The sequence below is a fragment of the Corvus kubaryi genome, unplaced genomic scaffold (genome assembly GCF_017639235.1).
Source record: "Corvus kubaryi isolate FWS band 111438036 unplaced genomic scaffold, C.kubaryi_AGA036_p1.0 137, whole genome shotgun sequence".
Taxonomy (NCBI): domain Eukaryota; kingdom Metazoa; phylum Chordata; class Aves; order Passeriformes; family Corvidae; genus Corvus; species Corvus kubaryi.
In genome coordinates, this window is record NW_024580671.1 from 28452489 (window position 1) to 28596667 (window position 144179).

General features: G+C 39.7%; 1 protein-coding gene across 3 annotated transcripts; it reads right to left on the reverse strand.

Annotated features, from left to right (window-relative positions):
- Window positions 1–40099: 40099 nt before the first annotated feature.
- On the reverse strand, window positions 40100–118915 carry CPNE8 (copine 8). Of its 3 annotated transcripts, XM_042018295.1 has the most exons (21): window positions 118719–118750; window positions 104830–104870; window positions 100078–100147; window positions 98215–98261; window positions 92831–92934; window positions 89878–89917; window positions 89038–89114; window positions 81738–81801; window positions 78977–79080; window positions 77071–77175; window positions 73748–73789; window positions 67975–68050; window positions 65250–65303; window positions 62186–62247; window positions 57342–57388; window positions 56517–56698; window positions 54470–54597; window positions 50954–51056; window positions 48303–48360; window positions 45556–45629; window positions 40100–42061 (listed from the first exon to the last, which is right to left on the reverse strand). In XM_042018295.1, exons 5-21 carry the CDS (start codon window positions 92872–92874, stop codon window positions 41873–41875), a joined length of 1449 nt encoding a protein of 482 aa, XP_041874229.1. In that variant the 5' UTR covers window positions 92875–92934; window positions 98215–98261; window positions 100078–100147; window positions 104830–104870; window positions 118719–118750; the 3' UTR covers window positions 40100–41872. The 3 variants fall into 3 exon arrangements, with proteins under 3 accessions (XP_041874229.1, XP_041874227.1, XP_041874228.1); XM_042018293.1 differs by lacking the exon at window positions 100078–100147 and having other exon boundaries at window positions 118719–118915; XM_042018294.1 differs by lacking the exons at window positions 100078–100147; window positions 118719–118750 and adding an exon at window positions 107536–107562.
- Window positions 118916–144179: the final 25264 nt, after the last annotated feature.

Genomic DNA, 144179 nt, shown 5'->3' on the forward strand with positions numbered 1-144179 from the left:
TTTTCTTGTCCTAATGAAAATACAGGTGCCTGAGTCCCTGGGTGTGAGTCCCTGAGGTGCCACAATTGCTGTCCCAGCCTTTGGAAAGCAGACAGGAGGGGAGCTCTGGATAAAGCTGGTGAAGGATTGGGAAAGTAGAGGCAGAAGGAAAGACCCTCAGCCACAGATGGAGGATGAGTAGCCAAGAGACAGACCTCGCCGAGGGGTCTGCACGGGCCACCTAAATGCAGACCAGGGCCTAGAAATCACAACAGACATTTTCTCCTGCATGTTGTGGTTTAACCCCAGCCAGCAACCAAGCACCAGGCAGCCACTCATTTATGCCCCCCAAATAAAGGTTTTACCAATGTGCACCGTAGAGAGCAAAGATGCAAGTTGCTTGTCATGGAAGGGTGAATGATGGAAATGACCATTTGGGAATCTAAAACCTCCTGAAAATCAAGGTGTCTCCTCATGGATTATTAACCACAAGGAGTCTGCCCACAATTTAAAGGAATCCTCCAGGCCTCCAATGTATGACTACGCTCAGGGAAACAAATGAGAGCATCACACCAGGCCCCAGCCAAATGCCACAGGTGAAGAGGTGTCTAGAGCCTTGTGAGAAAGGGCATTGAGAAGTGAGTTCAGCGAGGTTCCCTTTCTGCTCACACTTTTGGGGACCTTTTAAGAATTATGGAGGAAAATAACTGAGAGAACTGGCTTCAAAGAGTTTTGCAGCATTATCACTTTAGGTCAAGAATAAACAGGAAGCTAACATTGTCTCTTAAATCTTTAAGATGTCAGTAAATAAATGATGTGATTTTCAGAACTGTAAAGCATCTCATTTCTTCTGCTGACTTCAGCTGGTGCCATTGGGCGCTCAGCACTTCTGGAAATAAAATCATTTGTTTGCCAAGCCTCAGAAGGAAAAGCTGAGCAGGCTGACTTGAAGTTCTTGTTCTTGCAAATATGAATATGAAGCAGGAAATAAAAATATGAACTGAATATGAATTGAACCAGAGTATGAAACTTATATCAGTAGTGTTCCCTCAGGAAAATCATTCTTTGGAAGAAGAGAAAAAGTGCATGTAAAGACAAATTGGTAAACAGCATAGGAAAGGAGGAAGGATGGAACTTGTTTGGCATTATTGTTTACTGTTTTGGAGCTGGTCTGCCTCTGCCTTTACTTTGCAGTACTTGTTGTAGGTCTGCACTGAACTAATTGCTTCCAGCCCTGAGGGCTGTCATGAAAATGTAGGCAGTGCTAATGCCTTGACTGTTAATTAACATGATGGCAAAGCGATTGAGGAAGGGACTAAAATGTCAAGCAGTGGAAAAAATGAATATGAGAAATGCCAGATTCCTGTGCAGCGAGAGGGGCAGGGGCAGGCTGGCACTGCTGCCAGTGGGGAGGGGCTCCTTCACGGAACTCTGCCTGTCCTGGCCCACTGCAGCCATGTGGGAGCCCCCACCAGCCTGCTCTGCACAGGAGGGGTTACAAAAGTGTTACACAGAAAATCGACGTTTTCCACATGGTTTTTGCTTCTGTAATATTCCACTGGAAAACAAAATCCCTTTGCCGGTAAACCTGAAATATTCTTGATTAATTTCCCTTCCGCTGCAGTGTCCCAGCAATCAGGAAAAGCTTGAAATGGGACATGAGAGAGGTAGTCTCATGGTATGCTGGTGCCAAAAGGAGGCAAAAAGAGTATGAGATCCCAAAATATGATCTATCTAATAGGATGCCCACTGGGAAAGGCAAGGATTGGTGTCTGATGAAGTGAAAACTTTTTGTCCTGGCCAACATAAAATTAAGTTCAGAATGTTCAGTGTGTTGATTCCTCAGTTCTAATTTGAGTAGAATGAAAAAAGAGTCAAAATTACAGGAAAATACAAAAATATTAGGACAATTGTTTTGTCATTTTTTCAAATGATTAGTGTTTAATTTCTTTTTCTGAGCAGTAAATCACACATTTTAATTCAAACATCTTCACAGCAAAATATTTATACAGATACTAATTTTAATAAGGGATTTCAAATTACTAATCTTCTACTATAGAGCACCACTTAGAATCCCTTTATTATATAGTTTGCCTAGCAAAGCATTTCATCACACAGAAGGGAGAAATGCCTTAATACACTGTTCTGATGAAAAGAGAGAAAAATAAGATTCAGAGGCTGAACAAGATGTCAAGATTATAGAAAAAAAAAGGCACCAAAAAGCTGCTGAAGAAGAATCACAGACAATGCAGTGGAGGTGATCTTTGATGAACTTATATGTAGTTTCCTCATTAATGCATTGAAAAAACTTCACAAAGGGAGGCTGATACCAGTGTTACAGGCAAGGAAGGTAAAGCTGAGGATGATGAGTGGCTGTCTCCGGCTCACCCTGCGAGCCAAGAGCAGAGCCCAGGTTTGTCAGGCAGAGCTGAATGTACCTTTTACAAGACTGGTTCCTTTTCTTCTGTGACACGACATGAAGCCCAGAGTGGCTTTTCTCTCTGGATCCTGACACAAGACATGAGTCAGAATAATGAAATACAATGAACCATCATGTGGACTTCTCTAAATCAAGCTATGCATTGTGTTAATATTTCTGCAAACCTGTTTGGCAATGTGCTGTGAAGCCTTGACATGCACCTAAGAGATAAGCCACACAAGTCATGGGCTTCGTGCTCCTTGTCCTGAAGTCTGCACTGTCTGCAGTGGTGTATTGTGTGCTGCTGAGTAACCCGTGGGATCACTGGGCTTTAAATTCCAAAACACCAGTACATCCCACCTCTTCCAGCCATTGTCAAGGGAAGAGGGATTTAACGAATTTGAGAACTGGATGCAATAAAACTGAATTTAGGGACAGGAGGGACCACTGGGATGTTAGCTGATGTAATTGCTAATTGACACAATTTCACTCAGTATCAGAAATGCATAAAAATACTCCTCTTGCTCTAACTGATCACCATCAGATCACTGACCAGCCAAACCGAAGGGAATCTTTGGGAGTAAGGCTGCTCAAAAATGCCATGCTAATCTGTTTCCAGCATTTAATGAACTTTCAATTTTTTGAAACCTTAATTCTCTGTCTTATTTAAACTCTGATTTCTTCTTACCAACCTCCAGATGAAGGTGAGCCTGTGAAATACACTTCCATATTTATGTGTATCTGCCTATTTTCTGTTCTGGTTATATATGTAAAATTATGCTTCTAGGCTGAAAGTGCTTTCCCTGAAAGGTGCCAGTGTTTTTCCAGTATGTATATCAGCAGATCAGCTCCTGACTCACACTTTCCCTCTAGGACTTCATAGATGGCAGCTGAGGCAGCCGGGCTGAGTGCTGGGGCAGTTCCAGACATCTGCCTTGTAAGCAGGGAACTGAAGATGCTCCACTTTGCATAACCTTTGCCTTAGGGTCAGAATTACTTAACTTTTTTTTTTTTTTTTAAGCCAGCCATAGTTGTCCTTCTGGAGCACTGCTCACATTTAAACCTTCCACTTAGGTAGGTATTTATTTTATTTTGGTGAGCATATAATGTAGCAAAAGTTGCTCGTTAACAACTAACTTTCCCATACACCTATGTTTTCTTTTTTTCTATTTCTCAATGCTCTGGGATTTCCCATGATGTGTGTTTTCATGGGATTAATTTCGAGATGATGTTCTATATCCCTAATGTATCTCAGCTCATTGAGTACTTTGGACTTCAATTTGTATTCATGTCTTTTGTCTTCTGTTCAGAAGATGTACCCATTTGTGTATCACCATTTGTAGGCTGTTCTTGACTCCAGAGCATGGGAGAATTCCCCTGCTATTTAAAAACCCGGGCAAAAAAACCACCTCATACCTTCATGCTAATATCTTTCTAGTAGACCAGCTTGTGATGTGCCCAATGTAAAGAACAAGCAGAATTCTCTGCCTTAGAATCAGACTGTCACTAATGGTTTTTATATGTGTTTGCTATGATGACATTTCTTTTTTTGTCTTCATTTGCACTATCTGCTTTGAAACACAGTATTAGGTCATTTATTTCCTGTGTCACAAACCAATCTCACAGTGAACATTGCTTTGCAAGTGTATTGACATAATGCTTCTCTTGAGAGCTTTGTCCTGCTGTTTTCTTTGTGTTATTTTTTTAATGTTAGAAGTGTGAACCTTTCATAAAGTAAAGTGCTTTGATTGCAAACAAAAAAATTTGACCCTTGTGCTGAATACATTTGGATCTTATTGTGACTGTTGTTATCTTGTTTATGGCTTCTGGACCAAGATGTGTGTTCACCCTCGACTCTGTCCTTGTTTCTCCTTAGATGCACATCAGCACTGCTGCTGTCTGCTGTCCTTTGTGTTTGGGAATCACATCATAGCTTTCCTTCTGCAATGACTCAAGACAAGTATCTTTCTGATAGCACCTTGCTGATTTGTAACACCCACAGTTCTCTCCATTCTAATTAGTCCATATGGTAACGTGGCTCAAACTTTGTGCATCCCTTAGTATCAAGCTCAGCCACAGTACCTTGCTTGCTTTGGCTCCTCAGGAGCAGGTGTGCTGGGGAAACTATGGGAGTGCAGAGACATAAATGGGATTGTTAAAAATTAGCATGAGGAACCTCACTGCCTCTTCAGATGTTTAAATAACTTTTGAAATCTGTCCTCTGACATTAGTTCTTCTCATTGAAATGATTTTGAGAATGTAGTTATTGCACACACAAGGTTTTTAATCATCTAAGTTTCTGTCCTGTCTCCCTCAGAAGCTTTGAAAGCTCACAGTCATCTCATTTGCTCTGCCTGTGGCTTTGGACTGAGCAGTTCAGAGCACCTCATTGCTCCCTTTTTATCTGAAGGCCAACCTGACTCCAGAGTATGGAGGAGAAGTGACACACAATGAGCTCGTTGGACATTGAGCTTTATTCCTTCCCTCAAGCACTATACATGTTGCTCTGCTCAATTTTTAACACTTGGTCGCAGGAAAATCTCATCCTTCAAGGCCACAAGGGACCATCTTTACCATGTGTAATGCTCTTTACACACAGCCGTGGGGTTTCAATAAAGAGTTCCTGCACCTGCTCTGTGTCCTTCATTGCACTAGAAGTTATCTAGACAGATATTCACCTTTGATTTAATGCTCTCTGCTGACAGGGATGTTCCTGTGTTTCTAGGTCCATGCTTCCAATGGCTAATTATTTTCACCGAAAGATTTACACAAGGTGTCTTGCCTGAGGACATGGCAATGCTTTAAGAGGAAATTTTTGGTGCTGAGAACAAGGCACTGAAAGAGGTGACTGATCACATTGCTCTAGGGGAGTCACTGGTCCTTGGCCCTTTTGCTCTGAAAATTATTGCTGAGCTGGGGAAAATTCCTCCAGTGTCCCAACACCCTCTGTTTGAACATCTTCCCTGGGAGCAGGTGACTGTGCCATTCCCTCAGAGGGTACCTTGTCTCCTCCAGAGATTTTGACCAAAGCCAATCTTCCCCCTCTCCGCAGATCACAACTCTAGGCAGAAACTCTGTATTTTTCCTCCCATCAATTTCAGCAGATGCTCCAACAGATTTTGCTCAAGGGAAGTGTAAAGCAGCCAAGGAAAAAAAGACTCCAAGTCTACATAGAAAAAGACCATGTTCTTCCTTATCCTTACAGCACAAGACTTTTACAACTGAACTTCTTTAAGTTCTCATTAATATAGTTTGGGGGTTTGAGGGGTTTTTTAGGGGTATTTTTCAGTTATCCTTGGAAACATATTTGTGGTTTTCCAGTAGCTTTCAGAAGTGCTGAACCTGAGATTCAACTAAACATATGTGATAGTAATCAAGCGAATTTGGGCTGTCAGATGTAATGAGCTCTGTACGATTCTCCTGTGGCTCACCAGACTGGGGCTAACTACACACTTTCCCGGAACACATATTGTACATATTTTTCCATTTTCCAAGTTATTGATATAGATATTGAATCGCCCTAGCCTAGGCAGTATTCACCTGGAAGGCCATGAACTGTGCTTCAAGCTGCAGAGAGGAGCTGGTAGCTTTTGAGGGTTTTGTATGGTCAGGGTTATGTTTCAATTACCAAGTGAGAATTAGTGACAGAGCAGGTGCTGTATCTGCATGTGCACATCTCTCTCTCTGCTGGGGAAGTCGCTGTGCCTGTCTCAGAACACACCTCTGCCAGGGTGGAGAGCAGAAACTGATGCAGGACATGCATGCTCCAAAGCTGCAAAGTCCAGCAAGACCTGGGGTAGCTGCCAGCTCTGACACTGCCTGCGTCTCTGCTTCTGCCTGGGGCTTTCTGACACCAGTGGTCACCGGGCCTGTCCCTCCAGACCTCAGCAAGAGGTGATGAAATCACCACACAACATGTCTCCCCAGGTGGGGATTTGGGACGGAGGCAGACTGAGCATCACACAAATGAGTCAGCCTCCCATGTCAGAGAGTGTTTCTTAATTTAGGTGTACCAGGCTACAGTTCCTCCAGACATTCATCCCTGAGCCTCTGTGCTCACTAGAAAGCCATTTGCTTTATTGTTGGTTCTCCGATGCCCTCCTGTGACTTACTGAGGGTGACTGACAGCACTGCAGGGGCACTGGCAGGGAAGGAGGAGCTGTGCCATGAAGGGAAACATTTCCACAACATGAGCAGGCAAGCAACATCAATCGTTTTAGAAACATCGTTGCTGGTACAAAGCTCCAGAGCTTGGCCCATGCGTCATGCTTGTATCATAGAGGTATTGCCCAAATGATTTTGGAATCAAGGTCTTTGAATGTATCCCACCTCAGTTAATGCACTAAGAATTCACTCATACTCATGCTGTTATTAAATTTTGTTAATCTAAATAATGCATCTTTGTCCTGAGGTCCCTCTTTCTAGCCATGGAAGCAAGAGGTGATGATTTTCTTTTCGAAGTGAAATCCTAATAGTGCTCCACCAAGGATGTGGTGGGACTCCTAAAATAAACCTCAATCACTTGCAGTGGGAGCATGACAGTGGTCATGTGTCCACCCTGTTTGGTTCACCTTGTCTCTGGCTGCTGTTATCTGTTATCTGGCTGTTGCTCAGTTTCAGACAGGTTAATAGCAAACCTACAGAGCAAGTAATGGAGAGGAAGAAATGACATTTTATTATTGTTATTAATTATTTTCGCTATGGTAGCTTCTAGCAGTGGAGGCACAGAACAGGTCCCTGCTGGGGAAAGCACTCTGCCGATGCAATGGAAAGGCAATCCCTGCCCCAAGCAGCACAAATATTAAACAAAAAGATTATGAGAGAAGAGACTAGGTCTCAGTGTCATAAAGCTCTTATTTCCTTCTGCAACAGTGAAAACATGAAAATCAAAATACTGCCTGACAGATGTTTCGATAAAGCAATAACAAGCAGGGAGAAGAGCAGTCTTGTATGAAGACAGTAATTTCCCTTTGGATGCTTGACTGCTGCTTCACTGGGAAGTTTTCCATGTCCTGCTCCATCCCCCTGACTAGCAGCCATTCTTCTCTGTGAGCAATTTCTTGAAGCCAATGAGGGAAAGCCTTGGGACAAGAAAACCTTTGGAGTGGGAAACCTCCACTACACACCTCTTCAATCCTGTGCATTCTCTGCAGCCTCCTGCAGGGAAACTCCTACCAGGGGCTGTTCAATACTCAACAAAAATAACTTTTCTGTGTTCTCTGCAAAGTCATGTGTTAGAATTACTCCAAATATTTTATTGAGGGGACAATACCCACATGCAGTGTAATGAAGCCAGCTCTTAGCCTCCCCATACCCTCAGCAACACTTATGTAAGGGTGAGTAAGTAATACCCTAAGCAGCTAAAGCTCTCAGGTGCTATTTTCTCCTCAATACCGGTACATGTGAGTCAGGTTCTGGTTTTGGAGTTGAAATGGCTTATTGCATCCTCAGCTTCTCTGTGGCCAGTAGGGAAAAGGCAGTAATGCAGATTTCTGGTTTGCATTTTTTTGTTTTGTATAATCTGAAGAAAGCTTCATTTAGTAATACCCACACATTATTTAAACATTTATTACTTCGCCCTTTCTCAGAACTAGAGCTCATCAATTTATCATGTGCCTTACATTTCACTACCTACATTTTCCTACTCTTGGTGAATCTTTTAAAGGCAACCTGAAAAGTTACAGCATCAACCATGAACCACTTTGCATGTTGGTGGCTGTGTGTCTGAATTATTCTGCTGCTCAGGGTTGGGAAAATTTTGTCTGAAAACACCAATCCCTCTCTTCTGATGGTAACGTCCCACTGCCGGCCCCCTCACTCTCCACCAAGACACCCAACCACAGACAAGGCACTGAAATAAGACCACAGGAATGTGGAGGAAAACAGCCTTTGGTATCTCTCTCTGCCTCCTCCACCCACCTTGGCAGCCAGGCCCTGGGCAGCCCTGGCCTGTAAGGATTGGAGCCAGCCAGCATCTGGCTGCAGGGCTGTGGTGAGCAACTGCAGCAGTGGCACCTCCTGCCTGGACAGGGGGTTGGGATCTTTGGCAAGTGCCATGAGCTGCTCCTCTGGCTCTGGGCTCAGAGTCTGGGTCGTCTGCAAAAACCTGACTGAACCCTGGCCAGAAGAAGCTCCTCAGCCACCCTGCTTCACCCACTATGGTTAACCAGCTTCCAGATACCATGGGAGCAGCAGTGAACACCCAGAAAGTCAGTGAGGAAGGATGGAATCTCTCCCTGTCCCTTGATGGAACAGTGGTATGGGGCAGCTGAGCCCTGTCCCCCCACTGGCATGGGGAGAGCTGGGACATGGCATGCTTCTCGTGCCGTCATCCCAAAGTGTTTCATCAAATTCCAGCTTTGAACATTTAAGAGCAGGCTGGCTGCTCCCCCACCCATCATGAGGGAGTTGTTTCTTTACAACGCATGTTTTATTTATAGATTAACATTAGCATTTGCAAGAGGAATGACTTGGGCTCTGAGTTATCACTTCCTATTAACCTGAAAATATTGAGTGTCTGAAATTCATGAGGAAACCCAGTGAGCAGAAAGTATGAGAAAAATGTTCCTCTCCTTTTTCCTTGAAGCACAGAGAATAAACAGCCTCCTCCCTTTGGAGGGCTGTGCATGGAAATGTCAAACCAAAGTGACAGCAATTGCCTTTTAAAGAATCACAAACATTATCCATTTTCCATCTCATATGTGTACAGCTCTTAATATATATTGCATAACATGTACATTATCAGATTCCTATTTGCCATTAATAATTGATTTTAGATTGCACAGAAAGGCAGGTCCTGCAGCCTTCTGTTGTGCTTTACAGCCCTTGCTCCTATGAAAATATTGCCCTCTAGCAAGAGTACAGCAGCCTTGGGGCTTCGTTTGAACAGGATCTGAGGGGTCTGAGGAAAAATAAAGTACCCTTTCAGCTGCACAGGGCTGGGAATGGGGATGGTGAAGGGCTGAATGGCTCCTTTGCCCCACTGCTGTGGGGTCAGCTGCATTCCCATCCTCAGCAGTGGATTTCTGTGTTGGCTTGTGGGTAGCTTGGACTATAGGGCAAGGTTCATCTTGGAAAGTTTAGATACCTACAGTTTAGGCATCTTCTTAATCTGATTACCTAGGTCCCTCTTTCATCCTTCCTGGGGGCCTGCTGCCCCACACAGAGGTGGCCAAAGAGGCAATGAACAGATGGCTGCTCTCCCACCTTTCCCAGTGATAGCAGGGAGATCCCACTGATCAGCTCATGAGAGATGTTTAACTTCTTTTCAGGTTTATAAGTGATCCAGCACAAAGTTTAGGCTGTGAGGAGGAGGGCATTCCTCATACCCCTAGGGCAGACCCTTCAATTTTACAGAAGGTCCCTTAGTGTCCCTGAGCCCAGATATTGGGGCAAGGCTGGGGAATGAAGCTTACTGTCATCTGTTAACCTCCACATCTGAAAGGCAATATTTTTAGTGCCTCATTTTCAAGCATTCTTCCTCTTCATTCAGCCAAATCAGGAATAATCACTTGCATTTATGCAGCAACTTTTAGGCAGAACTCTAAAATGCTTTAGAGATCCAAGATGGCTCTTTACATTGCTTTTTTTTAGTCCTCCTTGTGCTCTGGATAGGGACAAGCTGGTACCAATCAATTCTTTCTGCGCTTATGAACTTCTATGATCTGTGACTGACAACTTTAATAATCATCTTTATGATGCCTAGGCAGCATCCAGAGTAGCACCTAAATGGTCCTCAGGAGCTGTAATTAAAATTAAGCCGCCCATGGGTTGCTTTGATTACAACAGGGCAGGCCAGCTTAACCTTCAATTTATGCTGACTTAAAAGATGGCTCATACAGAGAACCTGTTTGCCAGACATAGATTTGAATTAATTATGCTGATTCTCTGGTTTTATTTTGCTATCTGATTAGGCTTACAAATGAAATCACGGTCCCATCTTTTGCAGAGGCTTTGGTGTGAATGCCAAGTCCCAGCAGCCTGCTGTAGGGTACCTGTGGGCTTTCTATCCATTCTCCAGCACAAGGGATGTGTTTGGGCATCTGTAGGAGGTGGTGGCCTGTCATGCACCCACTGCTGAACTATTCCTGGCTGCAGACACCAAGCTCCTAACTCGATCTCAGAACTGACGGGCTGCAAATGTGTACCAAGCATAAGCAACCTTGGCAAACCCCAGCTCAGCCAGATCCACTTTTTCCTCCTGCTTCTCACAAATGGAAGAGGTTTTCAGGCATTCCTTATCTTCCAGCTGCAAGGAATAGACTCTTAATTAGCACCCACAGAATCTAATCAGAAAATATGATTTCTTAGGTAAGGTTATTTTCTAACTTCTGTGTACCAAAATACAGCTTCACATAGGGCATTTTGTGTAAATTAAGCCAGTTGTCTCTTGTGTTGTGTAGTTTCAAAAGCCAGAATTGAAAGGTGGTGGATGTATTACAACAAGGCTGTAATTTTTTTACAGTCACTTCTAGAAAATGTCAAAATACAGATATGAAACCTTCCCCTCAGCAAATTTACCAAACCCATTGCTAACAGTTGAGCAGCATGTAGCATTGCTTCTTATCAAACTTTTTGTGTTAACTTAATAATTATATTTCTATTTCCTTTTCTTTCCTCACCAACTAAGCTACAGTCTCCCTCAGACCATATTGCTTTCCCGTAACTTGACAAAGTCCATGGAGTTAGGGAATTTCGTTAAATGCCTGTTTTCCTCTCTGTCATGGTTTAACCCCAGCCAACAACTTAGCCCCACAAAGCCATTCACTCACTCCTCCATTGTGGGATGGAGGAGAAAATCAGAAGGGTAAAAGCAAGAAAACCTGTGGGTTGAGATAAAGACAGTTTAATAGGTAAAGGAAAAGCTGTGCACGCAAGCAGAGCAAAACAAGCAATTCATTCATCCCTCCTCATGGGCAGGCAGGTGTTCAGCCATCCCCAGGAAAGCAGGGCTCCATCATGAATTACAATGACTTGGGAAGACGAACACCATCATTCTGACTGCCTTGGCCTCTTCTTTCTTCTTCCACCTCTTCCTTCTTCTTCCCCTAGCTCTATATGCTGAGCATGATGCCACATAGTCTGGAAAATCCAGTTGGGGTCACCTGTCCTGGCTGTGTCCCCTCCCAGCTCCTTGTGCACCCCCATCCTCCTCACTGGTGGGGTGGGGTGAGGGACAGAAAAGGCCTTGACTCTGTGTAAGCTCAGCAGTGACTAAAACATCCCTGGATTGTCAGCACTGTTTCCAGCACAAATGCACAACACCAGCTACTATGAAGAGAATTAGCTCTACCACAGCCAAAGCTAGCACACTGACAAAATAATATCCCTTTCCAGCAGCAAAGATGTTCCATGTACTTTTCCTGCACCTGTGGCAGATACTGACTGCATTTTTCACTGGTGTCTTTTAATGCACTACAGATAAAATAAAGCTAGTAAGTGCCTTTATTGGTAAGTATGGCACAGAACAGCCTTGAACTCTCTCGTTGCCTCTCTTTAGTCCATGAACAGATGGGTAGGTTGAGATCAGAAAATACTAGAAAGGACTAACTGCCAGTGCCTAAGACCATGCGTATGCTGTTCCTGTCACTGGTGATCTGTAGGGTGCCACTGTCCACAACTGCCTAACCCGAGAGACCAGCTTTTCAGTCAAAGCTGGCACCCACACCTCTTGCAAGGCAGCAGGCAGATGTCCTGAGCTGGCTAAATGGAGGAGAAATCTCCCTCCCTCCTTGTATCTGCTAAGTGGCAGCGGGTGGAGATGGATCCCACTTGAGGATAAGGGCACTCTGTGAGCAGACCACAGCACCAGCCTGGGCTCTGTGGCACACAGCACTCTTGTGCAGGATAGGAAATATTGGCCAGGCACAGCTTATTTCTTTCATGCAATTTTTAAAGTTTCTCCTTAAACTAAAGGCTTTTCAAGACACTGCTTTTGCAAGTTCAGGTTGTTGATGTGATAATTTCTGCTGCTTTTCTGTTGAGGATGTCCTTATAGAGAATTACTTCCCATCTTCTGTAAAGTTTTTGGCTCAGCACCCAAGCAGCTTCTGCAAACACCATCGTAAAATGTCTGCTGCAAGGGTGGCAGAATACTGAGTGCTTTGGTAGGAAGGCTTTGGAGAATTTAAGCCTAAAATTCCTCTCCTCTATCAGCTTCAGGCACTCAACTCTTGCAGTGAGAGCCACAGTGCTGCAGTTGGAGTAGGTCTTGCTCTGAAAAGAGAATCAGGAATTTGCCAGATATTTGGCTTATCCTGCACTGTGTTCCGGATGTTTTAGGAAGGCTTTAAATATGAGGGCTGAGCTTTACTTCTTAATTTCCACAAATTATTAAACTGCCAATCTTCATATTGCTGGTGAAACCCTATTAAAGTGCTTCAAATTATCATTACAAATTGAATCTTCCCCTGTGTGTCTCATGTACTATGAATCCTATTTTCTTAGCACGGCAATATTTCAAGTCTAGAATTAAAGCCAGAAGGACTGGTATCGTAATTAGCCTTTGAAATAACTTTATCTGCAGTGCTTTGATGCCTTTTAATATTCAGTGAGTTACTGGCAGAGCTCTTCCTAGCAGCATTTCTGTCTCTGCATTTTTGTGATGCCATTTGCAGTGGGAATTGGTTTAATTGGGGAAGGGCTGGGTCCAATCATCTGCAGTAGCTGAGAAATATCTTTGGATGGTGACTATAAAGACAAGGAAAGGAGAAGGGCCAAACTTTGCCTTTCTTTCAGAGACTCTGGGGGGGACAGCCTAGCAGGGATGCATCTCCTGTACCCTGCAGCAGCAAGCGAGGGGCCTAGAGCCTGCCTTTGCCTTACCTGTATGTGACGTCCCAAAGATGTGTCTCAGTGACTGGGTACAATCCTGCACCTTCCAGGACCACCTTACCTGCATATGTCACCTTTCTGCTAAGTCCTGATCTATGGCAGCCTGGACCATGTCCCATTTCCAAGGCAGCTTCTCAAAAACATACTGCTGACTTGACCTGTGTAAACTTCAGCCACAAAATCACACCTCATCAGTGACAATAAATTTTCAAGAAAGGTTTAAACAAGCAGAACTGTGCAGGGAGGAGAAAGAAGAACCACAGCCACACACAGATTTTGCCCAGTGGCAAAACCATGGGCAAACCCATGACTCATCGATAGCTGCTGGTGTTTCTGGAGGTAGGCAGACTCTAGTCCCTCTCTCTGCTGTAATCCCAGTCTGCCTCAGGGAGGGTGGGAAACTGGTTTAGAAGCTTCACAGGCATGATGGCTGGAAAGCCCTTGTGGGGGCATCCAGCCCATCCTTGAGAAAATGTGGGAAAAAACACAGTCAGGCCCAGCAACTCTTATGTCTACCTGAATCTTGAGGATCTCCACAGATGAGGCTTCCACAACTTTTTTGGGCAGCCTCTGTCTCATGTTCTGATGGAGAACCATGTTCTCACCATGGCTGATGTGCCACGCAGTGAGGCCTGGCATGTCCTCTCCCAGCAGCCACGAGTTTGTGACACTGCCAGGATGGAGGCAGGGATTTACTCCATGGAGGGATTTTTCTCCTCTATGTTGAATACAAGCAGCTGAGTTTGACTGCTAAAGCTGCTCTGCATCACTACTGGGAGGCAGCACTCTTGGAGGCACAACTCTTGGAGGTTTTGTAGAGATAATTGCTTTTTTTTCCACTGGATGTTAGTGGAAAGTAAAGCTGCAGTTGTGACCAATAAGGACATTAATATCTCTAGTGCAGGTAGGTTAAGTTTTCATTTATCTCCTGCTGTGTCAGTGAAATGTCAAGAAGTGAATGTGTACCATAAATTACCACAAAGAGCCAAGGCAGATATGGGAGGTCAGTTAATAGTTCAGGTCCTTTTGAAATCTTTTAGGTTTCCTTTACACAAATCAAATGAATATGGCCATTTCCATGGCTGCTTTGATTACGCTGTTGCTTCCTTCCTAGAGCGCTTTAAGCATCATCAGTGTGCAGCTGATAGGCCGATGTTAACTGCTAAGGGACAGATTATTAAGTGTAACAGCTCTTAGACAAAGAATGTGGGAGAACCAAACCAAACAGAATTGAGTCAATTGGCTTCAAGAAACCAATTTCAGTAACCAAAGAAAGATAATAAACAATAGTTTGTAGAAAAACAATCTAAAAGTAAATAGTTCAGGAGAATTGTCAGTTCCTTGTACAAAATGATGTTAAGATACAATTCTACCAGCATGTAGTCACACTGGAAATTGCAGCAGGAGACCAGTTTGGACCATTTCAGCTCTTCAGTAAACTCATACAAGAAAGAAGTACAGAACAAATGGGGATGAGGTCAGGGGAACAAGGATGACTATCAAAGGACAGCATGTGCTAGAATGGAGAAAATCAAATTAAAGAGAAAAAGAAATAAAGAATAGCAGACTCCACAATCTGTGGAGGCATTAGAAAGAGAAATATCAGAGGACACATTGGTTCACTACTCACTGCAGAAGGAAAGCTAATGGCAGGCAATACCAAGAAGACAGAATGCCTCTTTTGAGTCAGTTGTTACAAGATGCTTTGGTAGTGATTGAACAGCTACTCAAACAGAGGGGAAATGGTTCAAATTCAGATTAAAAGAACAGAAAAGTGAAAGATGTTAGAAAGTACAGCAATACATAAAATATTTTCAAATTGTTGGAGCCTGATGGAATTTGAAATTTGGATGCTCTCCAAGGATACTTTGAGAAGTACACGTAAAATTTCAGAGTAGAAGTGAAGAACCAAGAAATTCCATAAAAGAAAATTGTATCTCTTGCTAAGAAGAAGCAGAAGGAGGCTCTGGTAAATGCACTTCATTTGGCTTATTTCTGAATCTCAGAAGAGGTGTTGAAACAAAAACCAGCCTACTTTTAAGTGCTTCTAATCTATCAAATATACAAGAAATAGCCACTGTAGAATTGTCATGCACTAATAGTGTGTTCTGATGCCTTTGGGCTGTGATCTTATTGGCATCTTGCAGATGTCGTGGGATGGCTCCTGGGACCAGAGTGTCAGAATGGAAGGAAACAGGGTCTTTAGGAGTAACAGGCGGGAGAAATGAGAAGGGGCTGTTACCCTCTAGGTCAATAGGCTGGGGGGAAGTGGGGCCATCGCCTGGGACAGGAAAATGGGAGTGGGTCAGACCAACATCCCACCCTGATGCGTGGCCCAGCCTGTCCCTAGGGAGTGTGGCAAAGGTGCTCCTCTGGTAATAAGCCTGTGACAAGCTGCTCCAGGCACCTCTCCTGCCCTGCAGAGTGGATGTTACCAAGATACCCACAAGGGGTAGTGGCGGCTCTTTGACTTCTTCAACAGCTGATGTGGGAGTGACTTTGGAGGGGCCATGGCTGTTTCCCTGCTCCAGCATGTGTATCCATGGGTACTCCAGGGGGGAATCCCCCTGCCCCGATCTCAGCCGTGGCAGGTACCCACCAGGTCCCCAGGTACCACCAGGTGGCAGGCACGGGAGGAGCTGCTTCTCCTCTCTGGTGTGGGAACGAGCAGGATCATGGTTGCAGATGGCCTGACCAGTGTTGTTCCTGGTGACACTAAAGAATTAAACAAAATATAACCAGTTCAGTGTGGACGTAAGTGACACTGAGACAAAAGCTGTTGCAGGACATATAGGAATTAATTCAGGTAATTGCCAAGCACCATCGATAACACGATGGAGGAAAAAATTGTTTATATGCATCCTGCTCCAACAGGTCTTAACATTTTGGCCTTTCCTTTCTAGCTGATTTTTAAGAGACACACAAGGAATTTTAATCCTATCTAGAGAGTACTGAACAGTGTCCTTCAACTGATTTTAATTATCATAGACACTGTCTGTGTTTTTCAAGTTTCAGTACTCAGATGCAGGAGCAAAACCTGCTCCACAAAAAAAATTAGACTGCACAATGTGAAGATTAATTCATGGCTGCTGTCAAGGAACTTGGATATAATAAAGGAAGAATAAAGTGTTTCTTGTAAACCTAATATTAAAACATTGTTCCTTTCTGTTCTTCTGCGAAGAACATTTTAATGGGACTCTGTAGGTGAAAACTGCATTAAAAACAATTATCTCTGTAATTGCTATCTTGCTGCTCTTGACCTCAGAACATGCAATCCTGCACTCATTGTAAGGGAGTTATTCCTGGGATAGATGCCTATGTAAATGGGGTCAAATATGTGAGACATTTAAGATCGATGGATAACAGGAAAGTAGAGTGATCAGAGGCTACAGATGTGTTTTTACTTGTAGAGGAATCATGCAGAGGCTGGGCTCCCAGCATCTCTCGCCCCTGCTGCTCCAAGCACTCACACAATCCCTGTGTCTCTGGCACTGAACCGCCAATATTGACGGTGTCTGATTGCAGCTGTACTCCGAACTGCTTCCAAACACTGCACTATTTACAGCTGCAAATGAGTGCCCAGGAGCAACTGAGGCTCACATTCGCTCCTACAATGGTACCTGGAACTTAGTAAAAAAAAATCCTGGCAATTGCCTTTGTGTCAGATGATGAACCTCACCCCAGATTTGCTGTGAAAGCTACAGATTTCCAGTGGGAGATGTATTAGAACAACAACAACAAAAGTTTCATCCCACCTTTTTCCATATGACTGGATTAGTATCTATGGCAATCAGCTTCTGAATTAGGATTCTGGATTCAGGATTCTTTAAACTGTCCTGTGCTGTTGGAGAAGGGCTACCCTGTACCCTTGATGGAAATCATCCAGTTGAGTTAAAATGAAAGCAGGTAGCAGGACTTCTTAGCAACCTACCCTCTCTCTGTTTTTGCGCTGGAAAGTGGGGAAGTACCATCACATTTATTTTATTTCAATCCCTCTGGCAGGATGGCTCTCAATGATGCTCAGACACTGCATCCTCTGTGCTCATGGCTGCATCCCTGCTGCCTGCCAGCTGCAGCAAGCTGAGGGAGCCAGTGCTCGTGCAACTGCTCCATGCACCCCGAGTGTGTAAGGGCAGGCATGGCTCTGGTTTGCCCACTCAGCTGGAGCTGTTGCTGACACACCAGACAACAGTGTCAAGGGGCTGGAGGCAGCTCAGGACAGTCCAGCACCACATGGCTGTTCGAAAGATGCAGCAACTCAGATCTCTATCTAGAGGTTGTTATGAGCTATCACCATCACAGATGCTACTTTAAATCAATTTAACCATTGTAACTAGTTGAACAAGAGGGCCTAAAATACCTGTTAGCTGTGCCTGGCCCATGATGCTCAGCTGGGGAATCTGAGGATGAAAAGCCTTTTTCCCCATTATAAATATTGGTGTCAGGCACCCTGCTGCCTTAAGTGGCATAGGGAGTTTCTTCCCACACCTTTTGAATAAGACAAATAGTGTTCCTTTTTTCTGCAAGGCAAGCATGGAGTACTCTGAAAAATGTGCCATTTTCCCGCTGAATCTTCAGAGACCCAGAAGAACCAGCCTGGGATAGTGACTACCACATTTACCTGAACGGAACACTAAGTGTCAGGTCTGGCCATGCTGCAAAGAGCTGAGCTGAGCTGAAAGGACTGGTGAGCGTGTGCTGTTTTTTACTCAGAGATAAGAGTGTTAAACTGTCCCTAATGCGCTGGGGCAGACAAGACTGAAGGCCCTGGGGAGAATTACAGCCTATCACACTCAAGGAATCAGGGAGCAGACAAGGAAAGAGGGACTCTTGGCCTCTAGTTTTGACTTAAACTAAGTGCAAATAACTGAAAACAGCTTGTGAGTCAGGGTTTATCTATAGGTATGAAAGCTACCTGCAAGTAGCTCTATACTAGTAAGTGTGCCAGCTTGACACACACAGTTATAGCAATCTCCTCTGCATGTACCAAGAGAAACTGTGAAGGAAATCTACCTCTAAGGATAACCTTGTTATAAACATCTCTTTACAGGAATTGAGTCCAGACTCGTTAGACGAAAATGCCTGCTGGCTCTTCAGAAGGAGAGATGACCTCCCTGCAATGCCTGTGCTGCCTCCAGCTGAATGTCCAGCTCCCAGGCAGAAGGCAATTAGGTGGCCAAAGTTACAATTTCTGGGTCACACTGGCAGCGAAGTTGCTCCTGGATGGTGTCAAGTGAGTTTGTTCAGTGATACAAAAATGCAGATTTGAGATCAGTGGGCATTATCAATTTTATTGGGTTGGTCTCACTCCTAAAAAGCTCAAAAGGAACTTTCATTTTATTTCTGGTTACACTTTCAATGCCTCTTATATTTAGAAATGGCTGTTCCTTCTCCCTGCCTGGCAGTGTATTAGTCAGAATCCTTTTCACAGGCTTCTTTATATATTGAAATTGGTTTTAGAAGCAGGCACCTCGCCAGTTATTTTTCTCCCATTTTCTTGGAAAAGGATCAGACATATTTATTGTCCTTGTATTTGTAACCATGGCAAACTATCTTATCTTCTCTGATGCTTATGTGGTAACGCTGCTGTTTTCTCCTGGAAGTATGTCAAATTGCCTCCTAGTGCTTTTAAGTCTATTAACATTTTCATAGGTACCTTTCTTACAGATGTATTGGAGTTGAGCTATACAATCTTCCCAGTGGATTTTGGGCTTTGTGTTTTGTAATGACATGAGTTCTGTGCTTACATGATCAAGGCTGGAGATCAGTGGTTTTGTTTGGTGGATATAGAAGAGAAAGGAGGAGTAAAATTCTCCTGCCCAAGAAATGTGAATGTCCCTGAGCAATGCTAAATCCCTGGGGCCCGTCTGCTGCAGAGAAAGAAAATGCATTTTCTCCAGAGATGTACCAATCAAAAAGCAGAGCTTTTGGGTGCTGAAAAATGACACCGAAGCATAGCAAAACAGGGAACTACAGGTGTGGAGAAATTGTGTGAAAGAATAAAGTCGTATGAGGGAAACAAAGATAGTAAGATAAAGTGTAAATATTCTAGATGCATTGAGACAGGGAGGACTAAAAGGAAATATGTTGCAGGAATATTGCAAATTGCTGCCTCCTGTATTAAACAATTATCTTCTATTGAAATCTTCAACACAGCAAATTTTCTTGCTTAGATTTGTGACCTCTCTCAATTTCAATTGATTAAGCACAACTAAATCAGTTAAGAACATCTTTAAAAATGACCTGAAAGGGAAAGGAGCACTTCTGCTCCATTACTAAGTAAGCATCTTTTTCTTAATGTCACACACCAAGGGTGTAGTACTTCCTGGCATCTTTAATATTTTTAGTTTTTCATTGTGCTTTGGGAATTTCTAATTGATTTTCACGAGGCATTTGTGTACTTCTTGCTGTGTGCATATATAATCAGGTCATACAAGTAATTTTTCTGCAAGACTGGAGACCGAACATGTTGATAATACAAAGAGAATGACATTTTAACAACTGGGAGACGTGGAAGTTTTTAGTCAAACTATTTTAAAAGGTTTGACTTTGTTGTCAGGGTTTGCAACCTCCAGCTTCCTGCAGTGCTGTTAGTATCAACAAAACTGTGGCCACCAGGACATCATTCCCCTGCACGTGGCACTGGTGAGGCTGTACCTTGACTCTTGAGATCAGTTTTGAGCACATCACTACAAGACAGACATTGAGGTGCTGGAGCAGGTCCAGAGAAGGGCAATGGAGCTGGCGAAGGGTTTGGAGTACAAGTCCTGTGCAGAGCAGCTGAGGGAGCTGGGGGTGTTTAGCCGGGAGAAAAGGAGCATCAGGGAAGACCTTGTTGTTCTCTACAACTGCCTGAAAGGAGGCTGTAGCCAGGTGTCTTCTCCCAGGGAACAAATGACAGGATCAGAGAAAATGGGAGGTTAAATTCAATACTAGGAGAAATTTCTTCACTGAAAAGATTACCAAGCACTGGAACAGGGAAGTAGTGGGGTCACCATACATGGAGGCATTTAAGAGATGTGTAGATGTGGCACTTAGGGACATGGTTTAGTGGTGGATTTGGCAGGGCTGGGTTAACAGTTGGATTTGACAACCTTAAAGATCTTTTCCCATCAACAATTCTTTGATTTTGTAATATTGCTGCCTGCAGGCAGAGGTAGAGCCCAGTGAGCTGCACTGTGGAAAGATCCAGCATTGTAAGGAAACACAGCATCTCACTTTGCCCTGGGCTCTTCATCCTGCAGCTTAGCCCACATCTTCATGCACCTGCAGGAAAGGTTCAATCCTCTTACATTATTGGGACGGTCGATTTAAGAGTCACTATTTTTAAAGTAGAATTGGAGATGAAGGAGAATGACAGAGTCTGTCTCAACAGGGATGAAAGACCCAGAGGTGTCAGAGGGCAACCATGGTCTCCGTGTGAAAATGCCCACATCTGAGCTGGCCTTCCTTTATAGTCACCAGAGAGAAACTGGCACAACCCCTGTGAAAACTCACTTCATTCTAATGAAGCTGCCAGAAATAGTCCAGCTGAGTCACACCCCGTAAGAGCCCATTTCTCACCCTTCACAAGAATGGGAGCTCAGGGTGATGGGCTCATCCATAGATATTTGCACCACAGACTTCTAACATTAAGGCAGACAAATCCTTTGATTCCTTCATAGCTGGCTTCAGTTCCAACACCTCCTGGCTCTATGTGTATTTTTTCCTGTCTTTAGAAGTATTATATGACTTATAAGACAAGCTTCTTTGAGAAAGAACAAACAAAATCGATCAAAAATGAACTATGTCCTCTTGATACAGCAAATAGAATTGGATGAAATGAGACAAGATAAAAACCTGTCAATATTTGAAGGCCTTGTAAATGATAATTTTGGCACAGTTGTGCTAATTTGCAGCCTGTCTGCTGCTGTAGAACCCAGAAGTGGCCCCTTGATGCTGTTATTAGCAGTCATTGATTTCTACCATGCTACAAACATGCAAATTTCTTTGCCAAAGAAATTGATCTTTAGAGGGGTGCAGGGTCCAGAAAACCTGTTGACTGCCCTGAAAACTGAGGCCACTCATGTAAGAGACAAGGCAGGCCCCAGTCTGTCCCCAGTCTGTCCCAGCCACGGTGTTTGGAGCTCTCCCAGGAGCTCCCTTTCGCTGGTGGTTTGAGCTGAATGAACACTCAGGCTGATATTAATGATCTTGTAAAAGTGGTCATGCTCCAAATATCCCAGCCAACAATTTCTCTTCAAAGAGGTAGGCAGTAACCCAATACAGCAGAATATCCTATCATACAAGCACTCTCCTGTATTTAATTTTCTTCCACTGTTTGTTGGCTTTCTTCTTTGCCCAGAAGGACATTTGTTTTGGTGGTTCTCCATCAGCCCTGAGCTCTTTTATCCCTTCATATTGGACTGCTGGTGAGACCGGTTTGACACTATGGGACTGAATACTGACACAGAGCACAAAATCTGTGGTGTGTGATCCAAGGTCTTTAGCTAGCACCTTCACAGTTATTTTACTTAGAAGTGGTCTGTGCTCCTTGGTCCATTACATTGGTAAGGACAGCTTACAGGGCTTTGGGATCCCAGAAGAAAGATGAAAACAGATTCAATCAGGAATTTAAAGGCAGGCTTGAGAGAGGAAGGAAAAGCCAGGCAGTCCATGGCTAACCACAAACATGAAAATTGTGTTCACAGTTGACTGGTGGCACAAAGGTAGGACAGGAATAGATCATTTAGCACAACATTTGGCAAGATCCAGAACCAAAAATTACGGCCTGAAAGAAAAGGTTTAAGGTTAATGGAGTCCTCACAAAAAAAACCCCCATGCTTGTCAGTCAGTGGGACCCTGTTACAACAGTCTTAGGTTGCTCAAAGAATCACCAGCAAAGGTATTGGCAAAAACAGGTGCTGTTCATCAAGGCCAAGGCCTAACGAGCATTTCTGAGATCACAGTGCAGCTCAAGGGAGTGGGGGTGGTTGTACCACCACACACCTGAGTCTGAGGACCACTCCCTCTTCCTGCATGGATGATCATGTGCTTTGGTGAGAGGGCCAAGCAGGCATCACCCTGCTGGGGACAGCGGGGCTCAGGCTGCAGGCAAAGTCTTGATAGCACTTTGGGAGCCGTGAGCTACAAAGATTTATTATCTAGCCTGTAAGGCTTATTTTATGTTATCAGTTTTAGTTTGGACAGGGCTTGCACTATGCTCTTTCACTCTATCACCCCGTTCTCGGGGGAGAAGGCTCACAGAAGTACCTGATTTATCTTCCCTCTACTTTTTGCTTTGTGCTTACTGCTGCATCCTCTCCTGTGTCTTAGCTAAAGCCTAATACATCCAATCTTTTTGGTCCCTTCACACAGCAGTCCCAAGATGTTGCTAATGAGAACAAATGATATTTTGGCATTAAAGTTTTTGAGACCCAGGGGCAGGCCTAAGGTACAAGCATCTAGAAGATAGGTACTATCAATTTGTGCAATGACATTAAAATGGGATGCTAATGACTGGAAGCTGATCCTGGATAAATTTAAGCTAGAAGGAAAACAAAGACTTTCAGCAGAGTAATTAATCAGTGAAATAGCTGGGCTGGGATGATGGAATACTCTATGTAATTGAAGATGAGGTGTCCTCTTCTGGAGGGGTGAATTGCTTGAATTTCTTTTCTGGTCTTTAAATCTATGTGGGAATTCTCCTTTACTGGCATGCTTTTTTCTTTTTTTCCCAGGCTTGCATACTTTGGAAATTATTTCAACTAGTTGAAAAATCAATTATCACAGGGAAGTACTATGGTTTTGGCCATGCTGAAGGGAAGACCAGATAATTGGTATCTCCCTCACAGACTTGTAGGGCTGGTTTTGAGTTTATGCTCTTGTCTGCAACCACCCTACTGCTCTGTTTGCATTTTAAGCTCTGAGTGTTGCAAATAAGTTCACTACTTCACGGCCTGGGTAAGCTAGAGCTGGTCTGTTGGGTTTCAGCAGCAGCAAGGGCTGTTGTAGACAAAAATGGAACAGACAGCTGCTGTTGAAGGTCCATATTCATGCCCAGATGCTAAAAGACATGAGAGCCTGCTTCCCCGTGTGCTGCCAAGCTTCAGCTGGTGCTCACGCTGGAGCGACCCAACTGCTTGGGCAGAGAGGCAGATAAAAGCCCTGAACTGCAGAGGGTGTGTGTTGTGCCTCATCTGCTCAGAGGATATGTGTTTGTCAGCATCACCTGGAGAGCTTGACATGCTCGTGTTGGAGAAGCAGGGAGGTGGAGCAGTGGGATCTGGTAACACATTCTGCCACATCCCCCACATGTGCTAGGGCAGCAGCATTGCCCTTTTCCAGACTGGGGAAAGGATCTGCTCCCAAACATTCTTCTGTTCTCTGTTTCTTGGCAGTGTCTCTGGTAGGGGAGGTGATTTGGAAAAGAAGTCACATGAACTTATCGCAGGTCCAGCTGATGGACGTTCCTCATGTGCTCCAGTAAAGGACTCTTCCTCAAAAATAATTCTGCCCTGCGTGAGGCATCAGAAAGCAGAACAGCAAATGCCTGCACTCACTGTCAGAAGGAGATTGAGCAGCATTTGGAAAGCTCCAGCCCTGAGCTGAAACCAATATCGGGTGTCAGGATTTCAGGAGGCCATGGCTGTACTTGGGAAGAGTGATAGAGCACTTTTTCTTTGTGTAAAGATTTTTAATCTGTCTTCTGAAAAATACAGGACACTTCAGCCTTCACCTTCTGAGGTTGTCTTAGGCATTGTTATGAGAATTTCCCTGACCTATGTTAAATGCAGATCAGTAAGTCTTTTTGCTGCAACAGTAATGTCTCTTACAGGAACTCCTGACAGACAGTTCTGTGAGTGGAAAGAAGATGAGAAAAGGCCCCCTGCTCCAGCTGGAGCTTTGGTAAACATCCTCCAGGAGCCACTGTTGGTAGAGTCATCATCATCTCTGCAGCCAGGAGCTGGGAAGATTTCCTGCTGCCACAGACACTGCTCTTCAAGGCAGCCAAGCACAGCAATGTATCCTTTCAGTGTCTAATATCACTGGTGAAGAAAAGATAATTCCTAAGTCCTTCTTAGTTGACAGTGAGATTAAACCTGGCCCAGTCCACGAGGCTCAGCAAATGAGCCGAGAACCAGCTGTCAACCTGAAATATATGGCGATGGCCAAACCCAGCACAACAAAGTGCAGTGGCTCGCCTGAATCCTTTCCACTCCTGGCTGACTCCTGACTTTGCAGAGAGAGCTGTGGGTCTTGCACCACCAGCAAGACATGGGAAAATCGACATAGTTTATTACCATCTGCCTGTTGTCTATTATGGCATTTACAACAAAAGGAAGGCAAATTTTCCTCTGACAGTAAATCTACACCACGGAACAGAAGAAAAAGCTATGTTTTGACTTGTAATCTGAGCAAACTTGACAAGGAGGGAACAAAAAACCAAAGAACAAAAGGCCATTTTTAATAGCGTTTTTTTTTTTAAAAAGGAATAACAAAACTGAAGTAAGGCAGCTGAAATGTTTAAAATATTGCTGCTAGAGCAGTTTCGTCTCAGTATTTTTCCAAAGTCACCTTCTAAATAACTAATGCAAGCATTACCTTTGTAACCGTGTCAAAAACATTTAGCTGCTTGTTTGCAAGTATTAGGGATTTAGAAGGAAAGAGGAGTTGTGTACCTGAAATTCATTCTCAAAACAGTTAAAAATAATCTAGCCCATTCTAGGGATTGAGGATTCCCTGAGAAACCAAATGAGCAAGGCAGTAAAGTACAACTGGCTCTGACAGATCTTCTGTATCTCATCTCCTTCTCAGTATACAAGGACTTATACTTTTCAACATGTGTGCACCCCAGGCTTGCTGTCTTGACATGCTTCTGATTCCCATTAAAACTCCAAATCACACAGGATAATATATGTGAGTTTTCCCATATATGATGCAAAAGGTTATACTGAATTTCCTCCTGTGGCATTCAGTGGATGAAATGCACAATTTTAGTATAGTAGAGAAGATGGGCTTGATATTTGAATGTGGTCTTTGAAGATGGCAAGCTGGTCCCACTCCAGTGGTCAAGTTACCCACTTGTGCTTGTGCTTAGTGTATGGCCTATGACAAGGACTGCAAGATCCCAGGAGTCACCAGAGGTCCATGATCTCGAGGTGTGACAGGTACACCCTGGAACCACGTGGCTTTCCCAGCTGCAGCCATCACTAAAGATCACATTCATCTCTAAAGATTGCTCCAGAGAGCCGTGACATTGTTATCTCAAAGCATCCCCGGCCCAGGCCTCGTGCATGTCCATGGTGGTGTCAGAGCCACATTTGGCAGGCTCAGCTACCCTTCGAAGAGCTTCCAGGAGAGGGAATTCGGAGAATGTACCCCATTAGGTACATTCTTAGATTTGGCTGATATGCATAGAGCAATCTCTGTGTATTACCCTGTTCAGTGCTTCTCCCTGCCTCTTAGATGCTGTCAAGCAGATTTTCTCAAGTACACAGAAGAGAGTTTGGGAGCAGATCCCTTCCCCAGCCTGGAAAATGGGAATGCTGCTGCTATCGTACGTGCAGGGTATGTGGTCCTGTTGTACCAGACACCACTGCTCCGCCCTAAATCTGCCTCCTGCAGCAGGAGAACAAGGCATCAGAAGTGTTGTGGCACAGATGGAACCTCAGCAGCTCTGGCTGCCACGCAACCCACACAGGTGAGAAGCTGTGTGAGCAGCTGTGGTGCCCACAGAGATATCCATCTCCACATGCATTGGTGACTGCCAGGGTGACACTGAAACTATGAAATATCCCAGTTTTTTCTTGGAAGTAAATCCAGAGGCCACTCTTGGTGGGACTCCATCATTGTGCTGAAGCAAATACTCTCCTATCATACTTTCTCTGCTTTTTCTAAAGCAGCATATTCTTGTGTAGTCAGCAGGGAACACAGAGTTGAAAGCAACAGGAGATTACTCCTGAGAATATATATCAAGCCACTCCCTTCCTGGCACTCACCTCCACAGGCTCCATTTCCTCAAGATCATGTTTTCACAAAGGGCTTTGTGGTGGAAGGGGCCCCTGGATGACAGCCACTCAAAAGTCCAGTTCAAGTTACATCAGATTTCTCCAGATAATACCCAACTGAGAATGTTGCCGAGAGAGGCTGACTGTTCAGAGGAGATCTACTCTCCTCTATGCAAAACCTGTAGTGTTTGAGTTGGCCTGGAGGTTCCTGGCTTGGATGGCTGTGGTCAGGGTAGTGCTGATCTAGAACTGAGCTCTGAGTCATGCCAGCAACACTTGAACCGCCCTGCATTGCCAGCTCACTTCCCCATGCAGCCTGTGAGCCTCTGAAACCATTCAGATTTTTTCGTCTGGTTGAAATATTTTTAACCCACCTGAACAGACCTAAAAGGTGAGATCCTGCCTCAGAAGAAGATTTTTATTTTTACTGTGGATGAACTGAGAGAGGAATAAAGAGATGGAAGAGCTGTGAGCTAAAAATAGGACATGACTATAAGATGATGCACAAGAGGGACACGTAGTGAAGGCAACATGAAGAGTGAAGGAAGAGAACATTCAAAGGACAGCTTCTTTTAAGAACTATCTTACTAGGAATGGAAGTCATATGGAAAAGACAAACTTCTCTCATACAGAAAGCTCTTGCAGCATCACCTGAGCTTTGTCCTTGTACCTCCAAATGGAAAGGGCTCTGCCTCCCACACCAGGGAGGACATGCCATGAAGGCACAGACCCAAATGGAAATGGCAGCAGTGCTTCCTCCAGTTCTTCACTGAGGGCAAAGTGGAAACTTCAAGGCACAGAGTAGCCAAGACATGTAAGGAATGTGGTTATTTTAAGTTACATATTTAGAGCCATGTCCCATGTCTGAGCCCTGTTCTGCCTTAGCATCCACCTGCTCTCAGTGCGGATTGCCCCATCATCCTTTTCTCCTGACAAGGAGATAAGCAGGAGGCAGGCAGTGAGTTACAGTGCTCCCCTTGCTGTTCCCAGTTCCTACAAAGAGGAGTCTGTGTGGCACAGGGGCCTCATGCTACCCAGAGGAGGTAACTGCAAGTCCAGGTTTAAGAGCAGAAGCTTCGCAGCCTCTGTGGGTGAAAAATCAAATAAAGCAAACTAAATAGATTACATTAATTAGGAGATGCAATATCCAGAGAAGAACAAGACAGTATTTTCTTTGGGGGACATTAGCTGTTGCCTGGGTGAAAAATAAAGTTTTCCCAGCTGCTATGTCCTGGATAATGTCCTTGCAGATAGGCTGTGGAATAAATTATGCAAAGTCATTGGTTAGGGCTTGTAGCTGATCAGTTATCCCACATCCTCTAAGACTTTTGCTATTGAAGTTCATTCATTAAAAGAATAAGTAAAAAAATACATTTAGTAATTGAAACAAAATCTAATGTTGTTTTCCCAGTGCTTGGAAACATGGGACGCTGTCTTGCATTCAGCTAGGTGAGAGCTAAGTCTTGTCTTGTAACTGTAGTTGTAGGAGGTTTGTTCTGCACCCCTCTGGCCAGGAGGCCAAGACTGCCTTCAAATTCATCTCTGTCCAATGTGATTTGTGGCATTACTGGTGCAGACCAGGATTCAGCCCCTCACTCACAAGTCTCTTGGTGCTGCAATTGCTGACAGCTGTATCAGGACAGCAACTGCTGGTGCCAGTGACATCTGCCACCACTCGTGCTTAAAAATGGAGCAGCAGGACCTGAAAGCAGGGCAGGGTTGAGTACTGGAGCTTGGGAATGAAACAGCACTATCAGGAATAGGGCAAAGAGCTTGCTGGTGCATCCAAGCCTATTTAACACTTCTGGGCAAGCGGCAATGCAGTGTGCTGCAAGCAGATAAGCACTGCTGAGATCTTTGGCTTGTGAGGTTTAGTCACGTCGCACTTGCCACAGAGAAATGCTTCCACTAAGGGACAAATTAGTGAAGGAGGTCTCTTTTCTGACTGAAATCCAAATGACTTTTATGTTGCCATCTGAGCTCCTCCAAATATTACAAAAGCAGTCTTGACCCTAGCAAGTCATCCCTGTGGGCAAAGAGTAAAAGGATGCTGCTGGCAGTCCCACTGCTGGGCGGTGAAAATGCTAAGCTCTCCTTTCCCCTCTCCTGCTGCCCAAACCACTGGCCTGCAAACCTGGTAGCCCCCAGCCCCCTGCCCACACCAGCTGCCCTGGCTGTGCCAGGCTCCTCCAGGCTTTCCGCTGGTGCCTGGGAGTGCCTCCCCACCACGGCACTGAAGACACCTTCTCAGCCCGAGCCATCTGCCCCCAGCCGCATGGCCCTGATGCAAATTGCGATTTACAGAAATGATGTACCTTCCCCTTCGGTCTCTGTTTTTCCTTGTGCAGAATTTTCCCAATTAGGGATTGTTTTTTGGCTCTTTAGTAGATCAGACCCACGTTTATGTATTAAAATTTTCTTCAGCCTGTTTATTCCACATCCAAGGTGTCCTGGTGTGACTGTCTCAAACTGAGACACAAGGGTTTAATCAGCAATTGTGCTTAAGGGTAGCCTGTGTTTTTATTATCTACTTAATCAGATGAAAGAAGGTTCTTTTGTCTTCTTTTTTATTTATTCTTAATTAAGAAAATACTGAGACTTGTTCCATAAGAGCAGTGTTGCCTTGTACTTCCTAGGCAGGAGCAAGCAATGATGCCAGGGAAATATTTTGTACACAATCTTCCTTTCAGATCTGGTTATAAAAAAGTAGTGGCACTGACGTGATCAATTTGATAAAAACCAACTGCTGGCTTACTGAACCCTCCGCCAACCTTGGACAACTGAAAATGCACTTACTAGAATAGCTTATCCTTATTTATTTTTATAGATAAATACATAAAGTTTAAATATATAGATTAACATAAGTAATCAATACATGAACACTTCTTTTCTTTAAGGTTAATATTGACTCCAGCAAAGCACGATTATGATGAAAGATAGAAGAAAAAAATATATTAAATTTTAAATCCCCTAGAACAGTTCTCTGCTCTTCCCAAGTCATCTGCTTCCCAGCCAGGTGTCTCCTGCCCTTGCAGGAGTGTCTTAGGGTACAATGTAAGATGTAACTAAAAGTTTGTATTCTATCACCATCTGTTAAAACCAGGTGGGGCAGTGCTCTTTAGCTCTTCCATGACACATCCCTGATAACTCCCTCCAGAGAGAGATTTTTCTGTTAATGAGCCATCCAGCCTCACTCATGACTCATAAAATTACATCATCCCATTGTGAGATGCTCTGCCCAGGGGGAGGAACCAAGCATTCCTACCTGGATATAATCTGAGGTTTGGAACACCGCAGGCAGCCCTTACCTACTGGGTTCCCAGAGGACAGGAGCTACGTAACCACCACTGGACCTTCAGAGGAAGAGCAGACCCTTCTACAGGATCACAGCTTCAACAGAACCACATACACCACTTCAGGAGGACTGCAGGCACCATTTAATCAGACTGCTACCACCACCCTGACTAACAGGGTGTCAGGTTGTATCCTGACTCTGTCAGTTTAAGCCAGTGTTTCTGTATTATTGCCTTTATCTTAATGTCCCTATTAAATTGTAATTCTGACTTGGAGTCTCTCACTTGTTTGCTTTCAAACTAGTAAAAGGAGGAACACATAGCTGGCTGGAAACCAGGCTGCAGGAGAAGAACCCAGTGTTACAGCAGCTTCCCTACTACTGGTTTTAGGTCAGTGACAACTCACCAGTTTTGTCTCATTAATATTCTCTTCACAGCTTTGCTGTTCCTTTTGGGAACCAGTGCTGTGCTCAGTTCCTTCCCTTGCCACTGCAAAGAATTTGACACTAATATTTCCATGGGATCTCCTTCAGGGAGTTCCTTGTGGCCACTTGCTCTTCCACAGGCTGGGGTTCCTGGGCAATGGCATCTCCAGTGTTGTCCAGTGGTGTCACTAGTGTTGTTGTGCCCAATGGTGACAGTGGTGGCAGGGCTGCACACTCCTCCTGTGCTGTGCTTGTTCCTCTACCCATTTCCCGCATCCCTGCCATGGTGCCCACTGCCACCACTCTCTGACCACACACCCCCAGCCACCGGCCCAGCACTGCTCCAGCAGCCGATCCACTGGCTGTGGGGCTGCCTTCTGTTCTGGAAAAGACATGACAGGAGTAATTGGGTCCCTTTGGCAGCATGACTGTGTTTGCAAATTCCCTTGTCCTCTCCAAGCTCAAAATGAATGCTCATGCACACACAGGTGCCAGCACCTCTGCTCTGTCCTTCTTCCACTAGAGCCCATGACAATAGATGAAACCCTCCAAGACAACCTTTTCTTGCATCACAGCCAACACTTAACTTGAAAGAGATTTTCATCAGCTTCACAGAACACTATCATGGCATTACTTCAAGTGCCAAGCGCTTGAATTTAAACCTGGAGACTTCCCTGGAGAGGCTCCTTGCAGACCAGGGCACACTGTGCAATCACTCCTGGATCCTCCAGAGATAATTGGTCATCAGTCGAGGCTGCCAGCTCTACAGAGAGCTGCATCCTAGGACAGCCTGTACAAGGACAGACTTCCAGCAGAGAAGCCAAGGAAGGAGGCTCACCACAAGACAGTTTCTCATGGTTATCATTACTATATGATCTCTTAATTGAAAGCACCTATTTGGCAAATGCCTTCATTTTGTGTTGGTTTTCTTGGTTTTTTGCTCAGTTCCCTGTGAGGGCAAATGCCAGCCTGGTGATTTCTGACAGCAGGTAAGATCTACCTTGTTGAATTTTACCCATTTCACATCTTTGATCTTTGTGAAATTTGTCTCTCACTCTTTGATGCAACAGGACAGGGGGTTATTCTTGTTTTTCCTGTCAACTCCTATCAGTATCTGGGAAAATGGTGATTTCCTTGCAAGTAAAGTGCTTCCAAAGACCATCAAAGCTGTGATTCTGCCTACATTTTGCTCAGGTGTTGCTTAGGTTTAACTGAAGGTTTGCCAGCAGCTACACTGGTATAAATGAGTGTCCTGGTTTGCAGTGTATTCTATTACCATCCTCATGAGGTGTTGAAATCAGGTGGGGCAGTGTTTCCTTGCCTCCTCCCCCAGACTATCTTTCTGTTAATTGCCCATCATTGTCCTGCTGCATGACTCAGAGATAACTCCTTCCGGACTATCTTCTGTTAATGAGCCTCATCAACACTTGGCCTCATGACTCATTACCCCATTGTGAGATGCTCCACCCAGAGGGAGGAACCAAGCATCCCATCGTGGATATAATCTGAGACTCTGAACACCAGAGACAATCCATCCCACTGGATTTCCAGAGGACAGGAGCTACACAGCCACCACTGGACCCTCTGAGGAAGAGCAGACCCTTTCTACAGGATCACCACTTCAACAGAACCACATCCACCACTTCAGGAGGACTGCAGCCACCATCTTATTGGACTGTTACCACCACCCTGACTAACAGGGTATCAGGTTGTATCTCGACTCTGTCAGTTTGAACCAGTATTTTCTTTTTTTATTCCTTTTCTTTAATTTCCCCATTAAATTGTTATTCTGACTTGGTGCCTCCCACTGGTTTGTTTTCAAACTAGTACAATGAGAAATAGCTTCATGACTGACTCATCCACTACTCCACCATATATCCCACCTGGCAAGAGCTCCTGTTCAGCTGCTGCAGCATGGACTTATCACTCTCAGGAGGGGACTGGGAGATCAGCGACTCCTCTCAGGAGTGGGCTCAAAACAAAAATCTGTGAGGTCACAGCTTATGCCCTCTTATCTCCCAGGCTACCTGTGCCCACTGCCGGAGCAAGACCTGCCTTGTCTCCCTGGCTGAGGGGGCTCTCCTGCCACCTGGACCATGGGTCTTCAGACATCAACTCTTCTGCCTCTGCCAGATGGAAATATTGGAGGAAACAAATGTGTTCCCAAAAATAGTGCCTCCCTTTGTGGCTTTGAGCAGCCATGTGTCACTCACACTCCTGCTGAGTCTGACTTTAGGTACAGCTGGCTGCGCTGGGTAAAGAGGGCTATTACTTCTTCCCAGAACAGATTGTCCAGATGATGGACATACACAATGATTTAATCTTTTTAAAAGGCCTAAACCCCAGGAGAAGGGCTATTGAACCAACCCTCGGGGCCAGGGCAGAGGCAGCAAAAGGCACCAGATGGCAGTCCTGGAGGAGGTCACTGCCAGCCCTGCTCCCCTCATCCAGGGCTCACCAAAACCCCACTGGGGCTTGCTCCCTCAGGCACCTGCCTGTGGGGTTCAGGTGGGTGGCCATGATGAAACAGGGGCAGCTGTCACTGCAATGTTCTCACACTCCAGCCCTGCATGCAGCAGAAGGTGCTGGACAAGCCATGAGGGCAGAGGGATAGAAAGCACAGCAGTAGGAAGAAAGAGAGCAGAGGGAGGTGCTCCTGTTCTGAGTCTCTGTTAAAGCTCGGATTTGAGGTTAAACATAGCACACAAACTTAAAACAATCAGGTGGGAGAGTTTTCAAATTATGCAGGGACTTTTTACTCCTTCTCAACTCTTGTGACATCTGCCTGGGCACAGCTACAAGCCAGCAGGGAAGGCAAAGCAGTGCATGGCCAAACCCCTGCACTCCAACTCCTAATGAAATTCATGCAAATTTTAGAAAGCAACTGAGATGTCTGGAGCTTCCTCCACCTGTCACTGGCTTATTTCTAACAGATGCCATAATGAGGCACCTGGAGGACAAGATCATTTAGTTTTCTTTACAGTAATCACAATTTAGATGGTCCGTAATGTAATAAGAGTGAGAAGGGAACAGCAACCAGAAGAGCTTGCTGGCTTCTCAGGCTTGATGAGCTGCAGCACAGTGGGCCCTATCCTGCCCTGTAAGCAATACAGCTTGGCTCCCCTATCTGGCAATAAAATCTGCCTGCTGCCGTCCTTGGGGGTTGAGCATGGTGGTCCAAGGCCCAACTGTCCTGCAGCCAGGTGTCCTGGCTGCCCTACTGCACCTCTTACAGCAAGCAGTAGTCCAGCACACAGCAAAACCCAGTAGCTTCTGGAGACAAAAGCACATATTTCAGCTCCTACCATCTCAGCTGGGCCTTTGGAGGTTTTGGAAGTCTGGTACTGCCTTGCAATGACAGATCTAGTGATAATGACACAGTACACACATGAATGAGCATTTAGAATCCTTCTGTACCATGAAATACCTAACAGTACCAGAAAAAAACCCCTCACTAATACGTGGGGGTGTGCTCAAACACATTTATTTTCTTGTTAATTTTTCTAGGGCAGTGGGAAATGTTGCAGTGCAGCTGACAGCATCTCTAAGAATGAAATGTTGCGACTCAGTGGTTTTTCACACTCACAGTGGCATCACTTTCTTCCTTTCTGTGTTCTTCCAAGAGGCTTAGCAAGATGAGAAAAGCTATTTCAGAAGCAACTGTGGTGTGTGTGCAGGTGAGGTGTGGGTTTGGGGTTTTATATACTGTAAAACCTCTTCCTATGCTGGAGGGCACAGGTAAATAGCCAATTTCATTAGCAGATGTGATTTCTCCGTAGTGTCAGTTCTACTGACTGAATCACTGAGTAAAATGCTAAAAAGCAGTTTTATTTTAGGCTTTTTGTAGGGCTACCACAGTGGCATTTGCTGAGATTTGTACAGGTCTGAGTTATAGAAAGGAGACAAGTTCTGAGGAGGTCTAGATAGGAGAAAATGAGGATGACTCGTTTAAAACCAGCAGGGCTTTTGTTATCAAATACTTGTCATGGTTACAACAAAAGAGTGAGTGTCTGCAGCTCCAACTGGAGTGAAACATAGAGTTAGAAGAAACATAAAGATTTTAGTTATAGGCTGGCTGTGTTGAGATTAGTGGGAATAGAAAAGAATCTGGGCCCAGTGAGAGTTAATTAAAATAGTTAGGAGAGCTGGACCTGAAATGGGTTTTAAGATGTTAGTAACTGATTGCCAAATAACTGATGATCTGTCATTTGTATGTTTGCTTAGCTGTGCTTAGAAGGAGGAACAGGAACATTGATAAGTTGGTGTAGGGAACAAGGACAATTACCAATTTCCTCCCTTTGTGGGAACTCGTCCAAAAGTCATGCAAGAGGAAACTTAGAGGTCACTAAAGTAATTAGGATTGTTAAAAGTTCAGAGATGCGAAAAGGTCAAAATGAGGAAGATGAGTTATTTCATCTTTTTAAGACCACTGACCCAATTCAAGACCACTGACTCAATTCAGGACACATACTACGCATGCTTAATGACAATTAATCTCATTTCCATATGAAGCAGAGAATGGGAGGTGTTAATGTTATGAATATGCATTTGTATTTTGGATATTCATAATTTCAGAAATAAAAAGCTTTGTGTTTGCTTGTATCAGGGCCCTGCGTCTTAGGGAGCTATCCACACAGTGCCTGGCGCCAAATAAAACATACACCTTCTAACTCTAAACTGTTAGAGAGTTTTTGTCCATCTCAGTTGGATAACGATACTAGATCGATATTCATATTTTGGTAAATCAGGAGGAGCAAACCATGAGCTCAACAGAAGGTCAGTGGTGGAGAGCATTTACAGCTTACATCGTAAAGTCATTTCCTCTCCACACCAAGGAGGCATTTATTTCTGAATTTTAACATGATGAACATGCAAAGCACAGATTTAAGAGCATCTGACAATGTTAATCTATTGACAGCTTTATTCCAACATCCCTTAAAGACTCTTCAATTCTTTAATCCAGAGATGTAATTGTCTGAGTGAATCGGAGATATGAGGCAAATACCAGTTCTTGTTACTGAAGAAACTGCATGTTTCAGTATAGCCTAGTGCTATGAATCTCAAGGACCCAACAGAATATTCTGTGTTCTTCTTTTTAAAGGAATTATAGGGAGTATTTCTGGGTTTTGCTGGGTTTTGGTTAGTAACAACAGCTGAGTGAGTACATCAAACTGAGGTGTCATGACTGTAGAACTGACTAGTTAATTATCAGTGGGACAGTTTTACTGCTGCTTCAACATTTTGTTGCAAAACCTCAGGTGTACAGATGGGGACTGCCATCTTGCTGTCCACTTACACCAATTTGCTTGGCATATCCTGCTCCTCACCTGACCTTCACCATCTTGATGTGACCGCCATGAGACTCTTCCCTCCTCATAGCCTTTGGTCACACACAGGGGCTGGTCATCCCACCTGCCCACTGGATGCAAGTGTCCTAAGAGTCTCTCTCTTCACCAGCCCCTTGAGTCCATTACTTTGGAAACAGGTGACTGGAAGCACACATGTATTTCAGACAAGATCTCACCAGGGCCTTCTTCAGCCCTCCTGGTGCCTTCCTAATCACCCACCCACTCCAGTCCTCCTCTCCCTCTGTATTATCCTTGCTTCTATCTTAATTAGGCCACCTACCTTTGCAGGACTGACAAAGGGGGTTTCAGAGGATATTTAACTCTTTAATGTATTATTTCCGTGCTCAGAGGGAGGCTGCACAATTAGGGCATCCCTAGCAACTGTCCAGAGTGTTCTAAACAAATTTCTAAGACAAAGATGATGTAATTTCCCTGAGATGCACTAGAAGGGAACTCCAGACACTTTGGGAGGTTTGCCTGTAAGCCACTCTTGCTGCCAAAGACAGCAACCTCACCCATCACTGCCAGCCTTTGAGAACAGCTCATTGCAGCAGCCCTTGCACAGACTCCTTCCTTACCACACTCCTTCTGGTAATCCGCATGCAAAACATACCCAAATGCTTGAATTTTTTCCTCGCAGGTTAAAAACCATCTGGTTTTTTCTCTCCTGGACTCTTTCAAAATTGTCTGTGTTGCCCCTAAAGTGTGGCCCCATCGACCAGACACAGTGCCAAGCTCAGGCTTCAGTACAGTTTAGCCTGGAGCAATGATTATCTACCTTGCCATATGAACACAACTGCTGTCAGCATCTTCCAGGGTGACCTTTGCATTTTATGCAGCAGTATCACAATTTGATTCATATTCTGTTTGCAGCCCAGCTATAATCTGCAGATTATTAAGTTCCAAACTTATAAAGGTATTTTTTATCTTCATTCCACCTGTGTTTATTTAATTCCCTCCTGAATGTAGTAGTTTCCACTTTTTTCCCCCACAAATTCATCAAAACCATTTTAAAATTTATTCAAGCCTTCCAGCCTACAATCCTGGTGAGCAGATACTTACATTCACTTTATAAATGTAGCCTCTAACTCCCTTGTTTACTGCATTAATAACAATATTTGCCAGAAACAGCCATGAGAGACTTGTGCTGGACTCTCCTCCTTTCCTCCAGGTTTGATTACCTGTTGATATTTTCCATCCCCTCTTGCTCACAGAAAGACATCCACCAAGGCTGTCTGGTCACTCCTGTACTTTCAGGGCCTTTCTGCCTGCACCAGTGGAAGTATTTAATCTTCACCACAGTCTGCAGTAGCCCTTTGCTCATGGAACAGAGACAATTTGCTTCTCCTTGAATTCCCTCTGGCTGGTGATTGTGTCCTGATGGCCCACTCAATTTAAAACACAGCGTTCAGTGCTAATCACTTTGCACATCCAGTCAATTGCTTTGATTTCATGATCAGCCTGAAGCAAAGCAAACCACATAGCAGCCTGTGGCACAGAGACACACAGGCCACTCAGTCATTACGGCAATCTTGTTCCTCTCAAGGATGGGCAGAATTTTTGCTATCTTGTTCCTCTCAAAGGATGGGCAGAATTTTTGCTCCCTGGGAAACAGAGCAATGCAGAAGAGTGGAATTGCTCAGTGCACAGCCATGGCCCACTGTGGCTTGGGAAGGTTCTCTCACCACCTGTGGCACACACTGCCCTAGGATCTACACTGCATTATTGCTGAACTTGTACAGCATTTGTCTCACGCACTTGTCTCACAACACTTGTACACCTTCTGCAGGATGGGGTATCTGTAAGAACACTCAGTCACTTCAAGGCCTTCAATGGTTTGCAAAGTAAAATCATCGAATAAAAATTCCAATGATGAAATTTATTACTGTCAAGTGTTTGGCTGTAGGCATATGCTCCAAACTGAAGTACTCTATACCCTTCCTTTAGATGGCCAACTCAAAAATATCAGTCATCTACAGTCACTGGCACTCTCATGGCAATGCAGAATGCTGGCTGGAAAGAAAACCGGAAACCATTCCCTACCAACTCAGTGGCAAAGAAGAAAAAACCCACCATGGAGAGCTGCAGAAAATGTGTACAAGTGCTCTAAGCCAGTTTAAAAGTGGAGGACATTTCGCATGAAAGAGATGAGCAGAACGAAACAGCAACCCAACAAAGGGACTGGACACAGTCTCTCCTGAAAATATTTCTGCTGCAATGACATCCACCTTCTTCCACACACACATTCATTCAGTAGGGCATGTCCTGGTCTCATGCATGACCCTTGGTAGTCCACTCAGAGACAACCTCTGCTAGGGAGGCCAACCCCGCAGAAATCTTCCCTATCATTTGGCCAAATTGTTCTGACAGGCCTCATTGCCCCCACAGTCAGTCCTCTGAGTCTTTCCAGTTGAGCCGCATGATATCTGAAGTCTCAAAACTGGACTTGGTACATGAGCCAAGGCCTTAATTATTTTGTGGACAAGTGGATGGATTACCTCAGGTGGCCATTATTCAACGCTTTAACTTATGACTTCTTCCTCTCAGTATCGGTTTTGTGATCCACTTTAATCTCAGACAGTTTTAAAGAACTGCTGCACAGCCAAAAAGTGCTCTAACTGTGCAGTAGGTTTTTGCTACTCCAGTACTCTTACCTACTTGCCCTGATTGAATTTGCTCCTCTTTCAGGTAATTTTTCTAATTCATAAAAATAATTTCATGTTTTAATACCATTTTTTGAAGTGATTAAACTATCTCCAGTTGATATAATCCAGTAATTTAATAACAAAATTTGATATATTGCTTCGTCAATGGAAATGACTGAATACTACCAAAAGCAAGACAGGTCCCTATGGAACAGCAATTGTTCTGTTTCTCAAGTTTGACGATGGAAGACTGATAGCATTTTTCTGAACAATCTAATCAGCCCTATAGTACTTCACAGCACTTCAAACGAGGCTGATATCTTCTGCTTTGCTTTTAAAATGTTGTGTTAAAGCAGCTGTTTCTCTTTTTTATTCTGAAGCTCATTATATTTCTTTTTAAGAAAATTGTTTCAAAACTATGTATTAGTAGCAAATTTTTATTGGTAGAGGTAAACCTTAGTCTAGATTTATTTATTTTTAATTTACTATTTAATTCAATGTTTATCCCTCTTCTGTGAAGCTTGAAGGAAAAAAGCATTGGGCATTTATGTTGTCCCTAAAGGGCTAAAAGCTCATACTTTTGTTAAATAATTGATTTAAATTTCCTTCCCTTTCTAGTAGAGGTTTCATTAGGCTTTAGAAGTCATAAATTTTTTTGTGTTTTTCTGTACTTTTTCACACATATCTTGCTTTTACATTTACACATAGCTACAAATTCTCTCTTGTTGATTTTTCTTAAAAAAAAAATTCTCACACAGTTATAATGGCCTCTTACTACACTCCCAGGTTTCCCATTGTGTTGGTGTAATTTGTCATCATGTGGCCTTTTATTAGTTCTCAAAGATGATAAATAATTTATCATTCTGTTTATTTCAGCCATTTTATAAAGTATCCTGGAGTGACTTTCATCTGTTCCTACTTAGGTGAGAATCTCCAGCTTTTCAAATGCAACTTTTCTGAGAATACCACCTTCCTGAATCCTCTTCCTCTCCTTCAGACACCTCTCTGCAGCACAACACAACAAACTTTTTTTTTGTACACAACTGAGCTGCTTTGAAGTCGATGTAAATTCTACTGTGTACCTTTTCATCTTTGCCTAAAGTTACAAAATTCTATTTTGTAACCAAAATCAAACCGGTTTCTTCTTCCAGATTAGCAAACAATTCCTCACCAGTCTGAATCAAACCCAAGAGTCATGCTTGAATCAGACTCCATGAGCCAGTGTCCCCTCTCATTTGCAGGAACACTTGTGCAGTTTGCCCCACCAGAAAAATTTCTGCATGTATTACAAAGAAAATATCTGTTCCAAGATGGATACCAGTAGGAGAGCTTTTGTCAAGGCCAACAGTTTCTCTCAGGACAACTCATTTGTCACATAGCATGTCACATTTTACCTTTCATAAACATAAATACTCTGTTACTCTTCAGGCATGGCAAATTAGTAAGGTTTGACAGCAGCTAGCATTGCTTCGGAAGGAATAAGAATTTCGTGTTCCATTATTCTCAAGAATAAAGCCAGGAGTAGAAATGGCTGTAGGTGATCTTTTGGAGAAATTCAAGCTCTGAGCACTAACTCTCATCCCAAAACTGGAATGAGAGCTAATATGTGAGTCTACATAATGATTCTCACACATTACAGAATCAAGATGTCAAGCATATAGACAGGGAATCTCACAGGTCTGGAAAAAGCTTTTTTCCACTAGAATTCTCAGTCCACTTATCACAACTATTTCTTTCCATTAAATATGTTATATTTAGAACCCAATACCAAAGAGATGAAAAAACCCCAACAGTGTGGAATAGAATATGCTGGTACTTAGGCTAGACAGACAAAATAACTTTGATGAAGTAATACCTATCTTCAAAAGTTCTTTCACTTGTTAAATGAACTGCTAAATTAGTTTTGAGACTAATTTTTGAACTAATAGAAGGTGCTGGCTAAATGAGAGCTAATAAATTACTCTCAACTGAGTAAGTTTGTTTTCTGGCCTTCTAGTGATATGTTAAATACATGGCCCACTGGGAATCAATACAAGTATCAGCAAAAAGATTTGTCTAATCAAATGAAACAACAAAAAAAATAGTTTTACTTCAGTATTTTTCAAAAGTGCCAACAGTGTCGGTGCAAAAAAATAAAAGCAGAAGATGAAAGGAGAACACCACCAGCATTCAGCAGATTTAAACTTACTCTTTATGATGCACTTTCATCAAAATTTGTAGTTGCCAAGTATCAAATTTCACTCATGCAACATCAACCCACTGAGAAATACATAGTTTGGTGAGAAAATTAAACTCCATATTTATGTAAAAACTGTTTTGAAATAAAAATAAAACAAGATTTTTCTTTTACAAAAAAATTATTTTTCTTTTTTGCTAACAGAATCATTATTTGGAAAACATAATTTCCCACATGAAAGAGTTAAAGGAAGTTATATATATTTAAAAATGGAAGATTCTGCATTTCATAGTTATATGCCATTAATATTGAAGATATGCTTTCTGGCAAAAAACTTCTCATGCTTAAAAAATGCACCTTAGTTTTATAATGTACATTACAACATACAGTAGTAAGAAACAGAATTAGTAAACAGGTTATATGCAAAGAAAAAAGTTACGTATACAAGACAGTTACAACTGTGACACAAAAAATTAAAATGTTCAGTTTAAACAGTATTTGAAGGCAATTCACAATCATTTCAGGAGTTTTGTGAAATTTAAGGCCATTTGTTCTAAATAAAATGTATCTGACACAAACTCACAAAACTGTGCGTTTTGTACAAAATATACATGCAAAACCATTTTATAATTATATACGAACAGGCATATAATAAAATTTTTTGGGTAGTTCCGTACACAAAATTGTGCACAAAGCAATGTAGTTGTGCAATTTTTAAACCAGTTAATTAACTTTATTATTCATGCACCCTGAATGGAAATGCGATTAAATGACAATATTAAACCCAAATATTAAGAGTCAGCATCCCTTTGAATGGGCAATCTAGAAAAAAAAAAAAGTAAAGATTTTAAATTTTTAAAGTTTAAAATGGTCCATTATAAAACATCTGCTGTAATCACTTCAAAAGACATTTCTGATGCAAAATTTCCAGTGCTTTAAGGAATGCATGATATGATTTAATGAGCTCAGTGAGTCAACTATAATACTCTGATAGTTCTGGATTGAGGTAATTTTCTTTAATTAAATATAGCAAATAACTATTCTAATTTGTTTCAGTAGTTAGTTTTAAAAACTGTAAACTTAGATAAACTCAGAAATTGGAGAATCTCTGAAAAAATACACATACCTCCCCCTCTGAGTCTGGAGTTAGTTATAAGTCATATGCAATTATGTTATTCACATTTAGGAGTCGAAATTCTCAATACATGAGATGAATGGATTACTGAGCACTGATTGAAGCACTTCAGTTGCTTGAAAACACATAGATATATTTGTCCTTTTCTTAGCTTTCATTTGTATTTGTCCGGAAAAACATTCAAAGAGATATTGCTTCTCTTGTTATCTTGTGACAAACTATTGCAAACTAGAAGACATGTGAGTCAATATTCCAAACTTTTATTCTTAAGAATAGTTATAAAAGTACTGAAATTTAAAAATAGTAACATGTAAACATTGATACAGAGTAATAGCATTCCTATACACTTATATACACACAGTATTCAGAGAGGACCCAATCTTCTGAGTTGAAAACCTGACTTGTGCTTTCCCCCTTCAATAAATACATCAAAAAGTAGGGTGTTTGGATTAAAAAAAAGAAGTCCCAGAACATCAACATTTTGCTCCTAGCATTTAAAAGCCTTCCAGTTGCTTATGCAACTATAGGAGAATTTTGGTATGTGAAGAGAACTTTCCTAGCTTCAAAAAGTTATCAGAAGCTACTGCTGCATCCAGAGATTAGTGATAAATGCTAAGCACTTCGGAGCAGTCATATCTGAGTCTGCAGCACGTGAATCGGGGGTGTGTAGGGTGGTGGTGCAGGTGATGGCTTTATTCCTCTGACTCTCATGTAGGACAGAAACTGCTCTGGGATTTCAGCTAAAACATCTTTAGCAAGTCTTGCCATGCTTAGCACGTGGTTTCCGCTTCTGTCAATGTAATCTCGGAATGGCACAAACTACAAAACAAAAGAGATGTTCACTCAGGTCATTAAGCAGACACAGAATACATCTTACCACATAAAAATAAGAAAGCTTAACCTAGGGAGTTAGAGGAGATTAATATGTTACCTTACACATTTTTAACATACATATACATACATTGTGTTTTATATTATGTATTTTATAAATACACATTCTATCTCAATTTTTATAGATCGGTCTTTTAATAGAAAGAATGTCATGCTTTCACTTGGGTGACCCCCTTCACATAAGCCATGGCTAACTCAGATTGCTGATGATATTCTTCATTGATATATTCAGGTTATCCCTCAACCCTTTCCATACAAGAAGGTAATTTTGTCTCAGAAAGCTGTTCTTAGCTTACATTCCCTGCTCCTGGGGCCACCCAACAGACTGCCTCCACTCCAGCACTTGGTGAATAGATTTTTTCGATCCCTGAACTGAACAAAACAGAAAGGATGACTTCAGATTTTTGACCATTTTGTATTATATGTAGTAGAACTATGAACCACCTGAACACTTTTAATATGATACTAACAGATGCATAAAGAAGCTAAGCAAAAAGGATTGGATCAAAGAAGAACTTGTTATGTGATACCCAGATGTTCAACACCTAAACCAGCTACCTGCTCAGCCCTGGCTTCAATTTTGTAATACTTAATGAGATGCTTGTGCTACTGGCATAGAAAAAAGACACAATCCAGTCTCCTTGATTTTCTTCCTTATGAAAAAATACATGCAGTCTGAGTTAAAGAACAAAATGTGTCCCATCCTAAGAGATCACCTTACCCATTAGTCTGCAGACATGAAATCTCAGACCACTGCTCTGTAGCAAAGTGGGGCTATTTCAACTGTGTAGTTGTTGAAATGCAATTATACAACAGTGATGGCCTGATTTAGCTCTTCCTTGCCTCTCACACTGCAGATGTCAGAGGAGCTGGAGGAACTATGGATAGGTAAGCAAACCTAGAGATGTACAAGGACAGCTAACATGGAGAAGTAGAGATGGCAGAGGAGTCAAATGAAAGAGAATTAAGAGAAACCAAAGGGAGACTGGTGGAATGTCAAGTGCTTTTTCTATAATTTAAGAGTTTAATTAAAAAGGCTAATAGGCAAAATTCTCAAGAGAAACAACAGGTGCAAACACTACAAGTAAGTATTCTCCTCAAACATCTTCAACAGCAAAAGGATAAAAAAGGAGTAGAAATTAAACAAAACTGAGGAAGAAATGGTACATATGTAACACAGAGTCCCTACAATATGTATAGGGACTAGTGAGGAGGAAACAGTGAAGAACACGCCTTTACATTAACTGCAGTCAGTAGTAAATACAAAACATACAGTGACTCACTTAACAGACAAACTTTTCCTGGACTAGTTTAAGCAAAATATTTGACAATACTGTTAGAATTAATAGGTAATTTTGCTAGTTAATTTCAATTAAGCTAATACACCCCAAAAATACATTTTTTGTATTTGAGTAGTTAGTTTTATAAAGGCAAATCAGTTTTAGCCTGCCAGATACAAAATAAAGGTAAAACCCAACTTAGAGGGTTTGACAGAATCCCTTTTTATTTACTTAGTTAGTCAGGCTATAAAGTAAATATTTGTTAGCATTTAGACTGAAAAAGAGCACAAAATAATACTGCCTTCAGTTAATTCAATATGTCATGGGACAATATTCTGATTAAAATATATTAATAATAAATAAATGTTTTATTACAATTCTGATATGCAATGAATTCCAAAGAAATACAAAAGGGTATTCATTGCATATTGCTTTTTTATTTTTCAGCATAGGTTAGTATTTCTCTGATGCAAAGCATTTTCACAAGTAGTTTATAACATGTTAGAACTCCATCCATTTATGCTCTTTGAAGCTTTTAGGGCTGCTGTTTTTTAGAGAAATTATGTTGTTTATATTTAGATGCATTTAAACATAAGTGTAATACATGCCAGAGATACTTGAATTAGCTTTAAAAAATCTGACATGGCACACAGGGCTTTGCAGAAATCCTAGCTTGGAGTCCACCCCACATACTGCTCTGTTGAAAGCACTGACATCTACAGCATAACAGATTACAGATAGCTCCTCTCCAGCCCAGTATGGACACCAAGGAACACTGCAAAGGCTTTGACAAAATGAGAAACAATTTATCATTGAAACAATTTATCCCTGTTCAGCTGTCCTACATCATCCCGACTTTTACAGTTATCTTTCTGACAACAGTGACTAAAGAAGCCAGTATGTTTTACTCTTCTAAGAGTTTTGGTATCTCACTTTCCCATGAGTTGTTGTCTTTGTATGTTGCAAAAATGAAAAAAGTATCTTTTTCAATTATTAGAATTCAAGACTCCATGCCTGTCTTTAATGTATATCCATAAAGAGTACGAGGGTAATTTAACTTCTGTCATCTTATGCTCATTTCTGATCCCCATTTAGAAAAAAATGGAGATGAAATTTTAATGTAGTATGCAAGAAGACTGAAAAAAAAATCTGATCATTTTCATTTCCATATATTTATGTAGCTTTCTTTATTTTTGTATTCTAATAATACCAAACTATAAAAGCAGGTGTCAAATACATGTTTTGAATACTTCCTTGGATTGAAATACTACATCCACTAGCAGTTATCAATCAATCCTTAAACATTCATGTATAAGTACTTGTAAACATTTTGCAAAGTTTCAGTTCCTCCAGATATAAATGGAAACAAATATATATATATATCCCAAAGTTCGTTATCTGCAATCTGACCTTAATTATCATGCAGTATGAGCTATTCATACAGCTCAGTTATTCTCTCTCTATATACATATTCTACTAAACAACAATATAAAAATCTAACCTATCTTGAAGGAAGTAAGTGAAAATAAGTAAGAGGAAAAATAAGTGAACACTATGAAGTTTGACAAATAGGAGGAACAAAGGGAGAAGAAGAAATGGCAGATCTAAGGTGAGGTTTAAATCTGAGGATGCCTGTTAGTGTTTAAGAGGCATTTGGACAATGCCCTTATTAACATGCTTTAACTTTTTGTCAGCCCCGCAGTGCCCAGGCAGTTGCACTAGAACTCTGTGGCAGGTCCCTTCCAACTTAAATACTCTATTTTATAAATGTATTCAGCCACTACCAGGAAAACATGTCTTCCATAAAAGATTTGCTTTTAGACAGATACCATTTTTTCGAGAAACTGTATGTTTCTCCAAATTTTCAGCAGCTAACTCTTCTCCCATGGCTGTATAACACTAAGACTTTATAATAGTGTCCTGCCAGTTTGGGGTCATTTCCTAACAAATGCAGATCCACTACTGTGTGTTACAAAACGGCTCAGAGGTATCACAGAGAGTTTCTGAGCTTGTTATGAACACTTCAACATAAAGTATCTCAGTTCTAAGGTAAAATGAAGGGTAGGAATATAGATAGAAACAAGAATTCAAAAAAAAGAGGAACAGTAAAATCTATCTATGAGAATATATTTTCTCTCCCACCTGCACAATGTCTCTTTCTGCAAACCTTCCTCTTGAAGAAATCCTCACTACATCCCCATCCAGTTCTTCCATAGCTTAAAAGAAAACAAACAAAAAAAACCCTGTAAGTTCAGGTACACAACAAAATCATCTTACTGAGAAAAAGTTCAGACAACTTACACTTTAGAGCAACAAAACCAACAATTCTTTTTTAGGTAACTCTTTTAAGATCATTTGCATCAGAAAATACATCATGTTTTGTAGTTGTTTTGCACTTTTTCATGGTGACAATAAATACTTTTATCTTTACTGTCACCTTCAGAAAAGAACAGGCTATGACAAAGTTTTTATCCTTTCATCTCTCAAAACAGAAGTATATCTGGTTTTGTAAGGCAATATATATACTTTCAGAGGTGGAGAAGAATTCATCTTCAGCAGCTATTGTTACAGAAGATACAGGATACAGCATAAAGGGGTAATAACTCACATTCATAGTGAAAAAGCAGTATCTTTTAATGTATAGGAATGAGGAGTGCTTAAAAAAAATTACTAAATTTATTGTGTAATTCTTCTTGTATCTTTTGAGCAGGAAGCTCATACAGGAAAGCTCTGTTGTCCAGATACCTGGAAGCTATTCCAGGTAGAAAGATGTACCTGCTGTCTTGCCAGTGCTGGAATTGATAGATTTGGGATCTCAGATTATTGCTCAGATGTTGGATCTGCAATTCTACAAACTTTCTTTCAGTGTATGCTACGAAAATCAAAGCCCTGCACCACTGAGCTTCTCAGGGGTTTACAAACTGGGCTGAATTCACTGAAACCAGCACTTCAAAACCTAGTTCTTCTGAAGCAGGAACTACAAAGTATAAATGACACTATCAGAAGCCAAGCTGAACAGAGCATATTTGTTCAAAGAAAAAAATCAGGTTTGCAGAGCATGTTGCCCGATGATGCTGTTGCAAAAATGTGCATGAGTTCAAACCAGGAGACTGAACAAGTATTTGAAGGAGTTTCACTAAAAAATTTCCAAAATAGCCATAAAGCACATCCTGCTCAGGAAACTCCAACCTAAAAACAGTATTCAGGGAAGTATCATATTTGCTTAGTCTGTTCTTAACATTCTCTAGGAAACTACCCATGGCCATGTCAGACATAGAATACTGGGCAAAACTGCCCCTTTTGTGATCTGTTACAGTCATCCTCACATCCTTTAAGTAAAGCTCTGCCAAATATATGTGTCTTCTACCCAAGCTTCAGACTTTTAAGAACCCCTCTGGTAGTCCCCCAGGGGCTGGGACATCTAGGGAACAGTGGTATCTGAAGGGGAGCAGCTTGGTCTCTCTGTGGCAGAACTGAAGCTTCAGAGACACTTGAAATGTCAGGAGAGTGCCTAAGCCACACGCCCCTGCACCCACACTTCCTCAGCATCCACGGCAGACAGGGAGTCTGTTCAGAAGCAATTTCTGTAGATGGAGGTAATTTCTCTCTGCCCTCTTGGGCACTGAGGGACTACAGACTTGGCATACACCTAATAGGTGAATCTCACTGAGGCAAAGCACTCCAAAATTGTGGCTCTAAAGATGGAAACTGTATTCTGCAGTACAAACAGAACCCTAACTTCAGAAAAGGGAAGGGATGACACCCCAAGAACATGTCCTGACAGAGAGAGGGAGCCTGGGCAAATCCAAGGACTAGACAAACAGGGAGAAAGGGAAAATGCAACGGAGGGGTCAGAGATGGTGAGTAACACAGGACCATGCTGGAATTCTCAGGAGTAAAAATGAAGTTTACAAATTTCCATCATATGCATTTATGAATATAAACTTCTCTCGTTGATTCGGGCATACAATCATCTGAAGTGTAAGTGTTCACCTGGACAATTTCTTCACAGAATAAGATACTTAAAATTATCACTAATATACCACTTGCCAAACAGCACAAGAATAATGCTTGTAATAAAATAAAAAAATCTAAAATAAAATAATTTTGTCTTTTTTTTTTTCCTCTTTTTTCATACACTTAGAGTATTTGTACAAAAATTAAGACATGCAATCATTAGTCAACATTAAACATCTGTGGTAGTAGTACTAAGTATATTTCAGTGCAACAGAGGGCATACTGTCTAACCAGATGTACTAGAATGAAAAAGAAAGGATTTAGGGCTTTGAGGAACAGACACACACAGAATGTCTGCACTTCACAGTGCAGTGATATATACTTAATAAATTAATACAAATAATGGAAGCAACTTAGTTATTGCAATAGAGAATGGTGTTCCAGAATATCATCGAAAGAATATGTAAATAACCTGGTAATTTCTCTCCTGCTGTAATATTCTCTGAATGCTGCTGCACAGTTACCAAGTGAAACCCTGTTTAACCCAGACCACCTCAAATATATTTATTTTTCTCAAGATTTTATTACTGCAGTAAGATCAGTATTTCCAATCAACTGACACTTCACAAGGCATCTAAATATTTGTGTTGGAGAAATTTAACATTTCTTAAGTATATTTACTTTACTATAAATGCTGAGCCCCCATATGGTTCTGACTTGAACAGAGAGCCTGAGGGGCTACACAGCTCCACATGGTAGCTTGTAATCACACTGAGTTATCAATCAATCAATCCAGCTGGAAATGTCAACAGCACTCACTCCTCACTTCATGTAATGTTCATTTGAAGAACAGTATTTGTTTGAAAAGCCACATATTACTAAAATGTAAGCAAATAGAAAAGAAAATTTAGAAAAAACACTAGAACACTTACCATCGAACTCTGCTGGTCCTACCCCCACTATAATTATGGACATGGGAAGCTTCGAAGCCTTCAAAAGAAGAGGAGAAAGAGATTTAATGCATTACATAACCTCTGCCAATACTATGAGATCTGAGAACAAGGTGAACAAAAAACACACAGAAATTATGTTTTAAAGAACAATTTTTTTCCCTTAAATAGTTGAGTGGTGTAAACTATCTGCTTAAATGGTACAAAACATCTTGGATGAAGACAGAAAGGCACATGATCATTTTATTTTTTCATTACCAAGTCTTTGAATCATATAGGATGCTAATTAAACACAACAAACTATGTTAGGATTTAACACTAACAGGACAACTAAGAGGACAAATTTCTCTTAGAAACTTTTGTAAACTGACAGTAATTGCAAATATGAACCTAATAACAGGCTGACATTTATTTAAATGTGCTTTGCTGTTTTTTTGATATTACACAGCTGCTTGGAACTATGGGACACTATTTTGTACATTGATCTTATGCCAATTTTTAAAAGAAAATAAATAATCTATTTGAGCAATACATATATTACATTTATTCAATTAATGAAATTTTACTCTGGTCAATCATCCCTGTCACAGACAACCAAGATACAGAATTGGCCTGTGGTAAGATTTTTAATTTTACTTTATCTTTTTCATTCAAAGATGATATCTGGCCTTCCCTGAATAAACTCTCTAAAATCTTTAAAATTACAAAGACACTATCCTAAATATTGGACTCTCCTGCCCTGATAGTAGCACCAGTTCGTAGAAATAATGTGAATCTGCCTCTGATGAAGAAGGTAACAACTAAAACCAAAGAACATTCAGCAAATGTCAGGGTTGACAACTTATTGAGATCATTCTGGTAATTCTGTTGCTTACTGAGATATTCTGATAAACCGTAAAATGTCTACAGCCATTTTAAACATTAAACTGGACAAAAAAATCATAGATGTACACCTTCTGATCTCTTAGAACAGAACGAGATCCCTACTCACACAGACACAGAATTATGTGATGCAATGAAATATGAAACAGCAAGTGGCAAGGACGGCATAAAGACAAAGAGTTATTAAGCTTTTGCTCATAAACTTAAGTGTTGGCATTTCCTGAATGACAGCATGACCTTTAAACAGTTTGGTAGAACAGAATGCATCTGACATATATGCTGTAACGAGAAAGATGCCTAAAAGCACAATTAATGTTAAAAATTGAAATATACTCTTGAGTTTTATACACATCAAGTTGCATTGGACATCATTACCCTTTCTAGTATTATGGGTATTATTAAGACTGAAAAAACTGCTATCAAACAGCATTTAATTAGTTCTGTCAGAATATACTGTGCTCACACTTCAAGAAATATGCAGAAAAATGAAGGCATCTTCATAGAAAAACAAGACAGCAAATATTCCCAAGCTTCCACTTATTCCAGGCTAACAACACATCTGCTGTGCTTCCAGACAGTTGTAGACTAACAGCCATTACTCCTTGAAATGAACTATTACTGAAAACAAGGTTCTTCTGTACGTTTTAGTGGCAAATGAATTAACCTTGCAAGGTATCAGACAACTGCACTTGCTGCTCTCTTATGCACAGACTTCACATGGAAGGGTGAATTAGAATCAAAAGCTGCTCTTTTTTTCTCCACTGAGTCTTTTTGTCACCCAGAAGAAGCTCATCTGAAAGAAATTATGTTTCAAACTTTGTATGGGCTAGAGAATGAACTTCCAAGCTTATCATTACACAGACTCTGTGTGCTGCAGGCTGGAACTCAAGGGCATCTTGCTAACCCCTCAGTGAAAGGCAGAGCACTTGGGCAGTATTTTCATGCGCACCCCACAAACTGCAACAGTATCAAATCTCTACAGCAGGTAGTGAAAGTGGCTCTTCCAAACTCTGCCACCTAATTCTACACTATTCACTTGGACGTGATGCTAAATGTAGGCTTTTAATGTAGGCTTTTCAACTCACCACTTGGCTGTTAACTAGATCCACTGTGCTATGCTAAAAACTATTGCTAGAGATCTTTTCCAACCATGCCTAGGAGTGTTTCTGTGTGTACTTTAATCTGAAATTTCCCAGGGGCAAACGCACAATAGAACCTGCTTATAATACAGAATATTACTTAAACACATGGCAGTTTTGAAGAGAAAAATACTCAAAATAATGCAGAAACTAACAAATAACAAGGAATTTTCAGAATTCTAGGGGACTGTTTTGAGGGAAATCAGATGACTGGTATGCTTGCCACTCAGGATCAGAAAGTTGGGGGCAGTTTTTAAAAAGTGTGTGGATCAAAGCTGTCTACAATTATGAGAAAGACAGAGAACAGTTTACTAAGCAAAACTGCATGGTGGGATGTGCATGAGGAAGGAGGAAGCAAGAAGCAGATGAGGAAAATCATGAAAACAAGTGTTAGAGAGAAGAGTATCATTTACCACAGAACACTATCTAAGGTTGAGTTCAGCTTCTGTTTTCTTTTCATCTTCATGCATAATAAACTTTTCCTGCTTGGTAAAAATGGGTACTTATGGAACAAATCTAGTGCCTGAACTATTAACTCATTCACTTTATTGCCTAAAAGATCAATTCCTAGAAACAATTCTTTTAAATTTCAACACTTTCAGCAAAACTTACATTCACTATGGATTCTTTTGTCTGAGCCATATCAGATATAACTCCATCTGTAATAATGAGAAGAACAAAATACTGGGAGCCGTCTTTTACTGAAGCAGCATATCTAAGGGAAGAAAATGAACATTATAATAGTAAAAAAAAAAAACAACTTTATAAAAGGAATTAATATGAAAACAAGCTGTATTTGTAAAATCTGACTACCAAGGACTCACAAACATAACACAGGGAATTTCAAAATTAAAGACATTCATATCTAAGCTGGACATTCTACTTTTAAATGAGAACATTGAAAAAACAGAACTAATACAATATTGATATTGATGATCTGCATGTGCTGTATCAGTGAAAAATGGGAACTGCACCACTACCAAAAGGAGCATGGATAGAATGCCCTTTACAGAATCATGAGTTCTTAGAAAGTCCAAGTTGTTTAACAGGTATTACCTATTGGGTACATCGCTTCCTATGAAGGGTATACATTAATACTGAATGGTTGGGTTTATATCACAAATAAAATTTATCAGGAATTAACATGTTGCGTATTTTTTTCTTCTGGTTTTTTTTTTGTCTTACAAAACCAGGTTACTTACTGTTGACCATGATTCAGATTTATAGTTCACATTTATGTGTACATTTGTAAAATGGCTGAACACGCACCCTGCAGCCCTGGTTTTGATATTCATTTCTTTGCACCACCCACAGATGTCCTTTCCTTCAAGACTCAAGCTTCTCCCTGTGCTGTACAGGAATGCAAGATAAAATACACCCAGTGCCATTCCCACCTCAGTCAAAGGACCCAAGAAGCAACTACTCTTTGAAAACGAGCAGCTTTTGAAGGTTTGCAAAGTCCTGAAAGAGAGTGAGTCCACAGAAGCCCCACTAAATCCTGTGGCCTGAACAGAAGAACTTTTTTTGTGGGAAGCTGTTTGCTGCTTCACAGCCACTACAGTTCCTACTTCCATGAAGGCTCTTGGTGCTGTTTAGGAGTCAAAAAGTAGAACTTTCTGCAGTGAGTTGTATAGAGAGCAGTAAAAGAGAAAAATGAGTTGCCACAGGAATACTTTTGAATACATGCCCAAATACATAATATGACTGTCAAAGAACTCACTATTTTTTTGGTCACTGAATATGAAAGACCTGGTTCACTGAACAGAGTATGTTCAATGATGGTTGCATATGCTTAGAAAATTCTAACTCTGATGATAACACAATGCACTGGCAAGCAAGTACTGCTGATAAATACAATGCTGCAGCCACAAGAGTTTGGAGAAAGCCATAATTAACTTACAGAAAGCCACCATCTTCCACCCTCTCGCCAGGATACAGATGGGTAAAGAAGCCATATGAGCAGTGAACCTGTTGGATATCACCTACTTGCCTGCTGGCAGTAGAGACTGATAGTTAAATATCGAGATTAACAAAAGCTACCATGGAACACATTTTCACTACCATGCAGAGGCTTCTTTTATCTCATTTTTCCACAATGCTTATAATCTTTTCAATGATGATTGCATTGACAAGGTATGATGAGTAAAATAAACATTATTAACCTTTCTGAGCACTTAATACTGTCTACATACCTACACTGAAGAAATGGAACAGAAATTTGATTATTTCAAATTTTTTACAGATGAAAATGTTCCAAAACCTTTTGCAAGAAAGATCTTTTATGAGGAGGGGAGATGAGAGGAGACACTAAGTTGAATTTGGTGTAGTTTAGATAACTCCCTAACTCGGGAAAGGATAATAAAATCCTTATTTGCTTAAAGTGTTTCCAAAGAGCTCCAAGATCACAACAGCATAGTAATATCTGACACTGTTTACAGAGATTTCATCAGAGGCATACTTTTAAGTAGGAGGGATGTGGAAAGAATAAATTTCTTTAAGAATGAAGGTAGGTTCAAAGAGTAAATGCAGGTCAGTACCATGTCCCTGAGACTCAAGAGAATAATCAAGAAATTGAACATTGAAGGAAAATGGTGTTACTGAGAACTGGACTGATACACAGATTGCTTTAGGGATGATCATGCAGTAGAAATCCTTGTGAAGACACTTAGCTCTCCCACTATCTATAATGTAGCAAGATTTGCCACCAGGAGGAGCTCCCAAGGTTTGCAACAACTTGATAAAAAAGACAAAAGTTCAGCAGAAGGACTAATACTGGTGGACAGTCTTCTGTTATTCTGCAAAAGTTGACAGATATTCCTGAGAAACAACTGGTGAGAAAAAGAACTGATTTTATGCCAATGGTTTGATAACATTGGATCAAAATTTTCAATTTTTGCAATGAGGTTAACTGCCAAGTTCTGAGCCAGGCATCTCAGCTGCATGACCAGTTCTGAAGAAAAAGAAAGAGCCAGGAAAGTTGATGAGTTAGATTTCCAAATAATGTGGATAATGCAGACACTGGGTGCCACACAAATGGAAAACTGCTACTGAAGAGATCATGTCAAAGGAAAGCTTAAAGGCAACAGCTACTCTCAGATAACAAGCAATGTAATATACATGTACATAATTTTAATTGTATGATCTGAAGAAGAAACAACTAACCCTAAGGATAAATAGATGAAATCAGCTATCTAGCCATGCTCAGGGGCACAGAAAATTCTTTGCACCACAGAAATTCGCAAATTATTTTTGCTGGTCTGTAGAACTAACAACAGCCAAACCAGATAATAAGTATTTCTTGCTATTAAAATTAGGTTTTTTGCAAGTTCATAAATAAAACATTACCAGTACAATTATTTACACATCCCTACTTCTTTATTTTGTAACCAGTAGTTCTTTCTCTGTGTCTATAAATAAAATAAAATCTGTTCAACAAATCACCTAAGCCATATCACTTTCCTATATAAATTCATGGAGATACTATACTGCCAAAATCTTGAGCTCAAGATTATAAGTCAAGATCTTGTCTGTCAAAATAAGGCAACATTATCCCTCTTAAGGAACTTCTATAGACACAGGAAGGCTTTTATTTTGAGAAGTCAGATGAGGTGTTGCATAACTGCACCACAGTTCCCCAACGATGACAGCTGTACTACTGTCTGAAAAGTACCACTACCAGCTGGGAATTGTTGGCACAGAGAGAGCTGGCAAGTTTTGTAGACATTTTGGACATTTAGAGGTTAGAGAAACTACATATACCAAAAAAAATGCAGATTTTATACAAATTTTTGATAGATGTATGTATTTTCTGTGAAGCAATAATTCTGTGTTCTAAAGGATGAAAAAGGAACATGACATGACAAAAATTTTCTTTCATTATGATTTCTGCTAAGATTTTAACACAGGCTGGTCAACTGGATCACTTGTATTACCTTTTAATCAGCAATGAAATTCTGCATAATACCAGCAAATGGTCTCCAAACCTACTCAAAATCACAAGGTAATCATTAGACTGAATAAACAAAACCACTGTAAATAAATACCTTTCTCTGTAACTGGCATCCTTTTCTATGCAACACTTGTTCTGACACTAAGAAGTTTCTGCCCAGTACCTGTTGTGATGCTTACCTGGCTACATGATTAATTACAGGAGCAAAGTTTGTTGGTCCATAAAGCTGTACAGATTTTAGGCTCCTGTAATATGCCTCCATTACACCATCAATTCCATGGCAGTATGGATTTTGAGGGTTTCCATTCTAATGAAAACAAGAGATGATTAATCACTGAAAGTAATTATGAAGTAAAAATTATGTAGGTTAATGAACACTACCCAGTGTACATTTTTAGAAGTCAAAGACCTAAGGATTCTAGGATCTATTAAGAGAGTTTACTACAAATGCCCAGTGTAAGTGTCATGTCTGCTTGTGAGTGTTAACTGCTGAGGTAAGGAGGTTCTACCAGCCTCATGTTCCACACAGTCTGAATCACTGGGACTGGCTCCTAGACATGAATAGCATTTTTAGTGTAATTATACTCTCCTTCATACAGACAACAGTAACAGGCATCTCCCTGCATGGATTTAAGGTAGGAATCACAGGTCAGATATAAAATTGGAACCGTGTTTACAAGCACAGTTCAGGCTCAATGATTTATTCTTTTAAAAATGTGAAACAAAGAAATGGTAACCAGATCCCAATGTTTTTACACTTATGAGAGTGTAAGGTAAATTACAAATTTCTCATTGTTTTGGTCCAACATTTCCGCATTCAAAAAATTAATTTTGACCTGGTAAAAACAGATGAAGAAAGGAATTTACTCTTTGGGAGGCAACAAAATGGCTGGTACTGTAAATTCTTAGGGCAGGCATTTTACTACCTATCTCCGTAACGACTCTCTAATGAGGATACGTCTTTACAGATGGCAATACAAAATATAAGCTGAATTCCAGAACCATGTCAGGCCAGGCAAACGATCTATGTAAGGCTACGAAACCTTTCAAATCATCCTACTCTCCTTCATATGCCAAAACCTCATTGACTTACTGTGCCAGTATTTCATTCTGAGGTGAAGTATACCTGCCTGAGAATCTAGAAAACCAAAAGGGATTTTTCACAGAATTTTTCTAGAACATTAAAAAAAAAAAGAGCTGAAAACGTTGCTTAGCATTACATGGGAGACACCAATCCATGTTTATATATGGATTATATACACACATATATACACAATGTATGTGGTGCTTCTCTTCCATAAAAGCATCGCAATGGTTCATAAATTAAGTGAATTAATTTTAGAAACATCCTTAAAACTGAAAGATGTATCAATACATTTAAACTTGCTACACAAAGTCCAAAGAAAGTCTGCAATTTAAATGAGTACTTGTAATTGCACCTGTTTTGAATTACTATCTATGTGGAAAACCTTTCCCTGAAGTAAGACATGTGGCATTGTTTTCTAGCACAGGCTGACAGAAGAAATACACATCTACAGTCACCTGTCTTCTGCCATGTCTTTGATGCTATCTGATTAGAACTCTCCTGATATACCTACATTGCTGTAATTCTGACAACTTTATCCTACTCTGAGAACAAAAATATAAACATCAACACTAATCACAAGCATCAGTTATACCAGATCAACCTTTCTGGCAAATCTTGGTAGATTTTAGGCTTGCAATTTAACTGACCCATGGACCAATCTCAAATTTGTTCTTATCAACTCATCTTTTAGTCCACTTAGATATCCCTATGTCTCTGAACTAGCAGCCTGTAAAAGATAAAGTGATCCCAGAAAATGAGACAGAACAATAAGAATAATAATGAAATACTATCTTGGATCATGATTCATTTGCTTCTTTAGAGAGATTAGCTTCAGTCTGAAGTCTTTGAAGCATCTGTTTCTCAAGATGCTACAGCTGAAGTTAAAGATTATTACTTTTCTTTATTACAATTTTTGGCCTACAGGGACTTCTTGACTCTGGATTTCTCTCTGTAACTTCAAGTGAAATAACTTCACTATGATGAAAAGTTTTGAAACAACTGTTTGCAGTTAGCACAGAAGACTCAGCACATTCTCCGCTCTTTACTTGTCCAGTAACTGCTTAAGACTACAACCTTAACTCCCAAAATGTTGTTGTAGTAAAGGAATTCAAATAATATATAAACATTTATTTACTTACCAGTGCAAATTCATGTGATACTCTTCCATCTGGAGGCAGTCTAGCTCCAAAACCTAGAGCTGGGAACATTTTATCACTATCATAGTCCTGAATTATTTCACCAACAGCTCTCAGTGCCATGCCATAAGCATTTAGCTGATAGGGATTCATGTAGTGCAATGAAGTTGGCTGTGAAGGGTTACCTGTTGAAGCAAGGATGAGATTTACTTTAAAACTGAACACCTCAGAATTTTCTCTCTTAAAAATGGTAAGTTGTATCAGGTAAAAATGCAGTGTTCTGAACATATTTTATTACTAGTAGTTTTTTAGTAGTTCCTAATATATTATAACAATAGTAGCTGTATTTCAGCATTGAAAGGGCAGCAAGAAACTTCTAGATTTGTGCAATTTATACACTTTTAATACAAAATTTACAAAAGTATTATGACATTTTGAAAGCAGCTTTAGAGGAGGATCACAGCTTATCTCTGCTTCACCCCACTTCAGCCTCACTCTACCTGGAACTATTTGGCCCCTCTCAATGGGTTCTTCTAAGTTTTCTCCCAGCAGTTATAAAAAACCAAAAAATAATAATAATAATCAAAAACTACACAGATATCTGCAAACTGTTTCTGATTATTCAATTTTACATGTAGCTTTTTCAACTTTTATTTGTTCTGTTTGTCCTGCTTTCCTAGACAGGAATTGGCCTCTCATCTGTTGCTAAGCAAAATGGAATCCTGAGTCCAGGTGGTGCCAGCTGAATACTGATACAAACACACACATATATGTGCTTAAAACTCAACACAGCACAAACCCACACAAGATGTTTATTTTTATTCTTACCATTGGAAGCTGTGAAATCAATAGCAACTGTGAAATTGATTTGAGTTCTGCAGAAAAAGCAAACACAAATCTTATTAGTAGTTGTACTGCTATGTAGAAAAATAAACAGAGATGTATTATCATTTGTGGACAAACTGTAGGACACTTACTTTCTAATAGAGTAAATAAACACTGAAAATACTCTTATATAAGGTTCAAGCCAAGGGCTACACAACACCAACTTACTAACACGCTGAAAACAGTTACTTGACTCCATCATTCCTTTTTTTCATTGTTTATTAAAAATCCTAAATAAATCATTAATAAGAATGTAACTTCCATAAATATTATTAATTCACTTTCAACAGTAATACTGATTTTTTTGTTGGACGTATTACCTTATCATACTGATCGAGGCTAACAGCAATTAAGCTGGACAGACTATGCACAGACTCTCTCTCCAAAATCAAGTAAAATCCTACAAAATCCACAGTATCAAGAAGACTCTTTGGAACACCAACAGCATCACAAATTATGTCTCAAAACTATAATTATTAATATAACTATCAATATTATCACCATAACTATAATGATAACAACTGTTCCTAAACTTATGCTTGGAGTAACTATTGGCATTTCTAAACAAAACTGTAATTAAATTTTAAGGGTTTCTGTATGGTGCAATGTTTGAAGAGTAACAAGACTCCTCCACGCACTACATGTCAGATACACCAAATACAGAAATCCTTCTGCATGCTGAAGAATGTGTCACTGTGAAAAAAAGACCCCTAAACAGGTTTTCTTCTGCATAAGAACAGCAAAACTTATTTGTAAACTCATTTCCTGAATGAGCTACTCTGATCCAATTGGTAAGAAGATATAACAGCTTAATGGAATCTGAATTCAAGACAGAATCAAGAGAAAGCACTATAAAAGATTTATAAGGAAAATGGCTAACAAAAGTAAGACAAAGAATATTAAAACTACAGCTAACAGCAAAATGAACAAAGTCAATTTCCATGTGACTTCAGATAATGACTGACAGCATCAGTTTCTGGAATATTCCTCAAAGTGGTGGTGCTGGTGGTTCCTCAAACTGAGGTGACTGATGAAACAATGCAAATTTTAAAACACAGAAAGACAACAAAACCTACTGTATTCTGAAACGAAATTCATTGGCTACAGTTCTGTACCTGCTTTTCCAACTATATAGTTTTCCAGGGAGCTACAAAGGTTCACAACATCCCCTAGATCAGTGATGCAGCGAGGTCGCAAGGCTTTCCATGAAAGCCATTAAAATAATGACACCTGGCTAGGCAGGCTGAGCTGCTGAATGTCCTCTCACAACTCAGGTGGAACGTCCAAGCACAGCAATGTGCCTTATGGATTCAGTGCTGCTTAGATCACTGCTACTATGGCCAGAGTTCAGTTGGTATAGAAATACCTTATTTATTTGACAGTGGACAGGTGATTTTATCCTATATACCATGAGAAATGAAGAAAGTGTCTTGAAAGGAACAATAATCCTCACCTCACAGCCACAGAGAGAGCTAAGTGAAACCTGTCATCTTTTAATAAGAGCTCCATCAGTATTGATATACACGTGGGAACAAATTAAGCCTGAATGTAGTTTTTTACTAGATTTGATAACATTTGTAATGATTACGGTTTTTTAAACAGTACACTGGAAGGGACCATGGATTTCCCCCCCATGGCTTCAGAATAACAACCAGCTGGTCTGTCAGCAGGGGGGAGCAGTTGAAGGTTGGAGAACCACTTACTGCAAAGAACTCTGCAACAGAGCTGACAGAGTAACTAATTCTACCAAGAGGCTGCATTCTCTCCATGGCATCTACACACCCAGTGTCACTTAGAATTTCCCCTTTGCAGATGCTTGTTGAGCCAAATGCTGTAACAACATACAGAAGATTTTTCAGATAAAGTCTCTACAAGCTCTTCCTCTTACATACTTTTATTACTCCTTGCTACTCTCCAAGGATACAAGAAACACATGGCAAAGCTTCCAAAATACGTAGCAACAGCAGCCCTTATTTTGTAACTTCCTCATGCCAAGTCTCCTCTGAACAGCAAATATGCCTCCCATTACAGTGGATGGTGTGCTGCCTGGATTAAAATAGCTGTCATGAAAGGAGTTCTGAACTTCCCTTCTGACCACCAATGATTCAATACAGTTCCATTAAAAATGTGTGTCCAACTCCTTTTGAATGCACAGGTGTTCATTTCTAAAAACTTGGATAAAGGTAAGGCTTTTAACATGATGGGAGGAAAACATTTCCTCTTACCCTGCACTAATCTGGGACAGGAGATCACAAGGATACTTCAGTTGCAAAAGGATTCAGCTACTGAATTTTACTGATTTACAAATAACTAGCTCACTACCTTTTCTAGTATGTGAAACAAGATAGAAACTTCTGCACAGAAATATCTTTTCTGTCCACTAAGTCTTGGAGCTTTGTGGCCTCTGGTCTTCCAGACAAAAAAAGAGTAGATGCTAAAGTAGGTTTAGTAGTCATTCCTGTAAATTCAATCGCATTCCTCTTCAAGAGTGTATCCCTTACACTCCTGAACCTGTTCATATATTTGGAGGTGTTTTGATAGGAACATGCTATTAACTGAGGCTGTATTAAGTGGCAGGAGAAATGTGATTTTGAAATATACATGAATTTTAGCACAACTTTAAATGTGGGAAGGTCAGTGTGGCAAAATATGTGATTAAGTATCAAGATGTAAGGAAAAGCCAGCTATTAAGATGGCACCATTTGATTTAATATTCAGATGCAAAAGAGACATCCTCCTCTTTTCTGCCATACTGCTATAAAATCCTGTTTTATATAGTAAAATGAAATTTGAATTTATGGACAAACCTCTATTTCGTTCTCCAAAGTTCTTTAAGAAAACAACAGTCATATTGATGATACTGGTAATGAAATATCCCAATTAAACAGATGCAGACTCAAAACATAAATGAAATCAATACTGCAATCCTAATTTGTTAAAGCTGTCAAGATTTCCATGACATTTGCATTAATTCCAGACACCTCAAATGAATTACAGTGGAAGTTCTGAATATGAAGTATTTTATAAACATCCATTTATGGAAGAGCAAATATTGTGCCTATTGCTGAATCAGTGTTTTCTACCTTTTGCCTATGTAAATGGAAGAAAAACAGGGAACTAAAGAAAAACAATTTTGGAGGACATGATGGGAAAACAGGCTGATTAATGACAAAATCTTCTCTTTCCCCTTCCTTCAAAAATTTGCCAACTGAAATGTAACTGATGCATAGTAATATCAAATGAGACAAACAAAGGAAGGGAGAAGCCAGGAAAATAACTCTGAGTCTGAGCCTTCTTGTCAAGTTTACATAACTGCCTATGTTGCAGAAAGAAAGGTAAGATTTTATACAAGTACTTCTAGTTTTCACTAGCATGTATCTAGAAATAATTCTATGAATCACGAAAAAAGATTCTGTATAAAATAATTAAATTATTACTGGTCATACTTTTAAATATGGAACATTCTACTGAATGATATTACTTTTTTATAAAACTAGCAGAAAAAAGCTTAAGTGGAATTTATTAATATCACAAGTCTTCTTTGACTTGCAATTAATGAGATATGTACAAAATATCAATAAGAACAACACAATATTATTGTATTCAAAATTTACATGATTTTTCTGAAGAATGTAGATAATTAAGTTTAACAACTTGTACTGTAACATCTCCATGAGGACTGGGAAAAGATTACACCCTGAAAAGATTACATCAGCAGCCCCTATATTCTTTTCTTTCCAAATTTAGACATAAACCTCAATTCCTCAGTTCCTTACACATGCTCTTCCAGTAGAGATGAATTTTGAATGAATGGGGAATAGGGTGGTCATGGCATAGATGTACAACACGTTTCAAAGGAAACAGATGCACTAAAGGCAGGACTGTTTCTTCATGCATTTGTGCATACACAGACTTCCATCAATAAGAAGTTCTGGTAAACATGGATGGATGGCCATTTTCGACTTCTGTTAAAGTCCACAACAGCAATGTACAATTGCCACTGCTGGGAACAAAGGCAACGGCCTGTATTGCTACTGTCAAAACACAGCACAGACTTCTTTTTTATTTCAGCTGAACTCTTGTTGAAGACTGGAACAAAAAATGGAAATTGTTTCTTTACAGGTAATCAATGTTCTAAAAAAACATGTGGAATCTATACGCTGACTTTATGCCTCAAAAATCCATATTAAGTGCCTAGGAATGTAAAACAAATTTCCATTGTTTTAGAGACGTACAGTGTTCTGGCAGGGATGTTAAGAGCCAGGAATTTTTCAGATTTGGTCCCATTTCCAGTCATGCTCTAGCGTAAGACATTTGACACTTCTGTCTCTACTTCTCTTTAGAGAAAATGACAATAAATGAGAAATTGAACATGTTAAAAATTTTAATTAGTATTGAAAAAATACTTTTGAAGGGGAAAAGCTCTAAATAAATGCCAATATTAAATACCCCAAAGCTCAGTATAGACGGAAGAAATAGACAGCATTTTAATAATTTAATAATATATAGATAATTCCTTTTTGTTTAATTAAATTTCCTCTGGCTGATCAGAGGTCATTACTCTTTCTCAGTGTTTTAGTATCAACACCAATTCCCACAGTATAAACAAAGTTCCATAACTTAACTTAGTAACTATCTGCATGCTTTATGTAGGAAAGAACAGCTCCTAAAATGAGGAAATAATACAGCTCCTTACAGATGCTGCTTAGAATCATAAACAAATAGTACATAAACAAAAACTATAATGAGATTGTGAAAACAAGAAAGGTTTGTTGCTAATCACATACCCGCCTTTAATATAGTCAAGGAATGAAACTTCTGTTTCAATTAGGAAGGAAAGCAATGTTACCTGAAAGCAAATAAAAGAGAGTCAGACATGAATTGTGTGTTTCCCAGTTGAACAAGTAGAGACATAAGCACAATGTTTTTCAACCTCTGTCCTTAGGACGTAATTTCCTACAGTATTAAGGGAAAAAAGAAGATTAAAAAAGATATTAAATAATTTCAGTAGGCAGTTCTTGAAAGGAACAGACAAATTGAGAAGTCTATAATTGCCTTTTTTTTTTTAATTTAAGGAAAAGGTAAGGGGCAGAAGATTGTATTCCAGAGCAGGTTACCACATGCATGTTTCCTAAACTCTGTGTACCACACCCACAATTGAATATTACAGGGTACATGATAATGCATCTACCCTATGAGCACTCCAACACTGTTTAAAGAACTCAATTACAATTATTTATGTAATTACTCATCTCACATTAAAGGCAGTATTGAGTATTGATGCCAGTCCAGAATGCAAAAATCTAGTAAAGTATACAGATATACCAAACATATGTATATAAATAAAAAGATAAGAAATTTCTGCAGTCCCAGATTTTATCATTCAGAAATGATATAGCTCCAAAAGACAGAGTAATCTAAAGGTGTTACTGGCATTTTCAGTGATCAAGTCACAGAAGAATGAACTCAAGTGGAAAAGATCCAGCATTTAAGATCTTCACATACTGTGCAGTATTTATGAAGCAAAGAATTAAAATTATTTTAATTTTATTTACATAAACTGTCTCACAATATAAGTGCAGCAAGCAGTCAGTGAAAACTGCTTAAGCAACTACTCAAAGCAAATCCACTGATAATGACACAAAGAATAAAAATGGAATGGAAGTCTATCACAAAATTTTGCCTCCACCTGCAGCAAAATATAAAAATTGAAAATACTCCTATGTTGTAAACTTAGACTCAGAATGAGATTACAGGTAGTAAACTTCTAGGTAGTCTTCCATCCTACTTCCTTTGTCACAGCTCTCTGTGATTGAGTGATTAGCTAAGCTTTAAACCACGAAATTACCCTTTTAGTTGAGAACAGAAGACCATAACAATGTTCTACCAGGTTATCAGTAGCACAGTCTCGCAAAAAAGCCCAAAATTTCTATGCATTTTCCCAGTGGACACAGTCATATTAATGGTTCATCTATTCTTACAGCTGGTCATCTTGTTCCTAATTAATTTAAGCACATATTTTCACTGCATCTGAAGTTTAAAAGTCAGAAAATGGAAACAAACAACTCCCAAAGTGGCCCAAGTGTTTACTTACATATAGACAATGACTACCAATGCTTCAAGTTTTATGCAGTGAATTTGTCATTTCACTACTACGCTTGGTTTAGAAGTAACCATGTATTCTGAAACACTTCTGCCTAGTATGTACCTTGACTGTGTGAATTTAAAATGACCCCTTAAGTAATAATAAATTGAGATGTGCACTGTATGTACATAGTCCTTAAATGAAGCAGTGAGATAGCAGTCAGTGATTTATATCCACTTTAAGTTCTCCAGAATTCTACCTCCTATTAATGAAAATTATGGTCTCGGTGCCTGGCTTGAAAATTTGAAAATTTGTGGGATAAAGAATATCTCAGGTAAATGACGAGGAGAAGAAAAACAAAACTCCAGGCAAACACATAAGAAAGTGATCATGTGGAGAAGCATAAGGAAAGCCTGAAGGACTGTAGAAGTAAGGGCAAATGGGGACAGAGAATGACTTGATATTGAAAAGAATTTACAAAACCAACAGAAGAGACACTAGTAAAGCAGGAAAAAAGAAAGAAAATTTCTAACAACTGTTTATTGGAAATTTTGAGGTAACTGGACTAAAGAACAACAAGACACAGTTGATTTTGCCTGTTCAAACACGAGTAAAATACGTTTTTTTCAAATGCAGATAGATACCTGTGAAGATGTTAAAATATTTTAAACCAAAATCAACAAGAAAACTGAATGTGAAAATACATTTTTTTGCCCTTCTGTACCCTAAGTCAGATTTCATACCTATAATTTTGAGTACACTTTTAGCACTGGTTGAAAATAACCACTGTAAGTTTCTGACTCACTAATTCAATGTAACTTTATTTTAATATGACAGATTTCAATGAAAGGAATATGTTAGCAAAGAATAAATTATCTAATGAATCAGATATTGTACGGTAAATTTTAATAGGCAAGCTGCTTCTGCCAATTTTTTATAATTTAAACCAGAGGTAGAAGAGTAAGTGTTTATTTTCTGACTAATAAACAGACTTAGACAAGAATGTGAGAATGCTGAAACATTCCTTCAAGGCTACTTTTCAGCACGAAAGAAGCACTACTGACTTCAGTGGAACTGCTCATGTGGAAAAAACCCACATGGGGGATGTGTTTTCCAAAAACATCTCTTAACTAATTAGGTTTTCCGATACACAAATCTTCAACATTTATCTTCACTTTTTTGTAAATGATGTTCTGAATATCGTGGATGCCAGGACATGGAAACTGAGTAAGTGCTGAAGGGAAATACTTGCATTGCCAGCAAATGGTTCATAAACATGAGAGCAGAACATGAATGAAAACCAAAAAAGACAAACTCTCATCCCAAGCAATACTAACAGATCTTTCAACATAAATTTACAAAAACCAGTGGGTAATAAAAATTGCTGACTCTTTTTGGTTCAACTATGATAAGCATACTAGCTTTTAATAATGCTAGCTCAGCAGATAAATTTAAAATAAAATTTACTTTTAGAAGTGCAGGTATGTTTCAGATAAAAATTAACACAGTCAGTCCAACAGTTTCAATTACTGGACTGAAATTTTGGTAGAGCTCATTTTGAAAACCATTGGCAAATTAACAGTACACTTGGATACCTTTTATATCAAACTCTCCAAATAAAAAAAAACCTGAAAATAAATGGTGTAGTTGGTAGTTTATTGTGGCTTTGACAGAAGGCTCTGTTCTAATCCTGTTAAACTACAAGTCAACTACACTGTTTCAAGCAAAAAGAAAAACATTCAGTAACATAAAATGTATTTACTTACTGTTCCAGAATTAACATACTTTTTCTTTTTTCCTTTTTTCTTTGGATTTATTACCTAGAAACACAGATACAAACATTGAAGCAGTATGAACTAATATAAAGATAAGTGTAAGGTATTTTCAATGCTGAAAGTATTCTATCTTCAGTGGATTCAGTAACCTGTTTACTGATACATCTCAATGCTGGGATATGCACATGTTGAAAACCAGCAAATTTATCTTCATGGCACCTGTCAGGTGAGCCAGTGCTGATACTCACATTGGACAAATAACAGATGGGGGCAACAGAGATGAGAACATTCATTATATCTGAGTGCTTGGGGAAACACTCTTTGAATTTTCACAAGATTCTGCATTTTTCTGCATTCCTGATTCCAGTGTTTCAGTGTATGGTGTCACTACTTCATCATCTCACAATGCATCTCTTCACAATCCAGTTAATCTGTTTCCATCTGCTCCTCACATCACCTGAGAAACATGAGAGCTGCTCTACTCCCAGTTTCTATACTCAGTTCAATGACAGGATCTGGCTGACAGGAAGATCAAATTTCATGAAATAAGTAATTTCATGAAAATGTTGAAGACCACCACCTGACTGTCATACAGGAACTGGGGGGGGCGGAGGGGGGAGGTCTCAGTGCACTCCCCATACCCAAGAATCTTCATGGAACTGGACTATAAAGCATTGAACAGTTTTCTTGAACATCTGGAACCCACACCTATAAAATTTCTCACTGTAGCCACCAATAAAAATTGTTTCCCTTCTGAATACCTACCAAAGGCAAGTCTCAGTTAATTTTGTTACATACACATGAAAATGTACTCCTGTTTTTCCAGAAATGCACATGGAATTGGAAGCAAAACATTATTTTGTTAATTAGGTCATTTAACTATCTCCTATATAACTAGGAAATTCAAAGCCTTGTGGCTTACTGCCAAGTTTTACCGTAAACTACTCACAGATGTTCTGCAAATGATAAGGAATGAAAACATTCCCAACTGAAATCTTAGTCGCTTATCTGGTATAAAATATTTAAGGAATTTTGCCTGAAAATGGGCATATTAATAATACTTGTCTTCCAAAACTTTTCTCTCCCTAACCAAAAAGAAATTACATTTAAAGATCCTATTCCTTGCACAACACAGAACAGCTATGAAATGTAAGGCAGGAAGAGATAACTGATTTGAGATCTTCCCAAACAGGATAAATAAGTGACTCACTCTTCCCCCCCCCCCCCCACCCTGTATGCCACCCTGTTGTAATACAGTAAATATTCTGAAAAGCTTTTACTCCTTTACACGTGTAAGGCCATTAACACTTAAAAAATCCCAAGTAACTCCTCCTCCTCCATTTAACAGCGACTGATGAGCAATAGATTAAGTCTGTGTAATGGCAGCAATTAAACAATGCAGTAATTCTTGCTGAACCAAAATCTTAGCCAGAAAGTGACTCCTGCTGACATTTGCCCAGAAGATGAAGATGAAGGTAACAGGCTGCCTGTCTGCCCTGCAGCAGTTCATTCACTGCTCTCCAGAATTCAATGGTCAGGCCTGAATTAGCAGCATATTGCTTGCCAGCAGTCATTAAATGCCAAAGAGGAGATTCATTTGAACTTTCTGCTTCAGGTAACTTGACAATTGGCTTCTTAGGAATTGCAAGGAACTGCACTAAAGCTTGGAGTGAAATACCATGGGAAACAAGGCATCTGCTTGGGAGCAAAGATGAATTAAACGACAGCTTGTTTCTTGCCTATAATTCAAGATACTATAATTATTATAATATTTGTGTGTGCCTTTTCAAATCTCAGGTAACTTTAGAAATTAAACAACAGTTTTTAGCCTCTGAAATATTTACATCCCTGCAGGAACCTAGAAAGCTACATGAACTCTAACCTGTTAAAAAAAGCTCAATTGCAAAGAGGTGGTTCTAGCAATGTTTCTTATCTTTAAATATGGGACACTCACTCACCTGCCTTGGGTTGGTTTGTAAAAGCAAAACACTTCAAAAAGGATTTGTCCAGTACCTTTTGTTCTGATACTGTACAGACTTATCAAGTAGAAGTAGTACCCAAGTATGGAGGACTGCAGTGTGGGGAGGCAAACATGAGAGGCTCAGGAAATGTAGGAAGTCGCTGGGAGTATGATACTGATACTATATTTAGGAAATTGAAAAATTACTTAAGATGTTATGACAGACTATTCCTGGTAGGGTAGGATTCACGTCAGTGATACAACAGGAGAGGACATTTACACTGCACACAGTAATCTGGTTATGACACTATTCACAGGAAACTATTGTAAATTACTGTAACTCTGGGGCTAATCTTGGATCTAAGTAAGAAAAAACCCCATGGCTTTCACTTATCTTTGTCGTGCTCTCCACAGCAGCACCTTTGCTCATCATCAAAATAAAACTGCAGCACATAATTGGAGCAACCTCCTTCCCTGCCTTCTTTGCTGCTTATCTAAACCATTATATTTGTTGCCACCTATGAAAATACTGAAGTTTAATGGCACCAGTCTGAGACCAATTAAAAGATACCTTAAGGAATAACAAAGATCAGCACACCATACAGAAGCCAAAAAAAAAAAAAAAAAAAAAAGGTTATAGCCACACAGGCTCATCTTCTCATTAGTGGCAAGAATAGGTTTCCATTGTTTTCAGTGTTTTCCACTGTTGTTTTCTCATTTATTTCCTGAGAATGAGTAAATACTCATAACACTTACCTCATAAACATTGAACTGAGATTGTCCTCTCGACAACTCTCTGTAACTTGTTGTGAATTCTCCAATGAAATCATGGCTGTTCGAAAAATAAGATTTTCAAATCAAATGCAAAACATTTAGGAATTTAAACATGTATTTTATCTATTTATGCAAAAGAGACACACAGCCAATATGAACTGACACCCAAGAAACAAGTAATGGCAACAGATACAATTTGCTTAAAAATCTTTATTACTCCCTCTGTTTCTGTTCACCCTATTAGTAATACAAATTTAAGAGTTCAAAAGTATTAGCTTAAATCTTTTTGATGGCTTTTGCTTAACTCAGCTGCACAATGAGGACTGTATTGTAAATCAGTAATTGACTCCAATGTAAGTTATAGAATCTGAAAAAACAGAGCAGGCTACCAAAGACTATCACCACTTCCTCAGTGAATGACCACTGGAACTACAGGCTATGAACTGTGTATGAAGTTGTGTGAGAGAAAGGGAGTCGCTGAAAGTATGAAAGGAGAACTTAAACCAGAGAAGACCAGCCCTACCAATTTGTGTAACACAACATTGAACTTTTAAGGGGAAGACCCAAAGCTTATTTCAGCTTCTGTCTTCCCACCTGGGAAGAGAAAAGCAACCCACTGAGGCTACTCAGCTTATGGTATTACTGGAAAGCAGATCTTAACCTAACAGTAAGCAGTGGTTATCAAGCTTCTCCTTTCTAAATTCTATTCCTGCTCCAAGAATACATTTGGCACTCCTCTGCTGTCATCCACATTTTAGAAACTGCATGAACAGGGGCTGGCACATTGCCCAGGAGCCACTGTGAGCACAGTGGCCAGAGGGAGTTGTAGCAGGTGAAGCATCACTGAGAAAGGTGCCCAGGGTCTGGGAACTGGGGCACAGAAACCACAGGGCTGCCAGAAGTGACTGAGCTGGAGGTTTGTATCTCAGACAGGGACCTGGAATGGAGCGACTACAGGGTGGGTGCCCCAACTGTCAGCTACACAACTCCCAGCAGTCACAAGGTCTGTTCCCATTCTCTGTTCTGGCCAGCTGAACTCTCCCTACTGATGGTCCAGGTTTTCCCACCTGTGCCCTAACAAGGAGCTGTATTTCTTCTACACTGTCTCCACATCTGGCAAGCTATGAAGCTAACTGTTTTACCTTCCCTCCAATGGTAAACTACAAGAGACAGTCAAAGTTTCCTGACTTTGTGACTTGCAAAACTTGTTTTTAAGAAATACAGCACAGTTCTAATTAAGTTATAAATATTAAATTTAAATAAATCTGAATGTTGCAAGAAGATGAAAAATGGAAACAATCCACAGCAAAATTCTTTCTTGCTTTATTCATAAGGAAATTTTTAAAAATCACCTCAAATATAAATCTCATTTTCTGAAACCAGCATGAATTCAAAAAAATCATGTAATCAAATGTAATGTAAAATGTAAATCAAACAACTAAAAGGTTCAGGGGTCAGTCATCATGCTAATACAAAATAAGCAAAGCATTCTGTAAGAAAGCTTGAGAAAACTATAGGGTAAAGATATTCCTCATTACCCAGATTCAGAAGGGACCACCTCCCATGAAGCACTCCCCTTTCAGCTGGGAGATCAGGAAATTGCTTCCAAGATAAAGACTTTTCTTAAGAAACGTATTTTGGAGGTGTATTCCTGCTTGAATGCTCTCTAGACTGCAAGGACTATTTAAGCAGGGAACAGAGGAAGCCATCCATACAGGCTATGGAACTTGGGTTCTATTGGGGCTGTAGCACACGAGGTGTATTAACCTTGGGTAACCATGGCACTGGAGAAAAATGTATATTGCTTAAACTGGAACCTCCCCCTCTCATAACAGTTCTAACCTTATATTTTCAAATCAGATAGTATATTTCAAAGGCAGAAATTCAAGCAATAGTTCAATGGCTGCCTACAAACATGTTGCAGCAAACAGGAAACATCATTCCACACAGGACTGTCTCTGGGGAGCAAAATAATCTGCAATGCTTAAAAGTAATTGCTCCTTTAATTCTACAAGACACTGAAAAGCCTCCTTTCCCTATGGCTATACACAAACACTGACAAGACCTGAGCTAGAAAGGTAAGATTCCTCTGATGAATCACGTAAAAAAGGTATGGGCATACACAACCAGTTTCAGAGCCCTCTGCACTTAAAAGATCACCTTGGATCTTTACACTCAGTATTCAGGTAGCTGTACGTCCCTCCACTAGGCTGGCTGTGAAGGCTGAGTGCCTGTTGGTCAAAATATGCCTTTGCCAGATGTATACCTCATTAAGAAAATATCTTAATATTAATGATCACACTTCAGCAAATGGATCTCCTTATTAGTCTGCAGATTGAGAATCCAAAGTACTTATTCTATTTGCCTTCCTAACACCAAATATTCCTAGACTTACAGACTTTTGTCCATGAGTGGCATATCAGAACACTGAACCAGAGTCTTAGCACACAAAATTATCACTTGAAGCCCATCTCCCTAAGTTTTCCACTTTTAGCCTTCAAATTGCTTTCAAAATTGTATTAACTTTGATTTTTTTTTTTTTTTTTACTATCTAAAGGAAAAGGAAACAATAGAGGAAAGAACAATCATAATCAGGAGTATGTCAGTGAGTAAGGAGAAAATGCAAGAACTTAAAAATCAACCATCTAGCTGGAGAAGGAAGCTAGATGAAAAAAAATTAAGCTAGAAAAGAATAAGGTGAAAGAGCTTAGAATCTGAAAGAGCTTAGAATCTGAAATTTAAAATCTCTCCTGCAGTGTTGATATGCTCAGATGAATGCTTCTGTGGCCTCAGGTTAGCATGACAATATTTACAACTTTATAACTCAACAACCCCCCCAAACACACTTTTTCTATGTAAGAGATCAGAAGCATCAAGACTGCAAAACTACTTTTGCAACATGTATGCCGAGAGACATTTTTTCTGAAATTAAATGAAAAAGCTTTCAGAGAGAACATCACAGTATTACTGATGTGAAGTTGTGCACTACCTCATTTTTTTCTTTCTGTTAAACCTGTCTGCAAGTGCTTCATACATAAGGATACTCAATAAAAAAACCCTAAAAATGTGATGGTGTCAAACAAGTGGGCTTGCCCCAAGTAACAAAACCAACTTTTGTGACTTCTTATAGCATCAGATATTTTGGGGTTTGTCACAGCTCCTAGAAGCAATAAAAGGCATCAGAACAAGTTGTCCACATTTTGACAAGTTTTGTGCAAAAACTGGTTTGAGATGAAGAGATGTTTCATAATTGATAGTGTTAATTTTACAAAGGGTATGCATTACTTCCTGTCAAGAATGTGATGTGATGTTTGAAAATAAGTAAGAACTATTTGATGATAATATGATCATGATACTACATTACAATTACTCCCAACAATGTAATTTGGGAACATGAAGTAAGAAGCTCAACCCAAGGCACCATGGTGCTATTTTTTCAAAGCACAGGTACCACAGAATGGGGAAAAGGGAAAAAAAACTTCTCAGTCAACACTCAGGAAGTCAAAATCCAAGTCAAGTCATGATTCAGAAATCAAGTATATGCACAGTAATTTTGTCTTCCTGATTGCAGAACAGCCTGTAATATTCAGTCTAACTTGCTTTGCTATCTGAGAGCAGGCAATCTTTCAAAGATTGGTCCTGCCCAGGCTGCATATCTCTGGAGCAAACAGATTCAGCATGGTGAGGCATCCAGATGTAACAACAGCTTATAAAAAACTGTCCATCACAAATGGGAATTAATATAAACTGAGGCACAGCAGAGTTGGACAAAAAATTGTTAGAGTAACTCTTGAAAGGGATTCATTTCAGATATACTTGGCAATGTCAAAGTTAAATCAGGCACTTAGGTTCTTGCTATGGTCACTAAGCAAGTTTATAGGCACCACCAACTGGCAATTTATTCCAGGTAGGATGGATTCAATCAGGCTATTTTCCCCTGTAAGCCACTGAAGTAGCTTAAATGATTAGTTCAATCTACGTGTCTGATTTTTGCATTGTCTGAAGTCACATGAGATGAGTGCTGTCTCATCTTTCAGAGAAATTTAACATGTAAGGTGTCAGTGCTCGGTCTGCTTCTAAATTCAAAAAAAGACAGAAAGCAAAAAGCAAAAAAAATTCATACCATTAGAATAAAAAGGAAAACATGTAAATGGTATCCTTCACTTTTTGTTTTTTAGATACTAATTTTATAGGTATTCAGACTGTGATGTGAGCAAACACAGATAATAATTGAAACTACTTGAGAGTGAAGAGGCTAATGATTGCCTAAAATCCACAGTATGTTCAAGATTTCACTCAGACTTGCAGTTACTTAGTGTTATTTGTCAGATTTCTTCCTTTTCTTTTTCATCTTAGAGATTTTGGACAAAGTGAGACCGCACATGGAGTTTGATAGCTTGATAAAATATAACCCTTATTTTTTATTAACTTGGCAATATGATTTAACTTTTCATTGCTAGCTTACTTTCAAAAAATGTGGTTTATACACAAAAGCACCAATGTATAAAATTTTTAAGGATTTGCCAAATCTCATTGAGAAAAGAATGTTAATAGAAATTCTAACAGGGATGCAATGATTTTTTGCTACTGTGGCTTTTTAAATTTAAATACACTTATTTTAATTGCTAGAATATGTTATTTTGTCTCTCCAGGGAATATCTGATCTAGAACGATGAATTTACACTAGCAGGTATTCATAGAGGGTAAACATGATATAAGAATGCTTATAAATCAACAGGCTTCATGATGGAACCAAAAAGACAAAATTACAACCTGAGAAAAGTGAATAGGCGTTTAGATCTTGTCAGCAAGGAAATGAACAGTAGCACAGGATAAATTTGCCTATTATGATTACAAGATATGTTGCCACAGAAGCCAACTATCATTATCTATAATACTAGACGCAAATTGTATTGGTAGTATTAAAGACATTACTGTAGAATAAATAACATAATTTTAAAAATCAAAATGCAAGTGCATATCCATATATTTTAAAAAATATAAATATGAAATAATTAAGACAGACCAACTTAAAGATAAATAGAAATAAACATATTACTGTATTACATTTCAGTTCTAGTACCAAGATTTATGAGTACAGTTTTTAATCAAAGTATTAAGATAGAAGCTCAAGCTTTTTTAAAAGAACAAGAGGTATTGATCCAGTGTGTTAAAAAATAATTCTACCTTGTTTGTCAAAATAAAGGCAATTTGAAAGGCTCATTCCTTCAGACAAAAATGTACAGCCAGTACACTGGAGTTCACAGCTCTTAAGAATAACAGATATCCCTCCTGAATTTAGCAACAGAAAGTCCACATATATTTCACTGTCCTCTTTCAAGGGGAGTTATACAAAACTCAGATCTACCAACTCCAGAGTTTACAATAATGTTTTGATGAAGACAGACATGGAAATGAACATTGAGACCCAATCTGAAATTAAGACAATTAATAGGTGGCTTCTATATCACAATATTTAGGCCACCATGAGTAGCCACTGCAGGCACATGCATTTTATCATGATCCATGGATGAATATACACACAGCATGTTTTAAATAGGCCAAGGCATCAGTATTTACCACAAGTGCAAAACACAGAGCTGTATCACAGCAGAACTTTTTCCAGTACCTGTACATCTAAATATTGATAACTAACTTTCTCTAATATTATACTGGACACTAAATACTTATATGTATTAAAATGTGTATAAACATGCATGGATAACCCTTAAGTTTAACAGAAAAAATGTCTTACCTTCCATCTCTATCCCAGTCATATACTTCTACTTTAATTGTCCTAAAATAAAAAAAAAACCAAAACAACAACACAGCTCTATTAGAATGTTAAATATGTACCCGGATTACCTTTAAGATTAATAGCATATGAGTGCATCAATTGTGCCAAATCCAAAAAGCGGGATTTTTCAGTCATTTCTCATGGGGCAGCAAATAGCCTGTCAGGTTACACAACACATGTCCATAAATCAATAGTTAAATACTGTGGAAACTAGGAAAACAATAAAACACATTGGAAGTTTAACCAATATATTTTTACGTGCTGATGCTCTGAATTTTCTGTGGTTTTTTTTTCATAAATGATTCTTTAAACCTTAAAGTATTGTCAAAGTTTTCAAGAACACATTTTGTCTGTTTCCTTATGAGTAAGTAAAGTGAACCCTTGAGGACAGCTCTAACCTTGCTTGACTGGGAAACAGATCAAGTGTAGAAAGCAAACATTTCCCAAGTAAAGATCACTCATATTTTACATACTTACTTTAAGAGTGTATTTCTTAAAATGCAAATACTACAGAGCATATTATTGTCAACATCCTTGATGAAACAGGAAAGATACATGGAGATAATATATAGCGTTATTCATCTCCTTTTACTACAGAAAGAGTATATATGCAAGCAAATTCAACTACCACTAACAGTGAATCCCATTTGGCCTAAAATGAACTGAACATGGGGTAGAAAAATAACACCTCCAGACCTCCTGTATTTTAAGCAACAACTTAACTTACTTTTATTCTTCAGAACACATTCACATGAAGTGAAGTAATCAGGTCTGTCTTATTAATAGAGGACAAGAATCTAAGCAATTACTTTATAATTTACTTCCATGGAAGCTGCTCCTCATTTTTCCAATTACATACAGTCAAATACATATTGACTAATTTTCTTTACTAGGAAGGGACTCTGGGGATAAAGCTGAGCAACAGCTGATATTATATACAATACAATATCAAGAAATCCACACCTGGATGTTTTTCACATTTCTTACGATATTCCAAGATAGGTAAAGGAGTTGCTTTGGATGTATCTCTTTTCAAATCAAGTTTAAAGGCTCCTAACCACACCGTTTGTTATAGTTTATACCTCTGGCATAATTCAGGTTGGGTTTAAGTTACCTTAGAATAAAAACTGAATAAAGTGAAAGTTGTTCTGTAGAATGAAGTGAAAAACAACTCCAAACTTCTTTTATCCCACCCAGTATTTCACCCTTCAAAGGAAACTATTTTCATCTTCAAAGGAATTCAGCAAAAAAAGGCAATAGCGCAAAGTTTTTTTCCCTAGACAACCATTATTTTACTTACGTTTCAAAACCTGTTACGACAGACAGAACACACTAAGTTAAGATTTACGTAAGGTTTAGGGGGATTTAAGTTTTGAATTGTCTTACAAATCTGTGTTCAAATAGCAAAATCATCTCACTGAGAAAACTCTGATTATTAAAATAAATTATTAAGAATATCAAGATAAATTCCTGAGAAGAATCTTCAGACAGGTTACTGCAGTAAGAGCAATTCATCCTTGAATAAAGCTTCTTTCTACCGAAATTTATTTCATATTAAAGGATTAATTACAGATCTTGACTTTTATCTATTTTCCATGACATGCAAGATATTAAAGGCCTTTCCAATCTTCATATACTGATACTTAACCTTTACCTTAAAGGACACAGTTTAGAGGATGGGTTTCCTACTTTAATATTTAAAAAAACCCTTTCATTTAAAAATAATCAAGGTTAGAGATGGGTATCTCTGTTTTAAAACTTTTATGCAGAAAATAACTGTAAGTGCTTTTTGAGAGCTCAGACTAAGAGAAAGAAAGAGCAAAGATATTAGACATTAAGTACTACTGTAGTACTGAAATGCCATTCCTGTGATGTCTGAAAACACTGTATAACCGCATAGTTTGAGAAAAATTAAGCAAATCCTGGTCATTCCATAATGAAAAAGTAGATAGAGCTCTCTCAGAAGCATGCACTAGCTGGTGTTAGGGGTTAACTAGGGGTTAGTCTCCCTAACACCAGAATAAACATTTACTGTGATATATTTTTACTAATGACATTATTCCCACCTTTCACATCTATCACAGAACCCAGAGCACCAAAATTTTATCAGTGAAACTATCATTATCTGACAGAGACCTTTGGGGTTTGTGTTTTTATGTATTATCACATGGAGGCCAGGAAGTTAATCCTTACCTTTAGAAAGAAAGAGTTTTCTAATTAAAAGTAACCCAAACCTCCAAAGTTTTTTCTGGACTATCAGAAGATACTAATTTGAATTAATCTGACAGCTAATGACTATTTCTTAATTTGAAGCATGATTGTTGCATGCAGGGTGCATGAAAGCATGAAATTTCATGGAGCCTTTATTCACTGAGCGCGTCATGTTGAAAGCAGGTCAACAGTAGACACACAATAATTTCAGGAGTCTTATTACACTTTTTAGCTCCCTTAATTTGGAACGCTGGAGTTATTTCAGTATGCCTGTACCAAAACATCTTTTCTAATTATTATGAAAACTGTTTTTCTTTAATATGATAAACAGTGCAGTATCCAGAGACTAGCTTAATGAATATTATCTTGCTTGTGCATTCTGCACGTTAACCCAAAAACAAGTAAAAAATTCTACTTGAACACGCTTGTTACAAAATTGCTTCGTTTTTATAGCATCTAATTGAAAGAGTAACCAACATGGCCATTTTTAAGGAGTCTAAAAATACCCATTTCTATTCAACTAATTTGCTTATTATTAGTGGTAAAATATTGATTAAAAACATGGTATTATTACCACCTAAAGATAGATCCTTTTGCATGGCATCACTGAAAACTTCAAATCTGAAGATGACTACCTTTTGTGTTTCTCATCTACTGACCTATGTATTTAAAAGGCTTTCATTTATCAGCATCCTCTGACATTGCATTGTCACCCAAAGAAAACAGATCATCATCGTTTTTCATTCAAATATTAAAAAATGCTTGTGTACACTTGCCACAGAGGCCATGCTTTAAATTAGTCTTTTCGTTCTGTTTTTAATTCACACCATAGGGAGCAAAGTATTTTTTCCAAAAAACACCACTAGCACTTCCTACAGATTTAGCCTACTTACTTTATTTTTCTAAATTCTTTAATGTGATGAATGGTTTTGAACACATATTATCCTTTCAAAATGTTGATTAAATAACACCAGGGGCTGGACTGCATAGAAAAAGTTACACACAAAAGAACACACAAGTTAGGGAGAAAAAAATTGTATATGCTAAGAAAAGTTTAAGCCACAGCTTACCGGTCATAGTCTCCATTACACAGTGCTCTGACAGAAATCTTGAATGCCTGCCACACCGGATTTAATGTATTTTTTACAACTTCTGTTTTGTGGCAGATTGTAAAACTGTAATTAAACAAACAAACAAACAAAAGAGAAATATATATTTTGTATTAATTTACTTATTCTTCTGAGTCATCGAAGATGGAATCAAAAGAACTGTAATCATTCATACATGCAATATCCATATAAAATTTAAGGTAGGAAAAAAAGAAATATGGTGAAATCAGAAGGAAGGGAAGACTGAAGAGACCCACTTGAGAGAGATTACAGACTAGAGTGCTAAACAACTCTAAATCTAAAATGTTTTTGCCCAAAACTTCAACAGGAACTATAACTATTCAGTGAGTATCTCAGGGAAGAGCAATCCCACTTGTTTAAACATACCTTTTACATCCAGGAATCAGTCACAGATCCAGAAAGAAACAGATCTTGTGAGGATCTGATTCTTGCTTAGAGATTAAGAAACTGAGCCAAAGGAGTGATGGTTTTCAGATTCTTATTCCCCATTTTATGTCCATGATTTTTTAACCAGGACTGTCTTAGGTAAAACATATAAGCCTCTCTGAGATTCCATGATCACCTTCTCTCATGAATTGTATTAATGCATTCTCCTTTCTCTAAATGACACAAAATTAAAACACCTCTTTTTAACTATCATCTTGGGGACTGAATTGTTCAAAAGAAAACAAGAGACAAAGTTACTGGTGAGATCATTACTGAAATTCCTCATACAGTTATACTAGTTATTCTTTGAGGGAATGCCCTCCATGCATCCTAAAGGCCTACACTTTTATCCTGGCTATGACTCAGAAGACATGCCTGAAGCTAAGAAACAAAAAAAGAAGTATCCTTCTGCCACAGGTGCAAAAGTACTGCCCCAGCATCCTGTTGGATTCAGGAGACCAATAAAGAATCACTGGCTCAACACTCACCCCTCGGAAGGAAGTGGGGAAGAATGGCACTCAAGGCCAAGAGAGGCTGCACATACCAGCACTCCCAGTAATGCCCAGAAAAATTCCACCAGTGACCTTAATGCCATTCAAAAAGGAGCCATAACTCCTCCAGGCTTGCAGTTTTAGATAGGCAGTGTCTACTCAGGAAACTGTTTCTAGAATCTGCCTCCAAGAGGAAAAGAGAAGGGAACACACACACACACCCCCATACATAGATTTATGTTAACAACTGTTCCAGTTAAGCTACAGAAAAAAGTAGCAGGATACATGTCTAGCCTTTGGTTTGATAATGTTAGACGTGAGGACTTGCAGTTTCCAGGAAATCTTAAACTGCCAGTAGAGCCCCACAAAGGCAGTGTTGTGTTGACCAGTGCATGTCAAGTCTTAGCAGTGCAACAGAAGAGATTAGTCTACTTCAGCAAATTATGTAGCAAATAGCCATTTGTAAAAAATATAAATTCTATTCAGGGTATTTTTGAATTCAATTTCCTAGAACTCTGTCAAAAAGATATAAGATACTTCCAAATTTAAATTTTCAGTATAAAATGTTTTTATCTAACACAATTTCTAAGCAGTAGCATATTTTGCAGCTACACTTTGAGACTTCTCTTTAAATGCATACTATACCTTAGCAAAAGTAACACTATTTAGCTATTTTATTACAATTAATTTTCATAGTGCTCTGTATTTATAAGACATTTACCTCTTAAAACCCTGAACTGCAGTATTTGATCAATTTGTTGCCATAGTTTTATTCCCATACTGCATAACATGACAAACTGAAATCCAACAAACATTAACTAATACAGCTTAATCTGAAAAATGTAAAAAAAAAATGAAAACTATATTACCATCTGTGAATAATTAAGTTGCCTAGTGATTAGCAGCAAAAATAATTAACAAGCTCCTACCTGCCATCTTCATTGCTTCGATGAAATACAAGGAAAGGATCAGATTTCCCAAAGAAGTCCTTCTTGTCTAGCTTGTTTGCACAAAATTGCATTAAAACTGAATCCTGAAATGGGTAATAAAGAAAAATTACAGACAGCATGCAGTTTACTACACAAAAAAAAAACCTGACGAAACTATGCAAATAGAAAACAAAATAAATGGGGGTATCTGTCTTCTAAATGCCCTCTACATATTCACATTTGTGCAATGTCTTAATAGTGCAGTCTGAATAGCTGGAACCAAGAATTCCTTTGTAGGGGACACCAGAGGAAGAAAATTTTTCTACGGTAAAATGCCTCAGGATTTTTCAAGGATTTCCTGACATCCAAAACTGCATTCTGAAAGAAGAAGATACACAGGCAAGAAAGTATATTAGAATTAATTTTAAAAACTCCAGTGAGACACAACTCAGCCTCATTCCTTCAGTGACTTAGACCTGTTGCTGTCTGCTCCTACTGCCCATCAAGCAAACAGCTGAGCAGCCAACTCTTAAAGAGTCTGGAACCCTCAAGTAAATGAGCCTGAAAGGTACCAAGGACATTCAATCTGACACCAAATAAGGTGACAAGTTTCTTCGCTGTGATCAGGCAAACTGAAAGTCACACAAGTCACCTCTTTGGGCAAAGTCAAGAATGAAAAAAGGATTATAAATGCAAAGATAAACCTGCAGCTAACTGGGACAGGGCCTGCTGCCAGACTGTGCCCCATAAACAGGTCTACAGGTGCAACAGCAGTGAGAGGACGATGACAGAAAATGTGGGCTCACCGCTGAGTGGGGCAGGGTGACAAAGGACAGGTGACAAAGGACATTGCAAGGTCCATGTTTCTCATAGCTTTCTATGCTTTCTATGTCTTTACTGATAAGATTTGCCTTCAATACTCTTGGGAACCTGAGAAAGCCTGGAATAAGGATAACTTCCCTTGGTAGAGGAGGACCAGGAAAGGGAACATTTGAACACATCAGACATACAGAAGTCCATGGGACTTGGCAGGATGCACCTGAGAGTGCTGATGGAGTGGGCTACTGTTACTGTGGGGCCACTTTCAGCTATCTTTGTAAAGTTAGAACGTTCAGGAGAAATTCTCCTGTCTCTCAGAAAGGGCAAGAGGATCCAAGCCAGTTTTACCTCAATCACTGAGATGATGATAGAGCAAATAATCCTGGAAAACGTTTGCAAATACATGAAAAAGAAGAAGGTGGCTAAGAGACATCAGCATGGATTTACAAAGGGGAAATTCACACCTCATCAACTGGAAGCCTTTCCTCACAAAATGAGTGGCTGACTGGGTGGATGTTGTTTATACTCCACCTTAGAATGGCCTTATACACTGTCTCCTATAAATCCTTGTTCACAAACTAATGAATTATAGACTAGATAACTGGACAGTGAGGGAGACTGAAAACTGGCTGAACTGCTGGGCTTCAAAGGGTCATTGAGTGGCACAAAGCCCACCTGGAGACCAGTCACTAGCAGTGAACCCAAGGTATCAAAAATGGGCCAAGAACGTTGAACATCTTCATTAACAATCTGGATGATGGGACAGAGCAGACCCTCTGCAAGTTTGCAAACAGTACAAAACTAGAACTAGCCATTTATACAACAGATGGTTGTGCTGCTGTTCAGAGGAATCTGTACAGGCTGGAAAAACTACCCATCATGAACCTCATGGGGTTCAAGAGGGAAATGCCAGGTACTGCACTTGGAGGGGAATAGCCCTGTGTACCAGTACAGGCTGCAGGCCAAACACCTGGAAAGCAGTTCTGCAGAAAATGACTGAGGGGGCTTGGTGGACACCAAGTTGATCAATGTGCCCTTGGCAGCAAAGGCCAACAGCCTCCTGGGCTCCATTAGGAAGAGTGCTGACAGAAAGTTGAAGGAAATGACTCAGCTCTGGTGAGGCCACTCCTGGAGTACTGTTCATTCCCAGAGCACTGTTCTAGGCTCCCCAGTACAAAGAAGACACAAACATGCTGAAGCAATTCCACCAAAAGCATCACTAAAATGATTAAGGGATTGGACCATCTCTCATCTGAGGAGAGGCTGAGAGAGCTGAAATTATTTAGCCTGGAAAACAGAAGGCTTATCAATTTGTATAAGTACCTGATGCTGGGGAATAAACAGCCTCTGAATAGTGGTATCCAGTGGAAGAAAAATTGGCAATAGGTACATACTTGAAATGCGAGAAATTCCACCTAAATATAGGGAAAAACCTTTTTACACGGAGTGTGCTGAAATGCTGAAACAGAGAGACTGTGGAGATTGCTTGGACTCAAAACCCAACTGCACAGAGCCCTGAGTAACTTGCTCTAAGAAGGACAGGAGGATTGGACTAGACAATCTTCCAACGTCTTTTCCAACCTCAGCAATTCAGTGATTCCAAAATTCTTTGCCATTCTGAATATGAGCCGCAAAAGTCTGGATAAAGAACAAAAATCCAGAAGATCAAGTATGTGACAGCTGGTGAGATATTGCAAGAGACTGTGAGAGAGTGAGCACATGAAGGAACATCAGAGAGAATGCAAGAGAGATTGAGCATTGGCCTCTGCTTCTTTCTGCTTCTTCTCTGTAAAACTAAGAGCAATTTATAGGAAAGAAGTATTCTAGCTTCTTACACAAATCACAAAATGTAAATTTATAAATTATACCGTTAACAATCTAGTGCAGTGTAAATCACAAAATAATTTTCATTTTATTTTTGAAAAGCAATGAGCACACTTACTCGGCAACACCCTAGTTCCTCTGCTGTTACTATGACAGTTCCACATTTCTTCCCAGGAATTCCTCTGTGAGAAAACACAACCACATCACCTTAGTTCCTTAATATCATGTATGAAAGTTACAACTGACACAGAGAGCCCAAGGTAAGTTTTCAAGTCACAAAGCTGATGGTAGGCAATACAGTTTCCCTTTTCTGCCACTTGTGCTGTGTAAAAAAGTTGGTTTATCCTAAGTGAATTGGTAAATGAGTTGCATATTTATTCAAACTAGCAAGAAACAACCCAGTTTTGATTTTAAAGGAAACAGCATTAGAAGTTTAAATAGGTTGAAATAACACCAGAATTCTACTGTCCACTCTCCCATTGATGTTTCCTTTAGAGATGACTCTACAACTGATTTGTGAAAAACATCCTTTTGCAAATTTTATTTAAACATATAACTAAAATATAGTTAAAAGTATACACCAGTGTTATTTTACATTTATTCTGAAATATCTATGAAGACATATAATAATCTAACCACCATATCTGATACAGGAGTTGCAAAATAAATTATAATTCACCCAGACAGCAATTAAAAACATATGCTGCAACACCAGAAAGCCCAAAACAGTTCCTCAGCATAAAAAGCAGCAGAGGAACAGAAAACCCACACATAATCTGAGAGTATTCAGTGCCAGCAGCCTTTTGAAGGGGGACACACTCAACACAGAAGGCAGAGGGAAGTACAATACTGATGCAACTTTTGCATAATGCTATACTATAAATGAGAAGTTCTGTAATATCCTAGTGCCTACTCGTGTGTCCATTAGCACACACCTTGGCAGTTACTTACAGCTTTTCTTCAAAACTAATGCTCTTCCTTATGATCATTTTATTTCTAGTTTTTTATGTCTTTAAATCTTTCTTGAAAATAATTTATTATTTGAATAAAATTACTTTCCAAGATCACATTATGGTAAGAGTATTTTCAAATTTATTCTATTTTTTAGGTTTTTCTAAGAGAACTAGAGGGCACTCCCAAACTTCTGTTATGACAAAACATTCATGTAAATATTTACTGTTGTTCTTGGTTTATTAGTTTCTTTCATCCTTTTGAATTCTACAATGCTCTACAACTTGAAATAAATTTAGCAAGATTGTGGTATAAAAAAGAACTGGAGGGAAAATAACAGAAAAAGTTCAGAAATTACGAATATAGGAGCAAATATTGATACAAATTTATGCAGGCTCACTGAAACTCTTGTTCAAATGTTGATGCTCAGTCTATGAGGAATAGACCTGGGAATGCTCCCCCTATACCCCTGCAGTCATTTGCCAGTAATCAGAGAGGTACATGACTGCTCTCCAGGATCTCCTCAGGACTACATGGCAAGCCTGAGTTTCACAAAAAAATGAGCAGAAAAGGAAACTATTCAAGTTTTTGTCGGGAAATTTTAAATGAAAATTTAAATACATACTAAGCTTATGGTCTTCTTCCACTTAACACATGATTCATAACATACAATACTTTTAGACAAAACAGGGTAATTTTCTTCAAATAACAGGAAACAATAATCTGATCATTCCAAATGTTACACAGGACAATTCACAGTTCTATCAAATTATATGGTTTTAAATATGTGACCCTTCAACAGCTCAACACTGAAAATTACCCATTTTAGCTTCTGTATCAACAGGATATTGAAATTGAGATCTCAGATTTTCTAAAGAAGAAAAAGCTCTTTTTTTTGAACAGTACTTCTTGAGACTTTAAAAAATTCTGAAATTTTGAAGAAACAGAAAAAGAAATAAACTACTTATTTATCAGGGTGATATTGACCTTATATGGCAAAATGTTTTCAGGAACAGATGACCACAATCCTGGCTTTGACAAGAAAAGAAGAAATTGAAATCTCAGAAGTGAAACTAAAAAATCAGAAGTTCTCTCCACCACAGTTCCATAGGTTATGCCAACTCAAATAGAAAGCACCAGTATCACATTACCACCACGTGAACTAATATTCTTCCAACTGAAGTATTTCAGCCCAGTCGACTGTGCCATTAGGGCCAAATAAGAGACCTTGGATGAGCAGTGACAGCACTTTGAAGAAAAAATACCAAACATCATCTTTAGTGTGAAAAGTCAAATAGATTTATCCCACTTCCAGAAGATTACTGTGTCAGATGCTTGATGGTGAAAAATGTAACTCTGATCACCTCCTGAAGAGCTAGGGAACAGAAATAAACTGTTGATAGGCAAACCCCACTTCTGACAGTGATCACCAAACAGTTGCCACCTGATGGAGAACCCTGTGCCCCTTTGCCTGCAGTTGTAACACATGGCAGTCAAGTGTCCATCTCCAACTGAGAATTGCATATGAAGATGTTTATGCAAAGACACGCTTCATTTCATCCAATGAACATAAAGGATGAGGGATGCCCAACCCTATAACACAGAGGTGTCTGGAATTATCACTCTGAAAACTGGAAAGGCAATCTCCTGAAGATATTTGGGTGGATACGCCAGAAAAAAAAATTCTAAATTTTTGAGTAGGTGTGAAAAGTACACACAAGTATAGTCATATCTGAAAACACCTGGAGTAGGCTTTGGCTTAACCTACCACCAAAGTTCTCGATACCATGGGCCTTGTAAAAGAAGGACAATCTTAACATGATGGTTGGTGAAGAGGTGAAATACTTCATCAAGATTAGCACAGAATATCTCTACAGAACAAAAAGTTCTCATTATTCAGGAATTAAAAACTCTACCAAATGACTTATACAGTTTTTGATGCTATTAATTACAAACTTGGTATATTTAAGTCTACATGCCTGAAAATAGTATTGGACCATTTGTAGACACTAAAGAGTTTGTTCTCTTACGAATTCCCTTACAAACCATTCATTAAGAAAAAAAATCCTTAAATGTAAAGTCAGCACCCTGACAAAAACCTCAGTGGTCACAGATCAGGGCAATGGAATGAACTTTAACTAACAATAATGCCCTGTAAAAACACTAAAATAATTTCAAGCTGTTCTTATCCTTGTATGAAAAAAACCAATTACTTAGAGATTCATCATTACAGACCAGTCTTTCCAATTGCCAGAGAAATATGACTAATACTGTGTTGAAGACAGGCACATAAGAGTTCCACCTGTTTAAATCCAGAATGCAGTACCCATTGCCCATCTTCCTTAGCTCTAAGGGATAGCTGGTATTGAGCTACCCTGGAATTGGTTCTATCACACTGAAACGACAATAGAAAATTTATGTTCAGGCTACCAGTTTCACAGGGTTTCTCTGGAAAGAGTTACATATCAGGGTTTGTGAGGTAATAATGAGTATTAGATATAAATATATATATATTTTATCTGTAATCTGTATTGCATAATTGCAGTCAACTCCACTATTCAGTGCTAGTTATCTGAAACTCAGATATAGAAAATGTGCCAGTCTAAGTGTGAACAGAGTAGAGTGCAAACTGAATAAAGGCAAGTAAAATGTGAAAGTCTACATTTCAGGGGGTCCTACTGGTTTGAGAGTCCAGAACCTGTAGGTCCTCTGCAGTGATCACCTCTTTTTGGACAGTATTTGAAGGAGCAAGTAATTTCATTGTTAGAGGAACAGAACGGACAACCATTATCACATGAAAGGTTTTCAACAATACCTGCATGTCTAGACAAGAGTCTTGAGAAGTAATTACTGTCTCAGAACAAATAATTCCACAATTGAGACACCACATCTGCAGCACCAAGAGAAGTTTGAAAGGACACTCTGAAGAGTACTTGGGCTTTAACCAGGACGGACCTTTAGAGAGTCTGTGAAAAAGATGACAATTTATGTGGAAATTCAAACCTGAGAGGTTAAAAAGAGCCTCCAATTCTGCAAGCTAGAACTGCAATGAGGCAGCGAATGGAACATTTTTCAGGTCAATCAAAAATTTAGTCTTATCCCTGAATTTGCAGAGCCTAGCCCTCTGATGATCACACCCACAGATAAAAGGATAGGAGAAATATACATAGAAAGTCAGTTCAGGTGTTTTTCTATCAATTATGTTCACAGCAAGAGGACAGGAGAAAGAACTTCACCTAATAGGCCAGCTGGCTCCAGTACAGCCTCATTAGCAGGAAACGGCTCTCAGATGTGAATAACAAGCAGCGAATGCTCATTAAGCTTTGCAATGGCGCTACCTCCTCACTCAAGGGAATCCCTACAGGAATGCACTTAGCAGATCCTGGAAAAAAACATTGCTCAGAGTTATAAATGTGGCTAGCATCTTCTCTCTAGGAAGACAGAACGTGCAAAGATCTAATTCTGGATAATGTCTGAGCAGGTGACACTCTCTTGAGAGAAAAACAAAACCATGTAATTTCTGGAAGTAGATGTATCTGCACATTATCCTTTCATGCCAATAAAGCTGGAGCATGCGAGGCCAGTCAGAGTAAATCTTACACACGGAGCTTGTCGTGAGAAGGTATTTAATGAATCTAGTAACCAAACAGGCAAAAAGAACAAACATTACCGTTAAAATGTTAGATTATCAATTTCACCTTCTTTGAATTACTAGAAGTATTTTCCAGTAGAAATTATTCAAAAAGAAATATTCACCTCTGTAGCTGGCCAGTCTGTAAAATAAAGTGCAACACTAAAGTATGTTCTTGATCAAAAAATGTTCAGAGTCACAGGGATAATAACACTAGGAGCAAGACTCTCCTGTGACACACTGCATAAAACTCCAAGTCCTTAACAGTATCAGAAACAGAGAGAGAGGTTCAGGGGACAATACCACTGCTGCCAAGAAGAAATACTGTCAGGTTCATGCCTCAGAGGTGTAATCCACTGGTGCTTATAATACTAATGAAACTGCAAGGCATGCATGCCATGTAAGCAAAGAAAAATGCGCATTGTGTACCTTCACTTCTGTACTTGCCATGAAGATGAGTGCAAGGTGTGTTTCAGCCTGCCTGCCTAACCACTGCAATGGTAACTCTCTAGGCTTGAGATGTTTTACTTTAATTCTGATGAAGGACAAGACTACCCTTTCACTGTAGACTTCCTAAGGAAAGTTTCCCTGATGACACACAGTCTGACTTGGAATTGGACAGCTCATGGCAGCCATGGAGTACTGAATTATTTAAGACTTTTGTAAATGCCTAGAGTAGATAGATCCGAAGAATAAGCTTCAAGTCTTTCTAATTTTCATTTTGAAAGAATGTCACAACTTACTTGAATGCCGGAGAATGGAATTCAAGCTTCTCAAACTACTTAAGCACAAAAAGTGCTACTTCTGTATGGTAGCTGCTTGGGCTAAAACAGCACCAAGCATTCTCTTCTTTGTACATCCATTGGCAGAGAACCAAAAAGGGAAAATGTTAATGAACTTCAGAAATATGGTGAAAAGATAAAGCTCTCTTGACTCATAAATCATACAGAGCATTCATGATATAAGAACACAGACTTGACATCATAAAGAGAACATCAGCAGTAAATTCAAAGTGGTAAATATCCCTAAGAAGGGAAGACATGTAATGTTGTCAACTGAATTTTTGTTGTTTGAATATTAAGAGACATTAAACACACACCTACAGGCAAACAATCCTGAAATGCAATGCAATTGTTTCATGAACAACAGAAATGTCTCCTAGACACCCAGATATCCAGACTTCAGAGAGTCCAGAATGAACAATCAATCAGGCATAGTTGTCAAGCCACAGCACTGTCAAAAGCACCACTGAGAAAATAAAACAGGGACAATAAGAAGAACTGATAAAAAGTCAAACACTCTCTCATTAACATGCATCTACCCATATGTTGGGTCCACCTAGTAACTACTATACAAGAGAGTATCAGAAGCCAGACCTGAGAAATGCTTGTTTACCAAAGAGAAAATGTATTACACAGGCCACCACAACTGTGAAATAAGACCTTTCTTGCATAGAATTTTCACTGATATTTTTTTCTTTTCTAATAGATAATTTCAAACTTTAAACTTCATCTGTTACTCACTTCAGACTTCATTTAACAACTGCTGCATGGACAATTTTTTATCTGTACGTTCAAAATAAATGTCAGGAATTTTCTCAGGAAAAAAACGGGTACTGCGCTGAATAGTTTACTAATTGAGGACAAAAGCAAATCTGAAGACCTTCAAAAAGTCAGGTAAGATTCATCTTACTAAATATAGGTGTCTTCAAAGTCAGCACTTTCTCTGACCAAGTGACCACAGGCTTCCAGTAGAATTAACTGAGAACCAGTCAAACCAGTCCATGTGTGACAGCACAATTCACTGAAGCACCTAGTATGAGCTAGGCCTAGATAGTGAAAAGTCAGTGAACTTTTGTTTTAGTAGAAGTGAACAAAATAGGGCCAACCTCCTGTCCCAACTGACAAGACAGTATTTCTGTGCTCGAGTAGAAGTCAAATTGTGCAGCCAACCAGCTCAGCCTCAAGAACTAAAACCATGCCCAGAACAAGCAGTGACTGCATGTTGCCATCCCACGGTGCTGGGGCTCTGGTTCTCCTTGGCCAGCCCTGGAGCTAGGCAGGGACTGTTTCCCTAATTATGTTACTGGAGTTCCCATGCCTGCCTTGTACCTCTGTGATCCTTTGAGGGTGTGGAGATGGGACTCCATGAGCTGATGACTCTCCCGGGATGGGTCTGAAAGCAGGCAGGACAAGGTATTTGGGCTCCCCCACCTACCACTGGGACACTCTTCTCGCTTGTTTGCAGACAACCTTTTTAATCACATAACCTAACACAACTTTTCTATTATGCCACTTACTGTACTGGTCCTCAAGGCTATTTCCTGGACATGTTATAAAAGTTTAATATCCAGAATAGGATTAAGGGGAGAATCATAAAATACTATTGTCTAATAACCACAATATTTGCTGATGTTAATAATTTTGTATGATTGTATTAGAAATTTGATAATTTGGTCAGCTGATTCCTCACTGTTTCTTCATGCAGGTTTTTTTGCAGGAACTCGAATGCTTGAACAAAAGGCAATAAAAGTTTTATGATATGCTAATTTGCAAACTAAAACAAAACCTTTTTTTGGATGAGTACACTCAAGCTACTTCTAATGTAATGGGGTTGAAAAAAATTTTGGATTAGTCAATTCCTTTGATAATTGTCCAAAAATGGAACCTAAATTATCATAGCCTATATAAAGAAAGACTTCTATTGCATGTAATTATTTATGCTCTCTTAAAAGCTGTATCTGTGAATTCTGTATATCAACATATCTCAAAGCAAAAAAGCACAACTCTTGCCTCATGCAGTAGTATGCATTCATCCAACATTCCAGAATACTTACACAATTGGTTTTTCCAGTCTGCTCCCCTGTGATCCCACTATTTCTCCCAGTGTACAAAACATCTGTCCCAAAAAATCCTGAAAAGCAACAACATAAAAACTCAGAATTCATATTTCAAGCAATGAAATTTGGTTTCCTATTTATCTGAGCTGTTCCCTACAGAAGAACAAATTCTGCTGAACACCACATCTTAGTAATAACTATGCAACAATGAATCATAAACAGACTCACTACTACCTAGTTGACGTAACAGTGGGTTACATTTACAGATGTAATTCTAAGGCACTACACAATCTCTACAGGGAGGAAGTAACTGGAGATCAATGGCTAAAATGTCTTATCTTTTCACTGCAAAGCACACACAGTATTCCTTCTACTATCCTTGTTTCCTTTGCTCCAGGTTCTCAAAGGTTCTCTTACCAAAGCCTGCCTGCATTTATTTATAAAAAATAGTCACTGAGGAGCCTCTGAATTCTACTCTTGCATCTCTAAATTTTAAAGTTACTATTTCATCCCTCCCACTTCAACATGAGCATAAAAGGTTTCTTTTAACACTGTGACACAATCAAAACATGCTTCAATTTTTAGGACCCAAAAAAGTATCAACAAAATGCAGCATATCACATATCTGAAAAGGTATACATGTGTGTTTAAATATACCCTTTGCAAGAGAAATATCGCATTAAAATTATACTCATTAGCATTGTATGTGTTTTTACTCGTAGCACAACCACCATATTTGTCTCTATGTATCTGATATTACTGTCCAAAGAAAATAAACATACTTAAGAAACGTAAGCATTTTAGCACAAGGAAGTTTAATAGTGAGGAAGAACTTACATGTTTTGACAGGTTAGGGCTCTTTGAGTCAACATCATAGCTTCGGGGAAAAAAAAAATTATATCAGAGTTGCCAGATGACATATCTGAGGACAATTATGTAAAGAAACAAAAATTAAGAATTCTTTCACTTATTTCCATGTGCGAAATTCACACAAATAGATTTGTGAATGGAAGTTCCCCAGTAAGGAAGACAAACTGAGTCATCACATATTAGAGGACTATGGTTCACTAGCTATTTGAAATTAAATCATTTCCAACAAAGTGGATGCTTTAAAGAGAAATTCTTCTGATATTCCTGTTTGAACAATGAAAGATGCCAAATAGCAGACTGAAAATTAAAAATTAACCCTAGAAAACAAACTAACTTGTAAATTATTTTCTTATGCAATTTTTCAGTCATTTGAATAAGCAAATAGAAATAACTGACAATAAACTAAACTGCTTTTAGCAAGAGATTGACTTGTTCTTTTGAGTTTATCATAATCTTAGTCTTGCTCCAGTTAGAAAATGTCATAGTTTCCCTTCCACAATCAAGAGTTAAAAATATTACTCTCCGAATTTAAGAGAGATTGAAAAAAATAATGTAAGAAATTCATATGGGATTATTAATCTCTATACTTTAATAGTCTTCCATCTTTACCAGATAATCCAAGTAATATTTTTATCAATAATCCATTCCAATTCAATACCAATAAACTGAAAATGTTTTTATCTGTTATTGCCCATCCCTTGCTCCCCTGCATGTTCCTGTTCCCACTGCATGGAGTGCTATCCCTTTGGTTGTGCTGCCACAACTGGTTGCTGGGATGCATCATGGACCAGACCACAAGTCAGGATGACAGGAATATTATAACATCGCTGGATATGGTACAGCACATTCAAAACTTTAGAAACATATTTATAAAGAAAAAAAATTCCTGTAAATATCATTAATACTAGTTAAAACCTCCAATTAAAAGCAAACTGTTTGGTGAAATTGAACAGAAAAACACAACTGATAATTTGACCTGAAGGATAGTTACAGAAGTAAAACAAAGAACTACTTCACTGGCAAAATCACTAACAAAGTACCAGTTGTGAACAGAAAGGGGCCTGTGACATTGGTAGCTGTACATTTTAGGAAGGAGGTCATGCTCATTTATGGAGCACCAAATATCAGACATATACTTGCCACTTTATTTTTCTTTTCCTGAGAAAGATATGAATCATATAAGGAATTCCTTTGAAAAATAACACTTTGGCCAACAGTAGTACACAATTTTGTCACAGAATTTAATATAGGAAACTTTCTAAAGCTTCAGAATTGGGTTTAATCCATGAGCAGCCATACGAGATTTACATTCCTAACTCAGAGTTCTAAGATATTTAATTTCTCATCGATCATTGTTATAGGGCTCTATGGTAAATTCACACAATATGGCTATATGGTCACTTGCAGGCAAAGACAGCAACAGCTGTTCAGCTTTGAGCTCAGAACAGACTTGTGTCCAGGTGACCCAGAAGAGCAGCAGAAAGCAGTCGGGGTCTTTCTGATAAGCACAGAGAATGTATGGTATTTACACAGAGAATTTATGGTATTTATTTTGTCATAAACAGACAAACAGGAGTCCATTTCCCTGACTACATAAGAATTAAACAGGAGGCTGTGTTTTCCCTTCCAGACCCAAGTCCTTTCCAGATAGCACTTATCCAGAAGGTCTTTACAGACTCCCCTTTCTTTCCCTAGACTGAGCTTGGCTTTCCTCTTTTCCAGTTCATTTCCTTCACTTTTCTCTTTTGTTGCACTGCCCCCTCCCCAAAAGATACATGCATTCTCTGAGAAGCAAGAGGCAAACAAATCCAGATTTCCACACAGCCCCCACTGTGTGGTTATTTCAGCAATGTTTGGAGAAGGATCCTTTATTTCACGAACTGATTAGCTCTGACTTAAAACTTATTTAAAATAACCCACAATAGTTATAACTCCACAGATTGAATGGCATTAAACCCAACTTTTAAAATTACAAATAAAGTCTGCATCAGGCTTCCATTGTGAAAGTGGAAGAATTTGTACCTAGCCACCTCAAAGCACCCTGTAATCTTCCTGGCATTAAGTATTTCCTTTCATTCCTTGAAACACGTGGTCTAGTACATCTTGCAAAGGAAATAAAAAGAAATGGGAAAAGAGTTCTTCAGCTAAAAAAGGATATGTAAAGAAAGTTTGTGGCCACTATGCATAGTATGATGCAAAACTGCAGCAAAAATTAATTATCTATGAGGGTTATTCATACTCTCTCTTAGGGCAAGGTTAAGAAAGAACTGCTAATAAAAAAGAGGATGAAAATTAAAAAAACAAGACAAGCTTGATTATCACAAAGACTGAAACAACCAGAATGGACTGAAATGCAAGAGAGGACATGCAACAGTGACATGACCTGGTGACTGGACTCTCAACTCTATTTTCCAAAGAATAAAGTGAAAGTCAAAACAATTCCACCAGTGGAATGAAATGAGCACATCAGGAATAACGTCAAAAGCCATCTACTTCTAGAACAACTGCTGCTGTTTCAAAATCTTAAAATTTAGTATATTTAGATGCAAAGTAAAGAAATTTTTGGTTCTGTACTACTTGTACAGTATTTTATTTCTGGACAGTATATTCATACCTGTTTTGCTGGCTATGCTGGAAGAATATTTTAATGTTTTGACATCTTTTGCTCTTTAACTATTTTCTGAAAGTAATAATTTTAAGTATAACTGTACTTTGACTAGTTAACCTGCCAATTTCTTAAAACTCCGTCATTACAATGTTACACATTTATTACTGAGGAAGCAATCCTAAGTCAGTCATGTTTATTACATTAATTTATCCCATGTCAATAGATACCACCTCTCTTCAAGTTAATTTTATGTTGGACAAAACTTTACATGCTTACAGAGGCTACAACGTTAGAGTCAGATTGTTAACTTACAAATCAAATCGCAGATTCTCTCTTTCTTCAAAGAAGTAGTCCATTATAAATTTTCTTACAAAATCTGGATTTAAAGTATTATCAATTACTTCTGTTCTTCCAAACTGTAAAAGAAAAGTGCAAGTTTAAGCTACATGCTATAAGGAAGTAGAATTAAATAAACTGCCAATACCAGGAATGTGTGAGGTATATGAGAGCCTGTAAAAACTTCTCTTAAACAGATGCCATGAAAGAAAATTACGACATTCACATGAATAGATCAGTTATCTGTGGATGAAGACAGAGTGGCAGAAGACCTCATATTTCAATATAGAGCGGTACACACCTTGTATTGTATGACCTAAACTGTATCAACATCAGCTCCCAAAGCCAATAAAAATCCACAAAAACTTGAATCAATAACAAAAATCCACTGTTTCCAGAAAAAAAGCCCACCAAAAAATCTCCAACCAGACACAACAGCAAGCAAAAGCTTGCATATATTATTTCAGATAGCTTTAAATATTAGGGAACACAGTCCTACCACTGCAAATGTATAATTTTTGCACTATCCATCTCCTGTTTCACCTCAGTTCAGCTCTCTCTTCATTGCTCCTCTCTCTGAGCTTTTGGCAAAATGCCTTTTGTTTCCTGGCGTTTATAGGAAGTGCCTCAGGTCTTGTCAAGCTGAAAATATTTTGATTTAAAAAAAATTCAAACCTTAGCTGGGGGAGGCCCAGAGCAACCTGGTCCAACTTTGGAGATGGCTTTTCATGGATCAGAAGGGTGACCCAGACACAGCAGATGAACAGGAGGCTGGAGAACACATAGGTTCCTTTCTCTTAAATTATGCCATGATTGTCATATTTCATATATCATGGGTTTAAATTTCATAGCTCAGTTAGAAATAGAACTATGTATGAATCCAAAGGAGAAGTTACTTCAAAAGAAAAAGAAGTTATAAAATGGCAGCTAAGCATCAGTTTTAATTTTTTAAAATAATAAAACATCATAAATTTGTAAGTACTTCTCATATCTTCAATTCTGCATTTTTTTCAATAAACTGTATTTCATTTTACACTACAACCACGTTACCCTTGGGAAATCTGCCAGACTTGATTTACAACGTATTACAGAGTGTATCAGTAACCAAAGATAAATATACAATGTGCTGATGATCAAGTCACACTGAGACCAGAAAAGGCCTAACTGAATACCCATTACACTGTCACCTTTATCTCTCATCAATTATACTTAGATTGTTATAAAACTCAAGAGACTGAATTCAGTGGCACTACTAACTTTTCTTTCAATATTTTAAATTACTGGTTTGGGTTTTAGTTGAGGCTTCAGGTTTTTTGTCTGTTTACTTTTTTTACATGGGCTACGCAAGTGATTCCTTCACATACTGATTTACAAAAATATGGGTAGGGATCTAATATTGATACCCAAATGAGACGGACAAAGACTCTCTAACAGTTTAGAGTTATAAAGTGTATGTTTACTCCAGCGCCGGGCAGCTGCGCCAGATAATTCCCTGATATGCAGCACAAAGGTACAAGCTGACACAGAGTTTATTTATCTACAAAAGTTATGAATAACCAAAAAACAAATGCATATGTATAGCATTAACACCTCCCATTCTCCGCTTCGTATGGAAATTAGCTTAAATGTCATTAAGCATGCCTAGTATGTTCTCTGAATTGAGTCGGTGGTCTTTTTATTAGGGGAGTGGTCTCATAAGATGAAGTAGTAGTCTTCCTCAATTTGACCTTTCTGCCTTCCTGGGTTTTAACAATACAAATTACTTTTGGTGACCTTCCAGTTCCTCTTTGAGTGACTTTAAATAGGTTCTCAGATAGGGAGGAAATTGACAATTGTTTACATTCCCTAAATCTATTTATCAATGTTTCTGTTTCTCATTCCAAGCACAGCTAAACAAACATAAAAGTGATAGGTAATCAGTTATTTAGTAATCAGTTACTCACATCTTGAAAACTCATTTGAGGTCCAGCTCTTCTTAACTATTAACTTTTAATTGATTAAGCTCACTTCTATTTTAACTAAATTCAGCACAGCTAACCTTCTAACTAAATCTTTATGTTTCTTTTAAAATTCTGTGTTTCAATATGTTTGGACTCAATGATCTTAAAGGCCTTTTCCAACTTAAATGGTGTTATGACCCAGTTTTATTAAGGTTCTTTGGAAATTCCTCTGCCCGAATTAAGGCGCAAACAAGACCATATGCCAGTAACAATAGTAAGGGTTTTATTTGATGGTAAATATGAGGAAGGGAGGAAGGGAGGAAGGGAGGAAGGGAGGAAGGGAGGAAGGGAGGAAGGGGGTGGGGGGGACAGAATAAGGAAAATATCACCACTCCGCGGATCCCAACGATGCTCGTTGATCCTCTCCAGCTGGTCTTCCCGGTGGTGAAGGTCCCCCCAGAAGGCACAGAGTCCCATGGGTGTACATGCTCAGGCTAGGTGGGCATGTCCAGCCATGTCCCCCTGGGGTGGGGTCAGTCTCTCACAGCAGACTCTGTGCAGCCCTGTGGGGCCAAGCCTGTCACTTGGAAGTCCCGTGGATGTACCCTGTGGGGTTGGGGGTTCCACAGCTGGGCCAGTTTGTGTAACAGAGGATGGGTGTTTATTGCCTCTCACCAGAGGTTGCACCATGCACCCAAAACCTCCTCCTCCCCCCTCGGTTGGGGGGAGTCTGTGTAAACCTGGCTTCTGTGAGCTGTGCTCTCCCCCGACCCCAAACTCAACTGGGGATAGCTGCAGCTGGTGACTTTGGCCTTTTGTAGATGCAAACCTTTCCCTCAGCCTGAGATGACTGAACAATGCGTTTCCCTTTATCTACTCAACGGTTTGACTTTCAGTCCAAAGTCCCACTCTTCAGGCCTGAAGCTTCTTCGGTTGTAGCTTCTTTATAATGAGCAAAACTTTATACCAATGTTTGAGGCATGTACTACTTTCAGTCTCTGAAAATGGTTCTATGATTCTATGATTTAACTACTATAACTAATTACTTAACTGACAAATTACGAATAGAATTTACCTTACTTATGACATCAAAATGCTGCTCTCTAAAAACCACTAGTCTATACTTTTCAGCTAAATTAATCACCTTTTAAAATCTGTTTTCCCAATGACCTATAGCCTTTTTAAGCAGAAGAGGTTATTTCCATAATCCAGTCACTTATGACTAATAACATAGCTACTGATTAATTATTTCTCCACATGGCCTACTTTCCCCACTAACAACTGTGTAAAGCTAAAATCTTAACATGGCCAAGAAGCAAAAACCTTCAGAAACACTATTCGGGAAAGTAACAGAATCAAAGTAACTATTTAAAAGGACTAATCTTCTACCTACCACCTTAATTTTTTTACTGCTGGTATAAATACAATATGCCACACATATAAAGCACAGTTCTGACTAAGCCCCTCCACAATGCCAACCTCTTAATTTTGACTGTTGCAACAGATACTAGGAACGGATTCTACTCACAGAACTTTACATCTGACATAGTCAGAAGTTTAGACTTTTGATCGTCTCTTGGAGGCATTTCTATAGAATGACTCATCTGATCTAATGCAGACATCTAAATTAGGTATGGTGAACTGCCCTCCAGATGTTACTTTTTTCCACTAACTGTAAACATAAAACTGAGTTGCAAATATTTATATCTGAACCTCCTGATAGACAAGATGGAGATAATTATGATTTAAAGTAAAAAACTCAGATTTTCTAGCAACTGCAATGTCAAAAGTCTGTTTTAATGCCTGTAGTTCCTAAACTTCCTCTTTATTTATACGTACTTCTAGGAAAGATTATATTAGCATCCTACCATCAGGACAATTATAATATTAAAACAAGTACTTACCATTTTTAACAGCTACACAAGAGAAGTATGAAAATTCCACCAAGTTACATATGAACCTTAGACAATAATAAAAGCCAAAATTTTGAAAAAAATTCTCCTGGACCAGAAGAGGACCCAAATGCTCGAGTGATGACCTAAGCTTGACAACCAAACTGTACCAAGCCACCTAGACACCTGAATGACTTAAGAAGCTGCTGTTTTCACAGTTTGCTGTCCAGACATTTAGAACCCTGTGTATGCCCACTATATCTGATAATTTAATTATGAATTAGTGAATTCCCATTTTGAGTCCCTAAACTGACATTTCTTCATACAAATCATCAGAGGAATGTGATCCAGTAGGTGTACTGAGAGAATGTCTAGTACCTACTTAAGAACAACAGAGAGCAGCAATTTAGCTAAAAACTACAAATTAAATAGGTACAGTGTTTCATGCATTGCACAGTTATATGAGCTTTTCCCCAAGCATGAGACAAATTAAATTCTCTCTTCTTGACAAGACTGAAACCCACATCCACCATGTTTCAGCAAAGCAGAAAATACAATTCTCTGGCCAACTGGCAAGGACATCAAATACAAGAGAAGAGGTCTGTTTTCTGTGTCCCTGGTCACCTCCCACTGGAAATTTTATACAGTATAATCACAGAAAATATCAGTTCTGAAAACAACAGTATCAGACCTCCTCTCTTTTAGAGGGAAAATCAGTAAGATAGTACATTCCACTCTTGGCTCTATAATTAAAGCCCACGGACACACAGCGATCTACTTGTAGTGAAGAACAGTTCCAGCAATTCTCTCTGAAGGCAGGTAAATAGTGTATTTTATCAGTAGAAGGATGACCACCCTTTTCCCCAATGCTATCAGTTCTTTCAAAGAGTAACAACAGAGGAGAAAAATTAGATGACTAAGAACCGGGACAGAGTTCCAGGCTATAAATGTTGATCTGCTGCAGGTATCCAATTTTGAGGTACTTGATTTAGTTTCTTAAGACGTATCTCTCTGTTTACACACATAGATAAGAAGTCCAACCTATGCATAATATCCTCCCTCCCTTGTCACCTAGTGTACACTCCATTCAGCAGCATCTAACTTCTCTGAAACACTACACAAGCAAAGGTAGATCTTCCCCACAATTACAGACTAATTTTGCTGACACTGACCATCACCACAGCTCAGTTCTTCCACAGATCATGTACGGTTTGAGTGTCCTCCTTTCTTGAGAGCCACAAACCTTATCCAAATTAACAGCTAAGTCCGGTTTAATTTATCTGAGGAAGACTGTAAAATGGGAAACTCATGTATTTTCTCTATTATTTTCCCCTTTTGATGGAAATGTGTGATATAGATATGGAAATTGAGATCAGTGTGGCAATGTTCTAAGTGTTTGCTAGTTCACAGAACTCCCATAAGCCTAGCATGGCATTCAAGAGGCTATGACATGACCTCCTCTGCTAGAGCAAATGACCAGCCTTAAATATACTGAAAGGGTTTATACATCTATGAATATGCATCTTACCTCTCTCCATTCTTTGTTTCCAATGGCTTGTGTGTACAAAACACAGACTGTGAAAAGAAAAAAAAGTTTAGTTATTTTCAAACTTTAACATATCCTTAAATTAAGTTAACTAATTTTGAAGTCTCTTCTGCTGTGGAAATTAGTAACTAGGACAATCAAACAGTAATGTTTTCCCCCAACCGTCAGCAAGCCTAACCAGACTGGTGACAATATGGTCTAGTTGTTGTAGAAATCAGCTAATAAATGGAGCGCCTTAAAATGGGAGGCAGCGCTTACGCTTGACCTCCAGCAAGCACCTGTCAATCTTTAAAAACAAAACTGGATAAAAGCACGTCTTCTTTAAATGTGGATGGTCAGGCTATTCTAGATAATCTAATGCACAACTACCCTAAAATATACTTTATTCAAGAGAGAAGAAAATTAAAATAAAAAAACAAGTGAGGACCCCACTGAAAAGAAACAGGGGAAATAGAACCAGAAAAAGGAAAAAAATAAGACTTCTCAGGTTTTCTTCCTTTAATTTTACTTCAAATTATTTATATATATTTAAGCATCTCACATATCCATACTTTATTTTTTTTAAACTGAAGCCTGATAAAAAATGGAATCAATTGAATTTGTTGACCTAACCTGATTCTGAAAGACTGAGCAGAACAATCCCCCAGGTCTCACTCAGGTCTGTATTTCCAGTACAGCACTCACTACACATTAAGCTGCAGCTTTCATCACAGGGACTGGTGACAGGGGTACAGTGATCATTATCAGGTCTTTTAAACACTATTTTAAGTACAGATCATTTGCACTGAAAAAGCACTATAAACCTTATTTTCTACAGTTTGGAACTAGTTGCAGGTAACTACCATAAAGCAACTTTTACCTGAAACTCCTCTTCAATCCCTTTTTAAACAACAGAAATACAGATACTTGAACACTTTTTTCCTCAACAAGTTCTTTCCCTGTGCCAATCATTATTTTTCAAAAGAAAGTTAAAAATATTACTGTTTTAGGTTGCAGCCTCAAACAACAAAAGTAGAGGTCTGATTTTGTTCTCAGTGAAGTCAGAATGATCAACAGACCAAATAAGAAATGAAGTCAACTTTCTAACTGCATTTTCTTACTTGAAATGCATTTTCTCCACACCAAAAAAAAAAATCCCCTTAGGCAGTAGCAAATAAGAGGAGAAACAGAAAAAAGCTATTTCACTATTTTAGCTCACATAGAAGCTCAAAGTTAACACTTTTATTTTTTAAATAAGATGTCTTGTATATGAAAAAAAGCTTTTACAAAAAAAAATTCAAAATAATTCTCAGGAGATGTCTTTCTCCATTTAATCTAAATAAACTCTTGGCAATTATGTGCCTACCTTTGGTTACTGTTTATAGTAGACTGAACCCAAACCAAAAAGCCTATTTTTACAACACTCTCTGGAGTAGGCTGCTGAAGTGTATTACATGAAGAATGAAGTGAAATGGGAAAATGTGAGAAAACAGAATGAAATAGAAGCTGTGAAATCAGCTAAAGAAAGTTATGTAGGTTACTGAACTTCTGACTACCCTTTACATCTAGAATTGCAGAATCACAGAGTATCCTGAGCTGGAAGGGACCCTGCTGGAAGGGATCCATCAGGATCATCAAAGTCCAGCTCCTGGCCCTGCACAGGACACCACAAGAGTCCCCCCATGTGCCTTGTTGTCCAAACGCTTCTTGAACTCTGTCAGGCTGGTGCTGTGACCGCTGTCCTGGGGAGCTGTTCCAGTGCCCAATCACCCTCTGGGGGAAGAACCTTTTTCTAATATCCAACCTAAACCTCCCCTGACACAACTTCAGGCCACTACCTCAGATCCTGTCACTGAGATCACTCACCACAGAGAAGGGATCAGAGGAAGTTGTTGATTGCAATAAGGTCTTCCCCCCTAGGCTGCAGATGTAGCCACTATTTTAAATATAACAAAAATATAGCCTAATAAGCAATAATCTCATGCCATATTTTATTGTAAGTATGCAAGTCTGACAGGGACACATACACATACCCATCTCAAACTGACATTTCAAAAAAAAGTCAGACCTAATGAAAGCTATAAGAAAGACATATTCCAGTCTGTCTGATAAATACTTTGTAAATTCAGAATAATTTTTCAAATTCTTCTACCTTTCCTCTAAAACTCACCCCATAAATTTTAGGAAACTAACCCTGATACTGGTCTCCATCAATGTTAAGATTCACTATCTCTAAAGGTTCTTGGAAAGAGTTTTGTAAAGATCCTCATACGCTAATTGCAATGATCAAAAACTTCGTCAAAGTCATATCCACTGGAGAAATGCAGATAAATATGGTAAAGTTGGTCTAAAGCACTTGAAGTGCTCAAACCAGAGATTAAGGGCTTTATGAAGCAACCAATTTTTTAAGCAAAAACAGTTAACAGCATTGTCATGTGGGAGAAGGAGGAATAAAGTGGGGTAAATAATATTTCAAAAGCCATTATATCATCCTAAGGTAGAGCTGAAAAAACAGTTTTTCTCTCATCATCTCAAAAACTGAGGGAGCAATGAGAAAGTTCAGAGCAGCACTGAGAAACCGAGAAACCCTTTTGGCAGGCTTTGCCATATGAGCTCTTCCAAGAGAAGATACATCTACATCTGTAGTCAGGAATATTAATATTTAGTAATTTTTAACTCTGGACACTGATACCACAATGTCACATTCAAGGTAAATTTAATTAAATCTTGCAATGAAGAAGAGGGTGGGAAAGTCAACAGTTATTACTCTGTTGTAGATACAGTTCCCAAAATATTATAGATTGTTATAGCCTGCATCTTCCTATTTTCCAAGATAGATTGGGCCTCCTTTATCTGCTCTGGTCCCTTCCCCTTCAATGCATATATGCTTATCCTTTAGCCTGGCAACTACTCTTACACCAACATTACCCATTCCAGTTTTCCCAAACATAACAACACACCTCTTCCATTTCAAGGAAGACTTACCCACAATAAAGCTGACCTTTTCCCCATGCTACCTAAACCTTTTCATGGTACCAGTTTTAGCAAGGCTCCCTAATACTCTTCACTGACCAGCTTTTATACCTTCTAGGCAGAGCTGCCCTAAGGTCCCTTTGTCCCAACTGCCACGAGATTCTTCTTGCTACTATCCTCCATGGGGAGATTCCCCAGGGAAGAGTTTTTATGTCTTCAGTCTTTCATACTGGACTCTTTTGATGATCCATACTCAGGAGCCACAGGGCTCCACAGGAGGCCATTCCATCCCAACTGTGCTGCTGCCAGCACAGCTCTGCAGGGCTCAGCTTGAGTTGTCAGAGCACAGGAAGAAAACAATTCTGCCCATCATTAGACAGAAGAAACATGCCAAAATCATTAATCTGTATCTCCTCTGTAGGGCTTATTCCTGCCTCATCAGGGAAGCATGACTTTAGCTCAGCTGTCTAGAAGAAAATAAAAAATACAACAAAACCTGTAGATTTAAAAAAAAATATTCCTAGAAAAAGTGGTCTCCAAACTGGGAGAGCAGAATGGTCCAAACGCTACAGTAAATCAGTATATGTGACTTGCTTTGATTCCACTGAGCAGAAAGCACTGACAGTAAGAGGCTCCAGTATTATTTAAAATACTTCATGAACAAGGGCTATCCAAGCCTGTCCCATCTGTATCTACTATCTCTACAGTTATTCCTCTTGGCATGAATATTCTAGATTGCAGGGAAGTGGTCGGAACTGGAATACTGAGTTGCAATTACAGTATCAAAAAAAGGCCAAGCATATCTCCTAAGAGAACCAGAGAAATCACAAGTGCCTTTTTAATTTCAGGAGAAGGCTGTTTATATTCACATGGAAGTCAACTACATTCATGTGTGTCCCTTTGAAAGACCAAGAAGATAAAATTGGATTTTCACTATTAGTATGATGCTTAGCTAAAAGCATCGGAGTATAAAAAGCATATTAGAACTGCCATAGCCAAATGCAATGAGACCTCAACATAGAGAATGACTCTACATGGTTCTACCCTGTATGAGGGTAGAACCATGTACTGCAAATTCAGTAGCTGTAAAAGTGGATCTTGTGAGAGTGCAAGAACGCTGGTTTTGACACCTTTTTAGCTACAGAATAAAGTTACTGTATACAGACCAGCATAAGAATGGCCTTTGTCCAAGTGCACAGACATTGAGGAAAGTTGTTCTGCTGTACTTCCAGATACAAAAGAACAAGAACCTTTTATACTACTCCCCCATTTTACAGCAGGACCGTATCTCTGTGCCCAACTAAAGAACAGTACAAGCAAACAAACTAAACTGGCTAGTAAAAAAACCTGCAGAGTACTAAAACTGGATGTACACTGTTTGGAGAGTACCCAAAAGCAAAGCTGCTCTGACAAGTAATTTCTTGAGTGAAAATACAGTATGAGCACTTCCAGAACCAACAGTTTCCCTCTTCTCTCTTCACCAAGGACAGTATTACTGTACTCCATGGTTTTATACTGCTACCCTGTGACAGACAGGCCTGACTGGCAGCATACCTGGGTACTCATAGCTGGAGAACAGATCTTTAAAGCACACCACCAATTTGAGAGCTTTAAATAAGCTGTTTACCATAACTGAAAAAGCAGTATGTTGCAAATCGATAAGCAAGTTCATGATACTTTAAAAATATTTCCATATACTCTGAATCCATTAAAAAATACCACCAGTTTACTTCTCAGAAATATTTTAAAATAGATACTAAGATTTCTTTTGGTTTTCCTGCCACTTTGTTTCCATGTTTTCCCCAGAAGGGGTCACCCACCAGCCACGATCACTTTGGTTCGCCCACCTGTGCGTTCTCGGGCTGTGCACAGGCTACAGAGCCTTTTGCATGGAGCATCTCCTCCCAAGAAAGCATCTCCAGCACTGTAGCTCGGGCAGCAACTTCAGCAGCTCTGCCTCTAGCTCGCAACTGCTGACACGTTTTTTACTGGGCTACGTTTGAGCAGGGCACTGTGTGCTCCCCTGGCTGGCAGAAGTTCTGGCAGGCAAGCGCCGCTCATGTTGTTTTCAGAGCTGACTGGAACCAGCTGTGACTGTCACAGGGTTGTGCATGGCCTTCTCCCACACAGGTCACACCGCACGCCCCTGCCACTCAAACCCTGCGATTTATGCCAAATAGAGTTCCCTAGCTGATAAAAAACTTCAAGCACTTGTCCTTAATAATATCTGAGCTTAAAAACTGTAGACACCTTATCACTTTTGCCAGTATGAGAGCTCTCTGAATTCAAGAGAGGGCAATAGGTCACTGAGCACTCTTCAAAACAGTTTAACTGAGGGTCTTCTTTCTCAGAATTGTTAGGGACCTCTGAAGATCATCTAATCCAACCCTAATTTTTACTGCTTTTTTAGCCAACTAAAAATTTTTATTAATATGCAAAACACTCAGTTTTGTTTCTGTGTGATCTCCCTGCACCAGAGGCAAGGTATTGCCTATGTCTCCTAGTTTGTTGGGGGTTTTTTTAAAAAAAAAAGCTTTATAGGTTAGAAATCTCAAAGGTACTCCTAACTTCTTGCAGTTTTTCCCCAGGAAGTAGAAGCTTTTCCCTTCAAAAGTGTATTGTGGAATCTCTCCCAAGAAATTTTTGATGCAGAATAGAAACATATACTCTACCAAAAGTACTCAAATGTTTCATACTGCTGCATGACTCAGTATTCAAATATCGGGACATGGTTGCATGTTCAGACACATGATACAAGTATATGTGTCTTGGGTTATTTCCAATGTCAGTAAGCACAATATGTGGTATCCTAAGGAAGAAAAGCCCAGGCTTAAAAACAGAAATTGAACTTATAGATAAAAGCAAATGGAGAGTTGTAGGGGAGACAAGATGACACCACAACCTAAGGACTGGTCTATTAACACTACAGAACTCCTCTGATAAACATTATCAGAAAAGAAAGGAAATTTTTTGTTATCTTGGTTCCTTGACTAAAGTTTCTACAAAGCATCTAATACAAGAAGATAGCAATGAATTTTAAATCAAAAGTTCCATCATAAATTCACAGACATGAGAGTTTTGGGGGATCCAGTCATAATACAGCTTATGAGAAAAGTGAGTGTCACTGGCTTACAATTCTGAAGAGATTAATTCCAAAACCATCATACCATTTTTGATCAGGAAAGATAGTGCTTCCCAGAGATTAATTAACTCAATTTTATTTTTCAGCATTTGACTCAAAGATTAGTGGACAGTATGTACTAACAGCAACAAATGTTTCTAGTTTATTTAGTATTTTGCCTAATAGCTTTGAAAAAGTTCTAAAACAACATATACTAAAAAAGAAACAGCAACCCAACTTTCCAGAATTTATTAATTTTAGGAAACTTTGAATGGGTTGCATGCTAAGTAAGGGACTATTTAGCTCAGGAAAGCAGTATTAAAAACAGTCTTTAAAATTCCAGTTCACATAGCATTAATTATAACTGTAACTTATTCAAGTGTAACTTAATTATTCTAATTAACTGTCACAAAGACAATGTAAACATAACTGACACTGAAGAAAATCACCCACCTAATTTTATTCCAGTGTTTGCACATTTAGAATAGGTAAGAAGAATAAACAATAAAATACTATATACTCACTCGGATCAGACTTAGAAAATGTATCTCTGTCCAAAAGATTTCTATAAGGAAAAAAAAGATAAAAATAATCTTAGGTATAAAAAAATTGTGAAAGATTCAAATCAGATACCAATGCATATACGTTTTTAACATTTTTAATCAAGAGCCAGCTTAGTCTTCTGCCCTCCTAATATACAAGACTTAATCAGCATTAACACTGGAGTCAGCTTACATTTCATTTTATTATCCATTCTGGATTTGAACAAACTGTGGCTCATATACTCCAATATCACGAATCAAAAAGCAACCACATGTACATTACATGTACATGTAGCGGGCTGTCCTGGGTTGCAGTGTATTCTATTACCATCCTCATGAGCTGTTGATATCAGGTGGGGCAGTGTTTCCTTGCCTCCTCCCCCCAGACTATCTTTCTGTTAATGGCCCATCATTGTCCTGCCGCATGACTCAGAGATAACTCCCTCCGGACTATCTTCTGTTAATGAGCCTCATCAACACTTGGCCTCATGACTCATTACCCCATTGTTAGATGCTCCACCCAGAGGGAGGAACCAATCGTGGATATAATCTGAGACTCTGAACACCAGAGACAACCTTCCCACTGGATTTCCAGAGGACAGGAGCTACATAGCCACCACTGGACCTTCTGAGGAAGAGCAGACCCCTTTACTACAGGATCACCACTTTTAGAGGACTGCAGCCACCATTCTACCAGACTGCTACCACCACGCTGACTAACAGGGTGCCAGGTTGTATCCTGACTCTGTCGGTTTGAAACAGTGTTATCCGCCTTTATTTTTTCTTCCCCCCTCCTTTTTATTTCCCTATTAAATTGTTATTCTGACTTGGTGTCTCCCACTAGTTTGTTTTCAAACTAGTACACAGGCATTGGGAAGAGAAATGCCTTTAAATTGCAAATGTCTACCAGAGAGTAACTCGCCAGTTCAACCCAAAAACATTAGACTTTATTTAAAAGAATGGCTGTAAGATTTCAGAGCCATCAGGAAGTATCTCTAAGAATCTGTCATGGACAAGTAAGGTAAAGAGAAATGATCCACACATAGGACATGCATCAAAACTAAGATTCTTCTAATTGTCCACGGAATACCTAGGAAAAAATACTAATTTTGTTATGGAATGCAGTCCCAATATCGTAACCACACTTCAGCCAGCTGCAAATCATACACAGATGAATGGACTTAAATTAACAATTCCGAAGAATCAGGACTGACCAGAAACCATTCTCAGAATAGTTACCAACATTTCATCATTCAAAAAAAAAAATTAAATAAATTTTTAAAATTATCTTGACAGACTAGAAAAATGTTCTGAAAACAGGATGGCATCGAACAGGGACAACAAAGAGCTATTAAACTTTGGAAGGTATTAACAGCAAAAATGCAGCATAGCTACACGTAGCTGGATATACAGCAGTTATGTCAAAAATAGCCCTAGACATCACAGTTGACCACAAACTGAATGCAAGTCAGGAGCCTTGTACCTTTGGGAAAAAGGCATACTGGAATACACAAACAAAAAATGCCACTTTAGACTAATTGTCTGGTCTTCATAACACTGGCAAACACTCAATTCAAGCAATAATGTTTTGGACACTCCAATTTCTTGCAATCTAATACAGACATGGAGCCACTGGAGTTCAGTGAAAACAGAAATAATCGGAAGTATAAAGACTGTATCTATGAGGGAAAGAAACCCTGCTACAAATTGAAGCTGACCTCAATATAGACAGAGCAAGTAGGAACAGGTTTAACCATAAATTGAATCTTCTGCACTGCAGGCACAGAAGCTGAACTTTATTCCATTGTTTTACCATCTTTCACTGTTAAAGGTGGGCAGACATGATGTGAAATCCCCATTGCCTTCAAGAATATGTCACAGAGCTACAAATTCTAGTAAGTTCTTTGATCCTACCCCAGAGCAAAAGAAAGGATTAAATAACCAGTTTACATCCCTTATAGCTTATTATTTTTAGTAATTAATAGAGCCTCTTCAAGGGTCACCAATTACTACTCTCATTCAGATATAAATCACATAATCTTCGTGCTACTGAACAGTGCTGAAAAGTGTATGAATATTTTGTTCAATACAGGTGTTCTAAGTGGTCCACTTAAGACTTCAACAATGAAAAGATACCGTATTCCAAATTCAGGTATTGCTAAGTTCACCTTTCAAAACAAGCAATATGAACAAAAAAATAGCTTTAAATGAACATTGGACAGATCTGTTTTATTTAATCTAGCCAAAGCAGGCACTAGCTTTAATATTAGTGCTTGTGAATGAACCTGAATTCTGCATACACTAATTCTTCAGAATTTCTCTAGTCCTTTCAGAAGTGTAATTCTTACACATACAACTATACTCAGCGAAACTGTATCCTACCCAAACAAAAATCACGTAAATATCAATTGGAAGTATTAAGAAACCTAGGAAAATCAGTGAACCCAAGTCAGTATTTGACAACACTTACTACAAACTGCTTTAAAAGACAGTGTAGCAAGTTCTGCAATATCAGAATTGCCAACCCAAAACGAAAATTGCTTCCTATTCCTCTTTAATTATACATACCTAGATACACCATTAATTCCTGGTAATTAGAATTGGATTATCCCAAAATGAATTGCAATAAAACCTCATAATTAGAGTTATATGAAAGAAATAGCACATTAGATTTTGGATCATACTCACCATTAGAATTCCAAGCAATTCTAATTCCTCTGCATGATGACTATACAGTGACCTTATAATTGGTATGTTAGCACTTGTCCCTGCAGATTAGGATTAAGCAATTTTAGTCATGTTAATACTAAGTTAATGTGCTTCAAGTTCTTTAGATATTTTCTACTCTTCTTGTGTTCCTTTTTAAATCTTGTTCCCCTCTATTTTCCTATATACATACTAGCATAAAGACTGGCCTGGTACTGTAAGCTCAGTCTATCCTGACACTTTTATTCCAGCAGCTGCAAAAGCAGCCACCATGGGAACAGCATTAAAAGAAGGTAAGAATCTATAATACTTCTTTTAAGAATGTTCCTCCTCACCAGCTATTAGCTGCTCTGGGTAATCGGAGAGTTAAGAACATTTCTACATAAACAGTATTCCTGAAAGCACTGCAAGGGTAGAGATACCCAAGTTTAACATTGTAATTTAGGTCATTGATGCAATCAACTAATTGTCTTGAACTAGTACGACTTGCAACACTGTCAATTCAACCCTTCACACATTTTCCTACAAATAAACAATGTCTTCAGCAAAGTTTGCAGCATGCCTGATTGTCCAAATCATAAATAGCCAACCAAAACAGTAACATAAGAACTTAGCAAGCTGTTCAAGCAATGCAGCCAATTTCAATAGGAACTTTAAAGAAAAAGTACCAACAGGAAAACAAAAAAAAGAAAAAAAAAGTCTGATTTGGCCACTAAATCACCTAACAACTCAATAGGCTGTTCAATTTCATTTGTGCGTTTTCATTTCAGGGGGATAACAAAGTGCTCCTTCAAACATAAGAAAACTGCATGGTACATAAGCATAGGACAATCTACAGCCACAAGAAATAGTAACACAAAATATAAAGCAGACTAGATGTCCTTCTAGAAATTTAGGTAGTCTTCGTGCTCTTAATTTTCAATAGCACTTTCTGCACAGACTGAGCAATACAGTGTCATTTTTTTCACTTTTTCCTGAGAAAAGCATTCTCTTTGGTAGTAAACTGCTTTGTCTCAGGAAAGCTCACAAATTCAAAAACCAGAAATACCTGAAATTTTTCTTTCTCCTAATCAAAGTATCAAGAGAAACAGACTTCTATTTTAACTGAACACGGTATCTTTTTTTTTTTTTATGCCCATTAAGCATTTCAGATAAAGAATGCAAAAGGAAAAGGAATTTCTGTCAATTATGAGGGAGGGGAAAAAAAACCAAAACGTTTTTCCTTGAGAAACATGCATATCAAACATCTACAGCAAGGAAGTCTAGGAATATCTGTGCAGAAAATGTTATTCTACCAGCACAGATCTTGAAGGACTTCATTCTGCACCTGCCCATTCTGGAGTGGACCTTCCAAAACAGTTGCAACAGCGTAGATGTCTAGGGAAAAAGAAATTAATAGGATCCATAACACTGGAAATGCTGGGATATTTTTTTCTGTATAATGAGAGCAATTTCCCCAGGGCAAGGAAGAAAGCGATCACTAAATAAGATAAAGTTAAAATATATTTATCTATGCCTTACAGAATCACTTTGTTCACACAGTTTCATAAACTCCATAAAACCTTACCAAAGCAACAGTTTTATAAAATAACAGTGCAGCGCTCAAGAAGTTTTTTAGAATAGAATGTTTCAGTTGGAAGGAGCCTACAATGATCATCCCACCCAAGAGCCCAACCACTACAGGGCTGACCAAAAGTTAAAACATGTTATTAAGGGCATTGTCCAAATAAATGCCTCTTGAATACTGACAGGCTCAGGGCATTGGCCACCTCTTCAGGAAGCCTGTTCCAGCATTTGACCACCCTCTCAGTAAAGAAATGCTTCCTAATGCTGAGTGTCTGGTACTGTTTAATCGAAAACGACTCAGAGGTATAAATCAGATGCTCCAAGATTCACTGATCTGGTTAGCAGTGGCAGCTAACCAGAAACCATCACAGCCTACGCTGCTTCCTACATCTCTCGTCCATTATACATTATATGTGTGTTGTCAGATGTACACTAAATAGTAGCATTTACTCACCTTATCCACATATACTTTCCTTCAAATTTCACTTTATTTTAGCGATCAATCGCTGAACTTCCTTCTCTGTAAGTTTTTTTTTAACCCTTTGTTACTCCAAACTGCTAAGCAGAAGTAAAACCAATTCCTCCATCAGAAATTACAGAATTCCGGCCCTGAACAACAGACCACAGTAACTACAGAACTGAACAGTTTAAAATCTGCTTCTCTAGTTTCAAAATTAAAAAAAGGAATAAATCTGCATTGACTGGGAAAAGACTTACTTATATATTGCTTTCAACAGCTCTGAAATCCTTAATGATAAAAATGGGTTTTACTTCAGATTAATTTGTAAGAATTTCTCTGGGTGCTATGGCTTTATGTTTCTCTTCCTCTTTAGATTACATTTAAATGCATGCAAAACTTCTTTGGTTGTGAAATGAAGCATTCAGCAGTTTGCAAACACAGAAGTTAGTTACTCATGCCAAATAACTTTTAATTTTTAGAAAACGTACATTTTCAGTGTATCATATTCGTATTATACATTATAAGCATACACTACTTCTGTCACACTTGTATCAATCCATGGAAAAAGGAATTGTGCTTAGTTCATTAAACAAATGCATTTCTGTTTCCCTCACTTAACAATGGGCCTACATCACTTTTTCAAGGACAATCCTGATAAAGAAGGGAGCATCCCAGTCATTTTTTAATGTGCAGAATAGTATCTACAGTACTACTAAATGTAACATAACTATTAACCGAGTAGTCACTGCCCTTCAGCCTTGATGGTACCACTGAACTTGCAAGGATCAGTCCTAAGATGATGTATGATCCAGAGAGTCCACTCGAGTGAAGAGCCCACTTGACCTACCTGCAAAGTAATTTCACAAACTGTAGTAGCAGCTTAAGTAGTCACCCTTCCACAACTATTTACTCTCTCCTGTATTCTGTCTGAGCACAACAAAGCCAGCTGTTAGCCTCCAGCTCTCAAGATTGAAAATGCCCTGGACCTAAGTGCAGATCAGACAATTTCTCAGAATTTTACATTCTTGTCAAAATAACTGGTTCTCTAAGAATAAGCTCACAGGTGAGACAACAGTGGCTCCACTGACTAACAGGCAATTAGGATGACCTGTTCCTTTCTGTTCCAATCATCTCCATTCTTTGGGGCACTAGAAGAACCAGACAGAAAGCAAACATATCTCTGATGTGCAAGCTTAAGAAAACATTCCCAACACCTCTTCATAACCTTTGGAGAAGTAATTCACTCTTCTTGTTCACCAGAAAACAAAGAAATAATTTTCAGCCTCACTGTAACTTTTATTGTGAAGCTAAGAATATATTGATTCAGAAGCCATTAGGGAAAAAAGAAAGGGAGAAGCAATGAGAAGCGTAAGACCAGCAGTGCTTCCATGAGTTTTATGACAATCCACAGAAAGCCATCTCTGGATAAATGTATGCAAACAATTTTAGGATGAAACCTCTTAAAACTGCTGACTACTTCTGAGGGTTAAAAAAACCCCAAAGGAATTGCCAAGTTTATTTACTCTAACACAGCAATAGTTTTACAGGAGTTCTGTTGAAACAGACAGGAAATGCTGGGTTATAAAAATACACTTCCACAGATGAAACAGACCTGAACACAATCTTGGACTATTCCAGTTTAAATTTTAAAAAAGCCCATTTAGTACTATCACAACATGGTGGAACTCTGCTTCAGTACCACCCCAATTACTATTTGAAACCAACAGAATAAGCCATCCACATTTATGTTGTTAAGGGTGGACAGGTAAACAGTCTCTGGCTCTGAGCTCCTGGTGATGTATCCTGGGAGATGGCACTAAGGACTGCTGGTGGCCTAAAAAGAGATCTTCAATCTAGTGTCAACTCACCACTCCTTTCCAGTTACTTTCACCCAGACCATCCAAATTCATGGATATGCTGCCCTACTTGAGATCTGATTTCTTTAGGAATGTATAATACAGTTAATAGAGTGTTTCATTAATGTATAACAACATATAAAACATACGGATCAGTTTCGCACAGTTCTTCTGAAACAACTCTTTGAAAGGTATGCCTCAAAGAAGTAATTTAAAAAGCAAATAATATATACCAACAGTGTAATATCCATCCTTTCTCTGCCATTGCAGGACTGTCAGTGGGTGAGCCACTGCTCAGAGGGGCAGAGAAAAAAATGAGGAAAATAATACTGCCATAGAAAGTCTTCATAAAAATACATGAAGTCATTGCACATTTCCTAGCACCTAGATCTTTTCCTGCTGCCAGGCTTCCCTGTATGCCACCTTTCTGAGGCCTAGGACAGTGGGCTTCAGCTGGGGGAGGGTGTTACAGTGAGCCACCCGTCAGTGTCCCATGTCCTGTCTGGGGAGAACCGTGAAGTTTACAGAGGTGGCAGGGGTGGAAGAGGTGGTCTGAGAAGGAGTATGATGTTGATGACTTCTTCCTCCCCACTCTGAGGACCCCCAGCTGAGTTAACAGCTCTGACTTCATTCATCTGCAACTCCATTTTATATCCACATTTATGTACACCGTGTACAGCCTGTATTGCATCTGCTTGAGACCTGCTCTTTCACCACTTTTGGTTTTGCCCAGCTCCCAAACTCCACTTCCTTACCAACCACTGGTGACCTCTTTAAAGCACTGGGATCCCCAGTAAGGGGACATCCTGAGCACCCTCTTTTCACCCTCTGCTGCCACACTCCCATCCTGTGCTCCCAACTTGCAAAGCCTCTGCTATCACACGGTGACAATGCTCCACTGCACTACACCATTCTGTGAGGGTCACAAATACTTCACTATACACATAATAACTACTTGCTACTACTATCTGCTAAAAGAAATATGGTTATACTACATAATTATACAAGGACAAGCCAAAGTGAAACTAACTAAGCAGCAGCCACCCAGTACCGGGTTTGGGTTTGCAGCTAAGTAAACCCAAACAAAGCTTCATGTAAGCAAAGACAAGTTCAGACAAAACTTGACAAGTCCTGAGACTTGCAAGGTTGCATGAAATCTGAAGCCTTTGTGAAATGTTAAAGGTTAATGACTCAAACAATCAGATTTGCAAAAGCAGCAGGTGCTTTCTTGAGGCCAGATTTGCATCCCCTAAACAAAGGGGAGGAGAAGAATTTTTGGATGTGTGGTGAAACCACTGATCTTCATAAGAACAGCCACAGTGCAGAGGAGGTGCACACCCACCACCAGAGGATGACCACAAGAAACCAAGCTTTGCTTATCAACAACCTTCTTTGTTGAGCCAGATAAGGGAAAAGGCCAGTAAGAAGCAGATCCTGCAAGGTGGGGTAATGCTTTTTATCATGCCAATGTCCTCTCCTGATAAGGCTCAGGTGTAAAACCACCCCCTGGGGGAGGTACCGGGACATTCATACATAAGCCTGAAGGTATTCATTCCTTCTGATAAGTCACAACTGGCTCAACCGTGCAGTCGTGAGAAACAGTGGTCCTGTCTTAGAAAGGGCCACAAATCATCAGAGATCCCCCAAGCACCCCCAGACTGTGGAGGATCCACAGTATTTCATCAGTGTAAAACTCCACTCCCAGGGGAGGTACCTGGACCTTCCCACCTGAACATATATTAACACACTGAATCTTTTATTCGGGGACTTCTCCACCCTCGACGGATAAAGACCGTGACCACCACTTCGATCAAGGGACGTAGAAATTGCTACGATCGAGTCTCGGTGCTGGATCCACAGGTAGTGATATCCTTCCTCTCCTTTATGTACTTTTACCCTTTCTTTCTTTTCCCTGTATATTTTCTTAAGTGATATTTGTATACCTTTATAGATAATAACCAAAGTAGATACACACCTCCTTTCCATTGTAATCAAACTGTTCTGAAACAAACCTGCCATGTGTATTCACACTGATCATTCAGTGTCATTTCACTTTGATCCACCCCAAGGGATCTAGTAAGAACTTTTAGTTACCCCATCTCAGGGATGGGTTGTAACAGCCTGTCCCTAGTGTGCAGAAAATCATGCTACGAAAAGCCAGTGTCCACAGAAGAGGCAGAGCAGTCCCACAGCTTTATTCGAATAAAGAGAGGGAGTCCACTGGGCCATATGCGCGTGGGGTTTCTCTGGAGGTTTCACAGGGCACAGCCTCCTTTAGTCTAAACTCCCGGCCGCATGATACCCTCTTCCTTCCCCCAGTGGCTGAGGTACTCAGAACGTATAGCCTTCCCGAACAGCCTACCACCTATTCCCCCCTTGAACATGTCATTCTCCTCTGGAGTTTAGAAATTCAGGGTATGTTGGTTCTGCAATAGACTTTGTGCTGACCCATTTGTCTATTACCCCAAAGTTCAGGAGTCAAACCGTCTGGGTTCTGTAACAAGCCTGTGCACCTTGACGTTGGTAGAGCTCATTTCAAAGACATTAACGCTCATTTCTCCTGAAGACACTCACCCATGCAATCTGCCTTAAATTCTAGAAGTCACAGGGCTGCATGTTTAAATTTCAAACAATTGACACACACACAGGTGAAAACTAAACCATGCACTCTATCAGGAATGCGTCTCCATGACTGTTTTGTCGGACACTGTCACCCATTTATGTTTTTTCTCATCCGAAGCCAGCTGGTTGTCTAGGTAGTTTCATCTCAAAGAAAAAAAACATGTAAGATCAACCTTCTGTTGCCAGTCACATATAACCATTCCACGGACCCTTAATCCAACCTGGAAACACATACACAAAGAAAGCAGGAAAATAAAAACCAGATTTACAATCAAAATTAATTTCATTTTCTGTATTTTGTACTATACAGAGTTACAAGCTCAAATAATTTGTTAGGAATATATCTTTTATCATTGTCTCTTTCTGTGACAGGGATTTCTAAAAAATTATTAATATTTTAAAAAACCCCAGAAGGTAGGTATGATGGCTGGAGAGATGTGATCTTGCCAGAAATCAATGCCTAGGACAATCAAAGATATAATTAAGGATACTTTTAGGTATTGCAAACACTAGGAAGTGGCTGGTTAAGACTTTCAGAATGCCAAACAAAAGAAAAAATTCTGAAGTAGTATGTTTTGTTCCTCTGTGCAAGAAACTTGAAATTAAATTATCTTAATTACTGAGAATAGGGGTTGCTTAATTCCATTCAGCTCATTTATTGTTAGATCTCTGTACAAACTGTGAAGTGGCACAGAACTGATGCAAAGCACGCATGGGCAACCAGTTGTATTTCTGTTGAATTAACTGTGACAAGGCGTTTATGGTGCTTTTACGCACATTATGCCTGTTGTGGGAACACAGGCAGTGTAGAGCCTATCCTACATAAACCTCGACCTATAAAGACACACTGCCTGATTGAACATAGAGCCTTTCAGAGCAGTATTAGCATAACAAACGTTCTGAATTAGCAAAGTGACCCTGTACTGTGTCAATATTTTACAACAATTCTACTGTCTTTCCAATAACCATGTCATCTTTGATACACTACTAGAAGTCATAAAATGATGGAACTACAGCTTCACTTTCCCACAGATATTAAAAAAACATTCTCAAGAAGATAATTCTGATTGGTAAGTCCATAAATAAACACTAACATAAGGTGTAACAAACTCGACTTTTTTTTTAACGTAAGATTGCAGAATGGCTGCAGAATTATCAGGTACTCCAGGAAAAAACCTAGGTCAGTTCACACAGTAACCATGATGAACAGAAATCATCATTATACAGATCATACCAAATAATTAAAAACTTGAACCCATTAAACTACACTGAACTTTTTATGTTCACACAGAGCACAAACTTGCAATTCTCAGCATTAGATAAATTAGTTCAGTCAACACACAGCAACTGCACTAACAGTAGGGAAGATGGGAACAGAGTATGAAATTTTTCCAAAACTTAACTAGATTAGAATCAGCGGAGAGTATCAATGGAGGGAAAACAGGATGACACATACATGGCCTGAAGCTTACCTGTGCGTGTAGGACCACAAGCCTACCCACACAGCTGGTAAGAGAAGAGTCATGTCTACACACAGGCTTATAACCAGCATGCAGTGCCAACACCCCTTTAGATGAAGAGGAACCTTTGGGCTGGAAAACAGTAGTGAAGAAAAAGATAAGAGTGCAGCCTATTTCCACTCTTTCACACAGACTGCAGGGACAAGGTCTTGGTCCTTCACCACATGACAACTGTGCAAAATTATGCCAGGCAGCAACAACTAAAGATTGCATGGCAGGTGACGGTAACATTTTCATCAGACCATGAATGCCCTTCAGGACATGTGACGAAGGGAGAGACAGGGTGCAGAGGGAGATAGCTACTAGAACAATTGATCCAGACAACAGTGGACAATTACCAACACCAAAGGATCCTCTGGGATAATACATGTAAATTCTTCTGCCATATTAGATCTGGCTTTTGATCAAAGACTAGTGCTTTCTGATAAACTACATCTTATAGAGTCAGAAGAGAATTGTGAAGTTTTTATTCGATAGGCACTGAGTAGTAATAACTAGAATTAATTTCTTGCTTGTCTAGCATTTGTAGAACTACTAATGTTGGCATTCAAAAGCCATGGGAATGATAGAAAAAGCTTTTAGCCATAAAGAAATCCCAGAAAGAGCATGATAACCAAAACATTCCTGGATTTTACAATTTTCACAGAATTTCTCATCTCATGAGATGCACTTCTACTAAAGACTACCTGATGTGACCCTGGAGCTAAACCAGGGTGGCTCGGAGAATATCAAGTAGTGCAATGCCATCTGCATAGTGCTGAACCTGAATAAGTCATTAATACTTGCCATATGAGCATGCGGGCAAATTGGGAAATGCTGACAGAAAAACCACACAGAATTGAAAGCTAAATGAATAGAAACTGTATCCTTATTGAATAAGACAGACAGAAAGACAGAACAGATGACAGAATATTGCCTAGAGTCACAAATTTACTTTGTGGTGCAAACAGCTTGCACTGCTTCACTGACCACCAAGTTACACCTCCTGTACCAATTGGAAGAACTGCCCTCATCTCCTGTAAGAAAAACAAGCAAAAAAACCACAAAAAAACCCCCCAAACAAACCCCCCAAAACACCACCACAATAACAAAAAACCCCAAAGCCAAGCAAAAAGAAAAACCTAAGAAAAAAGTCCAGGAATAAATAATAGTTATCAACTAACAATTGTTGACACAAATTAGTGATCAAATTGGTCCTACAACTCTTCAGGTATCAAGGAAAACAAATGTTGTGACCCAAACTGCTGTTAAAAGCATTTCTCTCCAGGTGTTAAAGAATACACAACTGCTAATTATTAAAGAATTTTTAGCATTCTCTGTATTTTGCAGTTTGCTCTTGGAGTCTTTCACAATTTCATTTAACACCACATTTCACAAGCTTTAGCCAATAAGTGAGCTTACACATGAATCACAAACGTGTTACTCATTAATCTCTGCCCTCGTGTCACTCATTTTATACTCCGCTTTGAAGCATAATTTTGTAATCAAGAATTGTCATCCAGCACATACAGAAGAAAGGAATCTCCATTGAAATTCCCATCCTTCTGCACTTCACATCAAGACAAACGAAAGAGTTTCAACGAAACTGACATGGCTTTTAATGACACCTACAGAGAAACTGCCGCTGTAAACTATATACTGAAATATACTGAAATTAGTTACAAGTAAGGTCAGAATCGACTGACTACATTCTATACCTGCATTTCTTTGTAACTATTGAAAGATTCTTAAACCACTGTAAAACACTGCAGGTATATACAAATGATACCTGGAATTAAAGGAACTCCCATACTCCGTGAATTAGGTCAAATTCAGCATAAATGTTCTGACATCTGTAACTGTGACAGGCTATTTGAAGAACTTAAAAGTAATACTAAGGGTCCTGGACTGCTTTTACACATTACAGCACACCCTTCCTCGGACAACAGTCGGTGCTTGTGAACTTTGCAGAGACAGCCAGCAAGTACAACGGGGTGTTTGTATGTCAGCCTGGTGACTATTTCAGTATTACAAATTTAATCTTACTCTATTCCTCACTGCTTCAGCCTTCTTTTGAAACCAACACTTGATAAAACATCAAATCATATTTTATTTACTAAGGAAAGAGAGGGAGTGGTCTGACAATTTAAGTTTAGAGCACTGCCGTTCTGTCCTGGTAGTAGGACTGGTAATAGCAACAGCTCTGGGGAGCTACATTATAAAAGGAAGCAACGGATTGTAGAAGAAACGGGCTCATTTCCCATCAGGAAACACACTGATAGCTCAAATTTTCCTCTAGAAGCTGCCAACTCTGCTGGTGAAAGGCGTGACCTTTTTGCAACTACTAGGAAATACTCAAGGAAGTTGCGGAATGTGAACGAAGACATGAATAGAAAAGCGCACAAACAGAAGTATTTTTTAGACCTCTAATGAGAAAATCTCTGCGTCACAGGAGAAAGCAGGATTTTTGAAATGCCTATAAACAAGCGTCAAAAGAACAAAACCACAGACACCACATTTGGTGTTATGGGTTGGCATTCTCTCAATTTCGCGGCAGCAGCGTTACGATAAAACATGACGAGGCGACACAACACGCCCGTTCCCCTAAGTTTTGCAAGAGAGCCTTGAATAACCCACGACAGGATTACTCCGGACGGGAGGTCTCCGTCCCCACCACGGCTCTTGGGACAGCTCCAGAAGTTAAAAACCTGCCGGATAACCCGCCCTGCGCGCTCACCGATGCGACTCCCGCTCCCGGCAGCGGCGCGGGCAGGATGCGGGGCGGCGGCAGCCGCTGCCCGTCTCGGCGGGACCCGCAGCCACCGCGGAAGCCGGCGCTTCGGCCCCGGGGTCCGCCGGCAGCACCCTGCGGCGGACACGCCCGGTGCGCGGCCAGCGGGCTGCAGCAAGCTGGCAGACGGCCCCGGGCTGCGCCCAGCTCTGCCCGCGGCTGCACTGGCAGCTACCCGCGCTCGGCACCCTCCGAGGGCAGGAGTGAGAGCGCCTCGCACAGCACCGGGCATGCGGAGAGCGTCCCGCGCTGCCCTTCTCCTCCCCGCTCCGCTGACAAGCCCGGGGCGAGGGGCACCTGCCCGCTCGCCCGTCCGCCCCATCCGACGCCGCGGGGCGAGCGGGTGATGCGGCCGTGAGTCGCCACCGTACCTGCAGGACACGGAGAGCTCCACCCTGGTGGCCGGGATGCTGGAGCTGAGCACGTTAAAATCCCCCACGGACGCCATCTTCGGAAGCCCACCGCTTCTGCCCGGCTTCTGCTGCCCCGCCGGCTTCTCCAGCCCGAACATGGGACAGAGCGGCGCGGGCGGGAAGGCGGGAGGAAGAGAGGGAAGAGGCGGCGCCAATTGGCCTCCCCTTCGCGATGCCGCTGCCGCCCGTGGCGCGGAGCGCGGTGAACGCGGAGCCCCGGCCCGCGCCGCTCCGCACCCGCGGGATGCGCCCTCCGACTGGGGCGGCGAGGCGGGAGCGGGGCGTGACGTCACCGCGAGCGGGAGCCGCGCGTGCCCGCCCCGGGCGCGGGGAGCCCGACGGCCCGAGCGAGGGGACGCGCCAGGGCTCTCCGGGGAAAGCGGCACCGGAGCCGTCGCGACCCCAAAGCGTGCGGGGCGGGGAAGTGCCCCGGTGGGGGCGTGCCCACCGTGCGGTCCCGAGCGATTTCGCTCCTGCGCCTCCCCGGTCTCTTGCCCCTGGCCCCTGCGCGGAAATTCCTTCTCCGTCCCGTCCCGCCGGCTGTCCGGGGAATCTTTTCCCTGCGCGTTAGTGAGTGAGGAGCCTCCCCGGTGCCTTCCCCCTTGGCTCTTGCACGGAAACTCCCGCTCCGCTCCGTTCTGTTCCGTCCCGCAGGCTGTCCGGGGAATCCCCTCCTTCCCCGTCAGTGCGTGTGCGGGTCCCCGCGCCCCGAGCAGCCGCAGCGGCGCCTGGGGACAGCGCGGGCGGGACAAACGCCAAGGCCCGGCGCGGGGCGAGTCTCTGGAGCCCCACGACAAAAGCCCCGGGCGGCGAAGGCGCGAGGGATTGCGAGACACGGCCGGGGCGCGGGGCTGGGCTGGGCTGGCGCCTCCAGGGGGCGCGGCGGAGCGGCCCGGCGGGGTAGGCCGGGCTGGGCCGGCAGGGCAGGGCAGGGCCGGGCCGCTGGATGCTCCTCCGGGCCGTCGCCGGGATAGGAGAACATCTGGGTGGTAATTGCCTTCGGAAAACCAACAGCCATTACAATAGCAAAAGAGTCGAGGGAAAAGAGGTGAATTTACCTTGGTTGCTGTGTGCATTGACGCACTGAAAAGGGGGGATTTCACTCTCTCACAGGTGCACAGACCGTTTCCTTCTTTTTTCAAGACCACCAATCCAGTTGTCTTGAATCTGTTCATAATAATTCACGGTAATCACAACAGCTCCATCATTTTATGTGTCATGTATTTAATTTGTTTCCATTCCTATGGCATCTAAGCAGTCCGCAATATTTATTTCTCATCATAGCAGTTTGAAGAGAGATGGAAGTGCTACCATTCCTGTGTCACAGGTGGGAAGTTAAGGCACAGGTAAATTAAATGCCCTGTCTGTAGCCACACAATATGTAGGACAGGTCGAAGATATCAACCTGAAATCATATACTGAAGTCCTTTACTCCTCTGTCTGGTAATAGCTTTATGTGTAACAATAAAGAAGTTTAATGTGTTTATTTATAAAAAAAATTAACTCTAAAGCCACAAACATTATCAAAATACATTTATTTTGAATTTAATTTCTAGTTCTTGTTGCTGTAATTCAAGTTCAATGCATGATGTCAGGTAGTACTGAATCAGCGGGAGGGGGGAAGCAGAGGTTAAATGATTTGCTAAGAAGCTGTTTGTTAAAAACAATGCATACAGCTTGCTCAACATACCTACTTTACTATTTATTTCAGTAGTGGAGTCTTTTCCGTGTATCATTACATCAAAATAATGGTAAGAGAACCTGAATGTCAACACCTGCTTAGCTCATAGCAAACAGAAGGAACAGTGGTGGGAATGCAGAAGACAGTAATATGTTCTTGTGTACAAGAGATATACTCTCTGTGCACAGCACACATCTGAAACATAACTCCAGTGGCAGAAACTCAAGGAAGATATCACTGATATTTTGTTCAGAAACTTCTGACCACATCCTAGTTCTAATCTTCTGGCTCTTTGTTTTCAGGAGGTTATCACCTGAAGTCTCATTTCTTTATTTTCATTCTCTTGTCCAGAGCAATTTGTCAAGCACAGAGCAATTTCTCATCAGATATCTCTGAAGTACTTCCTCTTAAACCAATCTGTCTGAAGTTCTCAGTACAGCCAAGAAACCACGTACTTTTACAAGTATTCTAGGTGTGTCTGCAGGCAGCCAAACCAGTAAGCCTACAGCTGAAATTGCTTTAAAAAGCCAAACAACAAAACCCAAACAACAAATCAAAAAGAAATTTCCTTCACTACTATTTTTGTCCATACTGTAGTGTGAAGGGATGGGTGAAGCACCACTGGTGTCTTGAGAGGCTAATGCCGAGTACTAATAAGCTGCTAGATAACTAAAAGCTAAAGAACAGTTTTTAAGAAAAAAACAGTTTTCCAGCTTTATAATACATTTCCTCCGTCTTGTATAATCCGCTATAGGGATCTAAACATGATCAGTGTATCCCACAGGGCATGGCATGAATAACCTGAAATGTATGAAGAGTTATTATAGTAAGGATAGTACATCACTATAAATGATATAATTGTTACAATGCTATAGGTGTGAGTAACTTAGAAGTATATCATGTAGGTGTGATATGATCTTATATTATTCCATACTAATCCCGTTTAGTTTTGGTTACGTGGGGGTTTGTTTTGATCCTTTTTTATATTACCTGATCTTAATATTTTATTCTACTTAGAAAAATGGGAATAGTTAGCAATTGCTGATTCCAGAAATAGAGCATCCTATGAAAATAATGGAGGAGTTAAGGAAATTCAAGTCTTCAGTGTTGCTGGGGAGATATCCATCTTCCCTCATCACATTTATAAAGGCACAGATATTTTGTCTTTTAATGTTTCAGCGTAGAGTAAATACATAGTTCTGATGCACTGGGAGTGATTTGTATGGGAAAAAGAAACTAAAAATGAAACCAAGGAGTAGTTGAAAGATGTGCACCAATGGGGTTAAATATACATTATTATCATTCCAGAGAGGCACCTTGTATTTTCTCATTCTTAAATGGCACTGAGGTGTGGGAACTGGAACAATGCCCAAGTATTAGGACAGAGGCGGTTTTAGTATCTGAAATTTATGTACGAAATACCTATCAGATTATACTGCAAAAAGAAACATAAGAGCTGTGTGTGGTATATGGTAAGCTGACATTTGAATGACATCAGTGACTCTCTGAAAATTTTGCAATGAAAAGCAGGACATATTTTCTGTGCTTTCTTTTGTGATTATTACTTTATTATTATTAGCTGTTGCTAATTATCAGATACCTACATCACTTGTTTCAATATCTGCAATCTAATTTAAGGAATGAGGGATATAGTTGCAGTAATTATAGCATAAACTATGAACAAACTAGAGATTCCAGAATAGCTGTAATGCGTAACACTGGATGATTGCTTTAAAACATCACAGCTTCCAGCAGTATAATTGAAGCCGAATGCCACAGGATGCAAACATTGATTACTCCCCTCCACCCCCTCAGCTTTCTGCCTTGTAGTTCATTATTAGACATCTCAAGAAAAGAAGTTTTAGAATTAAATCTTTGCACTCCTAAAAAGAATAAAACACACACAGAACCAACACAGACTAATCTGTAGGAAGTTAAGGAACTTAAGGGATCTATTCTACTGTAGATGTGATAGAATATGTGAATGATTATAGAAGTGAACTTCAGCATTTTTGGAACAAAACAATGTGACTACAGTACAATAGCATTTTCATGACAATGACGTTCCTACTCAGTCTGAATTTGTGATGAACATACCAGATTCCCTTGTTCTTCTTCAAGTATCCGTTCAATAGTTCCTTTGAGTAACATCCATCAAACGTCATATTTTTATCCTGGAGGCCACCAAACTGTTTCTTTCAAGAACCTGAAGAATGGAGTGAACTTAGCCATAACTTGGTCCTTTCTGATAGCTGAACATAGCACTGAAACAATTCCAGTATCCTAATGCACACTACTTTGTTTGAGAATTGTTGTATCTTTATTTCCTGCCTTTGATTAATATACTTAATTTCCTCCTTCTTTGCTAGTGCTGATTGTTTCAACCCATTGAACAAAGACAAGGAATTTAGCATAAATTCCTGATAAATAAACCATAATTCCTGATAAACCATCAGTGCCACCATCATTACTGGAACCATCAGCAAGAACTGTGGCTGAATACTGACCACAGGCTTTGAAAACTATCTGTAATAGAACATGCTGATGGATACATTTAGTCCCTTTATTCTTCTAGGATTAATTATCTCCTATAACTCCATGATTTTGCAATCTGCTTTCAAAACACACAAATACTGATGAAGTTCTGGTTTTGTGAAAGTGAAGTCTAAAGGAGGTGTCAGACACAGAGGTTAGATGTAAAGAGAAAGTCTCCACTCCTTCAAGGTTTTCACTTTAAACACTAGTTTTTCAAGGGCTAATGTCTACAGTCACACAGGTGTCAAGAAGAATACATTCTTCAGTAAAAAGTGTCTAGGCCTTCTGTGTTTAAAAGCCTTTGAAACCTATCCTCGCTCCTTGTCACCATGGCATAAGCATGGGGAAGGTTAGTGAGTTGTCAGTGCACAGACAGATAAAATTTCACCCTTTCTGTACCATGACAAAATTAGTAATGCATTTGTTTGTATAGCTCTCTACTGTTTCCATGCAGAATAAAATCACAAAGTGTAAAAATGACTTCCCCTCTTCAAACACACAAAGGACAGCTATCCAACAAATACTCTCTCTATATTTATCTACACTAGAACTCTTATTTATCAAAGTACCTTTAGCACTAGATAGGTTTCCTGTATTGTTTCAAATTTTCTTCCAGTTTGATCCAGGCCAGAAGAAAGAGATCAGCAGCACAAACATAAGGTTCCTTCCTTCCACATCCTAAGGCAAACATTCTTCCATGGAATCAGGTTAAGTAGTATCAGTTCCTGAGACAGTTTTCAGTTAGTTCAAGAGCTCTTCAAACTGTCAAAGACCTCTGAAACATTCTCGAGTCATCCAGGTGTCATGGGATCCATTTCACATCTTACACCTAGTACTGCATAGTAAGGTCTCTACGTCTATGAACAGAGGAATTTTAGATCTACTGAGCAATTTTTCTGGCTCTCAGAGTGAAGCAAATAGTGTGGAATTCAAATTCTAAAAATGTGACTTGGGAGTATTTTTAGTACAGGTTTTTAACTGTTAACAAAGTCAAATTAAAGTTCAGGTTTTATTTTAAAGGACAAGGAAACAAACTGATTAGATCTTTTTGGGTGAAAAAGTTTTATCCATGCACCTTAAACTGAGCATTGGCCATCCAGCTTGCATTTCTGGACAGGCTGCCAGAAAAATGTGAGGATGCATTTAAGGTAATTTTTCTAGAAAGACCATTCATGAGTGGCTCATGGCAGCAGATAATTCCAGGTTCTGCTGAACTAAGTGTTTAGTATGGCAGAAAGGATGGTAACAAGAAGATTGTCTGCATACAGTTTATCTGAAAAATTCTAAATAACAATGTTCAGTGAACATAAGATTAGGCAGCCCCAAAATGAAGCCTCGACATGTTTGTCACAAGATCAGCTGAACACTTCAGGAAAGTATTTTAGTCTCAGAAGAGGGAGAGGAGAATCTACTTCTTGCTCTTCAGTTACTTCCCATGTTCTTGGATTACTCCTGATGATTTGAATTACTTTTTTTCTTCCCTTCCATGCCCACTCACTTCTAGGCCTTCCATATTTCTAAGAAATATCAGCTGATTCATGGAAAATATTTGTCTGTTACCAATTTTTCAGGAATAATACATTTCACAGTTTCTTTCTCTGCCTAATCACGACGCGTATCTTTTCCCTCCATGTGCTTCCAGAATATTCATAAAATCAATGCCACCATCAGCAGTACATCTTGGGAGGCCAAGTCTTCATATGTAAAAGTTGCTTTGTGAATTTGGCTAATGCGGAAGAAATTAGCACACAGCTTCTACAATTTGAAGGTATGTTATCCAGTTATTTTCTTCATGGCAACTGAAGTCAAACTCAGTTCTTTTAGGAAAAAAATCATTACAGCAATTCTGAATCCACAGGAGCAACACCCAAACTGCTACATCCTCCTCCATCACCCGGGTTGTGGCTTCGGTACTTACTCATGCACATGACTTCATATATTTCCTGCTAACGTCAAGGAGGCATTGGGTCACACTGCTTCAGGCATGAAAGAAATCAGTAACTCTGCCAGAATAGAGACAGATTTAATCTTTGAGAGTAGACTCCATCACAGATTTCATGAGGGAGCACCAATTGCTGATCTATTACCTACCTGTAAATATTCAGACAAATGTGTAAATGGTGAGGGTGATGACCTGGACTAATCTGGGTAAGTATTGGATCCACTGGTTGCCAATAGTCACACACTTGAACTCATATAAATAAATAGTCTGGATGATATATCAGGTTCACTTAGCATTTCATCTTCCCAGAAGGATCCCTGTGGAGTCAGGGTAACACTTTATATTCTAATTAGCCAGCCAGAAGCAAACCCAAACTTATTCTGTCAATTGCTTTTTAACAGTTTCTTTCACAAATTTCTCAGTGTAAGCCAAGATAGTGGAATTTCAAAAAACTTGTCACCATATGTGCCCATACCATTTCTATGGCTTCCTCATTTTGAAAAAAAGTAGTGGGTGTTTCTGTATTCCTTCAAAGATCAGTGAAATCCCAGCATGTTGCCAGGTCCCTCCATGTACTATTTTTCATGCAGTCAGGATTACAGTGAAACTCTGTCCCAAATTAATTTTGAAGGCTGCATGTGATTTACTTTATTCACTTCTTGGTTTTTTTTTCCCCCAAGATTATACTTGTTTTGTGGAAGAAATCAACAAATGCCCTTTGGGCAAAAAGAGAACACGGTTCTATTTTCAGAGATGAAAATCTTCATGTCTCCTTAGGACTCTCTGTCATATTTGATAACTCACTCTTAGACATAGAACCAGAAAACACAAGCCTCTCCCACACAATAGGTTCTTATGGTCTGGGTTCTGGAAAGAGGAGGAATTGTGTCTGGGAATATTTGTGAAATTGTGCGAGGATATAAACGTTCTGTTTCCCAGCTGAAAGACTTTCTGAGTGGGTAACCAGTACTACCTGTGATGTTGATTTGGCTTCCACAATTGATTTTATGCCTCCACCTACAAGGACTCAAGCAGCAATAACTGAAATAATAGGAATATAATTAAACACCTCTACTCCCGTAATTATCAATAATTAGTCCTTGATAGGAGCTTCAAGGTCAAGACAAAGCAGACATTAATCTATTAAATCATTTTAGCTTTCACCTCCAGGGTAAGCCTCTAGCAGTAGGGGCTTTTTGTTCAGATACGCAGAGTTTATCATTTTAGATAAAATGCAATTTTTTGAGCTCCTCAGTATGGTTGGGTTCTGCAGAGCCCATAGTTTTCTCCCAGTGTGCGGACACGAGGTTTGTCTCAGGGAAGGAACTGTGCAGTGGCCTGGGTTGCTCTGCCCCTCAGTGGGCCTGGCTATTGCCTACACAGCTGGGATATCTCTGCAGCAAAAGGGAGGTCCTTGTGCACAACATATTTTGAAGAAATACAGTTACTGCAGGATATTAATGTCTTTTTCTTCCCATTTACCAAGCTCCAAAGTGACTACACAAACTCTCAGAGAAGCTGATTTTAATCACGCATGACTCACTTATAACTGTGAATTGAATTTTCCAACTTTACAGCATTTATTTTGATTGCATTTTATAATGACAGTTTCCATCCTAGTTACCAAACAGTAATTTATGATATAGGTTAATTTTGCGTTATTAATGAACTCTCAAAAAGGCAGTGTGACTTATAGTAATGACATTTAGCAAGTCACTAAAATATCTAGAGAAAAAGAAGAACTTCAGAGAGTTGCTTCTTTTCCTTTCATGAAAACAGAAAAGAACTGCAGATAGAAAAGTGAATTTTGTAAGAATATTTCTTCTTTTTTCATACTCATGTATTGCCTCATTCATGAATTTTAATTTTATATCATTTTCCATTCCATTAAAATACCTTAAACAAACAGTTAACAGCATGTGGATTGTCTTTTGGGAACACTGTCCATCAGATTTTTCTCATTTCATGGCAACATTCAAGCAATTAAGACTTTAATGAGGCTGAAAATTTCCAGCCCAAATAATGTAATGAGTTTGACTATCTTCCAGAACAACTGTGGCACTCATGCAGGAATGAGTTTAACCATATGCTTGAATTCATAACTCTGTTGTTGGGCAGCAGCTGTCTGCCTCTTAAGTGAGGTGTAAAGCTCATACTTAACATTTGCTGATTTTGGAGGCTTTATTGAACCATTGCTTTGCCTGTGTGTGAAGTACAAGTACAATATTGCCATTTTCTCACCTGTCACATTCTGCTCTCTCAATGTACTTACTCATATCCACAAATTATTCAAATGAGACCTGATCCATTACTTCAGTTTTTAAATACCTCTAAGGATTGCACAATATTTCTCAAATGGGAGGTAAATTAGATTCTGTTACTTAACAGAATATGAAAAATTAAACTGTATCAGCACCATGGACTGAGCTGTGCTGATGTCTTCCAGGACTTTCTCATTCTGTATCTGTGCTAAGTGAGAACTTTTCATTTCCTCTTCTTTTCAGAAAGGTTTTGCATCCTGATAAAAACAGTACTTGGTTTCCTAAAATGACTTCATACACATTATTTATCCAACTGTGAAATAAACATTAATCTTCAAAAATAAAGACCTAATTAGCTTGGAGCAATTGCCAGATACCAGCAGCATACTTTCCAGAGCCACAGTGCAAGAACTCTGTGAAAATTTTTCTACTATTTAGGTAACCATAGCACAGTTGTCTTCAAGTTATTCTGCAAAAAAGATGCTGGCTTGCTGCCTGCGCAACCAGCATTTGTCCCAGCTGAGAAAGTAGCTTCATAAATACTTCATTTTTTTTTTTTCTGGTGGGAAAAAAAAAGTAAAAAAGAAAAGAATTCTAAAACAAATTTAAAGAAAAAGTAAAGAGCAGATTTTAAAACTGTCACAGGGACTGCAATTCTGAATGCGCTTCAGAGATAAACACAAAACTCCATTAAATAAGAAAAATATATTTTATTTGAATAGTGATTCCCCATTTCATATTTATATATTTGATTTAACATTTAACTATAAACACACAAAAAAATTAAATTCAGTAGCTTTTCAGTAGCTTTTAAAATGGTAAATTAATCTTGCTTTGCATGACTACGAGAAAGATTAGAATGATTCTTAAACATATTAGATTTTAAACAACCTATGCCAAATTCATCCTTATAGGAACTCAACAGAACTGAAATGATCAATGAACTAATTAACCCTCTTGAATTTAACAGATAATTCAGTACAAATTAATATTACACTTTAAATATTAACTTCAGGTCCTTAATTATTTACAGTTTTGGTGTATCTTTTCATAGTGATATAATTAGCATAGCTATGTGGGGATATGTAGTAATTTTAGAAGACGTTTGATTGCAAGATATATTTTTAGTCCAGCTTTTGTGTTTCCCAAGAAGCATAAACAAACTTTTGAAAGGGAAAGGCACTAAAAAATCTTGTACTTTTAAAAGTTTCTACTTCTTAAAAGCCTTTTGGGAAAATATTATGTATGTTTCAGTATTAATCTATATAAAGAACAAACTTGGGCTCCTAACACAAGGATAAATTCCCTGTAGATAATTGCTGATTCTACATAATACTATACTATATTATTGCTACACATAATACCAATCATAACACTCAGTCCAGTTTTAGTCTTGCAGCATACCTAAATCCAAGAACCAGCCCTAATTCAATACACAATAAAATCCTCTGCTACCTGGCACCTGGTAGAAGTAGCCTCCCAACATGAGCATTCTCCTCAGTCCCGCTTAGATCCCAAGAACTGTATCATGCACTGTATGTCCGAAAGGGCCGCTCTCAGCTATAGCGAGAACCCAGCTTTCTTTTTGCAGCTTCATCAGTAATCCTGAGTTTACCTTCTGCAAGACTAACCTTTGCCTTGGCTTAGAAGCCACTAAGACCACAGAAGCTCGGTATGGCAAGGAAAGTTTAGGAGTTATGCTTCAAAACCTACTTTATCATCCCTTTTCAAATTAAAAACATGTTTTACTTAGTATTCTGTGATTCTAACATCTCTATTTAGACTTAACAGTCCTTCCAGGTAGAAAATCTTAATGATTAAAACTAGTTATCTAAAGAATAGTTTTTATCCAGCTTTTTAAACTCACTAGCTTTAATTTTACTTATTGCTGTAGATGTTTGTCAAACTATGAATCTAACATGAACCTTAATACATCATGAGGCCATCTCAGCATGGCAGCTAACTTAGTAGGGAAAGCACCATTTCACATTATCCAAAGCATGGAAACCTGCTGGTTTTTATCAAAGAATGGTGGGATAATTGAAGCTGAAAGTGATCCCCATGTTTCACCTAGTCCTCCTGCTCTGAGCATGGCCATTGTCAAAGCTAGGACAAGTTGCTAGGGCTTTTGTTCAGTTGAGGCTTAAAACTCCCTAAGGCTGGGATTTTGCAGCTTTGCCAGGTGGCCCTTTCCAACATCTAAACACTTATAAAAATTTGCCCTATATCCAATTGAGCTTTCCTTTGCTGCAGCTTGTGACTGTTGCCCTTTTTTCTTTCTTTTGTTCTTTCTTTTTTGTGCACCTTCGAGGCAACACTCACAGGTATCATCAGAGAGCTCCACTTGGGTAATAGGTAGCAGCAGTTACACTCTTCGTCCTTCTCATCTCCAGGCTACACAAGGAGAGTTCCCTCTGCTCTTCTTGCTCATTATGATCTAATCATCAGCTCCCTAATCATCCTAATGATCTTGCACTGACAGGTCTCTGCAGTTGAATGTCTTACTAGCAGGGGTCCCAATGCAGTTCAAAGATGTGACCTGGGGGAACAGATCCCTGCTGGCTCTGCTACCACAACCCCAGGTGTTGTTAACCTTCACGGTGCCCGGGGTGATCTCTCTGCTCGTTCATGTCCAGTTTGTTGTCTGCCAAGGGCTTTGCTGCAGAGCTGCTGTCCAGCCCCTCAGAGCCCCTCTTTTACCCATGTCTGGGCACACCCACCCCACATGCAGGGCTGTGCGTTGGTCTGCGTTGAAACCCACAAGGCTCCTGTTGGCCTGACACAGGGGCCTCTCTCAACACAGCAAATCAAGGTGATAACAGTCTTTATTGCTTATTCTCTCAAACTTGATCAGGGTTTTTTTGTGTCTGATGATAGCTTTTCACAGCACAATGAAGTGTGGTAAAACAATAAACATCAGTTTACAAAAAAATAGCTCTATTTGGGTTTTTTAAATTAACAATTAATTTTTGTTTCTTTCAGAAGTACAAATCATAGGTAGAATGTAGTGTTGGTCTTAATATCAGCCTTGGCACAACTTCTCAAACGGTCTGTGAACTTGACATACCAAGAGTCTCTCAGGTTGCAGAAGCCAAACCCTAACCACCTTCTGCACCATCAACTTATGTCCTCCCCACAGCCCTTGGTTTTCGTAAAAAGCAAATACAGCACAAGAGTCTGTTTTGCATTACTCTCCAAAACTTATATATATATTTCACTACACAGTGAATCTTTGCACTTTACATTTACCTCATTTATTATATTGTCTGAAACTGAATTTCTAATATTACCCTTTCAGTTTATCTTTGTAAAGCTCTCTTAAAATATGCTGTTCCTTTTATAGTTGCTTTTCAAAATAAGCTTCTTACTGACATTTGCTAGCTAAATCTAATTAATGAAATTGAATCTTCTTTTGTAGTAAAGGGAGACAAATAGGGTGAGAAATGCAAATACTAACACATATCGCTTCTTCATCAAAGGCTTTTTTCCCAGTATGCTTTCTGAGAAATTGCATCTGTGATGCAAATGAAAAATAGTTGATATACAAACAAATAGATGATATACAGCTTTATTTAACTCTCATTTTTTGATGTTTAAAACATTTCTAAATGCCCCTTCCTCTTTGCAGAGAAAGGCTTTTGAAACATAAATATCTCATGTGAGAGCTGCAGAATTGTTCAGATTTTAACTACTCATGTCCTCTTTCATTTTTGATGTCAGTGGAATGCATATACTTTATTTACAGTTACAGAGAAAGAAATACTTTCATAATCTGTTTGTCATATTGAGGAATAGACCAGATATGTAAAAAAGGTCTTAAAATGAAAAGGGACAGCTTCAATTGTGTAAGCAACATTATTACTGCATACTTTAGAATTGCAAAAGTTATTTATCTAAACATATGGGACTACAACTACAGAAAAAAATTCTATCTTTTAAAAACAATTTGCTTGGAATAAAATAAAGTTAAATATTAATAGGTTTAGATGATGATGTAATGATTGTTTATGTTGCCACTGCTCCATACCACAGTTATTACATAAAAGTGAATTCTGAGACCAGTGTTGCATTCAAAATCATGTTATGGGCAGGAAGGAAAACACCCTATATGGAAGCCAAGAATTTATTGTTAGTCTAATGAAAATCTCAATACTAATTACAATACAACAGACAGTTATTAAGATTAGTCTAGTCACAATACTTCCTGCCATAGTACAAATTATCTGATCAATGCAGAATGACATTAATAATGGAGTCAAAACTGTTGTACAAAACCCTCCAAGTATCTAGCTCTGCTCTTGGCCTCTGCTGTTTGGTCCTCTGGGCTTTTGTGTTTGGTCCTGTGTTTGATGGCATCAGTACTGCTTGAGAAGAAGAAGGCTGCAGCAAGCCATCAGCTCCTCATGCCCATTGCCAGGACAAGTGTGGTGTTCATGATGGAGTTCCTTCTTTGCTGGAAGGAGGTGTATGATGTTGATGGTTTTCCTCCCTACCATGAGAACCCTCACCTGGGGCAGTCTTTCAAGCCTGGTCCTGCGAGCTCCTGCCTCATTGCGTTGCTCTTTCAGCCCTTTTGGTTTTGCCCAGCTCCCAAACTCCACTTCCTTACCAACCACGGATGACCTCTTTAAAGCACTGGGTTCCCCAGTAGGAGGACATCCTGAGCACCCTCTTTTCACCCTCTGCTCTCACACTTGGCACCCTGTGCTCCCATTTGAAGGTCTCTGCTATTACACCATGACAGTGCTCCTCTGCACTACACCATTCTGTGAAGGTTACAAATACATCATTATACACAGAATAACTACTGGCTACTACTATCTGTAGAAGAATTCTAATTATCTCTCTTTTCCAGGTGTCTGTGAGTATATATGTTCTATTTAAGAAGTGTGAACTTCTAACACAGGCTTTAAAATTCTGCTTAAAGGGAAATCTGATAACTTGGACACTTCAAGATGTAACTTGTAGGGACTTTGGTATTTCTGGACTCGGTACTTCAAATTCTGTTCTGACTAAAGTAATGCGATAAATGTGAAGCAACTAGATCACAGCAGAGAGCTGAAGAATAGTTGGCACACTGTTATTATTAATAATTCTCTGAATTCCCTTTGTGCTCTGCACTGTCTTAACACTGGAATTGTTCCTGCCTCAAAGAGATTAAATTAGGCTAAGGTTCAACATGTGGATTTTAAAGATAACAGCAGAGGATGGGTAACAGAGAGCACACAGAAAACAAATAATGCCGGATAATTACTTCTATTGATAAAATCTGTGAATGGAGACAATGCAATGTAATACATCCAGATTTTACTAAAGGATTTGATATAATTTCTCACCAAATGATGTGTTGATTAAAAATTAGCACTATACAAAATGAATGCAGCACATGCTAAAAAGAATGTGACTCAGAAAGTAATTCTAGAGAGCATCTATAATGGTGTGTTGCAGTATCAGTTCTATTCAATGTATTTATCCTTTACTGGGAAACTTCACAGATAAAACATAATGGAGACCATTATAAGGAAAAGAAGTAGGTCGATCAAGTGATTGGAATTTCATGGTAAACCGAGTTCCCTGGAATAATGGTTCAGTGTAGTTCAATGCAAACACATGCCTATAAAATGCAAAGATATGGATCATTCACTTAATATAAAAAGCTCTGTTTTAGAGAGCAGCATGTTTCAATTCAACACAGAACTGAAGACAAGATGGATAGCAGCTTTAAACAGTTCATAGTGCTGTAGAATAGATGAGTTGTAGCCCTGTCCCCAAGCACAGACTGGCCACAAGCAGCAGATACTGTTTTCAAGGGGCCTTAGGAAATACAGAACAGGAGTCTGAATGTCTCAGGAGAATTAGATCAATGCATGTAAGCCAGGAAAATTTTTTCCCATTGACAAACAATATTTTGTACACACGAGTTTAAATAATAAAAACTTTAAGGGATTGGCTGCAAGACAATTTACAGCAAGGAAGACTACCCTGCCTCGGAATACACTGGCAGCAGTCCGCTCCTCCTTTAATCATCCTCCTTTTCATCATATAACCCACCTAGCCAGGAATCGAGTTGCCGTCCCAAAAGACAGAGCTTGGCTGGTGCTGCATCGCTTTACCGTGTCACCGCTCTGTGCTGGTACGGAGAAGCCAGAGAGGCCCCTGCGCTCTAAGCTGGAGTTCGCTACTGCACTCGGCTGCTCAGCACCCCCTGGCCGCGGGGCTGCTCCTGCCAGCTGTGCTCTCTGCCACTTGTCCCCGCCAGCTGTGTTTGCTGCCGGCAGGATGCTCCGCCGTGCCTCCGCAGGCAGAGCGGCTGCTCGGCACTCTCAGCTGCAGGCTGCTCCCATGTTTTGCCGGATTATTTCACGTAGCAGTGTTTCAGCTCTTAAGGCAGGTTCAGTGATGTGCAGGAATGTGGTAAAGTCATTGCCACAGATAGAAGAGTCCCCAAATACTATCACTTAAAGATAAATTCAGTCACTCCTCGGGATTTTTTTTTTCGTAAACTCTTCCTACTCCAGCAATTTACTGTAGATTTGTCAGATTCTCCAGGCTTTCCCCATCCCTATACCTTAGCTGATTTTAACAGAAATGCTGTCAATATCACAAAATACCTATGAAATGTAAATATGTTAAAGCCTGACATGTTGTCTGTTGAAGTCAGTAGTTCCCACTGTTCCACAGGTGCCCAGAGTGGGTGCACCCCACACCACAGCCTGCTACTTGCAAGGAAGGCCTCCTGGTCCCTGAGCAGCTTACCTGAGCAAAAGTAAAGCCTAGAATGTGTCCCTGTACTTGTATGTAACAGAACAAACAGCAAAAACATCCTTGTAAAGTAATGCTTCAGACTGTGGTGGGGTTTTGAGGTTTTTTTTTTGGTGGACTCTCTCTCTTCAAGAAAATGTTTTCTTTCCTTGGTTTTCCTACAGCTTCAGCTACACAGTTCGAACATCCAACTTTTTCTGTCTGCAGCATTTGCTGCAGTACTGAAGCATCAGGAAAAGAGCAAACTTGTTAGGCAACATCAGTAAGACTGATCACTTGTCTGTTTCTGGCTGGTTGTCAGAGCAAGATTAAGGAACCAGTTATCCCGCATGCTAACATTTAATGGTACTCTGCAGTGCTACTATAGATCACTTAGCTGAGCCAAACCAGTTAGATGGTCATTGCTGTCATACATACAGGATGCAGATATTTCCCAAATTTAATGCTTAAACTATTAGCCTTGTTCTTCACTTCTTCTTCAGATCAATTTTATTTAAAAAAACTCCATTTCAAAGGGATTTGAAAAACCAGAGATGGCTCTAAAACTAGTCTAAGGGATTATGTGGCAAGTTCCCCAAACCAGTCAAGGCTGAAAGAACCAGTTAGAATGGGGAAGGGGAAAAGCTCTAAAACTACTGCTTTGTGACCAGCTGTGCTATTTTGAACAGTGCTAATAGGAAAACCATAGCCCATTTTCATGTCTTGTAAGTCCATCCTCATGCACAATTATTGTGTCCCTTCCTATCTGTTGACAAAACCTTTATAGGTTATAGTGTGAGTAGCATAAACTACTTCATCCTTGTGATTCATTTTGCAGTGTTTTAGCTAACCTTATTTTACTGCAGCACAATGGTTTTCATGATAAAGGACAATATATGGAAAATGTGGGCCTCTCACCTGCTGTACTAACTGGCTTGCCTGGGGACTTCTGGGTGTCAGTTCCTGGGAACCAAAGGATCATCTCAAGAAGGAGCCCTCCCTCATATACTTTCTTGGCAATTCATCTAGGGGAAAAAATTTCACAGTGAGATTTTCTATCCAGTTCCAATCTGCTGCCTGATGACCTAAATAGCTGCAATTTAGAATCAGTTGAAACTCCTTGGATGGAAATAATCTCATCTGATATTAAAGTCTACAGAGTAGGTGTGCATGTGGGGAAAGGTGTGTAGGCTCCTGCTGTGATCAGGGAGACCTAGCAAATGCTAGCAGTGGAATCCAGGCTGGGATAGACCCAGCCAGAAGTAGGAGCCTGCTTCCATGTGGGTGACACACTCTGGAGGTGCCGTTGTCTGCACTGGTGGAAAGGGGCACCCCTGCTCATGTCCAAGTCTGGGCTGCAGACACCACGTTTAAACAGGAAGAATCTCACTCCATCTCTTGTATTTCCTGTGTTCAGTAAGACCAAAGAAAGCAGAGCACATAGCAACAATCCCATAGCAATTTATAGTCATAAATGGTATAAAACAAATAACATTAAGAAAAGGAGCTGTAATAGGTTTGATTTGTTAAATGTATGCAAGCATTGGTTGCATAGGAACTAACACATGAAACTCATTGTAATTGTGTCAGTTATAATAGCAACTACAGGGAATATAAATTTTATACTCTCTCTAAATTAGCCTCCTGTTTTCTAGAGGGGAAAAACAAGAAACCACAGAGAAAACATTTGCTGTTTAGGGATGGATTTTGAGATCTACTTATAATAGGATAATTACTGCTTTTTAAGGTTCAGCAGAAGATATGCTTATTAAGCTTAATAATGGCTCTATTAGAAACACAAAGCCAAATAACCAACAGTTGTCCTGCCTCACAAGAGTAACAATTAAAGGGTGTGATCAGGAGCAGTAAAAGGAATAACAGCAAGTAGACAGAAGTGAGAGAGAAACCGCTGTGCTTGGAAACTGAGCATTGCAGAACAAAAGGCTATTAAAGCTTATCTGAAGTAACCATAATGCCTACAGTAGAGAATATTTGCCAAGCCAGTATCATTAAACAAAAACTGAAGTCACATTTAAAAGCATACTGCTTTTTTTCATAAAGCAACTTTTCAGTAATTGCTGATCTGACCTCTACACCTCAAAACAAAATGCAAAACAAATACAACAGTATTATAGATATAACATTAGGAATTTGAGAGTTGATTCATTGTCCCATAAAAATCAGCAGTAACAGGCTAAACTGATAATGCAGAAAGAGTATTTTATTGCACTAAAATGAAGAGCACCAGGAATATTTTAACATTCTGCTGGGAGTTCTGGATTCACATTGTCTCTCCAGATGTTAGACTGAAAGTTTTTCAGATTTCTGTCAGGAATGAGGTTTTTAGGGGAAAAAGATACAGCACCTATCCTCCCTGATGTGTAAGGATTAGCTTGAACAAAAAGTAAAAACCTCAAACTTCTCTAATATTTTTTTCTGTTTTCTTTCTGTCCTTTCACAAGTTCTATTAATCTTTAGGGGATGTTTCAAACAATTTTCAGGCTATTTAGCCCCACTGCTGGGCTAAATTTGACCTGTAACTTAGAAAGTAATACAGTGCAATAGGACCAAACTACTGGGAAAGGCCAGGTGCTGAAGCACCAGCAGCAACCCCATGCCCTTTATGGGTGATTTACTTCCATACAGCATGAATGCTCCTTGATGGCTGGGGTGCATTCCATGCTGTCTTAGAGAACCTGCTCTAGTTTAGCTCATGTGAAAAAAATGCACTTCACGTGCCCCTAGACTCAAGTGCAGTAAGTGGAGACAGTCAGGAGATTCACTCCAAAAGCTTGTTCTTTGTCTGAACTAAAGTGCTATCACAGGAGCACCTTTGTCATATACACTACTTGCAGAAAAGTCAGTAGGAATTCTATGCATCACCCAAAATATGAAACTGAGTCCTCAGACAAGTTAAGAATGCATGAACATATTTTATATAACACTGGTTTAATAATCTCCTATAAAATCTTTAATTAAACATCCTGTTATTCTGTATTTATTGGCAGGTTGACATGAACATTTAATGTGTAAGTATATTTTATTAATATAGAAATAGTTACTTTTTCAAAACAGAATTAAAATGGGTAGCTCCAAGTGATCCACTAAGAAAGGAAGAAAGAAAGAAATACTTAAAACACACACAAAAATACTGCTGTCTGATAAATGTATACAGAAGAAGGTTCATCCACATACAAAAGAACTCTTGAAGACATAACAGTCATCTTTAAATTGTTGCTTCATGGTTTGAAACTCCCCTTAGATTCTGAAAGTCAGGAAGTGTCTGTTTCAGATAGGCAAACAGACTCTTTGCATCTCACTGGAAATACTGTTTTAACTTCCATTGCTTTCCAGCTGCCTATAAATTCCAGACATTTTAAGTTAGAGTTTCTCAAATTCCCTCTCCTTTTCTAGCCTCCAAACCTCTATGATCACATGAAACAAATTAAGAAATAATTAAATGCTGCATAGTTTGTGCACTATATTATTTTCTTTTGTGTGTTACTAAAAGAATTGGTTTTTTTCTGCCATAAAGTACAGTACTTCCAGCTGTGTGATCTAAAAACACATCAGTATTATGGAACTGTTCTTTTGTCATTACCAACTTGGCAATGGCTCAGAACAGCTTTCCCATCAGACTTTGCCCATGGAAGGAAAAAGAGAGGAACATTGCTTGTATCTTCAAAATTATTGTGTGAAGTTTTATACATGTATATGTACATATGCATATATATACATTCCAAAATTGCCATGCTTTTTATCTCAGCTTTCTCAGATTTATTCTCCATAAAGCATAATCAGGTGGTGAAAAAAACTGATCAACACCCTTTCAAAAAGCAGAGAAAAGTGTTGCTTTCCTTTTTGCTTCCTCTGAATTCATATTGAAATTTCTATATTGTATCTGGGGTTAATTTTTTTTTTTTTTTAAATACTAGGAGTTTGGAAACCTTTTATGGATGACTGAAAAGCAATCATGGCATCATGGTCTACAAAAGAAGTATTACAAATCCATGATCTGGACTCCTGATACAGAGGGAAAATGCCCCAAAAATGGCATTATTACTGCTTGGAGAAAACACTGGGACAAACATTAAAAGGAAAAGGTTCAGACAGACCTAAAATGGGAAACCATGGCAGAACTGAGAAGGACTTCATCATCCACCCACATCTATTGATAAAGAGAGGATCTGGAGAAGATAACTAGCAACAGAGACAGTTATTTCTCACAACAGTTTTAGTAATGGTTATTCAAAGACCATGGATGTCCTATTAAGTAAACACCTCACTTGGCAGACACAATGTAGTCTAATCACACCTGACCATGAAAGATCAACTAGGAGTGATATCTGTGGGGACAGCATGAAGTAAAAACAGGGCCAAAGAACAGAAAGGGTAAAATCTTGAGCAGCTTCCCTGGTGTGAGCAACCTTTCAGGTGTGAGTTTCAGCAGTATCCCAAAACATCGAGCTCTGCATTGCTTTGCAATCTTGTTTGATAAGTGAGAAATAGATTGTATTTCACAGCACTTTCCCAGCTAAGAGGGCAGTCCTCTGTTCCTCAAATAATCCCTGTGTCTGCAGGAGTTTGAGATCAGCCGCACATTTAATTTCTGCACACTCCCATTATCTCCCCTCCATACGTGTGTTTATGTGGGGGAGAGGGAGGGAAAAGGTGGGAGGAAGCAGTGTAGTCCTGAGCTATCAGCAAGAGAATGGAAAGATTTTATTGTATCCCACAAGTGCTGGACTTTGGTCTCACCAAAACAGGAGTTGGGGCTGGTGTCAAGTGCTTGTGAAATTGCATGAACCAAGAAGGAGCAGATAGAGCAGAAAACTTAGCAGGAAACTTTGCTTTAAAAATAGCACCCCAAAACGTTTTTGGTACATCCCTGAAGCTCCATTATATTTGAGCACAATCTACAACAACCTCCTGAGCAAAGTTCAGTGAACAGAAAGGACACGGAACTCTCATTAATTTAGGATTTTTTTTCCATTTGGGTCTTTCTCTGTGATGAAATTCTGCAACAACCTTTAGAGAGTGTCTGGTTGCTACAAGGTCTACGCAGTCCCTTCTGGGTCACTAGGAAAAGCCTCACCATCTGTCTCAGGCCTGGAACTGCTCAGAATAGCTCCAAGGCTCTGTCCCTGCTATCCATGCATCTCTCACTGCCTCTGCACTCTCAGGGCTTCTCCAGCTGACTGCACTGCTTCCAAGAAAGGGCACTTTCCTGCCCTCCTTCCTTCATTGCTTTCACTGTGCCCCGAGTGTAGCAGTCAGGACAGTGCACAGGAGTGTTTGGGGACCTCCACCCTTGCTATTTGGATCTGTGCTGTCGCCCTAAAATTCACAGGGCTTGCTCATTTCATTGAGTGACCAACAGGAGAGAACATCAGAATGCTCTACCGCTCGTTTTTTTCTTTGAGATACTTGTAAGATGACTTCTTGGTAGCCATGGGGCGGTGGCTGCCAAATCTGGGGCATGACCTGGGAGCATTGCTGGAGCTTATATCAGCAGCGCTCTGCGTCTGGGCCAGTTTTAATCCCTATAGTTTGTTAGTCCCTAGAGAGAGATCCCACCTTTGTCAGCACATCCTCTGGCAGCTCTACTTCTGTCTTGGGATGGAAATGTGCCTCACAAGAGAAAGCCCTGGCAGTCTCCTTCCCTCTGAGCCCAGTAGGTTCATTTCACCTACATTTCATAATCCTCTGCAGCAGTATTTGCATTTTATGCATTTGCAGTGAGCACAGTGACAAATCTCTAGCCAAGGTCTCTATGGGTCACTGCTGAGGCTCCAGGCACCTGCCCCATGGATCCAGGAGCAGGGAAGCCAAGGTGCCACTTCCCAGCCCAGGTCATGGATCTTGGTGGGTGCCTGCACTGGGAGGCATCCCAGCAGAGGTTGCATTCTGGCTTGCATCATGGTGCTGAGCCCTGAAGTCTGACTGCTCCTGCATCCACCCCAGTCACATTACCCCAGACCGCAGGGAAAACTGGCATTCATGGATGTCTGACTCACCTTGCCATGTCACACCAACAGCTGCTGGTCTTTGCCCCTGGGCAAGGGGTGAGGGCCAGGAACAGGGTCACTGCTCCCCTGAGCCAGGCACCAGCTCTGCTGTAGGAGACTTGTTGTCTACCTCATGCTCATTGTAGACCCAGTGATATTTTTCATCTTTGTTGCAGACCTGTTGGCAACATGAGTGGCAGATAGTCCCTGCATGAGAATGGCAATGAATTGTTTTGATTTTCAAGTCGATTCAGGTACCACCTGGTGACAGGAAAAAGTAATTACCAAAACCTTCACAAGAAGTTATTCCAATATATTACATAGTAATATTTACCAAAAATCTGATCATATCAATGGTATTTTATAATCTTTGTAACTATGTGGAGACCTCCAAAAGCACTGACTTGTCACAGAAATCTCCATATGTTTTGCAAAAAACCTACAAAATATCCTTTCATTATTCATAATCGCAAACCCAAGAGAGACTGCTGTGATCAGTTGGCATGACACAGGGTAGGGATACAGTTCCAAAAAACTCCTGAATTACTGAGCAAGAGCATTTATTTTAGAAAAGCATCCACTTCTCTTTTAAAAATTTCTACTGCAGCAGAATTCACCACAGTTCTTGAAAAGCTGTTCCAACAATTAAAATAGCAGTGTTTGAATTAGTCTAATTTCTTTAACAGACACCAAATCTTACCTTTGCTAATTTAAAGAGCTTCTGCCACTGCATTTCTGCCTCCGTAGGTACACTGAGACTCTCATGGGACTGAGCCTTCTCCTGGCCATTAGAGACAGGTTGAGCTCCACAGTGCATTCACAAGAAAATGCTTTTTATTTGTAGCCTTTCAGACATTGTTGTGGCTTTACTTTGTGGCAAGCTTATTTATTTCAGTATATTCCACATATCTCTGACACCAGAATGGGACAGAGTGTTCCAACAAGATGGTACCAGTATGACAAACAGATGAGTTATGAGGCATGTCTGCCTTTACTTGTCTGTATATCTGAGGTTGCTCTACCTCCTTTTTGATTCATTGGGAACTCATGCTCAGATCCAACAAGCTCCCACATCTCCTCCAGTGTCTCCTTTCCTCTAGCAGAGTCACATCTTTGTCTCTTCTTTATTCGAGGACATGCAATACTTCATCACGCCATATCAGAATAGATTTTTGGCATCCAGCTTACTGAGCACAGCAGAGCCCTTTTGTGCATGTCCCCTTCATTTAATTTGTTCTTCTTCAGTCAGTGTAGCTGATTCAGGCTACCACCATCTTTTCATAAAAAATCAACATAAAGCTTTTACAAAAATGGACAGTGGGGATCCTTTGAGATTAAACCTAAAATCATCCGTTTTATATAAAAAAAATTGAAGTGTACACTGAGTAGCATGGAGAATGTTTATTTTTCCCTTCTCTGCAGAAGTGAAGCCTAATGGCATATTCTTAGGAGTCACTGTACCTTGGCTGGTGAATTTCTGTGTTCTCTTTATGGCTTTGTAAGGCAGAAGCCTAGAATCAGCAGGGTTTTGAAATGCAAAGTAAGATTTTTTCCTTTACATTTCAACTCCTTCAGATTCTGAGGGGCTCAGCTGGTGGGTTTTATGGCCAACAAAGGCAGGATGGAGAAAGCAGCTGACTACCAATGCTTTTAAATCCCAGCCTGAGAAGTACTCACTCCACTGAAAATCTCTATCTGTAATAAATATAATCCACACCAACACTTGAGGAAGTTAATTCTTTAATCCAATCTAATCTTAGAAGACAGTAAAATATTTGTCTGTAGATTCTTGGGTTCGCCTCATATCACTTTTAACATGTGATCATTATTTTTTGTTGAAGTTGTTATCCTTCTCACAAGAAGAAAAAAGAAATTGTCGGAATGGGAAGGAACAAACAGTGTAACCAGAACTTCAAAAAAGTGTAAATGATCCAAAATTACACCTGTACCTCAATGCTCAGAGAGGATAAATAGCCAGATACACACACATCCACATAAACTCCTTTTTTCTTTGATGTCCCTAATACAAACGCTGACCAAGGACTGTCTTGTTTACTTTTATGGAATAAATACATGAAATCAGAGTCCAAGGCAGATGTACTACTGACTGGTGATTTCCTGTTGTGTTCACTGAAGCTACAAGGCACAAAAAAATAACAAGAAAGGAATAAAATCCAGGTTGTAATACAAGATTGAACAGCATATTGATGCTGGTAGGAGTGTCTTTTTCTGCACTTATTTTTTTAATATATATGTGCAAGTGCCAGCTTAGTCACTGATTTCAGAGAAAACCTGTGAGCACTGGCTGACTCTCCATGTTTATCCTGCAAAGAGCTCTTTACAGAGGTGACATCTCCAACATCTCCATTGCTCTCCAGCCACATCTGTGCTCCAGTTTCCACACCAGTCTCCTTTTACACCATTTGTCAGCAAATTCACCACCTCCCTTCTCCCAGTCCTGCTTTTACCCACACTGTAAGGCAGATTAGAGAGAAACCCACTGTACCAAAAAAAGCCCCACTCACAAAACAACCAAATTCTGTTCCCCAGTCCAGGCCAGGGTGCTCACAAACCACAAATTTGTGTTCTCTAATACACTGGTCTCTTGCTCTCTCTCTTTGCTCTTTGCCATGGTGAGGAACTAACATCCTCATATTTGGATGAAAACTGAGAGCAGGTACCTCTTTGATGCCATTGCTGGAAAGGCACATGGAAGAGATTGGATTCTGCACAGAACTGGTCTGCTTTAGGGGTCCCCATCCATCCCACATTGTCAAACGATGCAGCAGCTTTTTCTCTTTATGTCTGCAACAGGGTGAGCAGGCAAGGGGCTTTCACAGGCAGCATGAGGGGATGCTGCAGTGTGGCCAAGCCCAAGACAACATCAGTAGCCAGCAGCCTCTGGACCAGCACCTCCTGTGCAGCCCCTGCTGGTTGGCCCTGCTCTGGGATCTCTAGTGCAGAAAGAACCATGACACAGAGTGCAGACACATCCTCTGGGTCTCTGCTGTTCCTCAGGTCTGTGCAGCAAGCACTGCTCTGTATGGCTGCCTGCTGCTGGTGTCTGCTCCAACAGAGGTTCTCCTGCTTTCCTCTATCCCAAATACACAGCTCTCACAAACCCTGCTGACATCATTCCTCTGCACAAGGCCCTTCATTTGCACAGTCCATAGAGTCAGAGGGGCGCACTTTTCAAGTGTTTATTTCATCAAGGACTGTAGTTATGTGCTGTATTCTACAGCAATGAAGGTGGTTAGTTTATCTATCACCTCCAACCATCTTTCACCCCACTGCCCATATTCTGCTCTTCCTCAGTCCTTTCTCACCATCTTCAGCTACACCTTTTTGTAGTATCTTCTCCAGCTTCTTCCCACAAAGGAGCTGATGAGCAAGCTGCTTTCTCTGCACGGTGCAGAGCAAACATATTTCACATCAGACCTTACTGCAACCAGTAGACTCTGGAGAGTCCCAAGTCTTAAGGTTCCTCCACAAGACCCGGCTCACTTTGAGAAAGCAGCCCTTAGCAGCCAGCCAGAACTGCATTTGTCTTCCTGCAGCTGACATAAACTGGAGAACTTTATACTGCTCTGTTTGGCGTCATGTCTAATTCAGAAGAACTGTGACCATGTAAAACCGCCTGGATGAAATCCTTATTGAGTGGTCTCAAACTGATTCTTGTGAAAATTGGACATTCTTGTTAAAGCATGCTGGATTTGCACATGCAACAGTTTGTCAGGAGCAGTTTCCTGTGGAGAACTAGTGTTGGGGATCTTTTTGCAAGAGTAGCCTGTGGCTGAGGCCTTTTCCTGTGGAGTTTTGGAAGCAGAATTAATCTGCTAGGAACTGGCATGGCATTTCTGTCACAATAAGTGTCTTTTGTACATTTTAGTTATGGTGGAAGACAGGAGCAGGAAGAGTCACAAGCACCTTAAGGAGCTCGAGATCAAGCTTAAGACTGCCTGCAATGCCCTGGGAGGAACTTCACTAGCTGGTGCTGGCAACCCAAACTGGAACAGTCCCTTCCTAATTGCCTTACTGGACTATCTGTTTACTACTGAAGCTCTTGTAGTTGCAAATTGCAATTCAGATTTCCCTGAAATATCAACAACGGTGAAAAGAGGTTTTTCACACAGAGTTGAAAGCATGGGAACAGCTGAGTTTGTGAAGCTCTGCCCCACCATGGTGTGGATCCCTCCTATCAGAAGTCATGGTGTAAATTCGAGGGCACAAACTATGTGCTGTGGTAACAGC

Bases quoted from the DNA above. Each gene is read 5' to 3' on its own strand.
- CPNE8 (XM_042018293.1), bottom strand. From the start codon at position 118,858: ATGTTCGGGCTGGAGAAGCCGGCGGGGCAGCAGAAGCCGGGCAGAAGC. The intron at 65,304-67,974 runs GTAAGTGTTATG...CTGTGTTTCTAG, and splicing joins CTCAGTTCAATGTTTATGAG to GTAATAAATCCAAAGAAAAA. The intron at 45,630-48,302 runs GTAAGTGTTCTA...TTTTCTTTTAAG, and splicing joins AGGACCAGCAGAGTTCGATG to CTATGGAAGAACTGGATGGG.